At 36.8% G+C, this 144,179-nt stretch overlaps 1 protein-coding gene across 1 annotated transcript; it reads right to left on the reverse strand.

The window, feature by feature from the left end:
- Window positions 1–1,155: 1,155 nt before the first annotated feature.
- Window positions 1,156–99,118, reverse strand: LOC136750281 (protein piccolo). The gene is made up of 28 exons (XM_066705222.1): window positions 98,717–99,118; window positions 95,182–96,380; window positions 91,512–92,867; window positions 61,617–62,231; window positions 55,589–60,890; window positions 53,182–55,181; window positions 48,354–50,556; window positions 45,015–45,041; window positions 43,701–43,775; window positions 42,338–42,474; window positions 39,025–39,100; window positions 35,262–35,387; window positions 32,068–32,176; window positions 31,391–31,458; window positions 30,710–30,921; window positions 28,337–28,387; window positions 27,759–27,889; window positions 26,519–26,545; window positions 25,583–25,676; window positions 25,103–25,174; window positions 21,972–22,152; window positions 21,055–21,249; window positions 19,419–19,598; window positions 17,534–17,669; window positions 16,394–16,479; window positions 6,933–7,067; window positions 6,426–6,571; window positions 1,156–5,265 (listed from the first exon to the last, which is right to left on the reverse strand). The coding sequence occupies exons 1-28, from the start codon at window positions 98,916–98,918 to the stop codon at window positions 5,122–5,124; spliced, it is 15,285 nt and encodes a 5,094-aa protein (XP_066561319.1). The 5' UTR covers window positions 98,919–99,118; the 3' UTR covers window positions 1,156–5,121.
- Between the last annotated feature and the right edge of the window lie 45,061 nt (window positions 99,119–144,179).

Raw genomic sequence — 144,179 nt, forward strand, 5'->3', positions numbered from 1 at the left:
ACCTCTTACAGATGACCCAAAACTTATCTCATCGGAAGGGAAACTGTTAGGCTTTCAAGATCTGTTACAAAGCACCTACTATGTTCTCTGAGCGACTTTGACACGGGCCAAATTGTGATGGCTGGACGACTGGGTCAGAGCATCTCCAAAACTGCAGCTCTTGTGGGGTGTTCCCGGTCTGCAGTGGTCAGTACCTATCAAAAGTGGTCCAAGGAAGGAAAAGCGGTGAACCGGCGACAAGGTCATGGGCGGCCAAGGCTCACTGATGCACGTGGGGAGTGAAGGCTGGCCCGTGTGGTCCGATCCAACAGACGAGCTACTGTAGCTCAAATTGCTGAAAAAGTGAATGCTGGTGCTTATAGAAAGGTGTCAGAACACACAGTTCATCGCAGTTTGTTGCGTATGGGGCTTCGTAGCTGCAGACCAGTCAGGGTGCCCATGCTGACCCCTGTTCACTGCCGAAAGCGCCTACAATGGGCACATGAGCATCAGAACTGGACCACGGAGCAATGGAAGAAGGTGGCCTGGTCTGATGAATCACGAGTTCAAGGTGTTGACTTGGCCTCCAAATTCCCCAGATCTCAATCCAATCGAGCATCTGTGGGATGTGCTGGACAAACAAGTCCGATCCATGGAGGCCCCACCTCGCAACTTACAGGACTTAAAGGATCTGCTGCTAACGTTTTGGTGCCAGATACCACAGCACACCTTCAGAGGTCTAGTGGAGTCCATGCCTCAACGGGTCAGGGCTGTTTTGGCGGCAAAAGGGGGACCTACACAATATTAGGCAGGTGGTCATAATGTTATGGCTGATCGGTGTGTATGTAACATTTTGTTGTGTGTCTTGGGAGAATCATGAGTATATTCATCCATAAACTAATAATCCTGGTCATTCCTAAATATATTGCTGTTATTTTTAGTGTTCTTTACAAATGGACTGATGATCAATGCAGAAGAATTTAATGAACAGAAATCACATAGTGAAATCAATACAATTTCAAAGCACGTGAAGGTGGATGTGGATTTGTTTTTTTAATATTTATTATTTAGACTCAGTTAAACAGCCGTTTGTACAGCACAATTTGCATAATATCTCGATACATCCTGTGTACAACCACAAAACCATGACATTGTTTTTTTTTCTTTTTTCTTTAAATTTTTACATAGAGTGAAAACCCAGACAAATTTTACAAGCATATCTTTGTACAGTTAGCATACTGCTTTAAATAAATTTATACATTTTGTTTTATAGAATCTGGAAGCAAAAATCATATTAACAAACCACCAACGAAACATGCAACATCCAATGTGAAAACATTTAAATTCTCCTGGATCTACTCAAGTTGATTTTCTTTATTATTCTGTGATATTATTTAAGATGTGAAACTTTAGGTCTGCTGTAGAGTTCTGATGGGTTGACAGCACACAGTCTAATCAGCCAATTATATCATCACCTGAGCACACCACTGGACAACTATACAGATACAGTCAAAGAGAATTTTCTTTTCACATTCACATGCTCAATGCCAGACCAAATAAATATTTTTTTAAATCTCTCTTTTTTTGTAGAAAAAAATGCTATATATTTACAAGGTTACAAATACAGAAACCACATTCTCACAATTCACTTGAAGATAATTGTAAGACTCCTTGGTTTCCAGATCACCAGCAAACAAGAGATTAATAATGGAAACTGAAAATGTAGCAATACTGAAAATTTAAGGAGACAGCATCCATCCATATTTTTTTAATAGAAATTTAAAAAATGGACACGCATAGTAAACATAAAATGTGTTAATTCTTTACCTACAAAGCATCTTGCATTACTCTTTTTATATAATGAACATAAATATATAACTATTTAAAAATCAGGACTGTTAAAGAGGGAATACTGACAAGTGGACCAATCAGTACAACTGATTCAAAAATATAATGAAAAATAAAGAATTCTGTCTCCTTGAATTTCATAACTGTACAGCAATTAAGCCACTTACTATGGGGAAATGTAAATCCACTTTTTTTATCACAGAAGAAAATGCAGCAGTTTTGTGTGCATATATTTCATAAAGCGTTTTGTAAACAAAAATGTTGTGCTGCTGACTGAAAAATGCCCTTTTACCAAATATATCCTTTGCACTCAACTGTTAATAAAATAATGCAAAACAAGCCTCTGAGCAATTAGAAGTATTGCATATAGCAAACGAGAAACTAACCAGAAAGACTAACATAAAGTGCACAAACTCAATGTGAACCATTTACGAACTACTCGAAGTTAAAAAAAAAATACTGATTTTTGTTTTAGAATAATATACAAACGTAAAGTAAAATTCTTTTCTGAAGATTAGTTTTTCCAGACAAAATGTTTGCTTATAGTTCATACGTTAAGAAAAGTGCATTCAAAGCACAAAGTCTATGTTGCATAGAAGTACTTGAACTGAATTGATGGATTTGGTTACAAAACTTAGGTTGGCACATGTTGTAAGCATATTTTAGTATTTAACCAACCCTGTACCTTTGAACACTGCAAAAGCGTAACTGATATCTATGTTAAACCAAGAGCTTTGAAAGACCTCATAACACCCAGTACCATGAAAGGAAAATCAGATGATTATTTGGTGTTTGTGTGTGTTTCTTCTCATTTTCCTTTTATAAAGTCATACCCGACAGGCTACTCCTATTCGATACAAGATTTACGTCTACAATGGAATGGTGCTGGTCAGTTTAAAAGAAGCTCAAAGCCTATCATTTTAAGAAATAATTGTGGGAAATATTAGGCACTCATTTAAAAACAGGAATGGAATAAAAACACAAATATTTATTTGCTGGTATGAACGCTGATTGTGAAATGCATTTGATTTAACCTACTCCATAACATGTCAATTGATTTGTCAGTGTGGGAGTTTTTCATATTGAGAGTTATTGATAGAAAGGAACAGACTGCAAACACATAATAACCTGCTGTAGTGCAAGAACATCGAGTACTGTGAAGGACAACTGGCACCATAATTCAACACAGCTGGACCCAGGACTCCAGGACTATCACATTGTAAACTTTTGAATTTTAGAAAACAGTTTCATAAAGACACCAAAAGTACCTGTGACAACATTTTACAACAATAATCCGGAATGTAGTTTCATACAGAGAAGGCTGGGCAACAAGCACAAAATGTGGTCCTTTGACACAAAATGCATTATTTCCATTGTCTATCTACAAAACAAAAGTGTCAAGTCACTACAATGTCTTCCGAAGGTGCCGATTACTGACTGGAAATGAAGATCCCCTGTCACATTGTCCCATTTCATACGAGAGAACCCATGTTTGAAGCTGACGTGACGAGTGAAGGCAGGGTTTCTAAGATGGAACCCAAGAGGTCCTTAAACCTCTGGTGAAAGATCGCAAACAGCCCTTAAGAATCCACATGTGTGTTCGATATGTGCTATTCTATTTCTCTTGTCTTATTAAGAGCTCAATTACTATAGCAATATTTGTTATAATTTCCTTTGTTTTGTGTTTTTTACAGTAGAGCAAGGAGTGATTAAGCATACACTGATACTAGTTGCACCCAGCATAATACGTTTGACTGAATTACAACAGTGTTCTAGCACCTTATAAAAAACAAATACTAAAAAAATTGAATTTAGTGTTTGGTAAATGCAAAGAAGTCAGTTAGGCTGGTACACCAAAGTCTATCACAAAAAACAGGTATTCCATGTCTTCCAAAAGTTTATTTTCTTTCTTTCTAGGTTTGACCCAACCCAATATGTGATGTATTTCAAAGTAAATCTGAACAGAACAGTTGCTGTGGAAAACATGACCGATGATGTTCTGTGCTCTGGACAAAAAAAAAAAAATAATAATAATTTGAAATTTACATTTGAGTATTCATCCCAATTGTGCTCAATGTTGAAAAAACATCGTCCATGCTTTTTTGTAAGATTATAATAAAATCTGACTCCACGATTGAAATGGGACTTTTTTCATTAGCAACACAGAACTACACCATGTACAAAGTAAACATTATTTAATATTATCCATGATTTATTTACTTCGTACATACTGTAGCACATGTAAACAGCTTTCCATACACTGTACATTTTATACTTTAATTTAAAAAATAAATATATATATAACTATTCTACTTAATAGGATGATAGTGTACTCTTTTAACTGATATGAAATCCAATTTTTATATATATATATATATATATATATATATATATATATATATATATATATATATATATATATATATGGTGGGGACAGGAAAGGGTCTAGCAGCAAATACTGTCCTTTTCTTTAAGTAAACACGTGCATTTTATAATTTGTATTATTCTAAACAGAAGAAGATAATAGGTATAACATAATTTTAATGATGGTCAATGTTATAATGCATGATATACTTATTCAAAACACGTAAAACAAAATATCCTTATATTGTTTAATTTGTCTTTTAAATATTTACAAACTACTGGACAAAATAAAATACAAAATCATTGACTATATCCTGTTCGATAATCATTAATCAGATTGCATCGTTCCCTGCAAACTGAATTGTTTAATAAAAAGAAATAAACACCTACTCGTTCACCTGATTAGACTGTAATGAGTGCAATGAAAAAAGGTTGTTCCCTTCTGATGATTTGGTGGCAATATGCTGACGACAGCTATAGGTACCAGGAAACTTTGTAACCCTCTTGATTGGTGCTATTTTAACACACGTCTGATGCCTTGACTTTTGCCCAAGTTTGTACTGCACATTTAGACCTCTGTGTGATACAGAAAGCCAATTCATATTCATCTCTCGCCCTGCTGGATTTACACCTTCCTGTAAGTGCTTACTGGTTCCTTTAGCATTTAATTCTGTTTCTTCGCTCCATCTTCTCTCCCTTTGCAAACAATCTCACCCATCTCTAAAACGTAATAGCAGCCATATTCAAATGAATTTCATCCCTGAAGTTGTCCCCACCAACTATGAGAGGCTAGCACCTGCTCTCCTTATATAATTGCACAAGGAACTAAATGGCATTGCAAAACCAAAGGACATTGACATCTTTGCTAAAGGACACAAAACTTGAAGTCACTTTAGCCTTGTTTTTTGTTGGTTTGTTTGTTTGTTTTCCTTATGAATGGCTTTGACTAGAGCTGACAAGCAGTTTGTGCCAGTTTACCACTCTTTTTCTCAGGTCCACCTTGTCAAGCCAGATGTAGGTTTCTCCGATCAATGTCTTTTTCATGAACTTCCCTCCATTCGACACCAGAAACAGCTGCACAAGACAAGAAGTTAAGCCACGTCATAATGTGTCCAACACACACGAGCAACAGAAATACATACAGAATACCAACAAATAATGCACAGACATACCTGGGGAAGGAGTCTACATTGTTTATTAGTTAGACATGAGTGTATTTCATATTTTTACATTATGGCATCTGATCCCAATCAAAAGCATGACAATGAACACCAAAAGGCCTAAGCTTATAGATCGTGTATATTAGCATGCATATCAAGGCCCAATGGGAGTACTTCCAGAAGCATCTACAGACAAATTAAAGGAAAAACCTGAATAAATGAGATGCGGAACATAAGGAAAGCAGATGCCTCCAAACAGGTGTACTGCATGATACAATTAAGCAATTAACATCCTTTCATGCTCTGTGGTATGCATACAAATGCTGAGTAGGCCCAGTTGACCTCAATTTTGGGTCAAGATGGCAAGAGGAAAGGATCTAAGTGACTTTGAAAGAGGGGTCATTATTGGGGCACGAATGGCAGGAGCTTCAGTCACAAAGACGCTCAACTGGCTCGTGTTCTGGACAAGTGGGCGAGTGCATGTGTGGGACACCAAGAGAGCGGGACAGGCCTGACTGCTTGACCCCTACACTGAGGGGGTCCGGAGGCTCTGTTATGCTGTGGGGGGCATTTTCCTGGCATGGTTTGGGTCCGCTTAGAGGGAAGGGTCACTGCAAATCATTACTAAGTTATTCTGAGTGATCACCTTTATGCTATGGTGACATATTTCTATCGTCATGGGAGTGGTCTCTTCCAGGATGACAATGCCCCCATCCACAGGGCACGAGGGCTCACTGAATGGTTTGATATGTATGAAAATGATGTGAATCATGCTATGGCATTCGCAGTCACCAAATTGAACACCTATGGGAGATTTTGGACCAACGTGTTATACAGCGCTCTCCACCACCATCATCAAAACACCAAATGTATCTTTTGGAAGAATGGTGTTCATCCCTCCAGTAGAGTTCCAGAGACTGTAGAATCTGTGCCAAGAGCAATGAAGCTGTTCTGGCAGCTCATGGTAGGCCAACACCTTACTGAGACACTTTACGTTGATTTTTCCTTTAATTTGTCACCCGTCTGTATATAAACCTACATGTCCTTTGTAAACTTGATTAGAAATGGTCTCACCTGGATGGAGTGGCCAGCTGGGTTCATATTGAAGCGGAACGTCTCATTGAAAGATGGCTCCCGGTCGTGCCGGCACACTCTGGTCTTCTTCTTGATCACTCTCTTCTGCGTCGCCACGTTAATAACATACAGTTTCACATACAGATCTAGAATGGAATAATGTCAATAGGGTTACACCCCTTCACAACATGTATAAGAGAAAAAGAACAGTGTTGTTATGCTTTCAGTATGTGCATGTGTTTTTTCTCATATTTATTTATTTACCCTCTGAAAACAATAAGAGAAATTAATAGTAGTCGAAAGAATTGTATTTTTCTCATTAAGAAGATGTGAGTGTATAGATAAATGCAGTACTGAGTACCATGTGAGCTCAGGCAATGTTACAATATTGTTCTACACTCAAAACTTATTTGTTTGTTTTTTTGCTTCTCCTTTTTATTTTTAAATTTCTCTGTATTTATTACTCCACTATTAAAATATGTCAAAATGTCAATTAATAATACCTACCTGGAAGGTGATCAGGAGATTTAAATTTATAGGTTATATTTCTGCATTGAAGAATTTCCACTATGAGTTGTTCCCCTTCTGTCTTCATATCTTTCTTCAGAGCAATTTTAATCTCCCCCAACACTTGTGTTTTACCTGTGAAAAAGAATGGGAAAAGAACATGAATTTAACCAGACTACTGAAACAGGGATACATCTGAGCATCTAATTACAAATTAACCCTTGGCGCACGTGCAAAAGGAAAAAAAGCAAAAGTCAATTAGGTTAACGAGCCCTTTAGTCTGAAAGAAAGATCACCCAAAGTAAAACAATAATTATAATAATGATTATGATTATGTTTATAATAATACATTATAGAAACCATTCATATATTTCTTTAAGTGGAGACTAAAGAACTGACTTGCCCTGTCCTATGTTAAAGCACATTGCCAAATTACTCCAAGCCCAATGTCCCTTGATGGGGAAAACAAAGGTTTCAAGGTTGAGGGAGCTCAATAGTACAAGCATTTTTGTATTATTAATAGTAAAGAATGCAGTTTTTGCTTGGCAATCGCATCAGATGTGGACATGACATCAAAAGCTTTCAGTCAAGGGGGTCAATATGTTTCTTTTCATTGGAATCTACTCTGTTTACACAAAATCAGAATAAGCCCTTGACACTGGCCTTTGGGTTTCATTTTTAATTATTAACTTTTCTTTCTCATGTATCTCAGGTCAGATATATTACTGTAACACAATGCTTGATCTCTGCCTCTTATTCAGGTGTATACAAAATACTTTCATACTCGCCAAAGCTGTCTGTACAGTATAAGTGATCTGTCCAAGTTATTATTTTTATACAAAATGAAAAACGTTTATAAAAATGTTCAAATAAATGTAGCCCCACAAATTAACGATCATAATTATCTAATGTAATCAATTAGCAGCTGGGGATAAAAGAAACATTAAAAATATGATTATTTTTTTAATGAGGAGCACAGACACATCTCTCCTGCCTGAAAACATAATTGCAGATCTTCACACAATTAAAAGTGTACGCAGATTTAAATAGACCAAGATAAAACGGACAGCTCCAGAGAATGGTTACAGTAATCTCACAAGCACTGAGGCAAATCCATGGTAAGGTCAGGATTACACATGACAGACTGGGACACACATTTATAGAAAACGGTCACAGATGTCAAATAACATCACAGTCTCGTTGCGCCAACTGGCGAAATGGACAATTGGTTATGACATATTGTGCTCTGCTTCTTTACAGGGCGAAGACTGGCTGTGTCCTATGCTCTCAAGTGTAATAAGATGTGTTGAGGGACTGCAGGCAAGTTCAGGAAGTAATTAAAAGGTATTGTATTACACGCTGCATGCGCATTCTAATAATGGAAATGATACATAAAGAAATGTTGTAACCATTTTTTGTATTTTATGGCCAAAATCAAATATATTCCAGTAAATGGCCTCAACAGTTTAGCTAGACCAGGTGGCTGTGTGCATAGAGACTCTCATAAGTACCATAAACATGACAGGGAATCCACAAGGAGAGCTATACAACCGAATGAGCGCTGCTAAAGCTTGCATTTGACCAGGGTGTCCTCGGCTGACTACACAACAGAGCTCCCCAGTGTTTAGCAGGGGCATGTGCTAATCATTGTTTTGTTAGAAGTATGCAGATGTCCTCTATCTGACTTCTTAGATCTGCGGCCTACCTATTGGTTTGGAAAATAAAAAAATAGTCTCGAGGGAGCATGTCTCTCTCCTTCACTGCTACAATACAGCTGGATGTTCAAAGCTGGCGGGGGATACGACAACAGAAAAACTGAGATGCTGAATAAAATAGAACATTTGATGGTAATTGTAGATGATGTCACTTCCTGTTTTCCACCTGAATCACCTACGGTGGACAGGAATAAGAATTCTCGTTAATCAGCAGTCTGTGTGGCAGATAAAAAATCTGCTTTTCACGTTTTATTAAAGATGCCAACAGCCCTGTAGGTTTTAAGGAAAGGGCAAGAAAATCAATCAGAATGCCAAGAACTAAGACTTGCAAAGGAGTGCAACACACTCACTGATGCAAGGGAATTGCTTCACGAAATATTCAACTTTGCCAGTCGTCTGAAATCGATCATCAGATCCTGTGAAACTGTATCGTACACTGTACAGAGATTTGGTCTCACAGTCTCAGTCACATTGGATTGTGTGTAATGTATTTTACATAGGACTTAAAGAATCATTTTTAAATCTCTGTTGCTTTGTGTATTTGTGCCTTCTTTGGTCATATACAGATATTAAAAGACTCATCCACTTTTGGTAACATTTTTTAAGTGCCTCCACTTGCTTATATCTAAAACATTAATCTCCAGCTTATTATTGGAAACACCTCAACAATAATACTGTGCAAATGCAAGGATAACTACATGTGCTGCAGAAGGTTGTGTATTCTCAGAGAGACTCTTTAACATACTGCCTCATAATGTTGTATTTCATAGGTTTTTGACTGTATACTTCAATGCTTGCTTGGACACTATTTTCAAAAGCACAAAATATACACTGTAGAGCACAGAACACAGATAAATACGTAAACTAGTTAACCACTTAGTCGTAAAGGGAATCTAACAGACACAGGAAAATGTAATTAAGTACGATTTGCTAATGAGGTGTCTTGTGCTATTTGTATTGCTAATCGCAGACTGCTTCCCCTCAGGAACTCAATTCGTGCTCTAGGATTAAGTCCCTTAATCAGTTCCATTGAGCATGCCCATGGATTGAGTGCCCTCATCCCCATTGGGAGCCATCTGCACATGTTGATATCAGTTATTTATGGACCTGGCCATTTCCCTGGGAGACTTGTTTCTATGCAAGGCGCAGTGTGGACACAGGGTGGGTGGTTTTCACTGGTACAGATCATAGAAATGTTAATTGCCAACATTAAACTGCTTAATTTAAGGACATTTTCAATGTGCACATCTCAGATCATCTATGGTACTACTACTACTACTACTACTACTACTACTACTACTACTACTACTACTAATAATAATAATAATAATAATAATAATAATAAGTGATAATTCAATTAATTTGTAAAATACATATTTAATATGTAAAGACTATCACTTTAATGTTTTTCTTGTAGTAGCATCACTATCATGATATTACTTGAAGGCAAGTATAATAATAAATATATTAATAATAATAATATAATGTTGATTTATGATGTTCCTATATCTAATCTCAATGCATACATATTTGTGAAGTAATTTCAATGCAGTTTCCATTGAGCTGAGGGGATGTTTCAGTGTGTGTCCACAAGGTGGGGCAAAGTTACAACAGAACAGGTCCTAAAACTGTTCTCCATATGCCACTGGTGGCCAGCAAGCTGTTTTTAGGTTTTCTGTTGATAGGTTATATAATAACAGGGATGGAGCATCAATATGGTTAGTCTTAATTAAATATGCATGCAGGAATGGTCTTATTATTACATAATCAGTTTTTTGTTATTGCAGCTAAGATGTGCACAGGAATAAAGTTTAGGGATAAAATGAGGGTAACATTTTGGATTGGGGTTAGGGTTAGAAAACTACATTATTTATTAGGGTAAGAGCTGTGATACAGTTATGATCATTATTCTCATAAGTGCACATGTGGATGTTTATAAATAAAAATGTTTCACTGGGTGAAAAATGTAAATGAATCAATTACTACAGCTTATTTCATAGATCCGTGTATAAGAGGGTCTTGTCAATATTTGTCAATATAAAACCATCCAAATTCTACCCATTTCTAAAAGTTATAAGATAAGCAGTATCTACTAAATCATGTTGAATGTCTACCCTTGTGTCTAGTGAAATCCTGTACTGATGTATTGAGTCTAAATGCACTTGATTAAACTACCTCAATCCCTTCCTCAAGGAATCTAACTGGCCTGAATTCTGTGTCCAGGCTAAAGACATTAACATGGAGATTAACTGAAATCAAAATTCACTCTTTGACTGCCCTTTGGCATTTTAATTGTCATGTAAGGTAAAAGTGTAAATATTTAACAAGCGGACATCTGCTTCTATGAGCCATTGTAGTGTCAGTGTGCATTAGGATAATCATAGACTCAATGACAGCTCACATAAGGGGTCTTGACACATACTATGATTAAAGATGACACAAATGAATGCAAATCATGAATATAATCTAGACTGAAAAGGCTCCTTATCCTTTAAGACAAGATGCAAATATTAATACACAGGTTTTTTTTTAATTTGGCCCCCGACAACTTTTATTTTTGTTTCCCCATGTTCGTTCAGTTGTTTCATGCTGACAATGAAACAGAAATAATGTGTCATTTTTTATTAACATTTCCTATTATGTAAATGTAAAAAAAAAAAAAAAAACAACAACAACAACAACAAAAACGGGTATTCAATAAAAACACATAAAGGGAGCAATGTATATATAGAGAGATTTACTTCAACAAATTAATATTAAAAGGGTGAACTGAGGGGGAGTTTTTTAAGTGTCTTAGTATGGTGAAACTCATTACAATTGTTATAAGTAACAGTGTTATTAGATATACATAAATACTTATATAGCTGCAGTGCTGTGTTCAGCCACAAAGCTAAGATCATGATCAGTTTGAAGAATATGGGTAAGGACAGATATACACTAGAGTTGGGAGAACATTACATTTGCAGAATCAATTTTAAAAATTTCTATCAGTGTAACTCTCATACTCTCACAAATAAAAAAAACAACTACATAAATATGCACAAAAACTTTAGATAGTGTGACTCATCAGGTACCGAAATAAAACAAGAATATCTTAGGACTGAAATAGATATTGTGATATCAAGTGTCGGTATTCTAAAAATAAAGGAAGACATTCATTTTGATGTCTCAATCTTGGGCTGGATAAAATATTAAAATGTTTGCTAGCAATTGTATGCACAAGCATTAGCAATATTAAATCAAATTACTTGTGTGATTCTAAACCTTCATGGTATTAAAACAACAACAAAAACAAAAAGGAAGCTTCTCGCAGCTCCTTATTCACAAAACAAGGCTGTGCGAGTGGTAATTTTCTTGATGTAATAAAACAAACAAACAGAAAACAACTACTAGAAACGGCTCTTGCGGCTTCCCTTTTTTTAGATGTTGTTTCAGGTTCATAAAGGACTTCAGCAGACAAATACAGAGTGAAAAACAAAACCTATACTTTGACAGAAAATACATAAATGATTTATTGCATTTGATATGAATTATTAAATTATAATTAAAATAGAGATTAACGCATTTGAGGTTCTTTGACCTAGAATGTCTTTGCAGGTAGGGCAAAGTTTTGAACTTTGCCCTACCTGCAAATCCCAAATGACAAACTTGTAGTCCTACGCAATCTTGGTTTAACAAGACCACTTTCTACTACTTAACATTAATAACATGACAGGGTTACAAATATGCAATATTCGAAATGTCAAGATATCCTCAAAGTAAATGTAAAAAATAAAAATAGAGATTGTATATTCAAAACACAGAAATCCAGCAGCAAATACATTTTTCAACATTAACAGTATTCAAAAGTGTGTATAACTTTAAGAATATATATTTGAAACCTTAATACTAAACAATTGCCTGTTAAAGCAGGCTACCATGATGATTTGAAGTTTCACTTAAAGAGAAGCTACTTTAAAAGCCTTTTACAGTCTTGTGAGGAGAGATGCAGCAGAATGCCAATGAATAGAACAGCAGATAATACTTTTGCACAAAGATAAAAAACATATCTCTAAATTATATTTCAAATGGCTTCAAATGTGTATTTTGAACAGAATTCATTTACATGTTCACCCTTCTTCAGTCCTCAGTAAGCCGTGGCACAAGGTGTCAACGTGAGGAAAAAGAATGTCACTTACAAATGACTCATCAGCGTTTTGTGTTAGAGCAATTAACAGCCCATAAAAACCACATCAGATGAATACCTCCTTTTTAGTTAGATGCTGTTCAACTGAAAATGAATGCCTTAATGTCTCTATAATTGCCTGAATTCTGCCATTTTCAAGTTGAATGTAAAAACTGAAAGGATGTCATTCATGTTTTTTATTTCACCGCGTTCAGATGTCATACTCGCAAAGTGCAGCTAATCTGCTGTGAAAAAACCTAATTGATATATTCCTCTCGATGACAGATTTGGTGTTAAACATCTACATGATCAACAGGTTTTGTTACTGAAACTCTTCCCGGCAGTGCAGTACTGCCTGAGAGATGTGATATACCTCAAGGGGTCACTGGGGGGAACTACACTGTCTCCTGTCTTAGCATCAAAAAGCAGGCAATATGGGGAGGGTCTGCCTGTATGACGCTCACAACAGCTGTGTTAGACAATTGGGTTCACTTGGAAATTACACTGTCCCCATCCCCTTTGGGTAGTATTCCCAACTTGAAAGATTTGCTGTTGCATAATGTCTCAATGATTGTCTTGCAGTGTAAAATCATATCAACTGTGTACACTTGCATGCTAATATTAATAGGGAGATTCAGGGATTAATTAAACTGGGTGTTAAAACATGTACTGCTAGTTGCACAGTCAACAGTCTTGGACTACCCTACCTACAATAACAAAATAACTTGCTCAAAAATCAATATACCTTGCAATATAAATCACAAGCAGCTGGGTCTGCTAGGATACAAAACTGAATTAATTTAAAAACTTTCATATGCTACATTTTATTTACAGTACAAAACAGTTTCTGCTGTGTAACATTTAACACTGTCATATATACTGGAAGAATGTCAGAAAAGAGTCATTGTTTAGTGTTGTTTTAGCCCTGTGTAAGCACCTGCATTAAAAGCAATTTGTCATTCTGTCTGTGAGTAAGGGAGTGCCAGGCCCATGGCTGAACATTTTACTTAAATCAAATTGCTCAGCTTTTTGAAGCGATAGTCCCATTGCAGTGATTCCAGTTAGAAAAACCACAACTGTCGGTTCAAGCAAGATACACAAACAGTATCCCTATCACTAGACACATTATGCATCTACTTTTAGGCAGATCACACTGGGCATCATAACATCAAAAGTTGTATGTTTACCTACTGTATTTTACCACAATTACATATCTAAATTGTAATGAGACTAGACTGTGATTCAGCATATTTATATGGTGCTTAGAGATCTTATGAAGTTAAAATTACATATTTGATTGTAAGAAAACTAATTTTGGAAGACATTATACAGATTTTACATTTTCAGTGGTTAATTACATCCTCTAGTTTCAATTAACACAGACAAACACACAGCCAAATACACTCACCTAAAGGATTATTAGGAACACCTGTTCAATTTCTCATTAATGCAATTATCTAACCAACCAATCACATGGCAGTTGCTTCAATGCATTTAGGGGTGTGGTCCTGGTCAAGACAATCTCCTGAACTCCAAACTGAATGTCTGAATGGGAAAAAAAGGTGATTTAAGCAATTTTGAGCGTGGCATGGTTGTTGGTGCCAGACGGGCCGGTCTGAGTATTTCACAATCTGCTCAGTTACTGGGATTTTCACGCACAACCATTTCTAGGGTTTACAAAGAATGGTGTGAAAAGGGAAAAACATCCAAATAATCCTTTAGGTGAGTGTATATATATGAGTAAAACAATGACTATATATACATGTACACTCACCTAAAGGATTATTAGGAACACCATACTAATACTGTGTTTGACCCCCTTTCGCCTTCAGAACTGCCTTAATTCTACGTGGCATTGATTCAACAAGGTGCTGAAAGCATTCTTTAGAAATGTTGGCCCATATTGATAGGATAGCATCTTGCAGTTGATGGAGATTTGTGGGATGCACATCCAGGGCACGAAGCTCCCGTTACACCACATCCCAAAGATGCTCTATTGGGTTGAGATCTGGTGACTGTGGGGGCCAGTTTAGTACAGTGAACTCATTGTCATGTTCAAGAAACCAATTTGAAATGATTCGACCTTTGTGACATGGTGCATTATCCTGCTGGAAGTAGCCATCAGAGGATGGGTACATGGTGGACATAAAGGGATGGACATGGTCAGAAACAATGCTCAGGTAGGCCGTGGCATTTAAACGATGCCCAATTGGCACTAAGGGGCCTAAAGTGTGCCAAGAAAACATCCCCCACACCATTACACCACCACCACCAGCCTGCACAGTGGTAACAAGGCATGATGGATCCATGTTCTCATTCTGTTTACGCCAAATTCTGACTCTACCATCTGAATGTCTCAACAGAAATCGAGACTCATCAGACCAGGCAACATTTTTCCAGTCTTCAACTGTCCAATTTTGGTGAGCTTGTGCAAATTGTAGCCTCTTTTTCCTATTTGTAGTGGAGATGAGTGGTACCCGCTGGGGTCTTCTGCTGTTGTAGCCCATCCGCCTCAAGGTTGTACGTGTTGTGGCTTCACAAATGCTTTGCTGCATACCTCGGTTGCAACGAGTGCTTATTTCAGTCAAAGTTGCTCTTCTACCAGCTTGAATCAGTCGGCCCATTCTCCTCTGACCTCTAGCATCAACAAGGCATTTTCGCCCACAGGACTGCCGCATACTGGATGTTTTTCCCTTTTCACACCATTCTTTGTAAACCCTAGAAATGGTTGTGCGTGAAAATCCCAGTAACTGAGCAGATTGTGAAATACTCAGACCGGCCCGTCTGGCACCAACAACCATGCCACGCTCAAAATTGCTTAAATCACCTTTCTTTCCCATTCAGACATTCAGTTTGGAGTTCAGGAGATTGTCTTGACCAGGACCACACCCCTAAATGCATTGAAGCAACTGCCATGTGATTGGTTGGTTAGATAATTGCATTAATGAGAAATTGAACAGGTGTTCCTAATAATCCTTTAGGTGAGTGTATATATACATGAGTAAAACAATGACTATTGTTTTCTGTGAATTGTCAGACTTTAAAGCCTTTGTTCCTGTTTTATATTGTTTTGGTGCACTGAAACAATGGTCATTAATCAATGCCTTTTGCCCCTAATCAATCTGGCGGTTTTCAGCAGCAATTATATTTTTGTCATTGACAGACTCAGCAGAGCTGTATTTTCCAGACAGCTGACGTGATTCAGATCTTGGTGTCAAACACAAATTGATGAGAGTGGGTTACAGTGCTCCAGCGTGAAAAAAAATCACCCAATTATGGTTGTTAATTAAAAGTGTAGGTTTCATTAAAGGAAAACATAGCTCTTGTCATGAATGTTGGTGTTGGCCAAGGGCTGACGTTGTGGCCTGCGATGGAGCTGATATGAGGGCAGGCATCTCATTGGTGTCAAAGAATAAATGTAGACTGTCAACACTTTGGCACGGCAATGTAGTATCATAGTTAGGATGAAAATGGCTTAATTAATCTATATTCTCATATTAGTTGCCAAGGTGGATATGTAAAAAAAGAGTAAATAATAAATTAATGAATATATTGGATTTGTTTTTAGTTTCGTATCTTACTGTCTGCTTCTCCAAGGCCCAAAGGTGTCTGCTTCAGTGGATCCTGTCCTCTGGTCTTATCAGTGCCATTTGGAATAGTCTTTCCCCTTTTGGAACAACAAACAAATACAGTATGTAGTGCGTGTATATATTAATATACCAATATTCTTTCAGATACATATATAGAGTGCTTATATATGGTTGTTTATCACTCTACAGCCTTCAAAGCAAAGATTCAAAGATTGTGTTTTCAAACAACTTAACTGAATTCAAAGAATATTTATCTGTTTGTAAAACAGCTGTAGAACAGGTTTGTGCTCATCAACTGAAAAATACTATCAACTGGAAACATATTAACAGGGCAGGATAAATAATGAGAAAAAAATTAAATATTGGTTCTTTCCATTTCATCTATATTTTTTTCTGGCTTTGAAAAATGTGTTTCAGGGAATTTTACATGTAGGTTCGATATTATTTTATTTTTTTCAAGGAATTCAGAAATATGTTTAAATAGCTTTTTCTTTTCTCTTTCCAACACCTTGCAGTGAGTTAAGTGGAAGCTGGCAAACACTGTAGAGGTTCTAATAAGCTTCCAAGGACTATAGGATTGCTGCCAAGTGAATCATTCATTAATTTATTATGTTAATCAAATTATCATGCATCCTTATGTATTTAAAGGCTTGCACTGAGAATGACTGAACCCCTGAAGGAATGGTTTGTCAGTTTTGATCCTTACAAAGTCTCAACTGCAGCTGCATTTTAAAAATTTGCTTTTGAATTGAAGCACCATGAGTTTTCAATCATAGTGCATCTGGAGGAGAAAACAAAATATACGGCTTTCATGTAAACATACATTAACAGCAGTCTACCTCTAGTTGAAACGGCACCCACCAATGGCTAATTGAAAACACAGTACGTCTGTAATGCAGTGTAAATAGAAGAAATACAAAGCTGCCATTAGGTTACTGGAATTTTCATTTGGCAGGAGGGTCAAAGTTTTGATTTGGTCTGGGCCTAAGTTTGTCTAATAAATGAGTCTGATAGTCTTGATAAACTCAACTAGGCATGTCAGGCAGGGAATAAGAAGTTTAACACATGTAATCTGCAATAAATTAATATATTAGCCAGATAATATGTAGACACATATATTTATATACTTACATTCGAGGGATGGGGAAGATATTGTTCTCTCCTGCTGTTGTGCTGCCTTCGCTGTCTACACTGTATCCACTGCCAAAGCTGCTGATTGAAGAGGCAGTCGATACAGAGGACTCTGTGACTCTGTGGCCGGACCTTGCTGTACAAAGAATGAACAGCACTATAAAGTGAGAGCATTCAATCCTTACATTGCCTGAAGCTACTGCAGTGCAAAAGTCATTCCCGTGGCTCGTGTGGAGTTCCAATAAACACAGGTCGAGGTGAAGTCGAGAAGCGGGAAAACACCTCTCCATCGAGCTGAATAAACGTAAAGCCTTTTCCTCACCTACTAGACATGTTCTTACCTTAAATGTACATCAGGTATATGCTCATTTTGTTTCTGAGACTGTGGGCTAGACCAAGTCAAATCTGTATCACACGCAGTTTTTCCTTTCAGTATCTATCATGTGAATGGGTCTGTTTTGCGATCTGGTATTATACTTTCACGTTTTCACACTCATTCCCTAATACGTTCTTGTTTCCCTAATATGGTATCTTCTCTGCGTTGTTCTGCACAGATTCTGGCATACAAATATCTCCTCAATATAACAATGAACATGTTTTCTGTTCCACCTGAGCTGCAAACAATATTTGCTTAATTAAGTTAAGTTACTCTTATATGACTCCCTAGACAAAATCAATACATTCAGTATAATACTGAATAATTAAATGTAATACATAAATATTTTGTATTGATGAGTATTTACAGTAATCCATATGTTGTTTAGATATCCTGATTAGACAAGGACACACACAAATGCTTAATTAAACATTAATAAAGAAAAACAATTATAAAAGCATAAACACAAGCTTATATGTATATATACAGAATGCCAACATACGTGCTAAAGGTAGATCAAGAAATGCACATTTAAATACACACAAACTACACAGAACAATCCCTATTTTTAAAATATTAGGACACTTTATATATTTATTATTTAGTTTAGGACATTTGTTGTTTGTTTATTTCTTTTCAGTTACAAAACAATAAAAAAACAAATATTGAGTAATTAAATATAACTCTTTATTAAATGTCAAATATTATTCCTTTAGGAAGTTAGTGTAAAACAGATTTAAAATGGTTATGTTTTTAAGAGACCGCAGTTTGACATTAGTTTAAAAACTTTATTTAGTTTCATAAGATGCATATTAGCTCACCTTTCAGACACTTATCTTTCACACCATTTTACATGCTCTTATATAATAAGTAGATATTAAGGCACTTACTAATTATTTCCTAATTTGTATATTTATATATCCAACATTGAAATATAATGTATGATAAAAACTTATAAAGAACAGAATGAAAGAAAGAAAGAAATATTGCTGCCTATTAATGAAATATGATATGAAATGTGTGGCTTGCTATGAAACCCTTCAAAATAATTCATTTATAGTGCAACTTCTTCACAAGGCTGCAACATTTTCACTTTTCATGTGTGCCGGGAGTTTTGCCTTCAACGGACTTTGTCAATCCATTGTTATGTAAAATGAACATACATTCAACAACTCAGGCACATATACGTGTTACAGAGACATGTTTTTTTCAGATATTTAAATAAAACATTCCTGCCTGCATTGCCAATGCTCAATATTAATTTTTGGCATTCGTAAACTGTAAACAGCCTTAAAGAAGTGCACCGCCCCACATGGAAAACTCACATATTTATAATATATATTGACATATTTATATTGTATTTTAAATATACTACAAATACCTTAAAATATATTGTACACATATGAATTTTCCATATGGGCTTGTATGAATTATTCAGGAAACACAGTAGATTCTAGGAATACAGTTAATCCCCTACGGTTTCAGTGAGAACAGAAGTGCATTTCTCACCTTCGGTCTTGGGAGTTCCTTCAGACATCACTTTCCTGATGGCGAGCTGACTTGTATCTTTGCTCTCATTGGCGGGTGATGGCAGATTGTCAGACTGAGTTCTTTGAATTGGGAAGACTCCTGCTATGCTGTGTCTGTGCTGCTTCTTGGCATGACTTGCCAGACTGCTTTTATGAACTGCTGCGGCAAGTGTGGGTGAAATGGAAACCCAGAGTATGTATCCTCACATGGTACCAGCTTACGTGTCATACATGCAAACAAAAGTGTGTGTTTGGGTTTGGTTTTCCTTGTTGGTTGTCTTTGTACTTCGTCTGAAATCTAAGTAAGTCGTGTTCCAGACACCAAAAAAGACATCACATGCACAGCATCAAAAGGGTCGAGCTTTTCAAAACTGGCTGTTTTATACATACATTATATATTCTGATGTTGGGGGGCTTTAGATGCCTCCTTCAAACATGTCTGTCCTGGACAAAAGTACATCTAAAAGCCCACATCATACTATGAATGTGCAAACCCAATCTTGGTTTCCAAACTCAGGGATGGGAAGACAGACAGGGTTTTCTTAGAAACAAAGCATTGAGAAAACGCACTTCATAGTGTAATACATATGCTCTATTAGTTTCTTTAGCTCAGTTGGATAGACCCTTATCGTTTGTAACTTTCCTTAGCCCATTCCCCCAGAAAGCTCATACGTTACCACATTGCCTTCCTCTAATGTAGGTTTCAGTATTACTATTAGCTGTTTATATTAGCCATTTTCTGGTCTAACTAATGCTGATTACCTGTTTAACAGTATTTAGACATATCAGTGTATTAAAGGATATTATTTACTTGTAGGAACACTTTCATTTTGTGGTACTTATTTCGCGTATTAGCGGAAGAAGATGCTTAATCTCATGAGGGATGTTTAATATATAGACCATAACAGTTTCCATGGCGTTATGAGATTTGTAAAAAATACTAATTTGTCTGTGCTACTGTTAAAGGTATCATGTTATACTTTATTGACAAATATACATGGAAGTGTTTATATAGTTTCTGCTGAATGTGCTACCTTGGTAGTCACAGAAACATTTACTCTATATAACTCTATATATAAGGTGATAGTAGTAAAACAAAGTACTCTAATTAGTAAAATATATAATACAATTATCTTTTAAATGACAACATTTTATATATATATATATATATATATATATAGTTATAGATATTATATATTATTTATTTATTTATTTATTTATTTATACAAGTTTAAATTTACTGTCAGGGTTATTCAGAAGGTTGTGCTTAGTTTATATCAAACAACTTGTGTTTCCATGTTATTTATTTGTTACTAATGGTTGCTTGAAAGATGATGTTTAAGAATGGTATCGTTTAAACAGCCAGTTTCACTCCCCTTTTCATAAATAAAAAGGGTAATAACATTTGTCAAGGTGAACTCAGTGAAGTATATTATCTACACAAATAGGTACATACAGAAACTTGTGAGCAGACTGTGTTTACAGGAATTAAAAAGGCAGGGAAATAACGGAACTTAACAAAAGCAAACAAACGGAAGAAGGGGAAGGGAAAGAACAAAGGTAGCAACAGATGAGAGTTAAGCTGCCATGCTGAGGAAGTTATTTGCGTCGTTTACTTGGTTGAAGGCGGAGCTGTTGGACAGCTGCTTCGGCTGCTGCAATTGCAGCCCCCGCATCTTCAAGGTGCGTCTGAGTGACACTGGTTTTGCTTTGACTGCGAGATGGTCCATGAGAACGTAAATGTCCCTCGGAGGAGGACTTGGAACTGCCAGGGCTACTGTGAGATTTCTCAATAGTGGGCACCTGCATGTCTAAAACAACAGTTCCATGATTTTCTTTAAAACAATAAAAAAAATAAAAAACCTGGAAGTCTACATCATTAACCTGCTCCCTTCATCCCATGCATCCGTGCTTCAGCTTGCCTTGGCATTTTCTAATTTTTTACATTCTCCAAGTTTTGAGCACTCAAATTGCAGTTTACATTATTTTTTTGGGTCACCAGTTGCCATATTTAGACTTATTTAGAAAACCTGTCATGAAGCATGCTCGGCAGTACTGGCTTTTAAAAATAGTTTAAAAACAGAATAAAAATGTAGCACAATTCATCTGTGATAACATACATGTCTTCAAAAACATTTTTTTTCTGGGTTAGTAATTGTCAGGTCAGTCAAAATAAAATGCATCTCTGTTATTACCTCAATCACACGGCCTTTAAAGTATAAAACCAATTATTTTTCTACTTTTAATGACCAAGATTAATTTACCAAGACAGACCTTCATGAACCTGGAAAGCCTGAAGACTGCAAGTGTCCTACGAGACACACACATAGTCTAGTCAACTGCTCTGGTTCACTTCACTACAAGGAAGAGGCAAGACTCTGCTGCCCACTGGAGGACAGTCCTACACTGTGGGTACAGTTTAAAATGGCTATAATATCAGTGTCCATGGGAAATGACATGGTACAAAACTAAAATATAACAAAATGAACAAGGGAACCTTTAGATCGTTCCTGGATGAAAAAGATTTCCATACCCTTTGAAGGATCTGGGAATATCCCATGGCTTCTGCTCTTGATCACGGATGGCTTTGGTGACTGCTGGTTGGCTTGCCCAGAATGAGACCTTCCATGGTCAATATTTTCGCTCTGCTCCTTCAGTGGGAACCATCTTGGGGTGTTATCCAGGTGTGAGGTGTTAGATAGGTCAATCAGCACCTGGAAAAGTCATCAATAACTTCAGAAAATCTGAAAACGTTTTTAAAATTTCACACATATATATGTATATTTATATATATACCGATCAGCCATAACATTATGACCACTGACAGGTGAAGTGAATAACACTGATAATCTCATTATCATGACACCTGTCAGTGGGTGGGATATATTAGGCAGCAAGTGAACATTTTGTCCTCAAAGTTGAAGCAGGAAAAATGGGCAAGTGTAAGGATCTTTGACTTTGACAAGGGCCAAATTGTGATGGCTAGATGACTGGGTCAAAGCATCTCCAAAACTGCAGCTCTTGTGGGGTCCAAATTCTTGTCCAAATTCCCCAGATCTCAATCCAATTGAGCATCTGTGGGATGTGCTGGACAAACAAGTCCGATCCATGGAGGCCCCACCTCGCAACTTACAGGACTTAAAGGATCTGCTGCTAACGTCTTGGTGCCGGAAACCACAGCACACCTTCAGAGGTCTAGTGGAGTCCATGCCTCAACGGGTCAGGGCTGTTTTGTCGGCAAAAGGGGGACCTACACAATATTAGGCAGGTGGTCATAATGTTATGGCTGATTGGTGTATATATATATATATAATAGAAATGAATGGATCTAAGAACAAACCAAAATATGTGACATCATTGAAAGAGTGAAAAAAAAGAAGATGAAAAAAGACATAGAAGACAACCACATAAAAGTTGGGAAGATGAAATCATAAATCTTGCAGGCGTGACGGGGAAAAGAGAGCCTATAGATTGAAGCAAGTGGAAACATCCTGGGGAGGCCTTCATCCAGCAGTGACTTGATATAGGCTGATGTTGATATACTGTAAGACAGTGTGGGAGTTGTGTCATGGATCACTGATATTTTCTGGACATAATACTATATTTTTACAGGAAAAACAACATATCCCATGAGCCTAAGCAACTGTTTTGTAGTTCTACTAGATCAGACAGCCTAAACAATCATGGACAAAGGTCAGCTGACAAAGTATAAAAGACAGAGGCCTACTCAGAGAGACAACAAAGGTCAAAAAGAACCACAATCTCTGCACCATTACCAAGGTTACCAAGGTTAGCAGTCGCTAATGTTTAGAAAGCATTGGAAAAGCACTGTTGACATTATTATTTCAGTTCGTTTGTTTTGTTTCCCTGTCAGCACCTTAGAAGCATAGAGAGTTTTTTCTTGTTTTTGTTTTGCCCCTATAAAAGGTCTACTGATCCTTGGCCTTAAATCAAATACCAGTGCCTCCAGTGGGTTGTTGCAGTTTTTTACTCACTCCATATTTGTATTCACATTCCAGACCCCCTAGTGTGTGTATATATTGATATATATATATATATATATATATATATATATATATATATATATATATATATATATATATATATATATATATTCTGCTTCAATCTGTCTGTTTTTGACACCATGACATTCTTCTAATAACTTTTAAGCAGCTGATGAGCTTCAACACAATTTCAGTTGCATTAGTTTAGTAAGTACTAAAGCAATATAGTCATTGTAAAAATGTTAGTTTGATAATTCATAAGCATCCTCAAAAATGTCATCACAAATTTGGATCACGTTTTGCATTTATGATCTAATCTATATTAATGATGTAAACGTTTCGCAGAAATATTTGTCATTTGCTTGACATGGCTACAGTACACTAGTATTTATTGGGGTTATATACAAATATTGTTTGCAGTACTACTTTTAAACTTTGTTAGATTTGTTACAATTTATTAATATGATCAAGTTGATTATATCATGTGCAAGTTGATCATATTAATAAATTGTAACAAATCTAACGTTTACATCATTAATATAGATTAGATCATAAATGCAAAACGTGATCCAAATTTGTGATGACATTTTTGAGGATGCTTATGAATTATCAAACTAACATTTTAACATATATATACATACATACATATACAAACTAACATATATATACATACACATATATATATATATATATATATATATATATATATGTGTATGTATATATATATATATATATATATATTTATCTCACCATCATCATCAGCGTATATCAGTCCACTGCTGGATGAAGGCCTCCCCAAGATGTTTCCACATGTTTCGATCTACAGCTTCTCTTTTCCATTTCACACTTGCAAAGTTTATTATTTCATCTTGCCAACTTTTATGTGGTCATCTTCTAGGTCTTTTTTAGTCTCTCTTGGGATCCATTCAATAATTTCCTTTGTACATCTTCGATCTGCTCTTCTTGCAATGCGTTTAGCCCATTTGAACATTTTCACTCTTTCAATTATGTCACATTTGTATTTGTTCTTGGATCAGTTCCTTTCTGTTTTCATCTCTTCTTGTAATTCCAAGTATAAATCTTTCCATGCTTCTCTGTGTTGACTTACAATTTTGCATTCAGTGACCAGGTTTCATAACCATAAGTGAGCACTGGTAGTGTGCATTGACACACAAATCATTTTCTCTTGAGGTAAGTGGGTAGATTTCCTTTCAACAATGTACTGTTTCTTCCAAATCCTCCATCCCAGGTTTACTCTTCTTTTGATTTATTCTATAATATCTCTGTCTGCACTAATGTGTTGCTCAAGGTAGAAATAACTTTTGACTTCTTCAAGTACCTGTTGATCTTCTTCAATTTTCTCATCTTAAAAAAGCTGTTACACACGAGATTGGTTCATATTAAGTCCAGTTTCATGCTTACATCTGAGAGTTCTTGATCCTGGCACCCCACACAAAATTGGCACACCAGCCATAACGTGGTTCAATCCACTGGGATATTTACCACTTCCCTGATTCAATTAACAATATAATGGAAAATTAAAGATAATGATATTTATTCAACTAAATTAATTAGTAAATAATATTGGTTGAAATGAAGTGTGGCTATACCTTCACCTACGACCGTCTATAGTACATATATTAAACAAAGTGCAACTTACTTCTCCAAGAAAATCATTGGAAGAGAATCTATCATAATCCCAAACCGTCACTTCCAGGGTCTTCTTTTTCAACTAAGATTAAACATATGCATAATGACACGATTAATAAAATAATAACATTCAAATTTTAAATGTGAATAAATAGGTACACACAGACACTTTGAGAAGCCTTCTTTAATGCTAGTATTGATTTGTTAATGTGGCTGGTCAAAATATAACTGAAATAATAAGTAAGAAAAAGTGAGATTAAGACTATACAACAGGACCTGCAATTGGCAACAATTGGTATGGCCACAGAAAACAGAAAACATGAGGATGCTGTTTTTTGCAGATACATTACATTTCTTTTGGGACTGTCCTGTAATGTTGGGGTATTTAGGAAACCCATTGGTCATTGAAGATTTGACAGAGATGCATTTATAACACTGTTCTTCCTGTACTATGCATTAATAACATAAAGGAATAGAGAACCAAATATACCTGCTCCAGGTGAATGTTTTTATAAATGACAGTTTGATTCCATTCCGGATTCAGGCTTTTTTGTACATACTTTGTTCTTCGTTTGTTCTCAGCACTAAAATTATACATAAAGAGCATAAATGATCACAGTTACAGAAAAATGCATAAAAGTCATAAGCATTCTGTTTTGTCTTCCAAAGACATTATATATATATATATATATATATATATATATATATATATATATAGATTCTTGCTATCATTGAAGTTTCTGGAGACATTGCATTTGAATGGTTTCAAATAAAAAAAACTTGAAAAAATTAAATAAAATCTGTTCTGTACACATATTTGGTCTCTGTGTGGAGGAGTTATGATGACTGATTATATATAACTGTTATAACTTTTCTGCCATGCACACATACAGAATCAATATGGTATCACAGTATTGAACATCTAATTTTATCATAGTCACGTAAGCAGAGAGGAAGTAAACTGCATAGCAACTGAGGGATTTAAATATGATCAAACTCATTCATATCCATTGTTTGTGGAGTAAACATTAACTGTGCAATGTAGTTTTGCTCAAATAAGCTATTCGTATAATTAGAATGATAGACAGACAGACAGATATAAAAATTGAAATATAGGTTTTTAGACAGAGAGAAGGGGAAGGGGAACTTCAGTTTAACAGGAGGGAAAACATATCAGTTTACTTTTTTCCCTTTTTATAGCAATTACCTATATTTTTTTCACTATAAAACTCTTAACTACATAAAGCATCTAAAGCTGGTAATAACAAAATAATCAATAATAAGTGCATAGATACACATAATACAATTTTGCATTAGCAGTCCTTGCTGGTGTTTGGATTTGGATAGAAAGGCCGTGACAGAAACCTGGCCCAGAGAAAGAATGGCAAGCAAACAAGCAAAGGAACAAGAACAAGCAACACACTACCTTGCATTCTGGACAACCATGACTTGGCTGCATAGATCCAGAGGTTTGCAGCAAATGCAAATTTGACAAAAAAGTCAGAGAAGCCAAAGAGGTAAAATAGCAAGTTTAAAATAATAATAATAATAATACAAAAAAAAAAAATCAGAGGAAACTTGAGAAGAAGAAGCAAGATGTGATTGAAGGCACATATATAGAAAATATGCCTGCAAAGCATTAACATCTTTGACTCAGTGAGGTTAAGAATTAAGAATTAAGACATTAATAAGAAAGATATAGCTACTACTGGAGTGTGGCTGCTTGACATATCATTCAGAACACATTTCCCTAGATTACTCCAGAACTAACTTAAGAAAGCATGTCACATTAAGACTTCATTATATTTATGTCTAATTCAAACTTACAGAAAGAAAATTAATAAAATATATGTATTAATATTTATCAAAGGAATGAACACTGGGGACAAACTTTCACAGTGTTTTTTAAAGAATACATCTGCAGTATAACAAGAGACAGTTTGAAAACTTCATCAGTATAGTATCAATTAAATATTGTGGTGCAAGAGAGAGAACATAAAGATTTCTTGTGTTACTGCAAGTGAAAGAGAATGTATACATTTTTTTTAAGATGCATCAATTAAAGTCATTAAAGTCAATAATCTCATTACATTGTCTGCAAATTAAAAAATCCAGTCCTTTAAATAGAGTAAAGAGAGACAATAACCCAAATAATACATAGAAATACACAGTTGCTGAAGATTTTGTAATATTCATTGTTTCTTGAAGGCAAATTTGTACTTGTTTCGGGATGTAAGATCTTAATTAAATGTTATTTGAAAGTATTGCCTTGGATTAGCAAAATTGATCCAAAATCATTAAAAAGCCTTGAAGTTAGGAAGATCAAAGTGTCACTAATTCCTCCTATTGAAAGCATGTCATTTGTCAGCATCAATTCTGCTGAGGGCCTGCAAAACAGCTTCATACTCCAGCACTTGGACTCAACACAGCAGTGTCTACACAGTCTGTATTGGGTACTGCAACAGTGATTATACAATAACATTCTTAAAAAATGTATATATTGTTTTCACATGACCACTTTTCTCACCTATCCTATTAAAAGTACAGGAATATGTGGTGTAACAGGAACAAAAATACATCTGAGTTAAACATTTGAGATTGTGTTACATAGTTTATACACCATTTTTTAAAAAGTGTGAAGTTAACATTCTCATTGTGATGCTTACCCCCGCCCTGGTAGTAGATACACTTTAACAAAAGGATCCGAATAGCCATTGTTGTCCCTAGGTGCCAGGTTTCTTGCTTGTAGAACATGCACGATTAGATTACCAAGATGCTTGTCATAATTCACTTGAAGCTAAAGGGACAAAAGAAAACACTCGATATGACCCAAGCACTGGCAACAGAGGTTTGATTCTTAAATATGTAATGTCAACTTAAACAACTCCAACTGCCAGACCCATAAAGGATCCAATTCAAATGTATGCCACACGCTTAATTACACTGTCTTTGCTATGTAATTTAAAGGCAAATAAAACACAGTACAAACGAGGACATTTCAAAACATGGGCAGCCTTTTCTGCCCATCAACCTCCTACATTGCTCAGAAGCCAATTAAAGTTTTCTTTTTGTACACATCACTAACACACGCCATGCTGGGGTGATATTTGAATTATCCATGTTTTAAAAATCTATGGTGGTTATAATTTTCCAATGGCTTCACAATCTATGCAGTAATGTTGATCCAGACCTGGGTTTCTTTTCAGAAGAACATCTACAGAAGTCTTTAAGAAGTAAACTGTACCTGTATTTCCCCTGTGATTGGATGGGACTGTATCTTCGTAGCATCAGCAGGCTGTAAAAAGAAAAAAAGAAAGAAAAAAGAGCTCAACACAGGAGAGGTATGAATCCAAAAAGAAATATCTCAGTAAAGACAAATGTCCTCCACTGAAGACATCAGAGCTGAGGAGGAAATGAAGAATGAAAGTGTGGTGTGCTGTTTTGTCTGTGTGTTTTATGTGTATGTGTGTCGGGGAGCGAGAACTGCAGTGAAATGAAAACAGCACATTTTATTGTGACCATCCAGACAAATGTGCCTTTGTTATCATACACTTTTATTCTGCAATATTTTCTTTCTCACATATCACTTTCATGTACATTCAAATCAAACCAAAGCTTTGGCCCTCCAAAGGGTAGGTTTAGGTCAGCTTCTCGCTATCAAATGCGTATTTCAGTTTTGAATCAGTCGGTGTAATTTAATTTTGTGGAATCAATGCATTTCTTGCATGAAGAGGATTTGCTTTATGGTGCTTCTGATGCATCCAGGTAAATCTACTGAAACAGAACATTAAGGAAGGATATTTGTTTAAATAAACCATGCTTCTCACATAATAAAATTGATAGATCCTCATAAAAGGTTACCATGGCAAAGATAAAGTTTCCAACACCAATTTACACAAGCAACAGACTCTTAAAAATACTCATAATCGGATGTGGACACCAGCAGCTACCTGTCAGATATGCATGATTGCAGTTCTTCTGCAAGTCATTTTTTTCCCTTCTTTTTTTCTGTGGGAAATGGAGGTGTACATTATTCATAACAAGGACAGCTATCTCCGTTTTGCAGCAGTCTTCAGTACCTAACTCAGAATTCAATCAGTTTATTTTTAATGCAATTTGAATAGATATCATTTAAACCAACCCAAATGGACGATGTTTGTATACATAACCATGCAATATAGGGGATTGCACTTTATAAAAAAATAAATAAATAATGACTAAGCTCTTTGTAAAAAGTGCAAAGAGGCACGTCTACATTAAAAAAACCTTGCTGAGCAAAATGAACATGCACATCAAATATTAAAGAGACCATAATATTAAAATTAATCAGTAGGTAACAATCCCTCACTGTTAGACACATACAGAAAGTTAAGCATTGAAAAGACAAGGAGCAGCTAAATTTAGATGAAGATTGTGTCTTCAAAAATGTATGACAGAAGATGGTGCAGCAGCTGAGCATAAATCTCAGATGTCTTCCAGGGATTTAAGTTTGAGTTGCAGAATAAGATATAAATTGGTAACATAAAAAGTACTTGCAGGCCTCAGTTGCAATGGCTTAAGGTAATCTACTACAGTGAAAGCACAAGATGGTTTGTGAGTGATTGGTTGGAGGAGGAGCAGACACAGGTTGTGACACTAATACCACCGAAATGTGCAAACTAAGGGACGAAATACAGGTTTCGGCGTCTCTGGAGTCATCTATCGGAGATCCTATGGCAATAGCTTGCTGGAGCAGTAAATGTTAATTATATTTATTAAAACAACAACAACTTCAAAACCTCCCATGAGCATGCAGATCATATTTCAACTCACATAAAAGGAAGATGTAACCGTGAAACAGATTATAATAGAACGTTTCCTTCAATGAGCAGCATATGATTCAAGACTCATGGAGTAAAATGTTTTAATTAGAAAGGCTTGGTGTGACATTTTCTTAAAAGATGTCTATATTTCTTCCTCAGGCTATAATTAGTTGAACCAACACAGGCTTATGAAACATTATTGTATGTGTTCATTAATGGCACCTGCGGAAAGGGAAAATAGACTACAGCACTCCACACAGGATTATAATTAAATTAAATGGGATTTTGCTTATTTGACAGCTATGAGGTAAGGATACTATTATTAGTATTATTATTTATTTTGTAGTATGGTGACTATTTTTATTATATTGTGTTGATATGTCATTCTATATCTGTCTATCTGTGAATTGATGTGATGTGAGTTAAATAACTAAACAAGGTAATTGAACATTTGTTTCCACTGTAAGGATGCAAAGTAAGATGTAAGTAAGAGATGGAGTTCTAAATGCAATTAAATATTCCCTTGTGGTGGCATATTCTCCACAGGAAACTTTACAGTCACAATTGGACGCCTGGTTAAATCTTCAGATTCATATCGGCTGTTTAAATCTTAATTTCTGGGAAAGTAGGAGGCGGTGATGCACACGGACCCTGCTGATTTCATACCGGGTGACCTTTCTATCTGTGTTGCTCTTTATTATTGATTGTGCCCGGTAACATATTTGTTTTTCCAGACTGAATTCAGTTTCTGTGAATAATATTTAGAATTTTGTGAGCGCCATGAGTGCATTGCAAGCAAATGAAGTACTTCTCACCTTGCTGCTATGCTTTTTCTTGCTGACAGAAGGGGAGCCAGGCTGGCCAGGACTCGGGACAGCACTAGAGGCGGCTGATGTCGTGCCTGAATGAGCGTGGGGTCCTTTCTCTGTGGCTGACATGGCTGAAGAAGGTGCCTGCTGTTGAGAAACCTTCTGCAGTTCTGCTGCCAGTTGCTTTGGATCAACCCCTGGAGACCTCTGTCTTTCTCCTACGCACACACACACAAATTGAGGATTGAATAAAACCATAGCTTGGTCTTCTGTAAACACTGGCGCACAAAAACCTGAATTTATAAAAGTCCATTTGCAAAAGTGATTTCATTTATTGAAACCTATGCCATTTCCAATCTATCTACTTGGTTCATCAGGCATTGAATGTGTTTGTCAGCCTGCCCTGATAACAAGGTCAGCTTTGAATCTGAAGTCAGATGTCGAAATTAAGCACCCTCTCTGTCTCTACTTTACAGTGCTAATTCCAGTGCATTTTGAGCCTTTTCATCCAGACAAGCATCTGTCTCTGTGCCCTAATGCTCTTGTGTGAACAGAGAGCAGGTCTAAGCCCTGTTCGGTTATCTTATCAGCAGTCCTCTAATAAACAGCAGAGCAACAGCAGGTGAGCAACGATAACGTGGGGAAACAATACTATCAAGGATTAATAAGTCCTCCTCTTTCACTTACCAGCCTTTGTTTGGTCGTGGAGCTCCAGATGCTGAGGATTTTCGGAATCGGACAGCATGTTCAAGTCCCTTAGGCAAAGGCAAGCAAAAATTGTGAACAGCTATTCCTGGCTGAGCTTCATGTCCACTGAGCATGAGAAAGTGAGTGATGGTACAGCTTTGGAGTATGAGTTTTCTCTTCTCCCTCATAACAGTGCAGCTGACCTTAACCTAACCATAGAAAAGTCTGTTCACAGGATTCATAAAAGTATTAATGGTAGGAAATCATGATGAAACAATATCATTCAAGTTATATCCAATGGGCGACATTTTTTAATCTTTAGAAGCAGAATCCACAACGTTTGTACACATAGCACAATCAAACACACACACACATACAACGTCTATCCTTTTAAGTCATTTAAGTAAAATCCTCTTAATTCATAGATCAAGTGAAACCAGCAAAAACAGAGAAATAAATACATAAAGAAAGAAATAAAGCAATCATTCTTAATCGCCTAAAGATTTTCAGAACAACCCAATTCCACTTCCAATTACAAAACCTTAGGTCTGAATCAATTAACCAAGGTTAAAACAAACAAACAAACATCTCTGTTAGTTAATTATGCTGAAAATCTTTGAGGTCAAATAAAGCAATGAAAAGCCAAAATGGAAAGAGAAAGATGGGGAACAACTCACAGTCTTACACATATTTCAGCATCCCCACATGGCTGACCCACAATACTCTGGACGTCTTCATATGTTTTACCAGTTAGAGAGATTCCATTCCATTCCAGTACCATCATTCCTGCAAATATAGATATGCTTTTAAACCAAGACTATTACCAAGGTTTTAAAGACACCATCTGCATGGGTTTAATATGGACAGCTGTTTTCACAGCTGGTATCACCAGAATTATAGGAAATGCAAAGCTGATAAGAAGGATACACTGTCATGGAGAAATGTTTGTACATCTTCCACATCATTAGCAAAAAACAAAACACAGAAATGTGCAATATAGATCTATACACCTCCCACCCTTATTGAGCTACTGCTGAAGGAAGGTCCAATCAAGTGCTGTGTGACTCCCCGTACTAGTGACTGCAGTCTGAATGGCAAACTATGGTGTGATCAGACAGATAAGATGCTGTAGACATCTGTATATCAAAGAAGGGTGCCAGGAGTATGAGAGCAGCCAAAAACAAAAGTGAAATAATTCTGCGGAGGCCTTCGTCCAGTAGTGGATCTACAAAGAATGTCAGGACATATAGTGAATATATATATATAGTGAATCAGATTATCTGCCACAAATATTATATTTTCACATTGGACTATACCTTTGTCCATGACCATACCTCAATGATTATCTTTCCATCTTTCCATCAGTTTGCAGCCTCTCATTTTAAACACTGGATAATCTAGAACTAAAATCTCTTTGTTACACCCATCACTCAATCTGCACTATTTATTCAGATAGTCAACTCCAGTTTTCCTCATTTAGCTGTCAAAATGCAAAAAATATTATTTTAAGTCAGGGAGTTACTTATAAGCAAGTAGCTTTCTGAGGAAAATTGAAAGGCCTGTATGCATTATTTATATCCTCATTTGGTGTTATGACTCAACGCCAGCGGTGCTACTTTCCCCCCACAAATTATTATTCCTGTTAAGTTATGAAGCACACTCTTAGAAAAAGAGTTAGAAAGCATGCCAGGGAATATTAACATTTTCAAACCAGAAGCTTCTTAAAAAAAAGAAAATCAGACAAGAAAACCCACACAGCACACAAAAATCTCTCCTCTCTACCACCACTTACACAAGTGAAATTGAGTCTTCAGATAAGCCTTCTGATTATGGCGCAAATCATAAGCTGCGACACACAATGCATAATACAGATATTCAAAACACAAACTTGAATGGGATCATTTACATAATCTTCATACAGTCACCTACAGTGCATTCACCTTTGACAATTGCGGACACTAATCTCCCAATATTAAAATATAATTCGTACCTCAGATTCTAGTATTTTAATGTCTTCATTCTAAGCATCCTGAATCTCTATATCTCATTATATGCTTATTCAATGCAATTATGCATTATAAACAGTTAGAATTGACTGGTTATCCATATTATATTATCTATTATAATACATGTTATCATATATGTAAGACTAGTCAACCTTGGAGTTTAATTGTAATAAAACTAGAGGGTCAAGTTGTGTTATTTGTAATGAAAGGTTCCATCTTTCAAAGTCAATTCAATTAACTTATTACAAACATGTTTGCATTCAAGGATTAATTCACATTTATCCATTAATTATGGAGGGGAAGATCAGAAGAAAGACATTGAAAGGAAAGAGGCAAGCAAATAAAATGACTGGACTGATAATGTAGAATGTAAAGATATATTAAGATACTATATGACTTTCTTTGCATCAAAGGATTTCATGAATTGTAATGGGAAAAGAAAGGCAGCTGCCATGAAATGTTAGCATCTGAATCACATTTTTGTCAACATTCAATACAATAAAGCTCTATAACCCTGTGCTGTTTCTTGAAGATATGTCTTGCTATAAGGATTGAGGTTGTCTGCTGTTGGTATAATACATTGAATATGCAGCCTCATACTGATTATTGAGTCTACATACAATCAAATATTTATTATTAAATACAAAAGCTGGGGATTACTTATTATTAAGTTTTCTTTAATGCCTTAACATACAAAAACTTCTCCAGTCACAAAATATCTTGAACAAGACTGTAAACAGTTCTAAAGATGAACTAAAGATGATCCTAAATTCATTTTCTACAATTGAAAGCCATAAAGGATTTTTGGTTATCAAGATCTAAGTCACCGTTTCTGCAAAAATGCCATTAGTGTTTCTCAGAAGATATTACAATGTTATTAGAATGATGCCCAAGAAGTAGGGGAAAAAAAGTATCAATATGATTACCGTAATGTATGGTGCTGCTGGGATTTTTGCTTTATAATCCACATTTGGACAGCCACAAATTAAACCAAGATAAAGTATCAATAACTGTAAATAGCCTGCTTCGAAACGTGATGTTATATAGCAGAAATGGGATAGGACTACAGTTTTGCACTGAAGCAGAAAGCCTTCCATAGATCATGAAAAGACCTGAGGAAGAAAAAAATCAATATGGCCCATAAAAATTATTTTATTTCATGGGGACTGATCACTCAGGTAATGAAAAACTAGCCCTCAAGATACAAATATGAATGTGAAGATTTTAAAGCAGCTTTTCTGATGTTCTATGTATTGTCTTGTAATAGTCCTTTAGTATCTAAAATAAGGAATGCCTGTTTGGGTTATAGTGGTCTATGAGTGCAGTGATCTCAGTCAATGATATGCACATCCCAATTATTGATACAATTTCCTATGAGGTCTTAAAAATATTAAACATCTCTATTCCTCAATGCCAAAGGAAGTGAAAAGACAAAGGGAAGGCAGGGTTCTGATCTAGCAGAAGGAAAGGGTGGAAAAAGAATACAAGGCATTACAAAGGTTACCAACAGACAGACAATTCTCTAGGCTGGCCTGAATACAATAAAATCCATTAAAATCTCATTATTCATTAATATGCTCTTGAAAATGAAAGAAACAAATCATCCCTGCATTTCAGTTAAGGAGAACTTAAAGATTTACCTCGTCATTTTGTGTGGGTACTTACTTCAATTGAAATAAGAACGTAAACTTTCTTATGTTCTTATGTTCTAAATGATGATAGACAGCGTGTAAAGAAGACACACCTATTTTTCTGAGCTTGATGTCAAGTTCTGTGCTACAGTAAGCATGGTGTACACTGATAAGTTCAAATTTAGGAGTTGGAGATAATTAAATAGTCCAGCACAATCACCTAGGAAAGCTTACCTTCCAAGACCTTTCCTGTCTGTTCAGCAGTACCCCCAGGTAAAATCTTGGCAATGTATGCTCCGATTTCACCAGAGTTTCCAGGAATTTCCTTCCCACCTATCACTCTGATACCCAAACCATTGCCTACAAAGTAAAAGAAAACGGACAAATCTTTCAGCATTAAATATGTCACCAGACATTTCAACAGCATATTCAAACACATTAAAGCATAAAACAGTACTGGTATTTTTATCTGTTTCAAAAAGGGCAACAAGATTACACTTTAATTTACTGGATGATTTATAATTGCAAAACAGAAACTGCCATGTAAATGATTTAATGAGTCTAATGGAAGTGTCAACTTCTCCTGGACTGTAAAATGGTTAGAAATATGAAGCAAATGATCCTGCTATACACCTTCTTAACTTATCCTGGTGGCTGTTGATGAAGTTTAGCATAATGTTTGCCAGCATTCACAATTATTAGTTACGGTAGCAAAAAGTGGATTTAAGATCTGCTCTATTCAGTCCATGGGTATTGTTCATATTCTGAATAGTTCATGGCTAAATATCCATCACAAGCAGAAAAGAAGCTCAAAAAGTCTCTTGGCTTCAGATCTGGGCATAGCTCAAAAGCTTGTTCATTAATTGTCACACCTCTGCTTATATCTACACACAAGGGAACAACAACAAAAAGTGGAAACATCATGGGGATGCCTTCATCCAGCAGTGGATAATAATGTGGTTTACTTTAGGATGCCTGAAGTTTATAGAATGGACCTTTTTGTGAGGCTTGGAAACTGTAGTCTGAGAACCAGCTGCAACTGTGCCAGAGTATACGCAGGTGCTCCCGAAAAGCAGTCAGACACAATCCTCTCCTCAACCCCCAAATGTTAATCTTCGAAATCAAGGAGCAGCACAGATGCTAGCCCAGCCACCTGTCTTTTGGAATACTGTATTTTCTGTCCTCTTAGGAGAAATTGGTCTCACATAGGCTGGGAGAGATTCGACACAGCCACTGTCACTGACCCATCTGCCCAGCGTGCAATAAAGTTCTACAGATGGCGTGTCATGGCATGGGGGCTAATTTGGGTCACTTGTCTGTCTCAGCTGGTGGTTTGTGCTGGAATTGTTCTGTCCGTCAGATTTCCAAAAGAGTTTTTATAACCTGTCCGGAGATTATTTTCCTTTTTTCCCTAGCTCAGACTAAGTATCAAATAAACACTCAGATAGACCTAGTCCTTAGTCCTTTAACATTTGTGTTCAAATGTAGGCATTTAAAGTAATAGCATGCATAAATGCACTGTTATACCAAAACAGAGTGTTAAAATGCTTCTTCTTTTTCTTCTTTATTTGATGGCTGTTGCTGTTATTTTCAGTTGTATAGCAATAGCTTCAAAGGAAAGTCTATTATCCTCAGTAATGGAATTACACTGCTGTTAAATGGCCACTGAAGATCTTCTGCTATGTGGTTTGTTAACAATGACTTTCTTGGTTTAATGTTTAGCTACCATTCAAGTAATTTGTTTTGCAGAACAACAACACATTAAATGTTCTCAACTCTTTTCTCTTTATATATCAATTGACTTATCAGGAAACCATTTAAAAGTTAAAAATTCAACTTGGTTATGGTAGAGAATCATATGAAATACTATTCCTATTGATATTCATAAGAAAACATTAAAAGGTCCCCCACCCCCTTACACTGAGAAAGGGGATCATTTTAATTTCATCAACAAGATTAATTTGATCTTAGCCAGATTGCCCCTTTACTGTTTTCAATGACTTGCTCTTTATAAAAATAATAAATTATCGTTGTATGTATGCTGTTTCCTTCCGTTAATTAAGAAAAAAACTATCTTATGTAGCCAACTAAGCACTGTGTTTACTAATTACTTATTCAAGTTTCTTCTTCTTCTGAAAACACCATTTATTTAAGTGACACTGTTCTTTATTTAGACGTTTCACTAGCTGTGTGAATTGCAGCTTAAAAAAATCCCATTTTATTCTAAACAACATAATTACCTTTGGAGAAGAACATCAAAGGAAGACTTGTGTCAGTGATGGCAGTTTAATAAGGAATAGAAGCTTCATCCTTCAGAAAAGTTATTTCTACTTCAGAAATGGCTGTAGGATCTTAATAAACCCCCTTAATCCCCTATCACTTTTGTGAAGAAAGCTAAATAGAAAAATCTACATTCATATTGTGAGCTTGCATTCTGCACAACCACCCACTAACGGAGTGAGGTATTGGTGATTGCACATGTATGTACAGTGAAGGAAAAAAGTATTTGATCCCCTGCTGATTTTGTACTTTTCCCCACTGACAAAGAAATGATCAGTCTATAATTTTAATGGTAGGTGTATTTTAACAGTGAGAGACAGAATAACAACAAAAAAATCCAGAAAAATGCATTTAAAAAAAGTTATAAATTGATTTGCATGTTAATGAGGGAAATAAGTATTTTACCCCTTCGACTTAGTACTTGGTGGCAAAACCCTTGTTGGCAATCACAGAGGTCAGACGTTTCTTGTAGTTGGCCACCAGGTTTGCACACATCTCAGGAGGGATTTTGTCCCACTCCTCTTTGCAGATCCTCTCCAAGTCATTAAGGTTTCGAGGCTGACGTTTGGGAACTCGAACCTTCAGCTCCCTCCACAGATTTTCTATGGGATTAAGGTCTGGAGACTGGCTAGGCCACTCCAGGACCTTAATGTGCTTCTTCTTGAGCCACTCCTTTGTTGCCTTGGCTGTGTGTTTTGGGTCATTGTCATGCTGGAATACCCATCCACGACCCATTTTCAATGCCCTGGCTGAGGGAAGGAGGTTCTCACCCAAGATTTGACGGTACATGGCCCCGTCCATCATCCCTTTGATGCGGTGCAGTTGTCCTGTCCCCTTAGCAGAAAAACACCCCCAAAGCATAATGTTTCCACCTCCATGTTTGACGGTGGGGATGGTGTTCTTGGGGTCATTCCTCCTCCTCCAAACACAGCGAGTTGAGTTGATGCCAAAGAGCTCGATTTTGGTCTCATCTGACCACAACACCAGGTTCTCCTCTGAATCATTCAGATGTTCATTGGCAAACTTCACAAAGCTGCTTGGCGATGGTCTTGTAGCCCATTCCAGCCTTGTGTAGGTCTACAATCTTGTCCCTGACATCCTTGGACAGCTCTTTGGTCTTGGCCATGGTGGAGTTTGGAATCTGATTGATTGATTGCTTCTGTGGACAGGTGTCTTTTATACAGGTAACGAGCTGAGATTAGGAGCACTCCCTTTAAGAGAGTGCTCCTAATCTCAGCTCGTTACCTGTATAAAAGACACCTGGGAGCCAGAAATCTTGCTGATTGATAGGGGATCAAATACTTATTTCCCTCATTAACATGCAAATCAATTTATAACTTTTTTGAAATGCGTTTTTCTGGATTTTTTTGTTGTTATTCTGTCTCTCACTGTTAAAATACACCTACCATTAAAATTATAGACTGATCATTTCTTTGTCAGTGGGGAAACGTACAAAATCAGCAGGGGATCAAATACTTTTTTCCCTCACTAACTGTATATATATATATATATATATATATATATATATATATATATCATATTTCCAATTTGTTTTTCTCCATTATCTGCACAGTTTTATATTGCTGAGTATCTATGAAGCACCACAATTGTATTGATAAGTAATCATATGATATCTAAACAATCTTAGGAGAAAAAACGTAAGTACACATAACATTACTGAAGAGATTCATTTGGCAATAGAAATTAAAAAGCCTACCTGATACACTATGGTCTTTGGGGTCCTTCTGCAGTTTTACTCTTGAATGGGGAAAACTGTACTGAATAGGCTTCATCTGAATAAGAACAAAACAATGATTAACTTTCATAGAATTCCAAGTTAAGTGATACATATTTAGTATTAATAACCATTAAGTAATATTGCATTAGGGATTAGTGGTAAATGAGACATACAATTAGGTCCATCAATATTTGGACAGTGACACAATTGTCATAATTTTGGCTCTGTACGTCACCACAATGGATTTGAAAGGATACAAGATATGCTTTAAGTGCAGACTTTCATCTTTAATGTGAGGGTAGATACATCCAAATTGGGTGAACGGTGTAGGAATTACACCCATTTTTAGATGTGGTCCCCCCAATTTTAGGGGCTCAAAAGTAATTGTACAATTGGCTGCTCAGCTATCTCAACTGTTCCATGGCCAGGCGTGTGTTATTCCCCCATTAGTTCAATTACAAGTAAGCAGACAAAAGGTCTAGATTTGATTTCAAATGTGGCATTTGCATTTGAAATCTGTTGCTGTTAACCCTCAATATGAAGTCCAAAGAGCTGCCACTGCGAGTGAAGCAAGCCATCATTAGGCTGAGAAATCAAAACAAACCAATCAGAGAGAGAGCAAAAACATTAGGTGTGGCCAGATGAACTATTTGGTACATTCATAAAAAGAAAGAATGCACTGGTGAGCTCAGGAACACCAAAATGCCCGTAAGACCACGGAAAACAACTGTGGTGGATGACAGAAGAATTCTTTCCCTGGTGAAGAAAAACCCCTTGACAACAGTCTGGCAGATCAAGAACACCCTCCAGGAGGTAGACGTATCTGTGTCAAAGTCAACAATCAAGAGAAGACTTCACCAGAGTAAATACAGAGGGTTTACCACAAGATGTAAACAGGAAACAGGAAGACCAGATTAGAGTTTCCCCAAAAACATCTAAAGAACCCTGTACAGTTCTGGAACAACATCCTATGGACAGATGAGACAAAGATCAACTTGTACCAGAATGATGGGAAGAGAAGAGTATGGAGAAGGGAAGGAACTGCTCATGATCTGAAGCCTACCACCTCATCTGTGGAGCATGTTATGGCATGGGCATTTATGGCTGCCAAGGGAACTGGTTCCCTTGTATTTATTGATGATGTGGCTGCTGACAAAAGCAGCAGGATGAATTGTGAAGTGTTTAGGGCTATATTATCTGCTCAGATTCAGCAAAATCCTTCAAAGCTCATTGGACGGCGCTTCACAGTGCAGATGGACAATGACCTGAAGCATACTGCGAAAGCAACCCAATACTGTATTAAGGCGAAGAAGTGGAATGTTCTGCAATGGCCAAGTCAGTCACCTGACCTGAATCCAATTGAGCAGCATTTCACTTCCTGAAGGCAAAACAGAAGGCAAAATGCCCCAAGAACAAGCAGGAACGAAAGACAGCTGCAGTGCAGGCCTGGTAGAGCATCACCAGGGAAGAAACCCAGCATCTGGTGATGTCTATGGGTTCCAGATGTCAGGCAGTCATTGACGCCAAATGATATGCAACCAAGTATTGAAACTCACAATTTAATTCATTTGTCCAAATACTTTTGAGCCCCTAAAAATTCGGGGGACCACATATAAAAATGGGTGTAATTCATACACTGTTCACCCAAATATGATGTAACTACCCTCAAATTAAATATGAAAGTCTATACTTAAAACACATCTTGATTTGTAAAACACATTGATTTCTTTCAAATACATTGTGGTGGATTTGTGCCAAAATGATGACAACTGTGTCACTGTCCAAATATTTATGGATCTAACTGTAAGTAAATAAATCAACTAATAAAACACAATATTGACCTTTTTCATATAATGGATATTCAATTAATGACAAAACTAAACTCTAAAATGTCTTGGCTGAAGAAGTATTCACCCCCCGAGAGTCAATATTTGGTAGAAGCAATTACAGCTGTGTGTCATTTGGGGTTAGTCTCTATTGTGCATATACTCACACACTCTTCTTTGCAAATGTGTTCAATCTTTGTCAGGTTGGATGGGGATTGATGTTGGACAGCAATAAGTCTTTCCACATATTAGATTCAATTAGATTCAAGTCTGGGAATTGACTGGGCCACTCTAGAACATTCACTTTCTTGTTTTTAAGCCACTCCAGTGTTGCCATGGCTGTGTGCTTCTCCATCTCAGCGTTCAGTCTTTTGCAGACTGAAGCAGGTTTTTCTCAAGCATTTTCCTGTATTTAACTCCATCCATTTTGCCCTCTACCCTGCCGATGCGAAGCACCACCATTACATAATGCTGCCATAACATGTTTCACAGCAGGGATGGTGATTCCTGGGTGATGTGCTGTGTTGGGTTTGTGACAGACATAAGGCTTTGCATTTAAGTCAAATAGTTACGTTTATGTTGCATTCAAGAACAGAATCTTTTGCCACATCCTTTCAGAGTCTCACACATGCCTTTTTGCAAAATCACAATATTTCTTTTGCATAAAAGCATGATTTTACATGGGCTTTTATCAGAAATACAGGCCAAATTCGTGGAGTTGTCATGGTGGCTTCTCTGACCAATGCCCTTCCAACCCTTCTTCCCCAGCTGTTCAGTTTGGGAGGATGGCCTCCTCTATGCAGATTCTGGGTGGTGGTGGTGCCATCCACTTCTTAATGATCAACTTGATTGTGCTCCAAGGGATATTCAATGCTTGTGAATTATTTGTATACCCCTCCCCTGATCTGTGGCTTTCCACAACTTTATCCTGGAGTTGTTTTGAAAGCTCCTTGGTCTTCATGGTGGTGTATTTGCTTTGAATGCACTACCCAACTGTGGGACTTTACAGAGACAGGTGTATTGAATTATGTGAAACACTTTTATTACACACAGGTGGACTCTATTCAACATGAAATTTAAATTAAACTTAATGAGTGAATAAGCATGTGATCATATTTAGGAGTGTAATCGCAAAGGGGTGAATAGTTATCTACTGACAACTTTTCAGGTTTTTATTTTTAATAGATTTGATTTCCCCCCACCGTATTTCTTCCCACCTTGAAAGTGTGGAGTAGGTTTCGTAGATCAGAAGAAATCTGGGGGTTGAATATTTCCTATAGGCACTGTACATGATTTCTGCATTACTTATACATCATGACTGAATCTTAATACTAACAAGGACAATGCATGTTTAACATCAACATATTGAACATATTCTCAAAGAATAGTTAGAGCAGTTTTATGTGTGTATCAATATTTGTTTAATTGCATTGTCCTTTGCTAAAACATTAAAAGCATTGGTTTACCTCTCCTTGCTGATGCTGGCTTTGTTTGCCGTGTGATGCTCTTTCAGCAAGTCTGCGATCCATCGCATGCCCATTTTCCAGACGAGGTTCTCGGGGCTTGTCAAACCAATCTGTCTCCTCCCGGCGCAAGTGGTATGCTTTGGAAATGAAGTTAAAATCAATTGCCCCAACCCAGACAAAAAACAGCAGCAGAGATGGACAAGCAGAGCCGCACATGCATAGAGCAACCTGCGTTATTAAGTTATTAATCGGTAAGTTCATGCAAAACAAATTGTGACACACCGTAAAATAAAAATAGGCAAAAGCACAAAAAGAAGACATAGTAAGACATTACAAAACAAAAAGATATAATAACAAAATATTAGACTTTAATGAAGGTCTGTGAGTTTCAAAGGAAAAGTCCATGTATTTTTTAAAGATGCTCGTCTATCATTTTTCTTAAAAGGTACTTTTCTGCTCTAGAGGGTTATACCTTTCATAACAGGGTAGAAGTTATGTCATTTCTCATAAATTTAAATATTTTTGATATTTTCACTACGTACTATTGTGTAACATCTGATGTAGACTTAAGTAAAGCTAATACAAATGGCACTGACCAATTGCCTCCAGCATATACAATTTAAACATAAATAACCCCTACTACCATCACTACATTTTTCTGTGTTTGTGTCACAGCATCTCTCCTTTTGTGACCTTTCAGATTAATTTATTTGTTTTGTGTTTAAGACATAAACCCATCTAAAATGTACATACTTTGGACTAATTATCATAACAAAAAGAGCATGTGGCGTTTTTCTTTTAAATAAAAAATGTAGCAAATTAATTTAGGAATACCTGGTACAATTTGTAACATTCCATACCCAAATGCTATTGTTTGGTTCATCTGTATTTGCTCACTAATTGCTACAGTGAATTTTGCCAACAACATTGACTACTGCAGTTGGGGAATTGCATGATATTATGCAGAAGTCATAATCCAGCTAAACATCTTGCTAAATATCTCATGTTTTCTTTGTATGGTCATGAAAAACAAAATTCAGATTGAATAACAATTAATAAAGATTATTCATATGGATACAAGAATTCAATCTAATCTTGTGTATCAAATTAAACTGCTTCCAAATTCAATGATTTGTGTATTTTGTGCATGTCAGACTAAAGGCTAACAAAGAAGTGTCCACAAACTCGGATTAGTACCGATTAGATTTTCTGTTTTTCAGGACTAATTCAGGTCTTTGAAACCAGCTGTGTTCCACTGAAATGAGAAATATTAAATTTCTTCATGGCAGAAAAACTAGTAATTTACAATGTCTCATTTTTTTTCTGAATGAAACTGGAATGAATGTGTGGAAAACAAAAATACCGTAATTTTGCTGTGGTTGGTTGCATCCCAATGTATTCTTGGAGCATTCATAACTTTTATTGTAGGGACCACATTCTACAAAGGAATTAAACTGCAGTCAAAAAAGATGCAATTAAGGTTTACATATGAAGTGATTAAATGGGAATCATTGTTTGGCGTTTCTGTTGCCAAGAGGCTCTATGACTTCAGGACACTATGGGACAGGACAGGTTTTTAATGGAGAATGTGTATGTTGCACATTAGAACATTGTTGACAGTGTTGGCCAATGAGTGCAGGGCAGTGTAATGGTACAGTAGTGTTTTATGCAATTCAAAACCATGGAAAGTCTTCTGTTACTGAATGACAATACCACAAACTCTGCTCCATTAAAGTAAGTAACATTAGAGGCACTTCTAATATGACTGAAAAGCTGATCAGTATTTTAGATTTGATATGGGACAGACTGTGCATATTTGGACAATACATCAATTTGCAGTAGATACTATATTTATGCTGTATTCATGAAAATAAACATTCAACATTTTTGATACCAATTAAAGAATATTGCAGCGTATTTCTGGCAACATAGTAATCGATTCATCAAAGTTCTAATGTTCAATGTACTCATTCAATATGTTCCATTAGGAGTCAAAATCAAAAGCCTGTCTGTTCTCACAGTAGTCTGGAAATATTGGGCCCAGTAGCAACCCTTGCTGCCATGTTGGGTCTGGAGCAGAAAGGTAGAAACACAGTTAAACAAAAACAATCCGAAAATGGTGGAGATTTGGTTTGGTCGTTCCTTAAACTTTAAAGTGTGTGATGATTATAGAAATGTATTTTCTGAATATTGGAGCAAATATTTTTTTTGGTACAAAATACATGATGTACTGTAGTTCAACTGATGTATTTCAGTACTAAATCTCATTTACATAGGGAAAGACTCCAGCAGATTTGATCACAAAGTAGACCTAAACATATGCAATCCCTTTTCACTTTTTTTTTTGGAGATGTTTTATTCTATATTGTGAATACAAGAGAATGTTCCGGCCATGGTGTGAACTAATGGTGTGGGTGGATAATAATGAACGCCACTACAGAACACTTATAACTTATAACAAATATGTCTTGCATTCAAGGGTATCGTCTTGTAATCACATATTAATGCATGTATATAAGTGAAGCTGAGAACTTTTGAGGAATAGTGTGAGTGCATTATGGGAATGAATACCAATGGGTTCGGAAGTGTTCCACTGAGATGCAATTTGTTCAAACCATGAGACATATGGTAAATATATATTTATGCTTTATGAGTTTTAAAATTATTTTAATCTCACCTTCTAAATCCCAGCTAGTGCCTCCTGCTGTGATGCAAAATTATGTTTTAGAATCTAAGTAGCAAATTTCTACAAGAAAAAGTTAGTGCTTCTAGCATTAGAACAGACATTTGGAAATTATTGCTTGGATCTGGAAATTTGAAGGATCCTGATCATCTTTATCTCTATTCATAATACACGTTTTCTAATAATAATAATAATAATAATAATAATAATAATAATAATAATAATAGGCCAGAACTCACTGACAATCTGGGCTTCATAACTGTTCATAATAGACAACACTCATTGTTTGTTACGTATTGTTTTCTAGAAATAGCTAGACACCAGAATATCATACCTAAATTAACATAAACAACTTATCAATTCAATTCTCAGTTATATATTTGATGGGGCACCTTTTCATGGTGAGCACCATTTCAAAGGACCATAGGATTAGTTAAGGCACAGCAAAAGCATTATAGAATAATAAGCAGTTTAAATGGTACATACAGTCAAACAATAAAGTAACTTTTCGAATTAAATTAATAATCTAGCTGTGTCAATAACATGACAGGTTTTAAAGAAGAAAAAATAGGGAAGAAAAAAAAAATACATGAGAATTATAAATAACACTACCAACACAAGTTCTACCATTCATAGCAGTTCTTATAATAACCACCTTTTCTGAAATATAATCAAATTTGTCAGCTGATATATTAAAAGATAATTATAACCTGATTTCCAGTTTCTGGTGTAACCCTACCTGTAACACACTAGAGCTACATTGGAGTCCAGGTAATACAGGAATACCCATATCTGTTTCATTTTATGGGCATGGAAAATAAAGTGTTCATGTTTCGTTATAGGGATTTAATGGTTTTATGTCTGGATAAGTTTACGGATATATTTGTATCTATTTGGTTTATTTTGTATTCATTTTGGACAATATATTTAGCAGGGGTAAGCCTACATTACTTTCAGTATTTCTACAGCATTTCACATTGGGACTGCCGAAAGACAGCTATATGTGAATTCTTGATGACCTGGGATTCCTCCTGGCAGCAATGTGCTATTTTTTATCTGACAAACTGACAATACACAGTAAAAGTGCTACAAGATATCAATGTATCTACATATGTCCTGTCTTGAGTTATACTGTTTCATGGGAATAGGCAATGCCCTTTAAGAGGATTTATACTTAAAATGATTTTGCAAATGTCTAAATGTATAAATCTACAGGTAACAGATTTAGAATGTTATGCAATGATTCTTTTTAGTTTGGAGGGATTAAAAAAAAAAAAAAAAACTTAAATGAGCTCAACTAAAAATTAAAATTAGTTTATTACTTATGGGTAATTATGAACCAAGATATATATATATATATATATATATATATATATATATATATATATATATATATATATATATATATATATATATATTTTTTTTTTTTACAATGCCAATCTGACACTTTCACAGAAATGTGCTATTGGATATACAAAACTAAATGCTATTAATCACTCAAAATATCTTGATGAAAGCAAGCTAAGCCCCCAGCCCCACACACAATTACCAAACACAGGCTTTTTCCATGCAGGTTTCCCAAGTTTGACATTTTAAATTAGGGCTGCAGAATTTTTCTATATTGTAAATACATGAGTTACATGGGAATTCCCTTAAAACAGTGACATTCATGTATCTGATTTAAACATAGGAAGATATGATAACCTTCATTTGTTTCTCTAAATTCATTGTTTTCTGGTGTTATAAGGACTGTTTTGAGTCCACACTTTTGTTTGCAGCCCCAGTTTAAAATCAAAGGCAGAACTTATTTATTGAGGAGTCGAAGATGCCACGATTGATTTTTTGCCTTCAAAAAATTAATCCATGCAAATTTGAACAGACATGTAATGTTCTTTGGCAGTCACCATACAGAGACACATGCAGCTTGTTATTGTTGTATTTTGATTAGCATACACATTGTTGTTGTACACACACATGCAACTGTGAGACATTAAAGTGGGGTATTATTATAGACTTAATGTGGTAAAATTAAAAGAGTCCCAAAAAGCCCCAAAAAGAGAATACTATTTCTGATATGGGGGAGACATTTCCTTTAACGTAGAATGCTATCAGTCTTCTCATATTTATAAAACGTCAGAGGCTTAGATTGATAAACATTGTACAAGACAATTTAATAATAAATACATACATATAAATATATTCTTAATGTGCTATTCAGAATGGTACAAATGCCACCATCCCAATCAGCTGTATTTGAAAATTCTTTAAAAAAATTAAAATATTCAATCCTAAAATGTAGTTTTTCCTTCCGTGTCAAGTTAAACAGACTCACATTTAATCGTTGACCAGTTTAAAGGCAAACTCCTTCTCTTGGGAGAGGAAGGGTGGCGAAAGTTTCGAAAATTTCTGAGTGCCACCAAGCTATATATTATATAAATGTGTAGCTCATTTTGGATTTGTTTCCCCTATCTCGCTTGAGTTGCAATTTATACGTTTAATAAATGTTCAGTTCCAATTTCCCCTGCAGATATCAACCTTAAATGGCAACTGAACCACAACGGGTCTGGTTATTTTGCAGTATATTTCAATTGAATGAACAGCTCTTTGAACTGAAAATTACCTTTTTTTTATGTGTAAACCGTCATTGTGTTTTATATCAAATTAGTAGTTGTATCCTTAGTCCCTAGAAAGAAATACATTTGGACTTCAATTTAGAAGCGAGCCTTCAGTTATTTAAAATAGGCACTTTCTTGCCTTTAAAAAAGGTTAGATACGTTTCTAAAACAGATAGACCATCATAAAAGTAATCTCATCTTTATTTTTTACCGACTAGCTTATAGTACTGTTCACATAAAAGATACTCTGCAGAATACCATAGGACAAAAAAACATAAAAGAAATCCTTTTATAGCCCAGGCATTGCACATTCTATTCAAGTGTTTAATCAGGTTGCTAAGTAACATGAGTAAAAATCAAATAGAGGTTTTGCAGACAAACCTGCATGCAAGTGGAAGAGTCACATATAAAGAAAGGAGAAGTGTCAATAAATTATTCTGATGGTGTACACACATACAAGAACATTGATATCATACACAGCTAAAGAACAATAAGAATCAAAATCAAGAGGGACAAAACCATGCTTTGTGTGCAGACAGTACAGCAGAAGACAGAAAAAACAAAAAACAGTACAGGTACACAAGATAAACATGAACAGAAAACAAAAACATTAGAAAAAAGAAAGCGTTCGTACACAGACATGAACACAATCAGATACATGCATAGAAATGTGCATCTGCAGAATGACAATGAGATAACAGTCTGAGGCCCAGTTTACCTTCACTATCTGACATAGCATGCTGGAAGTCATCCATAATGAATGCGATATCCCGGTCATATCCACGGGTCCTTGACTCCTCTCGCATGTGCTGCTGCACCTCTGGAAGAGAGTGGCTAGAGCCAAACTGGTCCCTAGTGTCAGCAGATATGGGTGGAAGGGGTCCAGCAGCAGCCCGTGCCATTCCCATGGGTTGCCCAACTGGACTGAGGGGACTTTCCTCCTCAGAATTCTGGGCTACAATTGGAATTCTTCCCCTGCTTTGGCTGATGGGTAAACTCGAGGGTTTGGTTCTCACGGAAGGTGTGGCGTGAGAGTACGAAACATCTAAGGGCTCGCTCTCAGTTTTTAATCTTAGGGACGAACTGGAAGAGTCTCTTTTAAGTGACAGATCAAGTCCGTATACTGAAGAAGGTCTGGAGGAGGGTCTGGACCTGCTGCCGCTGGGATATGGTTTATCAAGGTCATCTTGAAGAGAAGATCGCATGGTCGGCCCTAAATTCAGGGTTTGTCCAAGAGACTGCGTTAGATTAGCACCGAGTGTGGAGCCTAGGTATTTCTGTTGCTCAGAGATGTTTTTCCTTAAGCTGAATGTAATATCGTCTTGCAGTAACCTGGCTCTGGAGGAAAGACCACTAACTGATGAGGTGCTGGAAGGCAAATAACTGCTATAGTCTGGCTCTAAATCTCTGCTTTCCTGAATGGGCGAAAACTTAGTAATCTTCGGATCCATTAATGCTTTTTTGTGTTTGGTTTGTTTCTGGTAGAGCACTGCTGAAGGAAGCTGTTTAGCGGCTTGCTTTTCCAGTGTAAGTCTACTGATACTGTACTTCTCAGTCTTAGGGAAATGTCTATAGCTGCTATCGCTGTGGTAATAGTGTGGGAGTCCAGTGAGATGATCCAGCCCTTCTGTACCTCGACGGAACTCCTGCTTTATCTGCTGTTTCAAGAGTTTGAGCTCATATGGATCCTCCATTGAATCTTCATCGGCTTTCCCATATGTGTGTAGCCTCGAGGATGCCTGCAGTGGTCCGAGGAAATCCGTTACCTCCGCACTCCTTCGTACCTCTGCTGCACGCAAAAGCCGGTCGGCTTTGGAGAGATCTTTATCAGGAATGCTAAAAGTAGAAGCCAGTCCTGTTGAACTTTTAGTGAGTTCTCCAATATCATCAATTAGAACGTAATTCCTGGGAGTGTGGTGGTCAATATCTGCATAGAAGGAATCGGCAGAAATGCTTGACATGGGGCTGCTGGCCATGCTGCTTCTCTCATCTAAACCAATCCGCAGGTCAAGACTGCTGTATTTGTTTCCCAGGTGGGGGACTGCATAAGTGGTGTCAGTGGAAGAAGGTACAATCATAAGGGGCTGGTTACGTATTACCTCATAATTGGTGGTTATCTTTGGTTCCAGGTCAGCCAGTGTCGTCTGCCTTGGTTTTTGCTGCATTAAAAGCATCTGTGATGGATGTTGATAGCTTTGCTGTTGGGACTGTTGGTGTGAAGCTTGTGGGTAGGATAGTGTCGGCACTGAAGAGTAACTGGACTGGGTTTGATAGGGAGAAACTTGCTGATGGTAAAGGGACTGCTGCTGGTAATGAGTCTGTTGAGGGTATTGAGTAGGAGCTTGTGTTGGCAGTGAAGATGGTGCATATTGGTACTGAGTGTAAGGACTGGTGGGTTGAGCGTACTGAGGTTCTGGCTGGGTCTGCGGTGGGATAAACTGATTGAACTCTGATTGTGGTGCTGTTCTTGGGCGTTCTAACCCATGCTGGCTATCTACCCTAGTCCCCCTAATGTTGCTCACTTCACTGTCCGACATGTAATCCCGTTCCTCGGCAACCCCCTGCAAATAAGCCCGTTCCCTCTTCTCCCTCTCTTTAAGCAGTGCTTCTTTTCTCCGGTTGATGCCCATTTCCAGGTACCTCAACTTGGCATCGATTTCTTTCTCTTCCTCGTCCAGCTCGGCCTGCTTCTTGCGCAGCTTAGAGGATTCGCGCTCAACGAGATCAAGCTCCCGGTCGATGTCCTGAAGGATCTTGGCTCTGGCCATCGTGTTTGTCCTGCAGATGCGGCGGCGCGAAATAGAACCAGTGCTATAACCTGACTGGCCCCCGGCGGCTTCTTCCTCTGGTGGAGGATTTGGAAGAGTGCGTTTCACTTTCTTTTGGGTTCCTGTTGGAGTACCACTCTGAGAGCCCTTAGTCTACAACAAACAAGGAACAAAACAAACAACAACAAAAAACAGATTAACCTTCACTTCCCTAAAAAATAACATGATAATTATACATCAGTTAATAAGTAGAAGTGGACTATTATTTTGACGCTGTGAATAAGGATGTAGGGAGTCTGCTGAAATAGAAGCATTACAGAGCAATAGGTCTACCTGCAGCTAACTTATTGAGTCTGCACAGTAAAATGGAGCCTTTATGAAAGAAAGAAGACTGATAATTTATATCCCATTAAGCTTCTATAGATCATTGGGAATTCAATATTTTTCTGCAAACTCAGCTTTGCCTTTTTTTTAATGCCCCTCATATGTGCAGGAACAGCTTGCTTGGAGCTTGGAGCATTTAGGCAGAAAACTGCTTTCTCCATCATTAGAGAGTGCCAGTATTAAAAATGCAACTGGCAGGCCCCTGCTTTATTGTTTTTCCTTCTCTCATGTGTCAGAATAAGGCCTCTTCGAAGTAATACATCTGCTTTAGAAACTCAGGATGCAGTCATTAAAGTAAAGCTTTTAATTAAAACATGTTTTGTCAGTACAAGAAACCACATGACATTTATAGTCTGGATAATAGTAATGATGGTAAATTATATAAGACTAATTTGAGTAAAGTGTACACAAGGATGCTTTTCTTTTTTACGGTTTATTGATGATTAAACCGTTTGAAACCATTTGTTAGTAAGGCGGTAATGATTTTGAAGGTTACTTGGATGTCTTCCATTTAATGTTGCAAAACTCTAATTACTGTGCTGAGTACATTCTTATGTTGTTTGTAATTGATCAGCTGATGACCAGTTTTTCCTCAATCTTTTCATTTGTAAGTCACACCTTCCTAAATAATTATGCGACACACTGACCCCTTCTGCCTGCCATGGCTCATTATAAGCTTAAAATAATAATAATAATAATAATAATAATAATAATAATAATAATAATAATACATGTATTTATTGTAGCTTCACTTTGAATGCAAAGACAAACCAATTTAGAGGAAATAAAATGGTGCCTGGGAATCAACAAAAAGTTCAAATTGTAAAACCAGAAATGCTAATAATGTATTGAAACGAAAGATTTGCTGATAACCTTGCAATACTGAATTCCCTGATCCTACAAATTTGAATTTAGAAGCATGATTTTCTTCTTGAAAGCTGCTCTTAATGTTACATCAATACAATATATTTGTTCCTTCTAGGCTTTAGAAATTGCTAATTGATTTTTTTAAAGATTTAATTTCACAGTGAGTCGCTGTTTAATACAAATATAGCCAACACATCATGATACTTTTCTAGTTTCCCTCCTATTATTTATACTTTAAAATATTTGGCTCTCCAACATTTACGAATAACTACAGCTCCTCTAACAGAACTAAAAACAAATAGGAAAATGATATAATTAATTTGTTTTGATTACCAGAGGCTGATAACAAAGATAAGAATAGCCTCCATATAATGAATTATAACATTCAAAACATTGTTTTCTTATCACAAAAAATGTCTTGTCTTAAGATCAGTTTCCAATAAATGGTTGAGTTGAAATGCATCAGTGAATGAGTGAAGTCATTCATTATTAAAAAACCCATTGGTTGTCAGAAAGGCTTCACTTGAACTCTTGCAGCCTATTGTTAGTCTGTTTACCTGCTCTAGGCAAATTAACCCTTTTCAAAAGCTAGAGTTTCATAGAATATTAGCCTTACATTCTGTGGACTTACACTGGGTGTCTTATGCAATAACACACTGAATGCAATTATAATTTAAATTACTTTTGTCCACTTTTGCAAAATGTTTGGGTTAACATTTTGTTGCATGGTTTCCTATTTGAGCTCCAAATGAATCACTATGTTTATAAACATTTTGTTTATTATTAAATAATAATAATATAATAATAATGATAACGGCCTGTCACTACACACAATAGGCTCTGTCAGACAATAGGATCTTGTCATACACAAACATCACCCAGCCATACACATGGGAAACAGGAATTCTTGAAAAATAATGGCATGTAATAAACTGTGAGAAAAATAAATGTGAACTACAATTCTGTTACAGAAAATCAGAATTCCAAATTATGTTGGAGAATCTTTAATGTAAAACCATTTTTAACGGTTTAACTTCTATATCAGGAATGGGAGAAACTTTCAACCAAATACAATAAAAAGAGAGAGTATTATTGCTCCTGAAACCTATTAAAATCATACCAATTTTAAGCTGGGTTTTAAGTGAGAATTTTATAGCAGATTGTAATCTTCTAATTGCCATGATAAAGGTTAATTCTTCACAGGAACATCTTAACACCATCTTTCATCCTGTCAGACCAAGAGGCTGTTGAGTTAAATTTAGACACAGAACAGGAAACCGACAATTCTCTTCCATTCTACACCAGCTTATAAGTATACTTACACAGCAGTTCAACACACTGTCTGCTCTTCTCCTAACCTCTACAGTTATATTTAGAGCTGTAACTGTATATATATATATGGGAAATGAGCAAAACACGGCATTCATTCAAAGGGCCTACAGATACACTTCTTACCACACACTAATGTAGATATAGATGAAATCTAGAAGCAGGAAAAATGTGTCATGGTTTCAAATAACATCTTACCGTGTAGCCGTCTGAATATTGGAAATGAGGTCTGGTCGATTCATCTGCTGTAGGACTCAGTGGCTTTGGATCAGACATTGATCTCTGCATCACCTTCATCGTTCTTGGACTTGGGGGGGGTGGCTTGGAGGGCTCGATAGCCACATTTGTTTGAGGATCTCCAACGGGTTTGTCATATGGAACGAATTCTAATGATTTACTTGGAGACAAAGGAGAGATGGGAGAGTAGAGCACTTTGGGAGATTTAGGAGGGGATGGAGCTACTTGGAGAGAGGAGTCTGCCTTCAAATGAGTAGAGTAGCCTATCTCTAAAGGAGTTGGACGCTTCTTGTCTTTGGGCGGAGATGTCAGATATTGACCAGTCTGTTTATCCAAGCCTGTTTCTGTCTGGCAGCTCAAGCTACCTCCTTTGTATGTTTTTTCTGGTGCGGATATATGCTTTATGATTTCTACCTTGGCATCCATGTGAGCTCTAACTGAAGGCCTCCTAATAGTGCCTACAGGTTCTGTCTGCACCGAAATCTCTGCTACCGTCTGGATGGCAATGCTGGACACTTTAGACAACTGCTTGGCTTTAGCACCCTCAGTACTGCCTTCCGCATATTTGCTGGACCGTGATCTACGCCTTGACCTAGTAGGCATATCCCACTCATCTTGATCCTCATCATCTGTCTGCACACTTGTGTCTACACTCTTCTTATTTCTCTTCCTCCTTCCTGTATAAGCCCTGTCAACCCCATCCTCATCATCTGTCTGAACCCCACTATCTACAATTTTCTTGAAAGATCTAACCTCATCATGCTGTTCAGGGCCATGCTCCCCAAACTGCCCCTGTAACCTTGGCATTGAGCTTCTTGATTTCATCTGCTGCTCCTCTTGTAGCTCAGCATCTTTTAGAGACATTTCTGAGACAGAGGTTGGCATGCTGGGGATAAATTGAGCAATTCCTTCTGTGGGCACTGTGTACCACATTGGGTTTTGCTGAAGCTCAATGGCAGTCACAGCCGATGACGTTGCAGTGTCATCCTGTACTGGCCAGTACTGGCTGTTTTCTCCACCTGGGTATTGAGCATCCAACAGCACCTGTTCAGAACTTGTTTGTGGGGATGCGGTTTCAGATGGTTCATAGCCATACTGATAGATCTGTCTAATTTTCTGTTCTTCTAGTTGCTGCTGGAGCTGATGTTGAAGCTGCTGAATCTGCTCTAGCTGCAGCTGTTGCTGGGCATATGTCTCTTGCTGCATCATTAAATGGGCCTGACGTTCTTCCTCTTGCTGGTAAAGGAGCTGGTGCTTCATTGTTTGCAGCTCCTCCAACTCCTTTTGGACGATGAGCTTCTCCTGCTCACGGAAACGCTGGATCTCCTGCCTCTCCCACTCCAGCTCCTCGGCGAGACGCAGTTGCTTTAGTTTCTCAAGCTCCAGTAACTCGCGCTCCATTTGATACTGCTGCTGCTTGCCGTCCTCCGAAGTGGAGCCGATTGGTGAAGCCAAGGCCTCCAGGGATGACGCTATAGCCTCTAGCGATGCATCTGTATATGAATCAGTGACTATTGTTACTGAAGGAATCTCACTCTGTGCTGCGGTCAGCCCCTGCGGTATTATAATCGGCACACTTGGTTCCAGGCTCAGGGTGCCTTCTTGATCAGCACCTATGGTTGATAAGAAACTATATGATCTTGGTAGAGGCTGGTTTTGAAGAGTAGAAAGGGACGGCATGGTGTCACTTGTATGCATTCCCGACAAGTCTTTGTATGTTGTACTAAATATTGATCCTGGCTGAGTAGTGATGGCATATGTGGATGGAACTGGTGCAGCTACAGAAGAATATACGACCCCATTAGAAGATCTTAAGACACTATTTACACCATAGTGTGTCCCAGCCGTAGGGGTAATTCGTGATTGGGAATATTGCGGAATAGTCATCCCAGCTCCTGAAATCACTTGTCTGGTCTCTGGATATGTTCCTGCACTCTTGCTTGAATAGTCCATAACTTCACCTGTAATCATACGTTCATAAATACAACTCAGTCTTCATAAACAAGCACTTTTAAATGTTTTACAAGTGTCTTTGAAAGCCATGCCAACCAGACGAAGAAAGGCAAAACGGACTGCATGCAATGTCTTCAGTGCAGCCATTTTAGCAAGATGCGAAGCAAAAACATTGTGGGATAACATGCAGGCACATGCACGCACCTGTGTGCAAAAGAAAACAGAAAAAAAGAAAAAGGGAACAAAAATGAAATCAATGCCAAAATATGTTTAATTTTTATTGTCCAGAGTGTAAACAGATGATTTGCAAATGAAAAAATGTGAAGTAAAAAAAGGAAAAATTAAATGTGAATGCTCTCAGGTAAACCAAGAAATGTGTATTTGAATGAAAGATCGGTTGCTGTGCTATACTGACCTGCAGATATTCTTCCTGATGTTAGGTCTACCGCACCCTCTGCCACGCCGGTTCGGTAATCAAAACTATTCTTGCTTTTATAAAGAAACAGTCCTGCCTCTGCTAGATTAGTATCAGACATAGAGGGTTTCATACTGCCAAATCCCCTTGTGCCATATGGTCCCGAACGATCGTACTGATAATGATCGTCCCTGTAGCCAAATCGGTCTTCTGGCAGAGTAGTGGCCGGCTGCTGTGATGTGCAGCTCCTTCCAAAGGGGATCTTGTACACGACATCACAGCAGACCGCTCTTCTTCCTGCAGTCAGATCCACAGGCTTGTCATCATCTTCTATTATGGTAGTTACCACCTCCGAAGTAGATTCATTGACTGCAACCATAGTTCGGAGGGGCTTTGTTGTGCTTAAGTCAACTGCTCCAGTCTGCACAGAGTCTATGTTTGTGGTACCATCAATGCAGCCATTAGTTATGCTTGCCGGAGCCATGGTTACAGGTTTTGTGGTTCCCGTGCTAGTAGTGGTTCCAAAGGAGAGATTTATAGGAACTTCTGAACCGGTGGTACTTGTGGATTGGCTATCTAAGGGTCTGTAGGTTATCTGGGCCACTGGTTCAAAAGGCTTAGATGTCGTCAATTGCAAAGGCATTGACATAGCATGACCTAGATCCAAAGGTCTCTCCCCAGCCGTGCTGTAAGATATTGTTGCTGTACAAGTGACAATGGTTATGCTTTCAGTAACAACTGCTAAAGTCGATGCTGGTGTTGACCCTGTACTGAGATTCACAACTGCAGGCTGAATAGCACTTATCTGTCGTCCACTTCCATCACTCGAGAAAGACTGCCTTCTCGAATCAGAAGTTGACAAATCCATCCCTTTATCCGTCATTTCAACATCAAGCTTTGTTAATGTACGGAGATCGATGACATCCCCAGAAAATCTGATTTTTCCATTTTCTTTATATTTTGATTGTGGCTTGGTTGTCTCTGGAGGAATCGTTATTGCAACACTGCCTACTTGTGTAGTGGGTATCCTTTCTCTGACAACAGACACTGTAGTTCTTTGAACTTCAGTGGTCACAACTTGTGCAACGAGATTAGGCAAAGATACAGGAGGCTGTGCTGAGGTCGAAATTGAGGAGTACACATGACTCATGCTTGAGACGTACTTATCTGGTCCTAGAATTTCCTGGCTTTCTACTGATTTTGTATATTGAGTATACGGCATAGGTAACGAAGGGGTTGTTTGCACCAGCTGTTTTAATGGAGACCCCAGAGGCTGACTGGTAGGAGCCTGTGTTGTAATGGAGTCAGTGGGAGTGCCAGGTTCTGACGGTAAAGTGATGACGACATAAGTCTCGTGCAGTGAGTTTGAGTATCTTGGGGAGGATTTATTTGAGTAAGGTGACATGGGTGACGTGGGTGATGGCATCTTGCACTCAGCTGGAAAGCTTAAATTCAAAGTCATGGCAGTGGTGCTTGGAGGATCTATAGATCGTGGTTGTGTCACCCCTGGACCATGAATGGTTAAAGGAGGTTGGGCAACCATTGGTTTTGGAGCAATGGGAGGCTTACCTCCATCTACAGTTTTGTGAGTAAACATCAAACCTGCAGGAATGGATGCTGGCTTTGGAGGTACGGGCGGAGGTACAGGTGTTTTTAAAGAGGGAACTACCGAGTTCTTTAATGACGTGCTTGGGCCTGTGGTGGTTATAGTTGCTTGAGCGATTGTTATAGCAGTCGACACTGGGACAGCTGCACCGGTTGACACTACACCTGGGGCGCTGACTGAAGGTTTCTTTTTAGGGTACACTGAGGGCTTAGGCAAGGTGGGAGGAGGCAATGGTGGCGGAGGAGGTGGTGGGGGTGGAGGAGGTGGAGCGACTGGTACTTCTGAAGACTCTTGAGATGAGCTTCTAAAAAGCGAGAAAACTTTAGAGGTAACAGATGGGGCAGATTTCATGGACGGGACTTTAGAGACAGTGGTAGTAAAATCAGACTCGACAGCTGTGGACACTGTGGAAGTATATTTGGGTACAATAGGTAAAGGTGATACACTCACAACTATAGGAGATGCAGAGCTAGAAAACAAACTAATTGATGAGGATGTTTTACCAGACACTTCAAAAACAGCTCGAGTAGCTGTAACCACTGTTGAGGTTGTAACAGTTTCTCTTTGCCTTGCTTGCTCTTTAATCTCCTGTCGTATTACAGTCTCTTGTGGTTTGCTTGCAACTGTGGTGGGAGCATCAGCAGACCCATCCAAGCTCGGCACAGAGATAACAACATGACATTTCTTAGATTGCACTGGTGGAGGTACAACCGGAGCAGCAGGCTGTGCATTGGAAACAATAACTGGTGGAGCATACCTTGCAGAACTGAAAACAGCTTCTGAAATAGGGGGGACAACTGATGTAACAGCAGGTGAAGGCCTTGAAAAGCTGCTATCTTCTGTTTTAGATGGTATGTCCACTATCACAGAGTGTATATCTCTGGAAACACTTGATGTCCTGGCTGAACTGGTGCTCACTGCAGAGGTAACATAGGAAGGCTTCTTTGTAGCTGCCACTTCTGTAGTAGTCTGGGACAATGCAACTGATGGTGGTGGTGGAGGTGGTGGTGGCGGTGGCGGTGGTGGAGGTGGAGGTGGTGGTGGTGGAGGTGGAGCCTGCCTTATGGGAGCTGGAGTAGATCTAGAGTGTGGAATTTCATAAGATGCTGCTGTTGTATCTTTCCATGTAGCAGCATCTGCAGATGTAGTACTTGTCCTTGGTGTTTCCTGCCTTGCGCCTGCTGGTTGTTTAGCTGGTGAAATGTCTGCTGTTTCAGTTACTTGGGGCTCTTGAACCTCACCTGTGTACTGGCTTGTCAAATCGTCATGAATGTCTTCTTCCAATGTAAAATGCTGAGTAATCTTGACATCAGGAATAGGATACATAGCACTACTACCTGAAGCTGATGTAGAACCACCTGGTGTAGCTGCTGTGTTCTGACCACTCATAGGAATGGACGTGAAGGTTTTTTGATGTGTGTCCTCAAAATCTTCTCCAATTGAAATGAAGGTCAACTCCCCTGAGTCATGTAAATGAGGAGTAGGCTGGGTTGGGCTTGTCCCAGGTGTCAGAATTGCTTTTTGTCGCTTCATAAGTTCCTCATATGCCGCATCAGCATCTAACAATGGTTTCTCCTCCTTTGTTGAGAGAACTGTGTCACTTCTGGCAACAGACACATAGTTCACTTCTGTGCCAGTAGGTGGTAACTTTATCTCTTGCTCAGATATTTGACTCGATGGCTGTGAGTAATGATGTTCTTCTTCTTTGGGGATTTTCTTTTTCTTTATCAAATCTTCATAAACCTCATCTGGGGACCTCAGTTTCTTTTCAGGTCCTTTTACTAAAATTGTACTTGATTCATGTTGTTGGGCAGTATAGCTTTTGGCCACTGTTTCATTATATGTGTCTTCTACTAAGGATTCATAAATATAGTCTTCAATTAACATCCCCCCATATAGGGGCTCTTTCTCAGTTGTTTCTTCAGTTTCAATCTGACTTTGAATCATTTTAGCTTTCTGCATCATTTCTTCATAAACTTCATCAGCACTCTTCAATGATTTCTCACTGGTGTCTTTGGTAATGTCACCATGTTGCTCATCAGTAGGAGAATACAGTGATACAGACATTGGCAACTTGTATACTTTCTGAACTGCAATAATCTTCTCCGGGTTGATTTCAAACCCTTCAGGTTCAGACTCAATACTTGGAGAATATTCAGAACAAGATGATTTATGGAGTTCCTCCATCTCTGCAGCTTGCCGTAACTCCTCTGTTGGGGAAGCATCCTCTATTGGAGAAAGATTACTTGGTGGGGTCTTCGGACGCTCACGCCTCCTCTGCGCTCTCAGTTCCTCCTTATCTTTCTTTGATTTCTTGCTGGAGCTCTTCCTCTGCTGCTGATCCAACTCACGCTGCTTTTCTTGTTCCCTAAGAAGTTCTTCTTCCTCTCGCATCTCCTCTTCCTCAGATGAGTCTTCAATAGTAGGAAGCACCTGGCCATGTGCTCGGTGCCTGGCCTTCCTCTGCTGTTTACTTTCCCCACTTAGTTTTTTGTGACTTGGACTACTATCACTGTCCTCATCAAGTGAAGATACCGATGTAGGTGATGTGCCAGGTGTAAAACTGGATGCATGCAGACTGGATGAACCTTCACCTCGAGACCTGTCCTCGGGAGAATCGGTTAGGCTTTCCATCTCTAACTCTGGTTCCTCTTCATAATACTGTTTCTCAGGTACTTCCTTGTATGGAGTAGCAGTGGTGCTGTTCAGTTCAATTGTTTTAAAACGCCTGAGACCACCTCCGCTTGCAAGGGCGAGTTCCTCACTCTCCTGACTTTTAGATTCCCTTGCCTTGGCGTTGGAACTCTCATCAGGCACTTCCCCCTCTTTCTCGTGCCATGAATGCCTTCGTGTAGGGTCATCCTCGTGGCCAGTGCTACTTTTTTTGGTGAGTCGTTTGGTTTTTCCAGGTGCGCTTTTCCCTTTGGCTTTTCTCTCTTCACGTTCCTTCTTCTGTTCCGCACTTAATTCTTTTATCTGAGTCCGTATATAATCGTCGTCATCAGATGCAGAGGCGTCCTCGTCTGCGCTCATTTCGATCAACTGCTTTCGTATAAAGTCTTCCTCGTCTGCAGAACCTTGGCTATCCTCTTGTTTATACTCATCACTGCTGGATGATCCAATACTGACTCTCCTTTTTCTTTGTAGAAGGGGAGAGGGTTCGCTTTCACTGCTGTCTTCCACGGAGTCATAACGTTGCCTTCTTGCCAAGACCGTTTCCTTGGCCTCCAGCACTTTTATGCGATCTTTCTTGGAAGGAGCAATACCCTTAGCATCTGCCTCAAGAGTTTCTTCATCTTCTTCTTGTATGTCTTCAAGGTCCTCCTCCTCTGAACTGTATGATTCAGTTGTGATCGGTAATTTTCTATGTCTATGCTGATCCTCATCACCATAAAGGTCATATGAGTCTTTCAATTTGCCTGTCTTCTCAATTGTGCTTGACTGAGCTTCTAAAATTGAAAGTACAGTGCTCTCCAATTTGGCCAAGTCTGAAGGACTTGTAGGACTGGTCTCTTGCAAAACCTTATCCTTTCTTAGGGGTTCTTTCAGCAACTCCTTTTCATCAGTAGGAGCCAGACATGGGATTTCACCTAGAGAGCTGGAGATGCCATCTGAGGAGTAGCCTGTATCACTCAAGCCTTGAGGACTTTTTTGTTGTGAGGAACCAGATGTATCAGACTTATCCTCTTCTTTTTCCTGTAAAACAGAACATGTAAAAATGTGTCACAATCATGACATTTTTCTGCATCAAAGAATACTTATGGCTCTAGGCAGGGGCGTCGTAAGGGGGTAGGCATCCTAGGCAATTGCCTGGGGCCCCCGGGCTGAGGGGGGATCCCCAAATGGGAACCCCCTCCCCCCTGTCTGCTGCCCCCCGCTCTCACGGAATAAAACTCTAAAGCACCCCCCCCACCGCTCTAACGAAAGAAAACTCAGCCGCACCCCCCGCGGCATCACCGTTAAGAATTATTTTGCCTGGGGCCCCCACATACCCTAGAATCGTCTCTGGCTCTAGGTTTAAGATATGACCATTGCATTTTATAATTGATTTAAAACAAAAAAATGGTAGAAACTAGTAAGTGCTAAACATGCAATACATATCCATGTTTTATTTTTACGATTATTTTCATATATTCTAAAAATAATATTTAAACATTTTCTCTAAAATATTGTGAAAAAATTTACTCACTAAATGCATGTACATGCATTTTACAAACACAGTCATAGGATATTCATTTAGAGTGTATATTTGCCTGAAATGCATACAGTATTAGTCAACCTAGTCAATCTGATCAATCTGATTCTTCTCTATTGTTATTGTATTGATTGCTGATTTTCCAACGATAGATACATAAATAATCTCTATGATTTTGGAAAAACATTAAAAAAATACAGTTATGCCCAAACCAGCCAAGTACTTACAGGCTTTTCTTTAACGGCTTCCACTTGAGAGTGCTTCCGTGGCAGTTGTGTATCTGCTGGAATGTCCCTGACTTCTTTTTTCTCTTGTGTTTTAGGCAAGATTTTATCTTCCAAGGCTTTTGTGGAGCTAACTTCTACTTGCTTACTAGATGGAGGAGGTGGGCCTGTTTTCTGTACTTTCTCAGATGATGGCATAGCAACGTCCTTTATCTCTGATTTCAAAGTTGGGTCAGAGGCTTGTTGTTTCCCCTTCTCTTTTTCCCTTTTTTCCGCTTCAACTTTGACTTCAGGCTTCTGGGGTGGTACTTTATCCTTAGAGGGCAACCTTTTAAGTTCCTTTGCAGGCCCTTTCTCCTGAACAGCAGGCTGTTCTCCTTTACATGGCTCTTTCTCCTTGATTTGCTGGTCTGAGACAGGTTTAGGCAGGGGAGGTTCGGTGGTGAAAGATGTGCTCTTTTGTGGTGAGGGCTGTTTCGCAGGAGAAGGCTGACTTTTGGGTGATGCAGGCTGTTGGGTTGCCGTTTTCATCGCGACAGGTGGTGCCATCTTCCCCATGTCTCCAAGTTGGCCAGATAAAGCTCTTTGTGTCTGGCAGTTCAAGCAAAGCCATTCTTTCTGTAAAACAAAACAAACAAAACAAAAAAATCTGAATCTCCAAAAGTTCTTCATATACTTACAATATAAAAATAATTACAAGCATCACAGTAAACATGCAATTGCTAACAGAAAGCTTAATTATAATAATTACTTATTAATTATGTTTGCTAGTCTTAAGAGAGGGCGTTTTAAGGAGGGCACACAATGAAATACTCCAGTATTGTGGGAGCACTATTTCCAATGGAAAAATAACTGTAGCATTACACATGTGAAATCTAAGGTGATATTCTCTCTCTCTCTCTCTCTCTCTCTCTCTCTCTCTCTCTCTCTCTCTCGTATGTGTGTGTGTGTGTGTTTATGGAATGCCAAATTGAATTGTTAGAGTATTTTATGGTAATGTCTTCTATACTTGTGGCCTTAGCTGGGTTGGGGAGGCACTGACTTCTTCTAATCATGCTGATTATTACAGTAATTGCAGCCATTTAACATTGATTTGCAAAGCCTTTCTGCACTGTTCAGTATTCAAATGTTTTTGCACGTATGCAGTATAAGATGAATTTAACTGAAGGTTTATTTTGTATGTCCACACTGCTCGGCGAAGGCAGGATCTCCAGACACACTGTGATATTCCTAATTATCATTATTTATGTATTTGTTACATTGGGCATAATTAAGTCAGCTTCTTGTTTCCTAAAAGATTTTCATGATTGTAGAATTACGTAAGATGCAATGAACATCCTGTTTTTTCCCTCTGTCCTTGAGAGAGAAATGGTGATAATTCACTTGTTAGTCAGGGTAAAAAGCAATAGCCTATGTAATAACCATATTTTTCTAGTGACATGTGACAACCATGTAATCATGCATCTTCAGCTGTTGCCAAGGAAATATAATTCCCAGAATCCTCAGTAACAGCTTCTGGCTCACTTGAGAAACCGATTTGCATTAAATCCTTCTCACAACAAATAAGCAAAGAAGATTTTTTTGTGTTCTTTTAATTTATCTGACCTCCTGTTTAACGATTTCCTTTTTGTTAAAGCATCCTCATTGCAGTCAATTTTCTTTTCAAATATTAATGCCCCCCGACAAAAAAATAATAAAAAAATGTAAGGCTGTGAGTAAAACTAAAACAAACAATCGATATTCATATGGATATGTATGTAATGCAACACACTTTAGAAAGCTGCTACTCGCAAAATATTATAGACTACATTTTACAATCATATAATTATAAAGAACAAATGTATTTATTTATTTATTTATTTATTTGAGGTTACAATGCACCAGGTGAGAAGATGACTGGAATAAAGAAAATGGTGGAAACTTTCAGTGAAAATGAAGCTGAAGTCCTTAAGAAAACTAACACAACATAAAATGACATCTGATTTACAGTCTACAACCTACAAAGTCTTGTCTTCTTTTATAAAGAAATACAAAGCAGAAATTCCACCTCCGGGGAAAAATGTATGTCATATTGATCAATGCAGATATCTACAAAAGTGGAAACAAGAGCTTGCTGAAAATGGATCAGTCCATTCGCAGAAAGCTATAGATGTAAACTTAAACTGCTTAAGAATTACATAACTTTGGAAAAATGCATTGCAGACTCCAGCTTTGATAAACACTGTATTTGAACTTGCTGTGAGGTGTAGTTACATGAAACTATGATAAAATATATATTTGACTTTTGATTCGTGAATGCACACTTGGACGTCTGTAGTGTAAGCACTATTAGCAATCATTAGCTTTCTGACAGAAAGCGTTTATTAAATAATGCATAAGAAATACCAAGATCAATAAAATTGACATTTGGACATGTCATAACCCCATAAGGATTCTACATGGTATGCAGTTAAGGCTACGATTACAGATCTTTCAGTATCCAACATCTACTACTTGGCCCAGGAGAAAGCCTGAAGAGTTATTATGCCTGAAGCACACATAAAATAACTTATTTGGCAGAGAAAAACTCTCTGATACTGAACATTTGTCTTATCTGAATGCAAGCCAGGCATATTGTGTTATTGCATTTCCTATGGATCAAAACAAAATCCTATATTAAATGTTTTTTTGTGCTGAATATCTCTAACTCGTGGACAATAAAAAATGTTTCTAAATGGAGTACAGTTTACTGTCAAGAGTACATGCTGTATTAGAATCTAAGATTTCAAAGTCAGCAGTTCTAGGTTTGCAAGTACAGAGACTGGTTATTTTAAGTTTGTGATTGAAGTGTGCAACCACACATTGTTATTCTGGGGTGGATTAGGGTGTTGCAAACAAGCACAAATTATTAATGAAGGTTTGTGAGCCAAAACATCATGTGTTCTTTCATTTCTGTTGTCTTTCATTTACATGGTTGTCTGTACACCCAAATTGATTCAAGTTATTTCCCCCACTTGGAGAGTGATCTTCTTGCAGGGTTGCAAACCAGTAGCAATAGTGCAGGTAAACTTTACAAAGTTTTATTATAACTGTTTCTAAAGTCATAGTTTAAAATAATGCACAGAATGAAAATAAAACCAAAAGCAATAAACCTTCAAATCTTGTTCAAATCTTCAGATTCCCATTAAATTGAACGGATATTGGCTTAAAACATGTCCAAAAGAATCGCTGAGAAACAAGACAAATCTGGATAACCTTAATACTTACGACTTCTTTACTATCTCTTTTGTAGACCAAACCAAACCAGCATGAGCACACATAAATCAAACCAATACATATATTTAATCTTTCAAAAACTGTCCTTAGGGAAATAATGCTTGAATTTTATACTGTTTGATGCTGTACTGTTTATAAACACCATCTGCTGATTACAAAGGGTACTATGCAATAACTTAGAGAATGTGAATAGAAATTTGCTTTGCACAAAAAACATTGTACAACAAACACAGCATCGCTGTAATGCTTTTCCCTAGTAATGACAGTAGAGGGGCGATTTTTCGGTGATTAATCTTAATGTAGATACGTTTAATCCGAACTCATTCCACACATTTGTAGTCTGAGCATTATGATGTAACTCACCCGCTGTCTCCAGCTTTACAGAAAGGCTTATTCTAAATCCCGGAAAAGCAGGGAATCCCTCTTTTCCTGAAGCTAAAGCAAGCCGTGCAATACATTTAGCAGTGACAGTTCTGTGTATAAAAATATATAACGAAATAAAAATGGAAAAAACTACTATGACACAAACATAAAACCCAATTTTAGATGTACGCTTATTTAAAAGTACATTAGTAAACAGTTACATACTTACAGTATTGGTTGTGTATATAGAATATGTCTATATTTGTGTTGCTACTCTGTCCTGCTGCTCAGCGATTTAGTATTTTGAAAACAAAGAAGAGGAAAATATGTACCTTTAAAACAAACACACTAGCAAACAGAAAACAGGCTTTATAATGGGGGTACAGTGCAATGGCACCATTCATTCCAGTAATGTCTGACAAGGCCAATGGTCCAGTGAAAGATGAATTTAGCTGTTTTGTAAAAGATTAAGAATGCAGTCATCTCTGTAACCTCCAAATGGCACTGTGCTCTCAGCCAGACGCACAGCTGTGCCAAAAGGCTTTAGATTGCCAATGTCACTACAAAAGAGTCTCTGTGCAATAAAAAACAATTGCAATCTGATTTGTTCATGACTATCAGTGATTCTGTATGCAGCGAGTTTCATCAGCCATAGCCATTTGAAACATTTCACAAAAATAACGAAGACTCAATCAAGCGAATACTATAATTTTCCTCATCCAAAGCACTGCATTCATATTCCTTTGGAAGTCAGTTGCAATTTAATAAAATATATTTTGTCTCTTTTTCTTCTCTATATAAAATACAATAAAACATATACCATATTTTATATGACACCAGCTGACAATGAAAGTGATAGTGTTGATGTAAATGTATCTGACCGAGAAATAAACAAACTGAATAAACCCCTTGTGGAAATGAATTTGATACAGACTTAAATTAGCGAAGTCAATACAATGTGTTGAAATGAGAATATCACCTACTCTGGAAGCATGAGAGACTGGCAGCTGTGTAGATCATCTACCAAGATCACTGCCCACCCTTTAAAAGAGACAGCATTTGTGCAACATTATTCCCACCACCTGTGTTACAATCATAGTTTCAAGCCCAGCAAAATATGTAGATATCACATATGACTAGGTATTCATTTATTTTACAAGTTTAACAGCTTTAATATACTATTATGTCGTTGTTTTCCTCCATTTTTTGTTTTAAGCACAATGATCACAACAGAATACTAATTGCTCACACAGAGCTGTGCGCGTGACGCATTGGCTTGTATGACAAGCAGTAATCAACAGTCATTAAGCCATGCAAATTCTCTGTCTAACACATTTATGTCTATTAAAAATATCAGCAAAAGCAATTCACTTGGGTCTATCCAGCCAAAAAAAAATTGTTTTATTTCTGTGGTGTGTGCTTGATGAAAGGCAAAAATGTTGGGAATTGCCAGATGGTAAAAATAATAGTTTTGTAAATGTAAATCTCAGTAATTGCATAGGCACCTTGTTAGAACCCGAATTTTATGGCTTCTTTGTCTGCTTCATCTTCTTTGGCTCATTAAACCCACAGGACAAAAATAGCTTCCTTTTTTTAAATAAAAAACACTTCATCCTACTGTAAACCATTAATGAATGTAGTTACACAAATGAAGAACCTTAAGTGTGCCCATACAGAGGAGAATTATTTTCTGCAGAAGCCATGAAAAATCCACATTCCTAAGATGTGTCTTCTGTGGCCTTAGTGTTCACTTCATGGTAAGCATTTGCGTATTTCATAAAAGAAGTTTAAAATCTGTTTGCCTGCGTTTTAACTCATCTGCATATAATTTTATGATTATGGGGCAAAACATTTTAATACCCTATACAGAAGTATTTCCTTTTGTGTACAAAATGTACGGTGGCAGGCTGATGTGAAGGCCACATGTGTTCTACGTTCCTACACTGTTTTAAAGTACCTGCTTACCGGCCTTATTAAGTAAAGCATTAATCTTATGCATACACTCTGTAAAATGTACGATTGATTGACTACAGCAGAGTTTCATTCGCATAGCTGAGAGTGGGAAGTTGTGCTCCTTTAGGCTTTTAGATTCACATATATTTATTTTTAGATCTGCCACACTTAATTATTCAAAGACAACTCTGTTGGTGCTATTCCTAGCATCAGCAAGAGATTTACCAATGCAATGCAAATTAGATTTACATTTAGATACTAAATTAATGTTTAGGATGAAGCCTGCATTTCGGAGGTTTCTTGTTAGTAGAAATTCTATTTTTATTTAGATGTAGGTAACAACCTTGATAAAACTATTCACTCTGCATGATGGTAAAGAACAGATGTTCCAGTTGCAGAAATTCTAATAACTGTCCCAGCATTGGAGTTTATATACATTACACAACAAAATGTTAATATTAAAGGCCAGCAGTTTGGAGTTTCCTTATCTTATATATATATATATATATATATATATATATATATATATATATATATATATATATATATATATATATATTGTCATCAACAGAATTATACCAATCATTTTTTTAAAGGAACATGTAGCTGCCAAATAAACCACATACCATATAATATTTCCTTCACGTATGTGGTGTTATAGGGTATTTATTTTGTGTTAACCTGAATTTGAATTACAGCTGTTTGAAAATGCAAAATTGAATTTCTCGCTTGACTTTGACATGAGAAGTAGTCAAATTTCAGCCTGTCCAAAAGTTAACCCTTTGTATGCCAAAGTTCTTGCAACTCTATAGACTGCTGTGTAAACAAGTGTGCATTATAAATAAGACTGCCATTAGCTTTCTGTATATCTTTCATGAAGGCATGGCAAGCGTTTCTGCTTGAGGAAGTCCTACAGGCTGCCTGTCTCCTCACGTGTATTCAAAGCCAGTCAGTGTGCCAAGCCAAGTGACTAACTCACACAGATAAGTACATGCCTGCTAAGAAGGTTAGACATGTAACCATTCTACCACAGAGTATTTAAACAGTAAGGCACTGGAGAATGAAAAAAAAGTTACTGATCTCAAGCAAAATCATTTTTGCTTGAGCCGTAACACTTTCACCTTGATTTTAAAAATGGATACAATTAGAAGTTGCCTGCAAAGACATTTCTAAAACCTCGCTGGGAATCACTATGTAAACTCTCAAAGGGTTTATATATCAAATGTATCATGTACCAGCTTGCTGTACCTTTCTATACCTAAAAAAAATAAAAAAGATAGGATTCAGTTAAATAAACCAGGCGCCACCAAATCTCTTTACAACTAATTTCTCATTTTGTGCCTTTCGTGTTTTTCCGAGTTGTCATTTGTACCACATTTTTAATACGTTTCTTCCTTATTTAGAGATCTGTATCCCAATGCATTATCACATCCTTTTTCAGTATACCAATCACATTGCCCTGTAATGTTTAACCTTTGTCAGCCTGAATGTAAGTAATATTCAGGGAAATTGGTCTTGTGAAAAAAGACTACTATTATGAGAATACTTCTGTACATTAAACATTTTTAGCTTGATTAATTCAAGTCAGACTCATCACAAAAGATGTGATTGCTGGAAGTGCCCAATCAAACCATATATTTACTAATCTACACTACTTTGCACAGCGGTGACTTTTTCTTTAAATTTCAGAAATGTGCAATCAGCTCTAATAAGAAACCCAATTCCACTTCATGAATATGATAATCAGGAGTAACTGTATCATTAGCATGCAAATGTGGAACATATCAGCCTCATTAATTAGTAATCAGCAATCACTGCTTCTAGTTTGCTGAAAAGCAAGTACAGCCACAATATCCTGGTTTTATCAGAATACTTCGCACCATCACACTAACTGCATGTTACGATAGTTAAGGTATAGTATATCTTGTCATACCCAAAAACCTACCTGACTTTCCTGTGCAGAGATATTCCAATCTGCACAGGAAATCTAAAAGAAAGCTCTCATGTACCAATGAAAACAGAAGAACGATAGCAAGTTTTTCATTAACAGAAGTAATAAAATTGGATCCGATCAGACACAGGCATATAACAATCTGTACATTGTAGAAAATGTGAAGTTCAGTTGATGCTATGAGGTGATCGCTCGTTTATGGGTATTTAAAGAATCTGATGCACACCAAACAATTGTAATGAATCATCAGAAGAGTTGTTATCCAATCCACCATTTTTTATTCTCATTTTTAGATTAAGTGTAAATGTGGACTATGCAATACTAAAGTCTATAATATTGTTTAGTAATGAAAATATGGTTTCATTTCAATCTGGACCTGGAGTCCCCAGTAAATTTCCTTTTCAGATAGTCAGATTGCTTATCTACCAAGTTAACTAAGTTGTTTATAGATTTGAATGCACCTAACTTGAAACTTTGATGATGTTTAGGGTTAGGCCTTCAGTTATTTGGGTTTACAGGTATTTAATGAAAACATAATTTTCTATGAAAAACTATTACTTCCCTACAAAACATTAACATATGGATGTTAATATGTTTGATTGGTTGAGCTCTAATTTTAATGATTATAGAATAAAAAAAAAACACACTGATCTTTGCTACAAGATTTGCATATCTCTCATTACCAAATTGCATTACATGCAGGGAGCACCCCAACCCCTGACAGATCTTGGGCCGGATTAAATCAAAACTTTGACCCACCCGCTAATAGTAAACTACAAACCTGTACATCATAGCTGTTACATTTATGATTAGAAGAAAGCGTCATCTTACTAAGACGAAGCGGGTGGGTCAAAGTTTTGATTTAATCCCAGCCCTTGTCTGTCTTGGAAGAATCAAGGGAACAGGGATGATCATCTAGAAAATTAATATACCATCAGATTATTCTTTATATATATATATATATATATATATATATATATATATATATATATATATATATTTATATATATTTGTGAGTATATTTGTGGAATAATCAAGTCTAATTACATAGACCCATGTATGTGCCTATTCATTATTATTTATGGAGGAAAGGGGGCTGTATAAAACGATAGAATGGTTAATTATATATATATATATATATATATATATATATATATATATATATATATATATATATATATCTGTCATGCCTTTCCACCTAAATGATTCTTCTTAAAGTGCATTAAAATAAAACCTATAGGACAGGAATTGGTCTGTGTTTCAGAATCGTGACATTGTAGGTTGAATTAAATATTTTATACAATGAGAATATATGATTCTCAGTGCTGAGTGACACAGTCATTGTGCTCAAATGAAATGCCTTGTGATGCATGTATGAGTCACTGTACACAAGTCTATGAGACACTTGGCTGGTTGTCACGCATAAAAATGCATTGCACTTTGACCACCCTGAATCAACACGCCAAATTCTAACGCCCCTGCAAAAAGATAATCAAAGGCTAACTGACGCATCTAGTTAATACTCGGCAAGTTTGGTATATCGAACATGAGTCTCTTTGCAAGTTACGCACAATCCTTTGTCACCTATCCAACTAAACTGCCCTTAAATGTCCTTATGCTTTCTCACAAGTGTGCACTAGATACAAAGCCCCTGTACTTCAGAAATGCATGAATGTCTGAGCCAGCATCATTAGCATCAATGACTTTGGACATGAATAAAGAGGAATGTATGAACATCAGGGCAATGTCATCTGATGAATCTCTGAGGCTATAAAGGCCACAGTAGTTTTTTATTTTTCTTTGATGAGAGATATGTCATCTTGCATACCTTGAATGTTACTCAGCAGGAAAGTAAAAATGCAGGTTTATCTGAATAATCAAATTTACAACTCATCCATATTTCTATTTCACTTAAAAATCTATTTTAAACACTGAGCTTTAAAGGGATTAATCAGTTTTTGTGTAATACTTATTGGAGACATCATATTCAACTGTTTAACCAACAATATTTATAGTTTAAAGAGAGACAACGTGCTTGGAGAGTGGAGCCAAATCATAGATTCGAGGTAAAGAGATTGGTCTAATGAAATTTGCTTAATCTGTACATTTCAAATAGCTCTGAATGGTCTTAATTTGAGCTTCTTGGTAGTTTTATACATAGGTGTATACACTGAATTGCACTTGTCCTATCAGTTCTATCAGACTGCAGTTAGTGGATGGATTTGGATTTAAAATGGATTTGGCAAAGGTTAGATTTTCCAGGAAGTCTGTTGTATTATGGTAAGGGTTTGTTTGTACCAGGTTAACTACATAAAGACTGAATTGAGAGATTAGAGCTGAAAACATCTAACAGGTAAAAGGATAAAACAACAAATAGATTACTGTTTTGTTCATTATTTAAAACTATTAAATAAATTGACATTTTAAAACACCAAACTGGCAATAAACCAAACAGAAAAGAAGAGACAGCTACTGTGGTTTGTGTGTGTCAAGAAATACAGTCAAATAGTGAATTGTACTTAGAGCCAGTGCAGGCCATCCTGCCAAACAAAGTAGCCGGGCAAGGAGGAAACTGGTAAGGGGACACTGTGCGAACAACAAAATGTGAAAGAGCTACAGTTTAATGGCTGAGATGTGTAACAGTCAACAATGCATACAATATACATAAAACTCAGCCTTCAGAGCTCTAAGAAATCAAAACATTGAGAAAACCTATATAACTCTTATTAAATATATCTACAGTGATGCTACAACGATGCTACTTCAACAATACAACTCCACCACAACTAGAGATTTGCAAAGGTGTGCGTCAAGAAGACTTAAGAAGTTAAACAGAGCTTATTTCAGCAACTTAGTATTTGCTGATGACATTGTCATATTTGCAAAAACACCTGAACACTTGCAGCTTCAATTAAACAAACTCTCAGATGAAAGCAAGAAAACTGGACTTAAAATTAGTAAAACAAAAGTAATGTTTAAAGCTTTGTTCAATCTAAGAAAATGTTACATCTACCTTGGACAACATATCAGTGCAGACATATATTATGGATGAAATCAAAAGAAGAGTGAAAGTTGGAAGGAGTGCATTTGGGAGAAAAAGCACACTGCTGAAATTAAACCAACCCAATTGCCTGAGGAGAAAAGTATTTGATCGATGCACACAACCAGTGCTCACTTATGGCTGTGAAACCTGGTCACTAAATTAAACAATGTTACAGAAACTGTGGACGACACAACAGAGCATGGAGAGATGTATGCTTGGAATAACAAGAAGAAATAGAAAAATAAATGAATGGATCCAAGAACAAACAAAAATATCATTGAAAAAGTGAAAATGTTAAAATGGCAATGGGCCAGACAACAATGAAAGAAGAACAGATCAAAGATGGATAAAGGAAGCGAATGAATGGATCCCAAGAGATTAAAAAAGATCTAGAAGACGACCACATAAAAGATGGAAAGATAAGACTTTGCAGGCATGACATGGAAAAGAGAAGCTGTAGATCGAAGCAAGTGGAGGCCTTCATCCAGCAGTGGATCGATATGGGGGGATGATGATGGTGATGGTTGTGTGTGTGTGTGTGTGTGTGTGTGTGTGCATGCGTGCGAGTGAGAGAACATATGTGGACTGTATTCTTGTTTGTGTCTTTACCATCATTTGAAAAGGAAAAGCTTGTTGTACTGAATACTAATGTTTCAGAAACATTTTATTCCACATATTGTACATTGCCACATCCTAACATCCTAAGATTATCATTTGATTAATGATAAAAAGCCAATTAAATTGATGTGAATAAGTAATAAATCATACTGAAGAGGCAGTATAGTCAAGATAATCAAATAACAAGAAAACCAGTAATCTTATTTATATTATGACCATAATTACAATCCATTTTTCATTGCTCTCCTAAAAATAGCCCAGGTAGAATATGTTTTACATGCTCCACAGTGAAAATTGATTTATTAGCTTTTCCATGCTGAAGGAGGCTGACTTTTTTATATTTCATTCCCATTTCTCTCTTCATGGTAAACTTAAACATGCACAGTTTACAACAACTGAGTGGCCACAAACAATACAACTGAAGTAGCTTTCTCCAACACATAATATGCCACACAAAATACATTTCTAAGAAAATATAAGCAGCATTTCCACTATTTACATGTATTAAATTCGGGGGTTTCTGTCAGTAAAACCATGCCTATACTGTATATCCTTTTCTTCCCGTTAATGTCAAACACCCAGCTAGATGTTTTAATATGCTAGCCAAATTATTACCACATTTGCTAACCAAGAAAATCCAATTAGATGTCAATGTGAAAAGCATGAATCACCGCTTTTGTACATTTCTAATGATGTTTGCAACATAATGTCTCTCTGTCTCAATTTTTGAATAGGAGTTTACAATGGATGAAACAAGTTCTATAAAATCTTTATACAAATGGTAAGAGCATTTCTAAAGTCCAATCTTAACTATGTCTTTGGGTAGAAGTGGACATTTTTATGAAGCCGTCATACAACAGATTATTGGAAAGGACAGCATTAGATTTATGATATACAGGAGGAATTGCCATTTTTACCTTAAAGGATCTTGAATGTATGGTAGTAATATACTGGCTGGAAGCTGGCGTATGGAAGATGAGAGATAAACAAAATGCACTACCAACAGATGGGAAGGCCATGGTTCAGAGTTCTTGAATATAAAATAAAAGATAATTCAGAAACTCTGCTAAATTTAACCTGGTCTCTAGCCTCTGTTGACAGCATACTTCAAACAGACTGAAGGTTATGCTGGGTCCTGGGCTTTTTTTCTCTCCGAGTCAACAGCGAGTGTACCAGCCTCAACGGCTGAAATGGCTGAGGATCATTTTTTGTGCCATCAACGCTTCAACACTCATCTCGTCACATGCTGTGGATGTTAAAAACATGGCTATGTATTCTGCCATCCCTTTGCATGAACACAATCGAAAACAAATATAGTTACAAGTATGCCAATAGTGAACATGTCTGACAAGTAAAGCTCGTTCCATATACCTATAAAATATTGACAAGGATGGTGTTATCAGAAGATGCAATGCAGTGGATGATGTATCCCTGCTAGGAACCTGTAAACTTAATTCTGAAACACAGTGTTCGCTCCATTTTAAGAATTGTTACAGGCAGGGCCCACCCAGTTTGATTATTCTTTGTTTTGATAAACAATTAATATGCTAAATAATTTCTTGAACATGTAGTGTTTTTTTGTTGCCTGTATTTATTTTATGTAATTTACAAACAAAGCCCAAAGTGTCCACCCTATTGATTCTCAAAACAAGTGACCCCTACTACAACCAATCAAAGAGAGGGTGCGGGGCAGCTGCTGCATCAACACTTGCTGACTATATGATATAGGTGTTCATGACACCCAGACTTGTTATTCTGTGCAGAATTTAGCCAATGGTTTTCTGTGAATCTTCTGAATCTGCAGATTCTGGCCAGAATTGTAAAAGTCTGCGACTTGTGAACGCACCCATAGAAAAAATTTAAGAATCTGTAAAAAGGCTGGTAAGTTCATTTTTAAAGAATTCTGCTATGAATAACGGACATGATGGGTTAGTATTTTATTCAAATGTTACTTTGATCTTATATACAATTGCTTTGAATTATAATGTAGCTGAGCTGCAGTGTTGTCACTTCTAGTATAGAAAATAGGTACCAATAATAGCCTGTGATCTTTCCTTTTAGTATAATTTGCCCTAGTAAATAATTGTGTCCAATGGAATTGGTTTGTTTATAAGAGTTTGATTTTTATGTTCAGTTTTGAATAGTCAGTTGAAAACAAGCATTATATGTGCATTCCTTACTTTACCGTAAGTTTGTGTATATGTGAACCCATGTATTCACTTTGGAGAGGGCTGCTCACTGTACTCAACTTGGCTCAGATGGTACATTGTCGCTAATGCCATAATAATAATAATAATAATAATAATAATAATAATAATCGGTAGTTATGCGTGTTGTGGCATAGTTTATACTATTGTATTATAATCATATGGTATTATATTGATTTATTTCATTTTAGGGAAGTAAAATGGTAAAGAATATTATTTAAATAATTTTACAAAATGCCCACCCCACCCCTTAAAGAGCAATGCACCTCAACAATGCTGACAAGAATGGCACAACATCAAATTCCCTGATGAAAAACAACAGAGAATGACTGCCTGTAAGAGCCCTTTTATTTTAACCACTGTGTAGCGAGAATGTTAACCCCTTGTCCCTTAACAGCCTGTTACACGCAAAGCAATGTTACGATTACATAATTTAGACTGACTATAAAGAGAATCCCTGGAATGTAATTGGTTCATTAGCATTTTTAGAACGAGCCGGCACATTTCCACCTGTGTAGGGATGCTCATGCAATCTAATCTATCGACTCTTCATTTCCATATTGTCCCCATAGTGACAATCATAGTTCAGAGCCCGTTTCATATGAACTGCTGGTTGGTTTATTAGAAGACATATTGTGGAAGTTTAAAATAGCAGCGAGGATGACAGTCTAAGAGCTCATTGCGTAATAATCCACATAGGATCAAAAACATCAAAGGAGAATTACAAGTCAATTGTTTGGTGAGGTCACTTCAAGTTCCACAGTAATTATTCATATAAAAATGGATACCGATACTGTCCATGGGAAGTTTAAATGGAATACATGAGAACAAGAAATAACTATTTTAAGAAAGTTTAAATATCATAATTTATTAACTGAAGGAGGATAATAAATCATTATAGTCTGCAACATGTCTTCTATTTGCCAGATGCTTACTCACAGGTAGTGGGGCAGTCACAGATTGCCGTCCTGTTGACGTTGAAGTCTTGTGCTGGCATAGCAGCACAGCAATTAGAATAAGTGTGGTAAATAATTACAGTACACTAACCCAATATAGTTAATATGATCTTGGTACTGCGCTTTTTTTTTTTTCTTCTGGCAAAAGGAACATTTTGGTAGACATTTGATCCAGCACCTTAAGCCAAAAAAGACATACAAAAATACCTTCCCTTTGCTTCCTTTTCATCCCTTGAGAAGCAGATGGGCAGAGCTGTTGCAAAATCATACAAGCTGGCAGGCAGCCATCAATTTTCGTTAATTAAAGCTGTTGTGCAAAGAGCACAAGTGCCAGTAAAAACAGCACAGTAGCTGGCATTTATTTCATCTCTGTGATTAGCCTCAGTTTAAAATCAACAGTCCCTCGGAGAGATAATGCCAACAATAGAAACCAGACTCCACACTGCTCTCCATGCCCGTGGGCTATGTAAGATACTGCATCTTATCCAAGCTTATATAACAGAACGGTGCATTTTTGGTTAACATTAAGAACAGATAGTCAGCAAACATTTAGCATTTTGAACCCCAGAAAACCACCATTCATCTCTCCATGTCTGCCCCCTACTCTCTACTGTCACATTCTGACATGCCCATTGCACCACAGACACCCTGCTCTCAATTCAATTCCAGCAAATCTTTCACGATGCCACATGGGGTAACAGAAGGTAGTTGCAGTCACAGTGTGCATATGCATGGGTACGTGGGCTGCCCTGCGATGGACTGGTCTACCAGTGTGTCAACTGGGTTAAGCTCTGGCTGACCACGACCCTGTACTGGATAAAGCATTCATTAATAATGGATGGATGGATGGATGGATGGCTACTCTGAGGAAGTACTAAGTATTATGAATGCAGTGTAAGTAGGGCTGTCTCCGAAGGTTCGAAGGTTCGTTCGGTCTCCGGACCTTTGAAGGTTCGTCAGGTGACAATCATAGATTTTTTTTGTCTTGTTGATACAAATTGACAGTGTTTGAATTCTGTAGTGAGCCACCACACCAAATAGAGGGTTAATTGGGTAAAGGCTAGTGGGGAGGAGCATAGGGAGAGGAAATAAACTGTGGAGGGAGGCGGAAGAACAAGTCAGTGTATGAGTGTGTTCAGTACCTGAGACCTGTGTGCGCTGCAGTAATAATTAATACATCGATTATTGTACCCGCAATGATGAGTTGGGTCTCCTCCTTGGAAACCCCCACAAGCGTTACAATACTAAACCACACTTCAGATGTCCCACAACAGTTTAAAACATTTGATTTGTATACTGCCCATTACTTAAATAAAAGTTGTTGGATATACAAATTTGAAACCATAATAAAAAGAACTTCGACTGCCACTGTCCTGTTAGCAGGCATTGGACCAGATTACATTTAAGCAATGTATTTTGAAAATATACGATTTACACTGACAAGAAAAAAAAAAGTTTCTTCTGAAAGAGCACTAACTGCCTGTGGCACCACTGCGTTATTCTGCTTAATTATTTCTATCCACAATCTTACAGGTGTTGTGCAATATAATGGAAATGTAAAACAAAACAAGTCTTTCGTTTTGCTGTTTGGAATTGTTTGTTTAATGCAGAGAAGACCTCCCATAAGATTAATGTAAATTAGCAACTGAAAATATCATGGAGGAAAAAGCATTTTCCGGGATCATTTAACCAACTTAAGTTTAAATTATTATGCGTTATGTATTAGGTTTAATGGATCAATTGCATAGAACTGAAAGTTGCGGACTGGAGATGAACCCATATTTAGTAGGCAGCTCCATACTAACTCTGTGAGTTCGTTGCAATTGAGACATTATTATTATTATTATTATTATTATTATTATTATTATTATTATTATTATTATTATTATTAATTTCCGGCATAATAATAATATATAATGTTGACACAAACTGTGAACTTTAGAAGGAAGTATTTTTATTATTACTACCCAAATGTTAAGGTACTGTTCTGGTGTCTTTAGTATTTACTACTTTCATCCTGTAAATTCATCTTAACATTTTAATTTGCACAGGTGATATGAAGATATCTATATATATATATATGTATATATATATGCTCTTATATTGTAATCTGAGAAATGTTATAAAAATAAAATAAAATCTCCTCACCTTATATAGTAGTAGAATCCTTCACCTTGACACATTTTCAACACTTTTTAAAATAATACATTCCTTAAAGCTGTTCTGTGTTCATGACCCTGTTGTGTGCTAGATGCTTTAATGATTTATCTGATCGTAAATAAATAAAATCTGAATTCATTAGATCAGTCTTAGATTTTTTGTAACGTAGTGCAGTTCTTTGACCATGTTTCTTCTTGACAATGACAATGTTTAAATCTATACTGGAGGGATGGATTGATTGAATTGCATGCAGATGTATGCTGATGTCAGATTCATAAGATGTTTTCTGACAGCAGGAAAGTGGTGGACTTTCTTGTATTTGATGTATTCACTTTACAACACACATTACTGTACTTTTCATTAATCAACATCAAACCCAAAGAAGATATGCTCAAATGCATGTATTTTATGTTTTTCTGTTCTATTATTTTATACATTTTGTTGAGCATGAGGTCATATGTAGTATATCTTTAGATGGACAGATACATAGATAGCAGCTGCCCTGCTCTGGCAGTGTGAAAAGAAGCAAAAGGGCTGACAATGTATATTCCAGAGATGGTTTATATTGAAAGAATAAACAACATCTTAGGGAGACCTTCGTCCAGCTGAGGACTGAAAATGGTTGCTAGTATGTCGAAATCACTGCATTTGTCAATAATAAAATAAAAAATGTCTTTAGTCCACCCCCCCATAATGGTTGCATTTTCCTCTTTTTCTTTTTCTAACTTCCAAAGGTCCAAATGTTGAGTTAAGGTTGAACCAATGCTTTAAAAACAAAGTTCTCTCAGCTTAAAATGATTAGATTTCTCAGAGACTCATCATTAAGGTTTTAGAGAGTTACCACGGTCAGAATGTAGTTGGCTTACAATTGATTCCTTGGCAGGTGCATTTGGCAAACAGCTGCAATTGCTAACATGCTGTGCTTTTACAGCCCACACTCTGAACAACATCCAATAAATCAAGTTATATGATAATGGGGATTCTTGACCCACTAATTTGCACTAAGCATAGTGCTTAGGTTTAAAGGCAAGGAACTTTCTAGGAGTTCAGTGACTCCCATTAATAAATGGTACACTGAAGACATTCATCTCTGCAAAGAAAGTAATGCAGTGAGAAAATAATTTGGAAACCAGATGGTCAAACATATATACACGTATTTAGAATCCAACTGAAATTCAAACTCAACATGGCTCAAATTCATGCCTCAACATATATTGTCTGAATATATTCTTAAAGACAAAGATGGAATTAAATATTGTCAAAATAATTCATGTCTAAAGCAGGGGTTCCTAATGTAGGGATGGAGGGCCAATTTCTGTAGTTTGCATGGGATGGAGGGGCCGCAAGTACAAACTTAAATAAGTATGAAATTAAACCTACTATCTGAAAAATGTATGGAAGCCAAGCAATAATTTGCATGGTTTCAGTGCTTCAGGGTGCATACTTGCATCAAAAGCAGCTTAGAAATATACTGCTGAAGCAGCACCAGGTAACGTCACTATTTCTTTACTTCCATTTCTATTTATAGTATCAGTGTTCCAGGTTTGCAAACTTTTGAACAAAGAAAAAGGCAGCAGCCATTGGACTCTATTACGTAAGAAAAGTAGGGAGTTGTGTATTCCAGTAAAGGATATTGATTTCACTGTCAGAACAATTGCTAACGACATTTACTGCTATGTAATAAACATCAATACCACAAGAACTGAACTGGAGTAACTGGAGCTGAGAGTTAGGGGTTTTGATTTTTAACACTTAATCACATACATTTATCAAATGCAATGCATTAAGGTTTCAGCACCTGGTTCCACTGAAAATATGTACACACACATACACACACACACACACACACACACACACACACACACACACACACACACATACACACACACACACACACACACACACACACAGATACATGATAGCACAATTACAGTGTAATAAAATATCTGAGCAAGGTCTGATTCCAGAAGCCCAGCATCTCAATAAGATTAAATAAAAGATTGGTGTCATGAGAGCTTAGCAGGAGCTTTTAGCGAATTCACTAAATTGTGTAGACAGAAAGTCAATCAGGAAGCAATTTCTGAAAGCCAATATTTCATAAACCTTTAAAATCGTTTCTGAATCAAAATGATGGAATTAACACATTCATTTTATGTAATAAAATACATTTTCTGAGGAGCTAAAGTTGACATGTTAATAAAATGCAATTATTATTATTGTTTTCAACTGATTTTCATATAAACAATGTAACATATTACCCTTCCTTCAATGTGAAGATTGATGGCATTAAGAAAATATGCAGGTATTGCCTTGCTGGTGTTATTGGTTACTTCATATGCCACAAATGCAATTGATATAAAAAGTTTACAACTGAATTAAATTTGTTTAAATGCCGGGGAATCTTTAGACGTTTGGTGCTGGTTAATCTCACAGTTTTCACGGTTTCTACTATGTCTGCATGTTGTTTACATACCTACAAATTTGTAGATATATATAGTTACAACAATATAAAGGCCTTCATAAATATTATGCCCAGATGTATCTTTTATACAAGTGTTTTTCCTGTGTTTTTTGGCAACTATGCAGTTAATATCAATATACACTACAGAAAGGCTTTACATTTCTCATGATTTCAGTTCTCACAGTGCTGCACACATACCCTGAGACATAGAAATGAATGGTTGTTGTCTTTGGAATGAAGTCCTCCCTTTTATCCGCTAATCAGAGGATTAAGAAAGCTACTGAAATGCTGGCTTATGGCTGCCTGTTGTTAACAGAAGAGAAAAAAGAAACACATCCTTTCAGGAAAGGATCATCCTGCAGAAATCCCCTTCACCTCAAGCAGCAGTAGGGAGTACAATGGCAGAGTAATTGACAGTCATTACAACAGGGCTGGTCATGGTTTGATGTGGGTTGCTTTAAATCACTGAAAGAAAATCGTGAATGTAGAAATGTATTCAAATGATCTATTTTGTAAGCAACCAAAAATATTTTTACAATGACCCCTGAAGGGTCACGGTGTCTTAAAAAGAGTTATGCTGTCACTATGAGTTTAAATAATGTATAAGAACATTGCGTATGAAGGAATGGATACAATTAGTTGTGTGTTCTTTATCTGAAATTGGCCAGTGGTTAATAAATAAATAAATTGTGCTTGCATTTAGCCCTTAATACAAGAAAGACTAAACATACATATAGGTAGTCCAATTCATAAGGCAATCAAGATACATAACTTAACCTATGAAACCAAAAAGTACATTAAATGATAGGTTAATCATTCAAGGGTGATCTAACATTAATAAAAAACCTTCACAGTTTCATTAGATATAATTACTGTATAGTCTATAGATATTTGGTTAAAAAAAGGTTAAAAAGAAATACATAGTCAATACAAAACATGTAGGCCTACATTTTTATTTGACATCTTAGAAATAATAAAATTGTCCCTTTGAAAATATACTTTAGTCTCAGCTGGCAAAGGAAGACCTAATGGATAGACATGCTGCCGGCACATAATATAGCCTACCTTCCCGTCTAAAAATACTTGTGCTTTTATGTTTCTGCACACTATGGCAGCCAGTTTGCAAAAGCAAGTATTTCAATCAAAAGGCTTTGAAACAGAAAAACAAAAACCACACAGATATAAATACCAGCTATACAATTATGTCTTCCCCTGCAGTCAATCATGTTTTAAACTAGTCTATTGTTTGTCAAACTATATTGTCCTGTCTTTCACGATTGTTTAGATACGGGAGACTCCAATAGGATGGTTTATGCCAGTCTCACACAGTACACCCCAGGGAAGTGTTAAATTACTTAAGGTGAATGTGTGAATATTATATTTTGTATAGTGCAGTAGCATGGCAGGAGCAAAGCAAAGTAAAAATGCAAACCCATCCAAAGATGAAAACATGCCAACTCAAATATTTCAGTCCATTACCCATCAGCACTCTCACACAGCCGTTTCATCACTAAGGCCTGCATCACCAATGCCACAGGGTTAAGCTTAAGTGCATCAGTGCATACATGACCAACAAAGGACACATTTTCAAACAAAACAAAGTGGGGTGGAACACAACAGAATTGGAGAGTGGCAATAATAAAATGACTCCATTGAATGAAAACACTTTAGGTACTTTACAATACACATCCTTTTTGGTGTGCTGATAAAACTTCATATAACTAACAACAAATAACAAAGTCCGGCTATAAATTGTGGGTCTCAGATAACAAAAGGTTACAAAGCAATGTAACAATATTGATGAGTGAGTGTCATATTAATGGATTGCACTCTGCAGAGAGGCCTTCTTTGGGCCTCAATTTATTGGCTTCTTATTAGCTATTAAATACTGATTTATTATATTTGAACAGGATGAAAAGAAAGGAACTCATGATCTGCACAGTAAATCTATTGATCCTTAGGAAGATGGATTTCCTAAAATGCAAGGTCCCAGCTCACATTTTCCAAGGAAAATGATGTGCTTTTATGGATCTATTTTTAACTTGGGTCTCTACATTCTTTTCCAAGTCTGTATATATGATACAATATTTTCTTTCTATTTCCCAGATTCTAATTTTCAAGATTAATTTAATTACCATCTTGGTCAAAATGATGGTTTTGCATTTTAACATACACTTAATATGGTAATTTCCCACACAATATTCAATACACACAAAATGTAATCATACAGGTCATTAACTGTTTCATAGACCAAGGTCTGAACCAATTAGACTGTTAGCCTACCTACCAATAACACATCCCAATACCACTACTTTATCTGATATTGCAAACTGTAAGTGTTTAATGTGGCCTTTGGGGGGGAAAAGATGAATTTACAAAAAAAAAAAAAATCTAAATAATAGTTCAAGATAGTAAAATTGCTGTATTAGTGTTCTAAATTGAATGGCTGAGACCAGTGAGTACATGTGTGACACCAGAAATGAGAGAGGAGCTGTTGAATGACAGGTCCCTAGTAAGCTGAGCTAAAAGGATACACAGAGGAAAATCATCTGCATGTTTGTCAGGAACAGAGTGTAGCTTTAATCCAGCTTTCCTCTGGATTTCTAACTTATAATGATTTCCCATCCTTTACAAGGGGTTGAAAAGCAATAGTAGCTTCTAGGTCTTTAGTGATGTTGCACAACCTCAATCACTTTAACAAAGATGGGAATGCTTAAGTGTATAGCAACAGTACGTTTTCCGCACACCCTGTTACATATATTACTGTTGGTTTATTTTATTTAGTACAAGAATTATGATATGCAGCACATAACCAGCCACAAGAAAACCATTTATAATCCCTCATTAAAAAACACTTATTCATATTGCGTGAATTTCAGACGTTGTATTAACCCACCTTTGAACTCGCCCAGCACTCAGCCTCTGATTATTTTATGAACTGCTGAAAACATCTCCCCTCCCCCCTCCTCAACAAAATCCCAGATGTTATCCAACAAAGCTGAGGCTCTCGTTCTCAATACAAGAGAAAGAACCCATACTCTGGAGGCCACAAACATTTCAAATAAAGGTGGCACATCTGCAATGAGCACCCCATCAATCTTGATTTTATGGTTCTTTTAAAACAGCCCGTTTAGCTTTATTCCAGGATATGATTTGCCATGTGGATTTGTCCTTCATCCCTTTGGGACATTTTATCCCACCTGTAAAAACAGTGTGAGAAAAATGTAGTTCCAGACAAGTTCAATATATTCCAGCAGCTCTAACACAGCTTGTCACCTAAGGCAATTTTAGCAGCAATCAAATACAGTTTCCCTTGGATGGAAGAGATACCTCTAGTAACAATAGTATGAAGGTCGTTTCAGAATGAATCCCCCAGTCTCTGCTAAATGGGTAGCCTATAAACAGCTGTCCAGTCTGGCAAGGCACGTTTCCATGCCACAAACCTCTGTCACTCGGGCGCATCATTCTGTTTGGTGTGGGGGTACAATTTAGACCACTGGATGGTCACCACTTGAGGTGCACAACGAAACTGGTAATTATGCTGCACATGAAGTTCTACAGGTGGGAATTAGTTCCGTTTATGCAAATGCTCACCAAACTACATGACATAAACACATCTCACAGCCGTACCTGCATAAGAAAGCATTAAGCTTAATGTTACATTCAGACACATTTCCTCAACTATGAGGATTGCGGTTGCTGAGCCAATACACCTGGGAGAAGAGCAAGACAAGTGCCAAGCAATTCAGTGGCCAGTGGCCAGCGGATAAGGGTGCCAGCAAATAGCCTAGAGTGCAAACTCCAACAACATCAGGGGGGCAGGGAGGCAGGGAGGCAGGGAGGCAGGGAGTGTTGTGCATTGTTCCAGTGACTGAACAGGCTATCAGCTTCAACAGCGTGTCTACCAGCCAGTGGGACAGGAAACAAAACATTGTCATGTGACCCTGGAGCAGGGAGAGAGAGAGAGTGAGAGAGAGGTAGAGAGAGAGGTAGATAGATGGCTCTTGCTGCTGACAAATTAAATTATGGACATTGAGCAGGACATTGACAATGGTGACCGAAAAAGAAACAGGGTAGTCAGTCAATGACGATCAAAGCAGTCATGAACTCTAGTAGCTAGAGAAAAAAGTCAAGCAGCTTGACATTAGGGAATCCTCCTCCCATCACAGTGAGGAAACAATAGGGAATAGACTTAGAGCGAGAAAGTGTCTAGTCTAATATAAGTAGCTCAACCAAGGCAACTGAATATTAGAAAAAAAACTAGCTGCAGAACAAGGGAGACCCGGGATCTTTTTTTTTTTACCACATCCTTCAGAGTCTTTTTGTTGGCAGAAGCACCCAGCCTACACCTAATCAGTGAATGGGGTTGAGATTGGCCAGGAGCAGAATTCTGACTAATTCTAACGAGTTTTATTACATGCTGCAGTAGCTCTTAAGCAGTGATTGTTCAGATGAATTAAACTGGGCAGGAATGAAAAAGAGCACACACTGACATCCTCCAAGGATGGGAACCACAGGTGTATAACGTATAATGTATAACGTTACCAAAGTCCTTTGCTTTTGCTTTTATCCATAGCCATTTTTGTCCATACAAAGAAATTAAACAAAACAATTAAACCACTTAAATCTACTCCTGTTGACTTTTTCCTGCTTTTACTGCAGAGATGATATTGCTAGTATAACATTTATACATGTTTTCATTACTGTAGATGAAATGTATGTAATTGACAGATTGGTCTATTATTGCTGTTTCACATGACCTCCTTTTTTGGGGTAGATAATATGTATGTAAATGGACATATTACAGTTAATACTCTATTAATAACATTGGTAATTTCTTTGAGTACAACAACACAAAATTGCCACCAGGTTACAATTTGTTTTAAGTTTTAAGCGATCCAAATTCCTGTAACACTTTAACCTCTCTCATACTGAAATACTGGAAATGGTATTTTTTTAAAACATTAAGCACAGTTTTGCGTGTGTGTATGAAAACAATCACTAAGCATTAATAAGGTTTCCTTCTATTAATTAATTATTATCTAAACACTGTATTCACACTGACATTCGGTTTATTTAATCAGACTTTCGGTCTGAAGACGTATCAATTTGCTTGTAATTCACGTCAGCCACGAGCTGTGTTTGTTTGGATTTAAGCCATAGTTTATTCTTTGGTTTATGGTTCCCTTTTTAATGGACTGAGTATGTTTGTCTTCACTACACAATTTGACCTGTGAATGCAGAATTATCTGCTAGCCTTCTTCCAATTTCTCAGTTTACAAATCCCACGAAACATGTTGCAGAAATATATGCATACATTGCTCAATCTATGAGGCAAGACATTGCATTGAACATTCTCTTCTACAGGTGTAGGTTTTCACAGGGATGCCCGAATGTCAATCATTCAATCTGCTAAAGCCATGCCTTCCGTTCTGCAGCTCCCTACCGACTACTGGCTCTCTAAATGGTTCTGTTCTTTCTAAAACTCCTCTGATGCAAAGAATAGAAATCCAGTGCCACTCTGATCACGAGGAGGATTTTAAACCCCAGCAACATCAGGGTGAAGGTTATGGTCTGTGTGGAGCAAGAGTCAACTGTAAGCTGTTTTCCCAGGCCTGTTCTAATTCTCCGTCAGCTGAATGAATCAGTAGACTCTGGGGTTCTCATGAAGGAACTGAAGCTCTTTATTGGTAATCTGGCTATTCCCTGTTGTGGTCCTTGCACTAGCTATGTCTTTTACTCAGTGCAACCACACTCAGCATATTTTACTTAAGGGGGCTACAGCATAATGTTGCAATTTCCTAATTATTCTGTCTGTGTTTCTATGACCGATAAGGTCCATCAATCTTGCACATTTTACATAATATCTGATACTGCAAAACATTTATTAGCATATGGCTTCAAATTGCTGTAATCGTAAAACAGACAAAAGAGGATTTATTTTTCCACCCATGTGACTACTGGTCATTTTCAATAAAAAGGGAAAGAAACACATAGCCAAAACATATCTGGGTAGGCTTCAACACGGCTCCAAGCACATTGTAAAAAATGTCACTGTTTATTTTGTTTTGAGTCAGCAACATTTTTTTTTCAAGATTTTGTGAATAATTATTTTGTGTGTGTGTGTGTGCATAACACAATAATGGCAGTTCCCTACATTTGAAATTATATGTCATGTGTCTGATTTACTGAGTGAACAAACTTTGTATACCTGGATTTTGACTAGGCCAATCCAAAACATACATTTTCTTGTTCTTCAACCATTCTGAAGTAGACTTGCTTCTGTGTTTCGGATCATTGTCCATGACCCAGCTGTGATTCAGCTTCAGCTCAGGGACAGATTTCCTGACATTCTCCAGTACAATTCTCTGTTACAGAGCAGAATTCATGGTTCCTCCAATGATAGCAATGCATCCAGGTCCTGATGCAGCAAAGCATCCCCAAACCATGACACTACCACCTTTGTATCAAATGCTCTTTTTTGCCACTTACAGGACCACGACCAACACAGCCAGATCTCTGTGGATCAGGACCACGACCAACACAGCCAGATCTCTGTGGATCAGGACCACGACCAACACAGCCAGATCTCTGTGGATCAGGACCACGGACAGCACTGTGGGGGAAACAAACTCACAGTACAGCAGCACAGCCACACCTGCCCTGGGTAAAGAATCACCCAGACACAGAACATGTGCAGCTGCCCTGTGATTTCTCTTTGTCCTAGAAGTTGGTGGTGGATGCAAAGATAAGGAGGGCAGGTAGAGGAGCGACCACAGGAGAAGGAGAGGAACAAACTGATTGGATTGATTACTGGACAATGAAATGGACTGGCTGAGGACCGTGAACTTGGATTATTTTGGATACCTACAACCCTGGTAAAGACCCCTGGAAAAATGCATTGACCTTGAGACTTTAAGTAATCTTAGTTTGAAATAGACGGTTTGAAATCCTGGAGTCAGATTATTGTATTTATTTTCCCATACTTATTAATAGTATTGTGCCTTTTGTGTTACATAATATAATTCTGAAATGGACAAGCAGAAGGTAAAAAAAAAAAAATAGGTTATTCTGATCTGGTGGGAGCTGTGCACTGATACCCTGCACCATTATCATCCAGCTCTTGATTAAAGTGCTGCTCTTCTGATCAACAATAACAAAACCACACATTTAGCTGTCCCAGATACCAAAGACTAGAATGCAAATAACATAATGGCAATACCTGTATAATTATATATTTTAAATTCTATGTGTGGTTTGAGAAAACCACGATTTTGGATTATGGCAGAAGTATTAAAACTATGAACACAGATACCAAAATGCAGCATAGTCAGAAGTATGTATCTGTTTATGCATATTTGGACTCGACACACCAGTTACAGACTCTCCTAAATCAGATTAAGTGAAGCTCTTCTTAGTTCACATTTTAAATTCATACCAGCAAAGTACTTTCATATCTCTCTCTGACTACTAAGTGGAAATAAGACAAATGTTTCTTCCACTTGTTCTTCATTTTCTCACAGCAGAAATGTTTTACTTTGTGATTTTTTTTCTTGTTTTTTTAAAGGTGGGGATAAAACCTAGAAGCCATTGAATTGATTATTAATCAAACTAAGTAAACTAAGTAAGTAAACTACTTTGGCATGGGGACTGTGTGCACATTCTATGAGAGGGACTTAACTCACAAGTCTGTTTTGCGTTTTAGCAAAAGGTAACTGGTAAAGGACATAGTGGCTCATTTTCTACTTCAGATAAGAGTTGCTTTGTAACTGAATTCTCTGCAGTGACAGCAAAGTCTATTACATGCTAAGGTCAGAAGTATACTCAAAAATATGCTGTCGTCCATGAAAATATGTATTTACTGCAAATCAAAAGGAATAGTTGTAAACACTGCACAGGAGGCAATAGAAACAATGGCATAAAAAAGTATAATAACATTTTATGATAAAGCTTTCTTAAAGTATCAGATGTCAAACTAAATTGTAGTCACTGACAATCCTTTATTTCTTATTAATTTATGTAGTATGAAATAGTTGGGGAAATAATGTAATTTGTACATACATATTTAATGTGATAAAAACACAAACTAGGCACAGCAACCTAAACCAGCTAATTATAGAAATCAGTCTCTTCTTTGATGTGAAACATCCTTAGATCCTTCCAGTCTAGAACAAGTGCCTCTAATTTGGTGGCTGCGTGTTGTTGTCCTCCAATGAAAGCTGCAACAAATGTTTGTAATGCCATAATCTGACTACAGTACAACAGGATAGGATAGACACACGATGCCTCTAGGGTTCCTTATCACCTTGTTAAGCTGGAAATAAACACACGAGCGTTGCATTATGGAGTCAAGTGCCAGGTTTTATTCTTGAAGACTGTGAAGATTAAGGGGCTGGTTAAACTGATTCCAGCATAATGCATTCATTAAAAATGGCCTTTTGCAGGTACATCCAGTCAAATGCACTGAAAATGGAAAATGAATTCCTAAAATCAGCCGGAAGCCTCTTGAATGTTTCTTTGAAGCTGGGAATTAAAGCTATTTATAAAGCAAATTTATAAAGCAATGGCTAACAGGAACCTAAGAAAACATTTAATATTCAACTCATCTATAAAAATCTGACACTAGAAACAACAAAACAACATGAAGGAATTTGAAGTAAGGAAGGAAGTTTCAAAAGACTATTCCAGGTGGTTTCAGTGACTTAGTCTTGGTCTCCTCTACCTAAAATAAGATTGGGTTATCCAAGACTGGTGCTAACCTGGGTCTGATCTAGTTAGGAGAGGCACAGTGGACACTAGTACAAACACTGTGTTCAATAGATTATATATAAAGAGATGGATTCATTATCTAACCTTTGAATGTTTGAGATAGGTATGTTACACATACTTGATTGCTGTTTGGGTGAAAACTATTTTGATGTGCTACATATCCTTTCTGCTTTATTGAGCACCTCTATTTTTTTTTTAGAAAGATAATAATACTGTCTAGCAAATGGATAGATGGAATTGATGTTCAGAAGAGAACAGTATTCTGATATTAAATGAAAGCTTGATTAAAATACCATCTTCTTTCAAACCTGTAGCCTACTCTTTAGCTCATGGTGTGTTAATCATCATAATGCTGATCTTGTAGCTTGATGGAAAACATTTCTGGTCCATTAATCAACACAAAACAATGAATATGCCGCCTTATTATTTATATGAATATCTCCTGGATTTAATATTTAGCTAAATTATAATGTTCTGCAATTGACCTTTAATGGTAGCTCAATTAAACCAAAAGTATTTTTCTTTCATTAATAATGTATGTGTTTTCGTGTGTTTGTTCTAGAAGACAATTTAATGCCAGCTGTTTTTTACCTCAGATTCTCACATGAAACTCCTATGCTGTGTAGTCAATTTGGCTTAAACACTGAAGCTAAAATATAATTATTGAGTATCTATAGTTTGTAATGAAGCATAGCAAGTGCAGAAAAAAATCTATGTTTAACTGGAGTGCAGAGCACAATCAACAGATATAGAAAAACTGGTAGATGTGGAAACAAACGCTGCCTGGGTGGAAACAAGAAAACAATTAATCAAAATGGATAGCGAGAGCAAAAGACATATACGGACAGACATATTTTCAACAAAAAAATTATATAAATATAAATATTACTTTTTCCATCAGGAATAAAGACCTAGGTTAAATTAACCCTTACAAAGATAGCTGAGAATGAAAGTCTAACTGAAAATGAAGAGGAAAGGCCAATGCTAGAATATGATGTAGCTGCCTGCAGGTATATTCACACCACAAACAGGCACCTTCAAGGTAAAAATAATTCCAGACACATGTACACCAAATTGGTTTTCTCAGACATTGAGAAATCCACATATACAAGTAGAGCAAAACTACCTTGGGGAGACTGCTTTCTCTGATACGCTTTTATTTTTTAGGTGGGGGTTAAACACAAATTCTTGCGCTTCTCGGGAAATGCTTTACGGCAATATTGCAAGAGTCTATCATTTGTCTCTCATGCTCTGATCCCATTTCCTTATCACCCATGTATGAACTGCCAGTCCATCAGCGGAATTGCAACCAATCCATCCAACTTCACATTAAAATTGCATACCTCTTAGCCCAATCCCTTCCAAATAAGCACACATCAGAGAGAGAAAAAAAGGAATACATCAACAGGCCTGATATGTCACAAAAAAGATGCCTAGAATAATCCCCAGGTATCCCATATATAGCCTAGGTATGAAGTGGTGTGAATTGCATTTTAACAAAATGTGCAACATTGCCCAAAGTGCCAAACTGTAATGTAATTTTTTTCTCAGCTCAATAAAGACTCAATTAAGTATACCAATTTTACATAATAATCTATAAAACAAACGCTGATTATATAACGGCACAGACAATGTAATTTTGTATTTATATTTTGATGCACAATATGTAGCTCTATATATAATTTACATAACATGTATATAATAAAATAAAAAGCTTATTCAGTCTCAATTATGTATTGTTATATGCTTTAGAGTCGAAGTTGTCACAGTTCATACTTTACAAAAGAAGACACCACTCAAACAAGCATCCAGAAATGTCAAGAGAAGCCATTGTTGGTGTCCTTTAAATCAAAATAGGTCTATAGTCCCAGACTGATGATAATAATCATTAAAAAAACAAAAACATATTAAATGATTTATTTGTAAAATCCTGACAAAAAGCCTAGGAGTACATACAGATTTATTCAAGGATGTATTAGTGTTGTATATTTATAAATAAATCACAGTTTTTTGTCACCTTTTGGCCCATTTTATTTCCTGGCTTGTTTATTTACTATTTATTTAGTATTGTTAATGAATCCCCAGTTTCGATTCAACATTTCAATACATTAAAATCTATTTATATATCCCAAAATGTGCATGGAAAAATAAGATGCTCTTACCTCTGTGAGATGGGGCATCGGATTAAATCCACATAGATTGCATACGGTATTCTTGCATTCTGTACAGGTGTTATAGTTAGGCAGATCCTTAGAACCAATGTTGAGCTCGACCTTGCAGAGTGGACAGTTGGACCGTGTGGATTTTGGAGGTACGGGGGCTGTTGTTGCCGGGGCGGTGCTTGCTACAGCTCCCTTTGGCACCTCCGCTTGTGGTTTACTCTCTGTGACAGGGATGGGCTTCTTCTCCTGAGCGGGAGGAAGGGCTTTCCCTGTTGGGGGTTGCTCTGGTTTCTGTGCCACTTGGGGTTTGGTCTCCTTCTTCGCAGGAGTCACTTTGGGCGAGGACTGGGCTGAAGCAGGCTGCTTGGCGTTGGTCTGCGCAGGAGCTGGCTGGGCGGGAGCCGGGTGGGCAGAGGCCAGCTGGGCAGGAGCGGGCTGATCTGTTGGTTGCACAGCTGTACTGATCAAGTTTGATGCCTGACTGAAAAAGGAAGATCCAAATCCAAACAGCTTCCCGGTGACAGTTTCTTGGGGAGTAGTAGGTTGAGGCTTGGGTGTCTCGGCCAATCCCCCGATGTTTAAGCTGAAGCGCCTTCCTTGCTCTTGAGGTTTGGGAGGCGGCTGACTTGGTTGAGTCTGTGCAGGCTGTGCAGATTTGGCAGAAGGTGGTCCTGGGGAACCTTTTGGCATTGGCAGTTCTGACTTCACTGGCTCCTGTAATGGACGGCTAGTTTTGGGATCAATTTTCGGTGGAGCGCTTTTCGGCTGTTGCATCGGTGGCTGTTTCGCCGGCTCGCCTGCTTTCTGACCTTTGGCTTCCCCGTGTGTCTCTGTGGGTTTGGTAGTGGGTTTTTGTTGAGGCTGCAGTTTCGGATCAGCTGGAGGAACCTGCGGTGGTGGCTTTGCAAGATCTTGAGGATATGCACCAGGCTTTTGCTGCACAGGGGTTCCTTGGGGGCCTTGTGTAGCTTGCTTTACTCCAGGTGCTGGAGAGGAAGGCTGATCTGGGGCTTTCTGTGCCCCTGGCGGTTTCTGCTGTATCGGTTTGTGCTGATCAGGCACTGGAGTCGATGGCTTCTGTACTGCTGGTTGCTGTGCCGCGGAGGCGGCAGCAGGCTTTACGGGCTGGGTCTCCGGCTGCTTGGCTACAGGGGTGGCTTTCTTAATTTCGGGGGTTTTGCTTGGTTCAATCTTTTGAGGCTGGGGTGCTGGCGATGCCTGTTTGGCTCGCTGAGGGGAACCAGGGGCGGATGGCTGTTTGGGATGCTGTTGCTGAGGCTTTGCCATCGGGGGTGCAGACACATCCATCCCCAGTGCTCTCTGCATCTGACAGTTGAGACAGAGCCACTCCTTGACCTGAAACAATTTTCCACAGTGTTAAAAGCCAATAAAAACATAAAATGCTGACTATAGTCCCTTTCCTTCAGATCTGTTAATATTTAACTGAATGTTTAGACAAACAAGCAAATCTAACAGGGGTAATGACATAATGTTTTCCTTCCCTGCTATAATAAAGATATTGTGATAGATTCTGTCCTAGCTTCACAATTAAATTTGTACGGATTATGCATTGATGACTTCATTATATTTGCACTAACTGGAAAACAGGAAAGGAGTGTATTTTTCTATACGTTATTTAACCAGTAAATTGTATTGTATTGTAAAAAATCTGGTATTTTATTCAAAATGTTCCTCTTTGCATAATCTTTTCATTCTGTTTCTGTGGAGGGTTACACATGATGTCTATTGATTTGTTTTCCCATTTCCCCAACCTCATTTAATAGCTCTCACAAAAGGATCAGCAGCATTTCATGCTTAGTTGCCACCAAGACATTACTGATGTACTGTACAGGAGATGGCTGTGGTTACCAAGGCTACACAGCCCTACTAAGGAGGCAACTGCTTAAAATGGACATCTATATACATTCTTATCACTATTTTCCATACTGTAACATTAAACATATTGGATTTTGCTTTGAAAATGTATCGAACATTTAGTTATGATTTCCCAGGCTTACTGCAATTGAACATACTAAATAGAGTGATTATTACTATTATAATTATGTTGAAGATGATTTTAGATTCAAGCTACTGATAATCATATATATATATATATATATATATATATATATATATATCCCAATTAGGCTTGCAGCAATTATGACAGATATTGTATATATACCAATACAATACTATGAACAAAATATGTGATATCATAATAATACATATTTATTTTCATAAAATAACATGTTTGGTGTATCATTAAAAAACACAGAGTATGAGATTTTACGCTTAACATTTTTACAGATTCACAATGGCAAATTTAACCAAGGTAAACATTTCTTATTTCTACTCTGCACCAATATAAATGAATGACAAGCCTTTGTGGGTGTTTTCACACTTTACACATACTGTGTGGAGCTGAGTCTTAACATGCACATTTCGAGCTCCTTCTGTGATGTGAGAATACTGTGGTTTCCGGTCCTATGCTAGGCAAATATTGGATTGCTGATACATATACACGTTAGACCCTGTCTGTGATATACTTTAGTAAAATGGGCAATTTCATAAATGGGGTATAAGAGAAAGAGAGAGAGAGAGTTCATATAAAGGTTGTGCATATCATATGCATTGAAATGTGTTCCTTACATAATCTCTGTATAGATTTACACATCATGAGAGTCCAAAGCAAAATAAGTGATCAGGTTTCTTGTGCTACTCATGTTTAGCACTAATGCGTTAACTAATTATTATGCAACACCTTCAAGTTCTGTGTGGGTGCAGTGAAAAATGGTGACCCACATAATGCAGAGAGCTCTTCAGCAGCAGGCTGCTATGTGGGAACTATGTGTTATATTAAATTTTATCCCACATGACAGCCCCCTAGCTGTTTTGATATGGGATGTATACCCAGCTGTGTCTAATGTCTTTCCTGCGTATTCAATGTTGGATGAAAGCAACATATTACTGCTACATAACATACCAAAAATACTTATTGTTGATTTAAAATCACAAACAAAGTCTACATTTTAAACCCATTCCGGATACAGATTGTGCTATTAATGTGACAAAGAAATCTGAACACAATACAGAAGTCCTTTAATTTAATGTTGGTGTCAGCAGGCAAATTAAAAGTGTATAAATATTTATTTGTGTTCTAATAAATACAAAAAGCTGTAGCTTAAGATAAAAGGAGTTGGCAGTAGTGGGGGACAACGACATTCAATTCAGATAATAGAATGGATCTAAAATACTAAAATACAGGTATGTATGGACCTACTTTACCCACACAATTCTTCAATTGATTTGGCATTCTCCATCAGGAATGCTGAGCTAATCCATTTAGTTTATTTCCAAATACATTGGAATTCTTAATGGATAAAGGACACATAGTTTAGCAGATAGTGAGACTATGTTTTTTTGGCAATGTAAAAATAAGCATATAGATACTTAAAAAAGATCTACATTGAGCACTTTCCTTATGTAATAAAATACTAAAAGTAGAACATTCTTAAAAGCACTTGACTTTAAATACATATTTTCCTTGAATGTTTTTCATATCTTAGGAGCCAAAGACTGTTAATCGATGATCGATATATATATATAATCACGAATGTAAATACATATAAATATGTACAAATATACTCATATATACATTGTTTCTGCTCACCTCCGTCATGTGAGGATTGGGGTTGAATCCACACAGGCTGCACACCACCGTCTGACACTGTGTGCAGGTGTTATAATTAGCCTTGTCTGGTGTGTGAAGAAGTAGTTCAGTGGTTTTACAGAGAGGACAAAGAGATTTCTTCTCAGCAGGAGCAGCACTGGGGCCCGTACCTGCTGAACCAGAAAGGCCGCCTTGCCGAGAATGAGCCTTTCCAGAACCTGGCTGCTCTGCAGGATGTTTAGCAGCCCCTTGCATCTGGGCAGGCCCTGGTTGGTGAGTCCCAGGCTTCGCAGGTCCTGGTTGCTGAGGCCCTGGTTGTTGAGGCCCGGACTTCACAGGCCCATGTTGTTGTTGTGGCCCGGGCTTCACAGGCCCTTGTTGTTGTTGTGGCCCAGACCTGGCCGGCCCATGCTGTGGAGCTCCAGAGGCAGGCGGAGCTTGTTGTTGAGTCCCAGGCTTGGCAGTTCCTTGTTGCTCAGGCCTAGATTTCCCAGGAGCCTGTTGCTGAGGCATGGGGGTGGCATGCTGTGGTCCTCCCCTAGGCTGGCCTTGCTGTTGTATGCCAGGCATGGGGGAGCCTTGTTGCTGGGGGACTGAGGGAGGAGGGCCCTGCTGTTGTGTTCCAGCTCTAGGAGGCCCTTGCTGCTGAGGCCCAAGTTTTCCAGTCACTTGTTGTTGTGGTTGTTGTTGTTGTTGGAGGGGACCTTTTTGTTGAGATGGAGGTTTGCCTGGCCCTTGATGCTGGGGCCCAGGTGGGGGTTGGGCTTGTGTTTGCATTCCTGGCTTTGGAGGCCCTTGCTGTTGTGTTCCATGCTTAGCAGGCCCTGGTTTAGGGGAACCCTGCTGCTGCTGTCCTGGCCTTGGTCCTTGTTGCTGAGGAGCTTTAGCAGGCCCCGGCTGTGGTCCAGGTGATTTAGGCGGTTGTTGCTGGGGACCTTTTTGCTTCTTGGCAGCTTCATCTGAATCTGAATCCCCAAAGAGGCTGAATTTATTGACAACAGAGGACATTGCACTGAGGGGGTTGCCCTCGCTAAGGAAACTGGGCATCATGGCTGCTTTCTGTTCTTCTCTGGCCTCAGGCCTTGATCGAGACTCTAAAAGACTGATTGAAGAGGGGCTCCTTCCGGGTGGGATTTTTTCAGTTTTGAAGACATCAACTGTCTGGCTTTTACTGATACCAGAAGGCCCCTGGGTTGGGGGTTTTCCTGGCTGTCTGGGCTGATGGTGTGCATCTAACTCTGGTTGCCTGAGGGAAGGAAACAAATATATTATTTATTTTCAATATTCATAAAAACAAATAAGTGTTTATCATATATAGGTATGGTAGTACAGCATCGGGGTTATTTCTCGTATTGTTTTTCATGTCATGTGATTTGAATTAGTCTCAAGGATGTCTTGTTTCTTCCAAACCAAATAAGTGCTCCATGCAACTTCAAAAAATATGTCCTTTATGTCAGTCTGCTCATTTTCAGACACTGTTGAGGTATCGCTTGGCTGAAGGAAAACATCATACAACTACTAGAGTCATTAATGCCTAAACAAAATCATATTCTAATGACTATCTTATTCTGAATTATAGTATATTTATAAGCTGTAAACACACCAAAATTCACCCAAGGTGCAAGCATCCCTTTTTTTTTTTTTTTTTTTCCCTGCTGGTGGTTGTTATAATCAGTAACACACCTTTAGTAATCCTACCGGACAAAACTGTTATTTTTTCTACCACATAACTGTTAAATATCTGCATTATTATGTTCTGCAAAAACAATAATAAAATATAAAGGCATTACTCATTTATTAATTTATTTGTTTTAGTTAAGCAAACATTTAAAACATGTATTGTTGAATTTTCAAAGAATAATATTATCAGAAATTAATATTCTTTTAGTATTCTTCACATCCTCTTACACCTATATACTACCACACTGGAGCAATTCAAGGGTTTAAAAATAGCATGTTTTTCATGTACCCAAACTGTTTGAATAAGGTGAAAACATGTATTTTCTTTCTATGATTAGTCTCTTTTCAGATGGCATGTAACTATAGACAAATAAACCAATTGTTACGCTATATCACCACATTGCACAATTACACAAAAAGAAAACAGCTCAGTTAACGAATAATCCAAACAAATCTAATTAAAGTAGAGGAAATGAAACAAACAAACAAACAAAAAAACTAAAAAGTTATGGAATAACATGTTCTCTCTCTCACACACACATACACAGACCCTGCCATCTGTTTCATAGTCTGCTTCAGCACCTTGGACAGAGGCTTCAATTCAGAAAACTGCTATTGATCAGTGTTATACACTTCCTCGGGCTAGACAAGACGCTCAATGTCTTCCATTCTGAGAGTAATACAATATGTACATTCCAAGGCTAGAGGAATAATTAGACATAATATCCTTTTATTTGTTCTGCCCATCTGTTGAAATATCCATCTATCTATCCACCCCTATCTGCCTTACACAAAATTAGCATATCATTTGGAACAGTTAAACCAGCACTTATTGTAAGAACACCAATTCTATGAATATATACCTTCTGCATTTTATGAGAAGAAAACACATGTTATTCCTTTATGTTATACTAGTATATGAATAGAATTTACTGTATTGTATTAATCTCCTCCCTTGTTGTTTTCTGACCACACAGACAGGAAAATGGTTCAAATTGAATCCAATCTGTCAGAGTTTAAGTAGGTTTTGCTGACACTCATTTATGCCATACCCAATCACAAACATAAACCAGTAAACACAAGCATTGTCATTTACATTCTTCAATGCTTAAGGAAATAATTACAATACAATAAGAAGTGTTCAAGTGAATGTATTTTAATGCTATATCTATTCTAAATACATCGTTACTTTGAAGATGTTTCTTGAAAATGTTGAGAAAAACAGAAACGTCTTGCCTCAGCTCTGCCTACAGTTTGTCTTACAACATTAGAACAATATATATGTGCGTGATACACACACACACACACACACACATACACAACACACACACACACACACACACACAACACACACACACACATACACAAACAACACACACACACACACACACACACACACACACACACACACACACAACACACACACACAAATACAATCTCATACGATACGTACAACCATTAAGGATGCAAATACCACGTATGACTGTTAATACAATATTCCGAAGAATAAAAATAGAACAGACGACGTATGCCATTTTCCACTGCATGAAACACCAGTACCATCACCATCAGTAATAATAATGATGATGTATTATTATTATTACTATTGTTATTATCAATACAGCCACACGACAACGGTATTATGCTACAGCAGTCACTTCCTTTTCATTGAAAAAAACAGAGGCACAATCTACAACATGAATGGGTGTGAACGTATATTTTCTTCCGTGCTTTCTCACCAGACTCATGCCAACCTGCAACGCACTACAGCCGAGCTCTCTACGCGCGGAACAGCGGCGGTAAGCAGCGGCTGCCAAGAACAATGTAATAATATCGTGCCTTTGTAAGGGAGGATCCTTGGCATTTCCAGGCGGCATCCCTTGCGCCCTTGACATTACGGCTGCGATCTGTTTCCTCTCCTCCTCGCTCAGCTGGCTCAGATCCGCCTCCATTCCTGCGGGGATCTGGATAAAGCCCCCCTTTCCATCTCCCGCAACCCCTTCTGGTAATCCGGAGAGCCCCCCTTCCCCGCCCTCCAGGCTAGCTTCGTTGCCCATGATCGGTTCTCGCTCTTATGTACCTCTATTTCTATGAATGGACTGGTCTTTTCTGTTCCCCGAGATCTAAAACCCCGTTATAGTTCCACTTCTCCACTTGTTTATGACTCAAAGCACTCCTCCATCTTTGATCAGTCCTTCCCTATGTGTCTATGTTGATTTCTCACATCCCTTCTGCTCTGGACGGAGGTTACCGAGCTCTGAATGCAATCCTCTTCCCCTCTCCCCTCAACGCGCATGTGCCACTTCTGACAGGTGATCAGCACACATCACTGCGCTGAAATTGAATTTAAAGGGACAAAGCGATTTCTGTGTGACAGGAACATACACAATGCTCCCCCCAAAATACAAATGAAATAAATCATAAAGAAAAGATTAACGGCTCTGGGTAGACGTTGTTTTTTTATTGATCTCTATCTCTGACCTATAGTGTATCGTATATATATATCATTTTTTTTGTCTGTACTGAATTTCACTGAAAAACAATTCATATTATTAAAAATATATATATTTTACAAAACTCTACACTACCAAAAAGAACTAGCATGCTCTCCAACGTAGAATAGCATAAGAATACAGGCCTAAAGTGATAGTGTACTGTATATACTGGTCTGATTACAGATGGGAGAGACACTGTCACTGAGTCCGTTTGACTTTGAATGGGATCAAACTTTTGCAGTCAAGCTCTACTTACGTTTGCATGTGCTCATTTGCAGCACTTTTTTTGCGTGAATCTAATATAATGTAACATTTTCTTCTGTTGGCTGATGTTTTGTGCTCTGAGCTGCCAAATGTTATTGGGTAGAACTAGGTTTGCCTGTAGCTGTGAAGTCCATTGCTGAGCCAGTCAAAAGGTGGACTTATTTACTCAGGATGGTTGTTGTATCTTCACTAAGGCTTAATTATGTAATTCTGCTTTTTCTATACTTCCTTTTTTCCCCGACCAGCTTCCTGCTACAATATGCATAGGCATGTGTGTGCCGAATACAGTTTAAACTACATTCTATCCTTTCAGACAGTAGGCACAGCTACAAAATATGAAAATAGTCAGTACAGGAATCGCCACTGGTTATGTAATCACCAAAGATTCTGGCAATATTGTTAGGAAAATCACAGAGTGTCTGAATCTAGAGCAATATTTCCACCAGCTTATGCAGAGAAGTGATGCCATTTTCATTAGCATTCTGAAATTACAGATCTCATAACCGTGAAAGTAAGTTTAACTTTATGTACTCAGCTATTGTAGAATGCATTACTGACAGAGCTGTTTAGGAATAAATAGACAAATTCATAATTCCAACATTGTTTGCCTTCGCTAAATGTAATATGTTGATTCCTGTTGAATTTGAGTGCAATGAAACCTGTTGTCTCTGTATTCTTTCCCTATGGTTAATTTAACCTGATTTATTCTCATGATAGTTATCCCTTATAGGATTGGTGAGTTGCCATGGCCACACTGAAGTAGATATATGATATATCCATAGTTACACTTGGTATGAAATTATATCATGAGAGATTACCTGCTGGTTAAGGGTTTGTTTTTTCGGTATCATAATTCTCTCATGGAATCCCCTTCCTTGTGCAGAGTAACTATGGATACACACCTTCTTGGATGTCATATACGCAAATAAGGTTTCATGGTAAAATGTCTGTATAACCTATCCACATGTATATGGATAATAAATGTTTCCAGAAGTCAATCATGAATGTATGCTTGAAAGCTATTTTAGCCTAATTTGGATTTTAGTCAGATATATGGCATATATGAATGCTGTACATGCAGGTATGTGCATCAATGTAACAGACTAAAGATTTTCAAATTTAAAGTTGAAACCCTTTTTTCAGGTTCCCAGCCATAATCTACAATATTTGTAATATTTCCTAATATACAATTTGCATTAAAGTCACTACACTACATAATCAGTTACTAGAATCACAGGGAAAGCTCGCATCCAAGACATTGGGGTCATATTTTAGATATATTCTACTTGGTGTATTTGTATAATCTGAAACACTATTGTAAGAGTTACAAGATTACAAGATTACAAGAGTACCACTAGCCATTGTATAAGTAACACTCCAATGTATTTGTTTTGTATCATAACACATGCTTGACTGAAACCCTCTTTCACCATGTTTCTTATAGTATGTCCTTGAATCTATAAACATGCATCAGTATAATACCTACAGAGCCAATCAGCAGTAACTGCACTGATCTTTAACTTTGAAAAAAGAAAATAAACCAATTATGTAAATATTAATTTACAGGTATTATAAACTGACAAGAAATACACTAGGCAGCCTGTGTCTCTAGCTTAGATGGTTTAAAAATCTATAATACTGACAGTGGAAATCACCTAAGTCATTTTTAATTAACACTAATTACCACACTAAGCTGATTCTGTACTGCTTAAGACATGCCTATTGCATCACAAACATGCAACAATGAGTAATAAATGGTGATTGTTTACCAGTTGCTGTTTCAACTACATTTTAAACAGTGGCACGACTATTGTTGTTGTTCTTCTGTTATAGTTTTGTATCTTTAAATTATATTTGCATTAAAGTAGCACTTAGTAGTCCAGGAAAGCCATTTCTACGAGTCCTGGATCAGGCAATGTGCAATTTTTGTTGGCATAAAAATGCCCTAAACCTTCTCCACTGTTACCCCGTGCCCCGTTGATTTATTTCATACTGAATTGAGGTCCAGATTGTTTGAACTAATCCTAAAACTAGGACTCCACCAGATTCGATTTTCAAATTACTATATTCCAGAGTCTGCCGATACAATTACACTGGAGTAACCCACATCAGTCATGTGTAGGTAGTGAAATATGAGTTGAGCACTCCATAATAGATCAGTTCAGGCAGCTATGGACTTAGACTCTTTATAATGTACACAGCAATTCAGGAAACAGGTTAACTGGTGTGTTTATATTAATCAGTATTAGTCCATGCATCTCCAGTGCTTGCCTAGATCCTAGCAGAGTATGATGCCTTAAAACAATTGCCTATTCTAACAAAGTCTAAATGCACTTTTGCCTTATGAATTTTTTTTATTATTATCATTGTTATTATTATTATTACGTTATTTTCAAACACTTACATGAATGGACTGCATATACACAATAATTACCAGGGTAACAACATCACCATAAAAAATGTAACTACACATTACAGTGAATAAAACAAAGGTATAAAAGAAGAGATTAGAACAGTCTTTTGAAATGTGTCTTCAGGAGGCTTTGAAAGATGACAAAACACTGAGCAAGTCTATATATATATACAAACTCTGCGAAGATACAGAGCGGGTGTGAAAGGGGCTGTCACAATCTCTGCACTAGAAGCAGCTGGGTTGCAACTGTTAATTGTTCATGAATAATACTGCCCCCCAAGGATGAAAGTAAACCTGCATGTGTGCTGATAGTTCAGTAATACTATCATGTGGACACTGTTAGATAATAGATAGGCCGGTAATACAATCAGAGGGTGACTGTTACAAACGTGAAGGATTTTTTTATTTTTTTTCCATCAGCTAGGAGTGAAATGCATCCTACTCTAGAGCAGAGTGTGGCCGGGCATCATTCCAGAGTTGCTACAACATCGTCCCTAGCGCTCTGCTGTTTACCTGTGCAAGAGTGTGTGCTAAAGGCAGCAAAAGACACGTCTCAATATTCAAAGTAAAACTTACTGCAAATAAACTATTACAGCTGTGGATGAGGCTCCAGCTCTACAATGTTGTTCCTAATTTGTCTGAGAGGAAAACACTAAGGATGCATATGACTGAATATCCACAAGTACATAGAGAAGACATTAAGTCATGTCACACAGACTGGAGTAGTGCTGTGGAAAATTAGTAAACCTGACCCCTGCCACCTCCAGTAGTAATGATTTGTTTTGTTTTTAACAGGAATATGTTAAGCAAATGCCTTGAAAATTTTAATCTACTTATTTATTTTTAAGGAATGGTTGTCATTTTTGAATGCTTGATACATAATTCAAATTTAAATGATTGAAAGTAAGTACTTTTTATCATATGTATGTTTGCATATATTTTAAATATTTGTTAAAGACAAAACATATATCAAATACACATTTCTTATATATATATATATATATAGTAATAATATCTGCATTTCTTCTAATAATAATAATAATTATTGCTATTGTTGTTGTATCTCAGTTAATAACTTACTGATGCACTATATTTCCAATTGCTTTACAAAGGTCCACAATTCTATGAACTGTGCTGTTCTCAGTTCTTGGTTTGGCTGCCATTTTATAAGAATTGGAGAGTGTCTTGGAAGTAGAAGCATGTCTATACTGACAAATGACCACACTGGTCTGAGAGCCTTGCTTGGCACACTGTGTTCTGCCTTCTGAAGCATGCACAAATAGATTGGATTTTTTACTCCATCAAGCGAAAAAGACACTCATGCGCACTCATACCCTCACACAAAAAAGATATGATCGCAGCTCGGTTGATAAGAGGAAAACCCTACAAAGCCAGTAATGTATTAGTAAATAGGCAATACAAAATAAAATGTTGTTTTTTCCTGCTAACCGTACAATAATATACACATAGAAACACAATAGCAGTTATCTCTCCTAGACAGCCGTGTAGTGACCACACTTCACAGCACAGCATTAGAATTTTAATTATGCACAAGAAAGCTGATCAAATCCATATATTTTATTTTCTCTTTAAAATACAGTGGTTGACTTGCATTGCTGACAGCTGATGCAAACTAGTTATTTTATTTTGCTGCATAGCAATCAAAATGTAATGAATACAGAAACATGATCTGCAAGTCTTTGTCAGTTTCATTAAAATTAAATATACCCCTGAAAAGAAAAAGGTGGACAGTTTTTTTTTTTTCATAAGCAAGCTTAACTTTAAATGTGTTAACAAAAAATGGTAAAAGACAAATCTTTAAAAAATATATACCACATGCACCTCTTTCATTACATTTCATTGTTCTCTTTGCAATATATGATAAAACACATAATATAAAGTGTAGTATACAACATACTATTCATACAATCATGCAATTTTTTATAGATATACATCAGCAATAATGAATACACTAAAAAGTAAAACAAAGTGTAATTGTTTATGATCAATACATACCTTACATTTGTCACCAGTATAAATTTGCTATAATTTCAAACCTAGGTCCACTTCACAAGACTCCATTCTTTGTTTCTCTGTCCTATACATGATGTTTAATTTGTGATATATTAGTATCTCTAATCCCTTCCATCCCTATTAGAAGACTGAGAGTCTAATACCGCCTTTAACACGTATTTTCCTGACCAGTGACCAGTGATAACTGCTGAACTAAAAATATCCTTAAAGAGGCAGTACCTATTTTTTCACTTTGTACTCCCATGAGAAAAAATTAAAACTCTTAGAATTCTTTGGAATTGAAAGCTTATAAGGAGTTGAAAAAACTCAAAAGGAATGTGTGAACAAACTTATCAAGAAAATATTAATATAAACAAAATATGTGTGTGTATTTATATAGTATATTTGTTTGTCTTGTTTTTAAAACAATTCTCATGTTTTTAGTCAATCATTTTAGATGGGCAAAAACAAATTGAGAATGTGGAAAAGTGTTGAGATTTTTTATGTTTTGCATTGGTATAATTTATTAATAATTGTGTTATACCCTTTGTTTATTGTGAAAAAGCATAGTTCAAGTAAAAGCACCTGAAATCTGTAGCTTTCTCATTGTCATCCTTAGCTGTGAGTGTGGGGTTAACAATCTACAGATTCATGTAGACTATTTTGAATTTGTAAGCAATTTTATTTTTTTCTTGTCTAATGTCTTAGATGGGACAATAGCAGATGTTTCCAGTATGAAAGGAGACTTACGGGTCTCCTTGTTGTATTTTAAAGTCTGACTGGTGCTGTCTATAGGGGTCTTGTAGGTTTGAAAGGGAGCTTCAGATGGGAAAAAGTTGAACCTATTTATCTTTCATTTCACTTAAATCAAAACAAGCATTGGTAACATACTAATGTTTATAAAGCTGTGTGATTATAAATAGTCATCACCTTGTCTATCATTCAAAAAGCCCCTGCATTGGAATGCACTTGCAAGACCTTTGAGCTGAGAGGCAAACAGTCTTTGAGAAAAGGGCTTATGAATCTGACCTACATAATTTGTAAAACCAATATCCAGGGTGGTCCTGATATCTGAAGCAAACACATGTTTCAGATGGGCCTGGAGCAAACGCAGGACTCATAAATGAAGCTTGGGAATGTCTCCTGTACATTTCCTCCAAGCAAAAGGCAGATAAGGGATTCCCCCCTGCAACACATATAATTGGCTTTAAAAGGCTAATTAAAGATAAGATAAAAAGCAACCTTTCAAGCAGGTGGTTGCTTGAGGGATTCCAGTGTCTTCAATAAATCGGGCTGCTTTTCCCTAAACCCGGTAAAGAATGAAATCCCTAGCAACAACCGTTGCTAGGGTAGGATTTTTCCTCCCTTTGATGATGTCACGTTCTGATGAAATGCATGTACTTAACAGAATATGGTGTTATTGTGCCATGAAGAATCAGACATTTTAAATTAATTGCTGGGAAGGGCCATACTAAACCGGTCATATTGTGCAGCAATAGCAATAATAATAATAATGATACTGCATTGCAATAGCTCCTGCTTTAATATAGGACTAAGTTAACGACCTGAAGGAGATTGTCAATAATATACCCTAGCCAAAGCAGTGAACATACATTGGAGTTAGGTTACACATACAAATCAGGATCAAGATAGCCAAAGCACTATGAATACAGTAGAAATTAGGTTAAATGTACATATCAATAACATGAATTGAGAATAATTTCAATCACACATTTGATATAAAGGGTTTTTAGTTTTTTAATTCTCTCATTATATTTCCTATTATATATTTTGTTCTTGGTTATTTGCTTAATCATTTAGCTGCTGTGTTTATCTGTGATGACTTGCTTTCAACAGTACAAGTGCATTATAGAGTTTCAGGGAAGTATAACATTATTACATACTGTAGTGGTGTCGAGTGCTTTGACAAAAGAGTATACAGTATAGTGTAGTGTAATAAGTCATGCAGTGCTGCCAAAACACAGTGCAATTTACATAAAGTACAACAAATGAGGTGGGGGATTATACTATAACATGCTTGAATGGTGAGCATGTGGTAGAAACAATAGTTAATCAAAATGGTATATGTAAACCCTGTCGGGTAACATAGGCTGGTGAGAACAGCTGTTATGGATCAGTATCTGTAGATTGGTGAATTTGAACATTTATCCAGAGTTTTCAGGGGGGGGGGGTTTTCTTAGATTTTCATTTGACTAAATACGTATTATGAATGTTCTCTGAAAAGACTTGTCAAAGTCAATTGGGAGGTAATGTACTGGGGAAATAATTAAAGTGTCACAAATAGGCCTCTTGGTATTGCGTCGTATTAAGCCGTAGGACACAGACATCGCTTGCCCTCCTGTTTCCTCTAATTTAGCTTTAAAAAACACTTCATTTAGCATGCCACATAAATAACAAAGCATGGAACAGTAAAAGGGAAAAATGAAAATTATTTATCCTCTATTTAACCAGGGAGTTCTACTGAGATTAATGGGGGCCCGATGGAGGGACGTGGGGGCAGGGAACATAATTTCACCTTAGTTAACCCAGTAATACCCGAGATCCTGTGTATATACAGTGGGGGAAAAAAATATTTGATCCCCTGCTGATTTTGTATGTTTGTCCACTGACAAAGAAATTATCAATCTATAATTTTAATGGTAGGTGTATTTTAGCAGTGAGAGACAGAATAACAACAAAAAAATCCAGAAAAACGCATTTCAAAAAAGTTATACATTGATTTGCATGTTAATGAGAGAAATAAGTATTTGACCCCTTCGACTTAGTACTTGGTGGCAAAACCCTTGTTGGCAATCACAGAGGTCAGACGTTTCTTGTAGTTGGCCACCAGGTTTGCACACATCTCAGGAAGGATTTTGTCCCACTCCTCTTTGCAGATCCTCTCCAAGTCATTAAGGTTTCGAGGCTGACGTTTGGGAACTCGAACCTTCAGCTCCCTCCACAGATTTTCTATGGGATTAAGGTCTGGAGACTGGCTAGGCCACTCCAGGACCTTAATGTGCTTCTTCTTGAGCCACTCCTTTGTTGCCTTGGCTGTGTGTTTTGGGTCATTGTCATGCTGGAATACCCATCCACGACCCATTTTCAATGCCCTGGCTGAGGGAAGGAGGTTCTCACCCAAGATTTGACGGTACATGGCCCCGTCCATCGTCCCTTTGATGCGGTGCAGTTGTCCTGTCCCCTCCGCGGAAAAAAAATACCCCCAAAGCATAATGTTTCCACCTCCATGTTTGACGGTGGGGATGGTGTTCTTGGGGTCATTCCTCCAAACACGGCGAGTTGAGTTGATGCCAAACAGCTCGATTTTGGTCTCATCTGACCACAACACTTTCACCCAGTTCTCCTCTGAATCATTCAGATGTTCATTGGCAAACTTCAGACGGGTCTGTACATGTGCTTTCTTGAGCAGGGGGGCCTTGCGGGCACTGCAGGATTTCAGTCCTTCACGGCGTAGTGTGTTACCAATTGTTTTCTTGGTGACTATGGTCCCAGCTGCCTTGAGATCATTAACAAGATCCTCCCATGTAGTTCTGGGATGATTCCTCACCGTTCTCATGATCATTGAAACTCCATGAGGTGAGATCTTGCATGGAGCCCCAGACCGAGGGAGACTGACAGTTATTTTGTGTTTCTTCCATTTGCGAATAATCGCACCAGCTGTTGTCACCTTCTCACCAAGCTGCTTGGCGATGGTCTTGTAGCCCATTCCAGCCTTGTGTAGGTCTACAATCTTGTCCCTGACATCCTTGGACAGCTCTTTGGTCTTGGCCATGGTGGAGAGTTTGGAATCTGATTGATTGATTGCTTCTGTGGACAGGTGTCTTTTATACAGGTAACGAGCTGAGATTAGGAGCACTCCCTTTAAGAGAGTGCTCCTAATCTCAGCTCGTTACCTGTATAAAAGACACCTGGGAGCCAGAAATCTTGCTGATTGATAGGGGATCAAATACTTATTTCCCTCATAAACATGCAAATCAATTTATAACTTTTTTGAAATGCGTTTTTCTGGATTTTTTTGCTGTTATTCTGTCTCTCACTGTTAAAATACACCTACCATTAAAATTATAGACTGATCATTTCTTTGTCAGTGGGCAAATGTACAAAATCAGCAGGGGATCAAATACTTTTTTCCCCCACTGTAGAATGGGGTGAAATTGTGTGTCTCTCTAGTTCAGTAATGAAATTATTGAGGGATGCTTACAAACCCCAACCACCTTAACTGAATCTCTTCTCCCTGTAATATATGGCTTCCAATGAATCATCTCTTCAGTATCAAAGGCATTAACTTGGCTGTTACATCCAAAGACATCTGGTTATCTATATTAATCACAATTCATTTTCATTTTTATCCATGCATGAAATGTTCCTAAGTCACCTTGGTGCATAAGTAAACCAAGGGAAGCCGGATGATAACACAGTAAGCATACTGTAAGGGTGCTTACGTACGACTCATTTTATATTTGGTTTTTGGTATAACCATCAAGATACAAAAACTCTTGTAAAAATCAGGACTTTGCTAAAAAGAAAGTCTCCCTGTCAAGACACTGGTATATTGTAATGAGAATCAAACATAATGCATTGAAATATAAATCATGATAAAATGAAAGGTGATGAAAGGTTTTAGTGGATTACCATAAAGCTAATGTAGCAATATTTTAACATTTGTTTCATTACCAATTTTCTTCTTTGTAATGCTCAGACACAGCATGAAACTGTGCCAAAACACTACCACTCTGATGTTCACAAATGCTCCCAATTTCCCAATTATCTATATCAATAAGAATTGCCAGTCTATTCTATTATTCTTCAGGGCTTTAGTCGATGTTAACATTGTTTCAAAACTGTAAAATACGTCATTTGAAATGAAGTTGATATGAAGTTTTAAATATGTTGTACTTCAGTGTCAAAGTAATGCAGTCCATATCAACAATGAAAGGCAGTGATCTGGATTGGAGTCTAAAGAGAGCTGAGATGAAGTGGTTTCTGTCGAGAGAAGTAATGCATTAGTAAGGTCTAGACGTAAAGTCTTATATAATTGAAGAGGTGTAAAACAAGACGGGTTGGAGAATAAATTAAGAGATGCAGACTTGTATTTTATATTGCAGAGCGTCTTGGAAGTAGTCTGCTATTGTATCATTGTGTTGAGGCTAAGGGTGAAGATACCGACGGAAACATTTTTCAATACAAATGATCAGGAATCCTCACTTTTGAAGTGCAAAGAGATGCTGCCAACATAATAGTTGCTAAATTGAAGTATTTGGTCAGCCTGTACATTCATTATATATATATATATATATATATATATATATATATATATATATATATATATTATTGGAATGTGTGGTACAGGATTTCATCAAGCACATCAAGTACAAATACCTGTATTAAAACACATTTCTCCTTGGCAGTATGGTTGTGTGTAAAATGTATCAATTATCAAGGGATAATACATTTGAAGATGGAAGATGCATCACTTTCTGGTTTTCTGTTGCATGTAGTTACCATCATATTAAGAGTGCTGATTAGTACATGGAGTTAATGCAACTCATTAGATGTTCAACTGAACTACATCCCCTGCCTAGTAAAAAAGAAACAATTATCAGGTATGAACCCTATCGAATTTCCTGATATACCAGGGAAACAAAACATCTGTTTGGATTCCATAGGGACCTCCTGAGATCCTGAAGACACAAAACGTTCTAAAGAATACTTTCTTCTCCCTTTTTTCCCCAAGATAAACACTTTCCCTTACACACTCTAGGAAAGTTTTAGATCAGAGTTTCACTAACCGTTGTGGGTTTAACTTCATCTTTCTTGATTTCTGTCACATTGTGTACTTAATAGTACAATAGAAGATGTTTGTACCTTTAATTTGAATGACAAACTGTGAGACTAACATATTGTTCTCGTCACTACACTTAAACGTGATGAAAATTAAAAATTCAACATTTATACTTAATCAGTGGTCATTCTTATGCTGTTTGAAGGAGCATGCTATCTTGCTCTAACAAATGCTTCACAGATACTTTTTGTCTGATTTCATGACTTCAGGAAACTTGGGTGCAAATTTACTGTAGCATTCTTGTTTGGCTGCCACAATCTCCAGACCTCAACTCGTTCTTAAGAACTGCAGAAAGATGCTCACGAATGCGGGATAAGCATCAGGCAGGATCTGGAGAGTTTTGGCACGGAGGAGTGAGCACAAATCCCTCCTGAGATTTACCTGAAAGTATTTTCTTGAAGCTGATAAAGTCAAAAGAGGACCCGCAAACTACTGATATCTCATGTGAATAAATCTGTGCACAGCATAACTAGGAATCGATGTAATTATTTCAAACAGAAAACTGTCGTACGTATTGATATTTAAGATGCTAGTATATACAAATATAGATAAGGATATATACCGTGATCAGGAATATAAGGGTTGCTTGGAAATCTCCAGAAAATACAATTAAGTTGGGAAGAATCAGAAACAAACTATTGATTTTTATGTAAATCTATTAACTCTCTCAAGAGAGGTAATGTTTTGTTGACATTTTGCAGCTAGCTTTTATAATCAAAATATCACACCATAGCATTTCAATTGGATTAGTGCCATGCGACCGGGGACATCACCACATCACATTAAATTCTTGTTCATTCTTTCTTTCTTTCTTTCTTTCTTTCTTTCATTCCTTTCTTACTGTATATATATATATACATACTGTGCAGACGTTTTAGGCAGCTGTGAACAAATGCTGTATAGTAAGACTGCTTTCAAAAATAGACATGTTAATAGATTATATTTATCAATTATCTAAATGCAAAGTGAGTGAACAGAAGAAAAATCCACATCAAATCCATATTTGGTGTGACCACCCTTTGCCTTCAAAACAACATCAATTCTTCTAGGTGCACTTCTTTTGAAGAAGCACAAAGAAACGGGCATCGTTGAGGACCGTAGACGCAGTGGTTGGCCAAGGAAACTTACTGCAGCAGATGAAAGACACATCATGCTTACTTCCCTTCACAATCGGAAGATGTCCAGCAGTGTCACCAGATCAGAATTGGCTGAAAACAGTGGGACCCTGGTACACCCATCTGGTCAGAAGTGTGGTCAGAAGTGGCCTTTATGGAAGACTTGCGACCAAAAAGCCATACCTCCGATGTGGCAACAAGGCCAAGCAACTCAACTATGCATGAAAACACAGGAACTGGGGTGCAGAAAAATGGCAGCAGGTGCTCTGGACTGATGAGTCAAAATGTGAAATATTTGTCTGTAGCAGAAGGCAGTTTGTTCGCCGAAGGGCTGGAGAGCGTGACACAAATGAGTGTCTGCAGGCAACCGTGAAGCATGGTGGAGGTTCCTTGCAAGTTTGGGGCTGCATTTCTGCAAATGGAGTTGGGGATTTGGTCAGAATGAATGGTGTCCTCAATGCTGAGAAGTACAGGCAGATACTTATCCATCATGCAATACCATCAGGGAGGCATCTGATTGGGCCCAAATTTATTCTGCAGCATGACAACGACCCCAAACATACAGCGACAGTCATTAAGAACTATCTTCAGTGCAAAGAAGAACAAAGAGTCCTGGAAGTGATGGTATGGCCCCCAGAGAGCCCTGATCTCAACATCATCGAGTCTTTCTGGGATTACATGAAGAGAGGAAAGCAACTGAGGCTGCCTAAATCCACAGAAGAACTGTGGTTAGTTCTCCAAGATATTTGGGCCAACCTACCTGCCAAGTTCCTTCAAAAACTGTGTGTAAGTGTACCTAGAAGAATTGATACTGTTTTGAAGGCAAAGGGTGGTCACATCAAATATTGATTTGATGTAGATTTTTCTTCTGTTCACTCACTTTGCATTTAGTTAATTGATAAATATAATCTATTAACATGTCTATTTTTGAAAGCATTCTTACTTTACAGCATTTTTTCACACCTGCCTAAAACTTTTGCACAGTACTGTATATTCATTAAAACACATATATATATATATATATATATATATATATATATATATATATATATATATATACACTCACCTAAACGATTATTAGGAACACCATACTAATACTGTGTTTGACCCCTTTTCGCCTTCAGAACTGCCTTAATTCTACTTGGCATTGATTCAACAAGGTGCTGAAAGCATTCTTTAGAAATGTTGGCCCATATTGATAGGATAGCATCTTGCAGTTGATGGAGATTTGTGGGATGCACATCCAGGGCACGAAGCTTCCGTTCCACCACATCCCAAAGATGCTCTATTGGGTTGAGATCTGGTGACTGTGGGGGCCAGTTTAGTACAGTGAACTCATTGTCATGTTCAAGAAACCAATTTGAAATGATTGGACCTTTGTGACATGGTGCATTATCCTGCTGGAAGTAGCCATCAGAGGATGGGTACATGGTGGTCATAAAGGGATGGACATGGTCAGAAACAATGCTCAGGTAGGCCGTGGCATTTAAACGATGCCCAATTGGCACTAAGGGGCCTAAAGTGTGCCAAGAAAACATCCCCCACACCATTACACCACCACCACCAGCCTGCACAGTGGTAACAAGGCATGATGGATCCATGTTCTCATTCTGTTTATGCCAAATTCTGACTCTACCATCTGAATGTCTCAACAGAAATCGAGACTCATCAGACCAGGCAACATTTTTCCAGTCTTCAACTGTCCAATTTTGGTGAGCTTGTGCAAATTGTAGCCTCTTTTTCCTATTTGTAGTGGAGATGAGTGGTACCCGGTGGGGTCTTCTGCTGTTGTAGCACATCCGCCTCAAGGTTGTACATGTTGTGGCTTCACAAATGCTTTGCTGCATACCTCGGTTGCAACGAGTGCTTATTTCAGTCAAAGTTGCTCTTCTATCAGCTTGAATCAGTCGGCCCATTCTCCTCTGACCTCTAGCATCAACAAGGCATTTTCGCCCACAGGACTGCCGCATACTGGATGTTTTTCCTTTTCACACCATTCTTTGTAAACCCTAGAAATGGTTGTGCGTGAAAATCCCAGTAACTGAGCAGATTGTGAAATACTCAGACCGGCCCGTCTGGCACCAACAACCATGCCACGCTCAAAATTGCTTAAATCACCTTTCTTTCCTATTCAGACATTCAGTTTGGAGTTCAGGAGATTGTCTTGACCAGGACCACACCCCTAAATGCATTGAAGCAACTGCCATGTGATTGGTTGGTTAGATAATTGCATTAATGTGAAATTGAACAGGTGAACCCTAATAATCCTTTAGGTGAGTGTATATATATATATATATATATATATATATATGTACACACACACACACACACACAAACATCATAACAAGGCAGTAGGCCCCAATTAATCTATAATTAAAAAGATTACACAGTCTGATTCTGGCATGGCTTTGGTTTTGATAAGTTAATTTTCAATATCACCTTCGCTACAGACTAAAATATGGCAAGGTGCTGTAGATTAGTGGAAAGACCACAGACTTTGAAGCAGATCAAGTCACCTATTAAATATTCATGGCCTGTAACTATTACACAGCAGCTGCTTATTTTCTCCCCCACTGTGTGCCATGCTTTAGGGAACTATTTATTTTGCTCTACTTAATTTATTTCTATGTGCTTAATAATACATGTGTGTAATACATGGATATTAATTTAGAAACTGGGGGATTTTTGATTTCTGATTTTAGATTTCAGATCAGTAAATTGGATTTATTTTTTGAGGAAATACATTGAATCAAGTATTTTTTCCCAATATGTACACAGACCCTGAGCAACAAATAGTGAAGTTGGCATGACACGATTTTCACATTATACTCTTTCAAGTGAATCTTTAACAGCTGAGAAAACAGGACACCTTAGCAAAACCCTTAATTATTGTGTACTTCTGTTTCTTGCTATGGCTGGGTGAGTATTTCTAGGGATGAGAAGCTTACAGCTTTGCTGGACACATATATTACAGCTTGAAGAAAGTAAAAGCTTTTAGTCACAACGGCCTCTTAAAATACCACATACATTACTAGCATGCACATACAATATCACCTATTCATGTATCTACTACAAATTCTGCAAATTGTTTTCCAGTTAAATAGTAAACTAATCAAAAATGTGCAAATACCTTTTACGTCTATTTACTGTAGCATTTGCACATACAGGCAGAGTCTATTCATAAAATAAGGCTTCCCAACCTGGTTTTCCCCCAGCAGAACGTACGCATATTTATAACCGACAGTGACAGCACAATCAGTTTCAAATGCGAATTACGAAAAACGAAACCTTTGGGCTCTTGCGCCATCTGATCACATCATTGGATATTTTTTTCTTTAATCTAATCAATAAAAGATTCAATAAAACGTTATGGCCGGTATGACTTTCTAGACCCATAGAAAATATGCTGTATGACAATATTCCCAAGCATAAGACTTATCAAGGTGTTGAACATATAATTTAAATAATATTAAACAAAATGTTTCAACTGACAACATACCAGCATTCATATTTATTTATTGCAGGGGTTTTCAAACCGGTCTTGGAGTACCCCCTGCCCTGCTGGTTTTTGTTCCAACTCAGGTTTTAATTACTTAATTTAACAGTATATCGCTTTATTAGTTCAATTAAGGATTCAATTAAACAATTAAGACCTTGGTTGGTAAAAAAAAAACAGCAGGGCAGGGGGTACTCTAGGACCGGTGTGAAAACCCCTGATTTATTGGTTGAATTTCAATACTTCAATACTTTTGATTTTTAAACATGGAATTATAATTAATTCAAACTGTGGTGAGTATGATACAGATACTATCTTCAGTTTCTGGGCTGATTCTGAATGTGAGATAACTGACACAATAATGTAGTTCTTCTTACTGTCATTAATCAACAGGAAATGCTGTTTATCGGATTTGTAGTAACATATCTACAGGTACTGTATTTATCTGAGGCACCAGAGTAGATTTTCAGGAAGCTTTAGCTCTCCTACATAATCTCTATATTTTAAATCACTTATTTACATTACATAACTATGACCGGTGTATTATAAAAGAGCACAGCTGTTCTTTGGACTTAAAATAAAGTTATAGTGTTTTTCAAATACAAAAAGTCCCAGGGAGGGGGGAGGGAAATGGGAAATGTATGTTAATTTCAATCATTTAGAGTTTATTATTATTATTATTACTTGTAGTACTAGTAGTAGTAATAGTAGTGGGATAAGTATGCTATCTGGTGATATATTTCATTCATTAAATTATATTGATTTCAGAGTTTGATTGACATTCATTCAGCCTAGAGAAAATTGTAAGAATTTCTGTGGAATGACTGTTTTGACACACCAACTGTCATCTGGAATATGTATGTTTTTCATACTAAATCAATGTTCAACAAACTCTGAAAATATTTATATATCTGTCTATCTATATACACGTTTTATTTAATGAAATTAATCAAAGAATAACATTGTTTTAAATTAAGAGTGTATGATAGAGAGAATGTTATATATGTTTATATATAAATTTGAACAACATTACATATACTTTGTAGTGGTGTGATGTCATATATCATGCTGTAAACAATGATGCATCACTAATCAAAGTGTATTTTCTTAGACCACAATAACTCTTTGTAATGTGTTACAATTCAAAGTGACTAATTCTTTAAAAACACATTTAATGACAGGTTGTCTTACAAATCAGCTTTGCAGGCTGAAATGAATTTTGTGGCCACCGAGGTACTGAAATATAGCTTTTAAAATACAAATGTGTTCATAGAGTAAAGGTGTTTACTTTTTCAAGCACTTGACTGAGTCTGTATATATAGGGTTAACTGTGGATTTGAACGTTGCCTACACTCCAGCATTCAAGCATGCATAGGAATCAAAATGCGAACAACAAAGTAGAACCATGGCCGCTTTCACAGATTTGTGAAAGATGACCTTATAAGTATCAGATCTATACCAATATAAGATGTCGGCCTAGTCAAAAGATGGAAACCTGGGTCTGACTACATGTGCTGGTACTGTACAGTATATTATAGTCATATGTATCTAAATTACTGAGGGTGATGAGGAGTAGCAGATGTGAACACAATCAGGCTTCTAACCAGATCTTCAATACAGAGTTAATCTAAATTTCTGGAAACGTTTTGTGGATGAAATGCATCACAATACAAAAACAATCAAAACCCTGCTTTTTTTTGGTCTTGGAGGACAATGGTATGAAAATGCACTTTAGTTGGTTCCCAGGATTCACAGATTCTTTACAAACACTTGCTTGGAGAAGGCAGTACATTAAAATAACACTAAAGGATATATGGGTCTGGCCTGTAAATCTGTGCATTTAAAGCTGTGGATTATGCTTTAATACAATCCAGTAGCCATCGAAGCATTTGTGCTTTCCAGGCTGTCAATGGGGGGAATTGAGAGAGATATCCAGCTGTTACAGTTATGTTTATGGAATAATAACAACTAGCATACTTTTGCATTTCAGATGGAGAACGGGTTGTTGGTGAATCAGGATTGAGGTTGGCAAACGCAACATACAGCTGATTTGCTCGTGACTTCGGATAGGACTGCACAGAGACACTCATGCACGTTTTAACCACAGGCTGTCTGTACATTCTGTTGCTTTATTGTACTTGTAAACGGTTACATTTGCAACTCCATTCTTTCGCAGACACTTAATGCTTTTGTTGTTGTTGTTGTCATATTTAATTTCTGCACTCATATACCACAAACCATTTTCTTTATTACCGCAACCTCGGTTTCATCGGTTGCCCATGAAGCATTTGTCCTTGGGGCAGATTTCAAAGTGTTACCTTAAAGATTAGTGAATATTCCTTTCCCCGCCGAGATAATAGGTCAGCCCTCTGTGGCAGGAGAGATAAAACAATCGATACGGCAGCTGCACAACCTTTGAAATACCACAAAATAAATAATGTTATACTCAGACCATGTGAATGTTTTAAGAATTAGATTGTCAACTGAATTTAGCTACAAAACCTGCACAATTATTGCCCATCAGAACATCGATTAGGGATCTGTAAAATAAAGTGTTGATACAAAGATTATTGTTATTATTCACAATTGAAAGGTAAGTATTAGTTTGCTTATAAGTGTTTCATGTTCAGTGTTTTAAAAGGCACTGCCAAGGCTCCTGGAATAACACATGACCATCCGTGTAGCTCCCCCCCACATTCTTTGATGTTATTCATTATTGTTGTTTAGCCCTCTGGGAAGCATGTGCTTCATAAGTAACAAATCCCAACCTCCTATATGTAAATACTGCTTAGCCTTCCTCTAAATAAGTAATTTTAATGCAAGTGCATTTTGACTTAAAAAGCTATTCTCAACAGGAGAAATCAGCAGAAATTGTTGAACAAAGTTATTTTTTTAAAGCCAGAGTTCAATAAAATTTAAATATGTGTTCATGTTATTCCAGTCTTTGCCGGGTATGGCCAAAGCAATAGCATTCTCCATCTTGCTTCAAGTGTTAATTGTCACTACAAAGAGGAGTAGATATTTCAGAGACCTTTCCAACATCTGAATGTTCTGGCTTCTCCAAAAAGAATGCCATCTCCATGAATGACTCAGAAGATCTATGTACCCCATTCTCAAAGTCATAAAATGACTGAGTGTATAAAATGTCATGTGGACTGATAATATGTGGGCTAGCTTCCTCTTCACAGATGAATCACTATAATGCCTGAAGCCAAATATGAAATGCACTGTGTTTGTATCTTGGGGCTGAGGCTGAGACCACATTTTGTGGAGGAATGTCAAACGTATGTTACACATGAGGTTTTGGATAATGTTTCATAGCTTCATGCTCATTCATTCTCTTACTTTAAAGTACAGCTCTGGAAAAAATTAAGAGACCACTGCAGATTTTTCTGAAATCAGCATCTCTACATGTATGGCAGCCATTCCATTCCATTCATATTTTTATTTGGAATTTGGGAGAAATGTTAGTAGTTTATAGAATAAAACAAAAATGTTCATTTTACCCAAACACATACCTATAAATAGTAAAACCAGAGAAACTGATCATTTTGCAGTGGTCTCTTAATTTTTTCCAGAGCTGTATATTACTAGACGAATTCACAGGGCTAAAATGAGGTTTAAGTGGGAAATGGCTATAGTTGGAAAACAAAACTAAAAAACATCATACAAACCCTTACAGCAATGAAGCACAAGTTTTCATGTAGGTTATGAATGTTTAGGTAAAGATTAAGAAATAAAAAATACAGGTATTTCATTTAGTGGACAGATAGAATAGGTGTTGATATACAGTACAAGGTCAAAGCCCATAAGTTCAGTTAGGCTACCAATATCTGAACTGAATTTTAAATGACAGGTAGTTGTCAAAGACAAATGATCCGAACATCTACAGCATTCACATGACATACAGCTGCTTTTCTTAGTGCTTTAAAGCAACTGCCACATCCTATACATAATGTGAATAATACAATATCAAATAACTATTATTATTATTATTATTATTATTATTATTATTATTATTATTATTATTTAATGATAATAGCTTTATTCATGTGATTACTGTAACACTGTCTCTTTGGATAAATAACATTTGCAGGAATACATAAAAATAGTAGCATTCCTTTATGGCTATATATCTGTCTCCTTGTGCTAAGCTGTCTTTGGAGCATGTATTTATTTATCTATTTTAAATATGCATACAGCATAACCCTCTGAGATAAAACATTAAGGGACACTGCTGACATAAATAGCAGCAAGAACACAACAGAAACATTACATACAAGAGGAAGCCATGCTTTTTTTGAGTTTTTTTGAGGTTTCGCTTGAAATATGTTGATGTATGTTGGCAGTAAAAATAAAATTATATGAATAATTATTAATAAATTAATTGCAGAAATTGGTAAAATAATTGTGGGATATTTTCTATCAAACTATCTTACTGGTGATTATTTCTACTTTACTACAGTAGCTTAAACATTGACCAGTATCTGTGTATTGAATGTGAATCAATGATAACTGTATCTACTCAAAAAAATAACATAACACTATATACATATACAGCTCTGGAAAAAATTAAGAGACCACTGCAGATTTTTCTTAAATCAGCATCTCTACATGTATGGCAGCCATTCCATTCCATTCATATTTTATCTGGAATTTGGGAGAAATGTTGTCAATGTTGTTCATTTTACCCAAACACATACCTATAAATAGTAAAACAACAGCAACTGATAATTTTGCAGTGGTCTCTTAATTTTTTCAAAACAATACTCCTGGTTTAAAATCCTCATCTGGGTGATTAAATAACATAAGCCTGAGCTTATTTTTTTACTGTCAAGGAGGCTGTGTGGTTTACAATATATACCAGACGATGAAATAGCTTTGTTTCTGTTCCAGGTTTGGGCTTATATTGACAGCTCACATATTGAAAATACATTCTTCATCCAAAAAAAAAGCAAGAGCAGGATGCAAAAGCAGCACAAGATTCCTGAATACAATTCCTGAATAGAATGATGTCTGGTCATTATAATTCATTTGATTCATGCAAAAACATATTACTCAGTGCTTTCAACAACAAACACAAATTGTGAAGTATGACCCACACCATGAACCATAAATGGCATCTGTGCAATTTACAAATCACTGCAGTAAGGCTGTCAACTACAATAAGAAATAATTTAAAAAATAAAAGTCTTGAAGCTTTAGATGCATATGATATGTCTAAGGCTCAATCTTGATTGAGATCTCAGCAGAGCACAAATCAAAGAGTAGAATTGTATACAAGAATAAAGATAATGATGATGATAATTGCCAATTAAGTAGAAAAACATCTAATTAAGTAACTCCTTTTCCTGTAATCAGAACGGAATTAAAAGGGTCATGATGGCATGTGCTTGTTGTGAAATACAGCATGAAACATGACTGATTTCCATTGTCTTTCTGAACAGAAACCTTTGACACTTGAGAAGACATAAACTTCCAATTTCACAATATCTGGATGAAATATTACATCAGTGAAACTCACTCCTTTGGTCCCAGAGAGCCACGGGGTGTTCTTGCTTTCATTCCACCTGAGCTCTTTCAGACTTAACTGAATCAATTATTGACTCAATTGGCTTAAATTACTATCGCTTCAAAGTCTTTTGCCACTGAGAATTTGAAGTGACCTCAGGCAAGAATATCAATTCATGATATAGGCTACTTTTGCAGCAGTCCTTTTGTGCTAAGCCCTGTACTGGAGTTAAAAACAGGAAAACCACTGTTTCTTTTTTCTTTATATTTGGTGTTGCAGTTGAGTTTTCAGTTACTTAAATGACAATTTATGAGAACCCAATCAGAACACATACAATTCTACCATAAAAAATATATGTGATCCTTATAATTTTTATGCCAAAATGACCAACTTTTTTCTGAAATACATGTGCTATATTTTAAATATATTTTAGTCTGCAATCCATATATTTATTCTACAGGTTGAAAGTATATGGCAAGGTTAATTTATTCAATATATGTTCAAAATATACACTAAATATATGGATTATAGACAACAAATATCCTATGAATAAATATACAAAACAGGAAACCATTTTGACACATACAAACAGAAGGATTACACATTTCTACCATATATATAAATAATGTTCTGTGTAGGAATCTTTTTGATTATGAGTTCTCATTATACATGCACTGAACAACCAATCATAATCCTCAACAGGGATACATGGTTTCAAATATCATAGGATCTCTTGCATGTTTTGGAAACCACACTGTATTGATTATTTAATTCATCCTACTTTTAAGACCAAATGCTATTCCCAAGCAATAAAAAATTGAATATTTTGGATGTAGTTGGTGGCAACAAAAATGAATATGAAAAACAAGGTCCCATAAGCATAACAAAGCTCGGGCCATATTGCAGTGTATATCGGTCACAAGGATATGAGTGTGTAAAGGTTCTATATAAGTACTGTACAGAGAAAAGTTGGAACAAAAACAGATATAAATAATAATCCTGTGTGATCTTCAAGGTTATAAACCAAATTTGTGTGCTTCTTATCAATTTGTTGCAGTTAATGGAACTTCTTGTCCTTGAGACATAAGCTGGAATTTAAAGCTTTTAACTTTTATCAGACAAAACTGCAACAAAGTCGTGACTGGGAGAAATCTTTTATAGATACCGTTTAATTCTCTCTTTTTGTTGCCTAAGGATTCCTGCTAAACCTGCATAACTATTCAGTTCATTCTGATACTTTTAAAATCAATTCTTCAGTTAAGTGGAGTTCATGTTTCTTTTGAGCACAATAAAAAGGATAAATAATAATCTAGCACACTTTGACCTGCCCTATGGACAATATAATTCCATACAAAATGAGCATCTAGTTTTATCTTGAAGGTTTACGTTACATAATTGCGCAACTCAAATCAGCCTTTGAATTTAATAGCATAACTTTCTGTATACTACTACATGTAGTTTCAGGAACTGAATAAATAAAAATAAAATAATAAAAGCCTGAGCTTGACATCTCTTAATTTTTTTTAAATTGTATTAGCATATGGGATAAATGTTCAACATCAACAATTTTCAGGTAATTCAATTAGCTTAATTCATAATTCCCTTTGTTAATTTGTTTGCTTTTCATGTTGGTATTTCTTCACAAAGTCTGAGTTATGTATGCGCAATAAATAGTCTCACTTTAGCTGGTCCACTTCATATTGGCCTTCATTAATACATAGGTCAATTCCCCTTTTGTGTAAAACAAGTTATGGTTTAGATTAGGAGTATGGAAAGGGTTGCTCAAGGTCACTGGCACATGAAGCATGGCTGGCTGCTTCTAACTCTTTTCTTGTCCTATTCATCAAATGACCCCAACAATAGCATAATGCATCACTATCCAATAATTCACCTTGCAGTGATTAAATGTGAGGATATATCCATTATACTGTGCAGAGAAATAAGTGCGTAGTTTCTGGTAAAGCTGATTTTTGACATATTGAGTTACAGAAAATATTTAATCCATCATTATTAATAAGATTTAATATGGTTCCTTGCTGTTTTGGGAAGAATATCTTAATATTGATAAGGCTACAGATCACTTTTCCTAATCCTGATTCTGTAGTAATTAATCTTGAACCCTACTCCTTCAGTTCAAACTAATTCTCTCCATGGTTTTCAGGCAGCTGGAGAAGTTGAAACAGCATTTGTCAGCAATAGCTTGATAAATCAAATGTTTCTGACTTTGGGATTTATTTGGCTTGTCTTTTTCTTGTTTGTTTCTTTCATCTTCCTACATCTTTATATCTTTATTTGCAAGACTTCTTTGAAGATTACCAACATATCTCCCTCAGTATTATTACTAAGGAAGTCACGAAAACTTGATAGACATGTATGTAGACCAAGTAAAAAAAATCTTATTCTAATGAATTGAACTATAATCCTTTATTCTTTTTTTATATAAGTAATCTCAATTTCTCCACAAGTCTTTTCTGTTTAATGGATTTGCGTGTGTAACTCACAAAGGCGGAAGGATGAAAACTTGGAAAGGTGTGAAAGATTCTTAAAATACACAGCCCAAAGATTTTATAATAATTGAAAAAAAGATCTTAATACTTCCCACAGTCACGAACATGGATCTTGCAATACTGGTACCAGAAAACAAGAAAAGCTCCTAGAAACACTGAACTAAAGCATCATTAATGGAGTTTAAATCTAAAGTGGACAACTCCCTAGCACACTACTCTCTTGCTCCAAACACAACCAATAAGATAAACCCTCACATAGATATACTATCATAAATGCAATGTGTAGGGCCACAACCACCCTCCCCTTTGCTTAAAACTCAAGATCAACTTGGCAGCAGCTCCTTGGCTCTATCCATCATTTGGGGGATGGTCTAATGGCCTTGTCCTTATGGCCAGGCCCTTGTTCCCTCAGCCAAGCAGGTAGCGGACAGATAAACTTCAATCACTTCTTTGGAACTCCTGTCTGAATTACTGAAAACATAGTAAAGACTTCCTACTGTGTAAATGCAAAGTATAGAACAACAATCAAATCTAAAATGCTCATCTACATGCAAATTGACAGACTGCTAAATCTGTCTTTATAATTAATAAGCAGATCAAATGTAGTCAGTGGAATTCATCAAAGATTATGTATTTCTCTTTACATACATTTCTCATATGGAAATAAGCAGGAAGCCTGTGCTAGCCTGAAATTTCAAAATTATTGTAATTGTATATAACCACAGGTATCAGACAGCTGTAAATAAATTCAATTTCCTCCACGAATCATTTTGACACTGCAAAACCATTTTTCATGTTGTTAATTACTCAAATTGCACGCATCATCAACCCATGAGTCCAAAAATGAGGGTATCAATCTTATTTGCAACATGTCTCCTATAAAAGTTATTATAGGCATTAACCTAAAAGATAAAATTGAAATGGAAAAAAGGTATAGCTATGCCTAGATCAAAATAACTCATATTCTTTGGAGGATCATATCAACCTCTCTTTTAATACCAAGCTATGTGTTTTTATTCGTTTTTCTTCATTCACTATTTCTATACTATGGAATTGGTTTCCATACAATGCTGGATTTTTTTCTGAATCTTTTTCTCTGGCTCTCGTGTCAAGGTTTCCCCAGAGATTCAGGATTATACTAGATAATAAACTCAAGGCGCCCTTCATAAAACGATGCCCAAAGCAGATTAGCATATTCTCCTGCACTTTCTTTTTTTTTTTCTTCCCTTTTTGAGGCACAAGCATTAAATCAAGTCAAATGCCCCCCTTGCATTGGATGGCTGAACATCTTGATGAATACACGGCTGAAGCACATATTACACTGGGCTTTCAAACCTGATTCACAGGGAATTAATTGATATGGCTGATAGCCGTTTACTTCATGCTTGCAGTTCTGTGCCAGGGAAAGCTGTAGATGATGGCAAAATGATCTGAATAAATATATAAGCAAAAACTAAGGATATAAGTAACCGGCCTGTCTCTAAACTAATAGAGAATGGTTGTTTTGTTTACCTGCTTGTTTTTTAGTTACAGTTTTGGAATAGATAAAATAGATACAAATTCAAATACTTACCTTGCAGTACCTAGCTGAATCATTAATCATGTCATTGGGCAGAGGCTTTTTTTTTCACACCATATTATCAACATCATCAAACATTTCTGACTTAGCTTGCTTCTCATTCCATCATTAAACATTAATATTTTTCATTGAATGTTATATGTATTTGTACTACTGTAAACTAGTTTTAGAAGAGCAAAAAGACCCAAAATAATCTTTACTCCTTTTCTAGTATGAAAGGTATATTCAGGACACTGAAAAAAAAGTTTCTTTCTTTCTACCACAATTAATTAAAACTACAGAGAATATATTTTAACTGTAATATAAGTATTTTCACATTGTACATTCAGGTACATTTCCATTGAAATATGGTTAAAATGATGAATGGCATTATCAATTTTCAACTTTTGTTTTCAATCACTTCTCTTCCAGATAGGAATATTTCTATTTAGACTCCAGTGTATTAATCCCACTCCCGTCCCCACAACACACTTTTTGTCAGTTGAACACATAGGCCCTATTTCTCTTCATTGTTTGACAGCTCCTCAAACCTACACTCTCCCAGGATATGCACAGAAATAAATGCACAAAAGTCAAACAGAGGTAGGTGGATGAATCAGTTCAAATCCAGCACTATTCAGTTAATCAGTAATGAGATATTTATATCAAAATAAGATGATAACGGCACATTCAAAATCCTTAAATTCACTTTACTGCTATTTTTGTGTCTTGTATAATAAAGTGCATTAAAGACTGAGGTATATGGTGCGTATGTATATCAGAGACAATGTTTTGTTGGTTTTGTGCTTTAATCTGTTTTCACCTAGGAAAACAATGCAGACATATAATGAACTGCTGAAAGCTTCCATTTCTTCTCAATAATGCTGTGTCAAGTTTTTTTTACTGAGAAAAAACTATGTTTCCAAAATACATTTTCAGTGCAGTGCTTGTAATGTCAACTGCACCATTTATGACAGCTTTGTGAGCTTTTCTGAAAGCAAAATAAGATGAAAAGGATTGGAGGAAATATACTGCTTTTATGAGGCTACTGTCTTTCAGAAGTAACACTTATAACTTAGTTTATATTGATTTTGTATGTGTGTGTGATGATTTTAACCTTCCTTTCAGAGCTCGACCTTTCAGTGTCTTTTCTCTTAATTATTCTTTGAAAATAACATTGTTTAAATATATACTTAAAATACAGAGTAAAATGATGGCACATTTAATATATTAGAATTTAAATAGAATTTTGTGTATATATATAATTGATAATTTGAAAAACAATATATGTAAAGATAAAAATTGTTTAATGACCCTCACCAATAAATACATAAATACAGACTGAACTACTGAACTACAGACTGAATTTCAACTTCTAATTGGGCATATGTACATACACACACACACACACACACACGCAGACGGTAATATGTGGGCTGCAGAGCCTTACAAGAATATAAATCTCATCCCAGGAAGTAAGACTAAATTCATCTGCCTGCATGTTATTTTTGCAATGCATTAATTTTAGTTTCTTGCTGCTATCTTGAGTACAAAGCAGATCGTTTTCTGTATTTTCATAATATATGACTTCACCAGTGTTGCATAACAATCAGTCTAATTTGAGCAAATTCATAATGTCTCACCACAAACCTGTTCAGACTGTACTAGTAATAGCTCAACTTCTCCTACAGTCACTTACAACATAAATTATATATTAAACTTTATATTGCATTTCACTTAACTGGGCTATATTTTGTAAAAATATGATTCCATATTAGAAAGACATCTGAAGCACTTTCTGCAATGAAGAAATATATTGCTTGTCTGTTTTGGCCATAATGATGCTTGAAGGCAAGTGGTGGCACTGAGTCAGTCATGCTTCTTAAATCTAGGCAGCCATCATGACTCACAGTGCACCTGAGGAGCACATTGATTCGACGGCTCTTCTTCGGTTTTATTACTTCCTTATCTTGCTGCTGTTTTGGAAATGACTGTTGAAGACTGTTCACTACAAAACGAGGACTGTCTTTGGTGATATCAATAGGACTAATTCGTTCTCCATTCACCCTTCAGCCACCCTTTTGCTGGTGTACTCCTTCTAAGAAAACAACAGCATTTTCTTAAATACAAGGCAAAAGACTGAAAGTAAGCTTTAAGAAATCTGTTGGAGTCACTGTGTGCATTGAATTCACATAATTCCCTACCAGCTCTTCTGCTTTTAAGATGCATAGATTTGGAAACAATTTTAGAATTAATGTAAATGCATTAAAGGTTTTCAGGTGTCAATGGATTGTATTTATATTGTCACTTCATTTAATGTAGGACAGGTAATTGGAAGTAACCCCATTTCTATTTTACATCTTAAATGAATGTGAAAGAAGATTTGTTTTCCAGAAGAAAAACAAATATTTTTGTACTTATATTTTACAACAAATTATAATATTTATAATAGAGAATGCTAAATCTATGGGTTTAATGTCAATGTAATGTCTTAGCTGACGATTCAGATAGAAGGTTTTGATTCAAAGTCTCAGATAAAAGAATTACTATTGATTGTTATGTCGTTGTGTTGTTTTGTGTTTTATTTTTTCTCCTGTAGATCTATGATTAATGTGCCTCACAAATCAGAGTGACATTGAATACTTGGGAGAGCAGCAGAACCCATTAGCTTTCTTCAAATTGTTTTCTACTTGTGATAAAATAGTTTTATGCACTTACAGGTCAAACACAATCATCATTACTATTTTATTTGAATGAACTGGAAAAGAAGTGACATTTTAAATAATACGCCGTATTCACAGATCCAAATGCATCAACAGAGAAACTGATTGGGTTTCTCAGTTTGTGATAGATCTTTAAAATAAATATTGCTCAGCTGAAATGAAGAGTATCGTTCTGCTTGCTGTGTCAGGAGACAATGTATGGCATTTTCTTTCCTTCGTATTCGATTTTAAACAAAACCAATTTAATTCCTGCTTGCCACTTTGTAGGCGACCCAGAACATTCATTACATCAGCCTGGACATCTGGCTGAAAACGAAGACCAAATGAGGTAAAAGATCCAACATCTAATTCCGAACGCTCAGCTTTGTAGTAACCTAATAAATCAGCACCAAATAGAATAAAAACTCTTACCATTTTAGCCACCGAGTCGAGGTTATCTGGTCTGCCCCTCGTGTGGTTTCTTTCTACTTCCACATCCAATGAATAGAACTGCTTCACAGAACAGTATGTGCTCGCTGCTCACAACCTCCTCTCTCTCTGTCTAATTAGCACTCATGCTTCACTCTGGCACTTCACAGCACAATACATGAGTTGGCTGTCAACTGTTTATTTTTATCTTAGGTGTGAAGATGCGGCAATAGGGAATAATTGCACACTTTACTGACAAAATGCATATTTGCTGGAAGTTCTGAGCTAAGCATCAGTGAGCGAAACTAATCTCTTCAGTGCATGTTATCCGAGGTTAAAAAAAGGTGAAATGCAAATCAATATTACATTGGACTTACATCTAACTTCCTCCAGTTCAATGGGACACCATCTAGTGGTTTACTGCTTTACTAACTACTACTAGAACACACAAACACATCATTTACAGGTTCTCCCTTATACTTTGCTCTTTATTTTTTGGTTCTATCTTTGTACAATGTTTAGTAACAGGATTATTTATACACATATTCAAACCACATACTCCCCAATTCTTATCAGGCAGTACAGGCAAACATTTAATATTCAGACACTTGCACATATTATGTTCTGACCACCCATTTATGTAATTATAGTCTAAAGAGAGTTTTCAATTTCGTGGCTTCACTAGTAATAATGTATTATTAAATGTATAAGTGTTGTTTATAAGAAACAATGTGTGTGTATATATATATACACTACCGGCCAAAAGTTTTAGAACACCTCATTTATTCCAGTTTTTATTGACATTTATGCAGTTTAATGTCTCAATGTACTCTGAAATTAAAGCATAGAACAAATAAACAATTGGAGATAAAAACGATTTTACATGATTGGGTCTGAACTTCTCTGTGTTTGATAGAACATCAAAGAATATATACTGGATTCATTGTTAGATCGTTCTGAAAAACACAAGCAAAACAAAGAAATCCAATTCGAAACTGAGTGATCTGTGACCGTCTGAATGAGACCCAACCCCCCCTAACCCCATCCCCTGGAGCAGACTACGTGTTTTCCCCCCAGGCTCTGAATGATGGCAGACGACTCAGAAATTGTAAATTGGATGTGTTTGAGAATGAAACACGCTGGTTGCCAAGAGAATAAGCTTTCAAACGATGTGTGCATTGTAGGAATACAGTGTAACTTCTATGCACAGGAGCTGTGCGTAATACTGCCAAATAATATCTCTGAAATGTACATTATTTTTCAGTTTTTGGTAACCTAAACTTTTTTTTATTTTACCTCTGGCAGTTTACCACTTACCTTTGTACCATTTCAGGATATTGACTGGACTTGAACTGCTTAAATTTCAATAAAATCTGGAAAAATGGGGGTGTTCTAAAAGTGTTTTATATATACACTCACCTAAAGGATTATTAGGAACAACATACTAATACTGTGTTTGACCCCCTTTCGCCTTCAGAACTGCCTTAATTCTACGTGGCATTGATTCAACAAGGTGCTGAAAGCATTCTTTAGAAATGTTGGCCCATATTGATAGGATAGCATCTTGCAGTTGATGGAGATTTGTGGGATGCACATCCAGGGCACGAAGCTCCCGTTCCACCACATCCCAAAGATGCTCTATTGGGTTGAGATCTGGTGACTGTGGGGGCCAGTTTAGTACAGTGAACTCATTGTCATGTTCAAGAAACCAATTTGAAATGATTCCACCTTTGTGACATGGTGCATTATCCTGCTGGAAGTAGCCATCAGAGGATGGGTACATGGTGGTCATAAAGGGATGGACATGGTCAGAAACAATGCTCAGGTAGGCCGTGGCATTTAAACGATGCCCAATTGGCACTAAGGGGCCTAAAGTGTGCCAAGAAAACATCCCCCACACCATTACACCACCACCACCAGCCTGCACAGTGGTAACAAGGCATGATGGATCCATGTTCTCATTCTGTTTACGCCAAATTCTGACTCTACCATCTGAATGTCTCAACAGAAATCGAGACTCATCAGACCAGGCAACATTTTTCCAGTCTTCAACTGTCCAATTTTGGTGAGCTTGTGCAAATTGTAGCCTCTTTTTCCTATTTGTAGTGGAGATGAGTGGTACCCGGTGGGGTCTTCTGCTGTTGTAGCCCATCCGTCTCAAGGTTGTACGTGTTGTGGCTTCACAAATGCTTTGCTGCATACCTCGGTTGTAATGAGTGGTTATTTCAGTCAAAGTTGCTCTTCTATCAGCTTGAATCAGTCGGCCCATTCTCCTCTGACCTCTAGCATCAACAAGGCATTTTCGCCCACAGGACTGCCGCATACTGGATGTTTTTCCCTTTTCACACCATTCTTTGTAAACCCTAGAAATGGTTGTGCGTGAAAATCCCAGTAACTGAGCAGATTGTGAAATACTCAGACCGGCCCGTCTGGCACCAACAACCATGCCACGCTCAAAATTGCTTAAATCACCTTTCTTTCCCATTCAGACATTCAGTTTGGAGTTCAGGAGATTGTTTTGACCAGGACCACACCCCTAAATGCATTGAAGCAACTGCCATGTGATTGGTTGGTTAGATAATTGCATTAATGAGAAATTGAACAGGTGTTCCTAATAATCCTTTAGGTGAGTGTATATATATATATATACTAAATAAATAAATACATATAGTCAAATTTGATATAGCCAAATCAAGCTCTAATGCAACTTTAGATTTAAAAAATCAGGTAACACTTTACAATATGTCTCCCAGTTACAGTGTATTTACATATTAGGTACTCAAAAGTTACTTATGCTTTATTACAATGTACTTAATGAGTAAAAAGTGTGCCATGCCCGGTATAGCTCCAAAGTTAGCCTGGGCATCTTTACCAGGTAATTGTGTACTTACATATACTGTTAATCATTATGTAATAATGCATAATTACACTGTTCTTATGAGTAACTACAGATGTAGTTACTGAGTACCTACTATGTAAATACACTGTAACTGGGAGTTCTTGTTAAGTGTTAGCAAACATCACTTGCATTCATAACATATAACACATATTGACTTGCAATCTGAAAGCAAAGGGCCAGTGTTTCAAATGTTTAAATTATCTGAGTAATTGATAGTTTGGTAGGAAGAGAAACCAGAGTTGGCTCTGAACACTGACACTCCAGTTCCTTGATATCCTTGAAGGATAAAGCATTACAAACATTTAAAACATAATGTGGTCAGTTAAGACAAAGCTATATTTTTGGTTACACTGGTTTCACCCTGTCGAGTGCATTAGCTTTCCTATTGTTTAGTGTGAGCCCATCTGAAAACTACAGATTTATTATTATCTGAAATATATGTAAAACATATTGCCACCATTAGGAGTGTGTATGGTAGAATGGTTACATATTCACAATTCTAATATAGATTCCTTTGAAATTACAATTGTAATATATATATATATATATATATTTGTCTCTCTGACAATACACTGAGAGACACTCAGTTATTTTGAAATCAATGTTTATCTGTTCCAATAACAAGAATAAGAAAAACAATGCATTATAGTGTCTATCTTCAGCTTTAAGCCAGTTCTCTGTGTTTGTTTGAGGTTTCCTTCCCCATCTGTCTTAAGAAGAATAGGCCTCTTGTGAACAGGAGAGACAGAGTGGTGCATTACAAGGTGAGCACACACAATGTGAAGCATATAATCTGGATCAACCTTGGAGCTAAAATATTGACCACTATTCATCTCGGTGGCGCGCTGGGAGAAAACAGAAAACAAAAACAAAATGGAAACGAATGAACATTGTGTGGTGTGTGCTGATGGTTAAAGTTATCAATCAGGCACATTATCTCAGGTTTATAACCAAAATCATGATTTGTTAAATCATAGGTAACAAACATTTCTCTCGCTCTCTCGGAATTTAGGTTGTGTTAGAAAATTAAATGAGCTTGGGAGTCTCCTTGTTTGTGTGCCTTTAAAACAAGTCATGTTACATGACAACAATTGATGCAGACTTCCTGTGCTACAATTGTGAACACATTTGCTGTTGCTGAAATCTGTACACAGCATCAGGCACATAACAAGCACTTTTAATTGGCACAACTCATGTCCCATGTAACTTGGAAATCACTTGATCAGGTGGAATCTGTGCCAGAAACGACATAAGTCTTCTCACATACAAGGCAAAACTCTAGTTGCAAAAATGAGTTGCTACTAAATTACGACTGTAATTTTCATCTTTTTCTGAGGACTATGATATCTTATCAGCATTATTCTGAATAAACTGACAAAAAATGAGCAATATAATTATGTAGCCAGTGGAAATATGAAGAGGGTGGAATAATTGAGTATTTATATTTCTAAGATATGCTATCGTATCAGTGAGTCACTGCTGTATCCCAACCGACTCTGGGTTTTCAGATCAGTGATTATAGTCGCATACAATTGCTCCCTTTTTATATACAAAAATGTGCCAATGTCATCAAAATATTATCAATTCCACTGCTCCCAAGGACTGAACATAAAAAACATTTTATGATCAAATTGGTACAATTATTTACCAAGATTGCTTGACCACTAAGGTAATTCTAAGCAAAAAAAATAAATGAAAGGAAAAAGAAGAATATATATTATCAAAATAATTGGATTTAGATGTATACTGTAATTAGCTTAATTAATTAATTAATTAATTAATTAATAAATAAATAAATACATGGGTGTGTGGAATGTAAAATGAACTTGCACTTTTGCTTTCTGAACATTTTATTGGGATTATTAATACCAATTCAGATTTGAAACTTTAGGTTTTGGGTTAGAATTTGATTTCCTTCCAAATCAACATCCTTTAGAGTTAGGATTGCATTTCTATTGGGGTAATTAAGACTGATCTGGTTGGTGTTCATGTATTAACTGCTCAATGTAATGTTTAAATGCATTTATTTAATTATTAAAAATGAAGTCCAAACATAGAAAATGCAATCAATGGTAAATTAATGGAATAGAGTTTGAAATTGCCAGTGGATCAATCCTTTATTCTGTCTTGTCAAATGTGAATCTCCCTGACCACATCCTAATTAATTGAGGGGAGTGACAGCCAACTGTTTAATTAAAGTATATATATGTATATTTAGGGGGGGCTCTGCTCTGCCTTGCATAAAAATGAGGTCTGAACATTTCAAGTGTGAGGCATATAATATACTTGCCAGAAACATACAAAATGGAAATGGATATTAATGACCACAAGGGGGAGGCAACAGTCAGCAGAAGTACAAAATCCAGTTTGAGAAGGCATTTATCTCAAGTAGTGGATTGCCTATTCACGTTTTTTGGAACCAATTAATTATGTGGTTTAAAAAGTCAATGATAATAATAATGCATTGTTCTGACATGTTTTGGGAGTGGCTGAATCTTTGTTAAAATATGCTACACAAAACTGAAACCTAACTACTTGGTGAGTCAAATGGCACAAAAAGAAACAATGAAAACACCAGTCTATTACTGTACCAAAAGTACAAAAAGGTCTATGCACATGCAACTTCATGGAATTATGTGTCACACCTAGACACACAGCCCAAACCAGAGCAGAACTCTTGCACAACACCTACCGAAGATACATTCCTGTTATAGTTGAATGTAGAGAGACTTCTCATGAGAAATATCAATCTGCTGCAGGAGTCAATGAGACGACTGGGAGATACTGACATCATCTGATTCCTGAGAAAGTCATTTTGGTTCAGCCAATCGTGTGGGAATATTTATAAACCATCAAACACAGAGTTTCGGTATGAAAACAGGGTGCACATGAACATGTACAAATACTGTAAGATAGCTGATCCATTAGTGATCATGTAGCACAGCTTACTCAAGAGGGCGCTGTAGTATTGAAGTGTTCTATATTGTATGTATAATGTTGTTTTTCTTTTACATATTTATACTTTTTTTTTTTACCATGATCAAGGAATACAATTCTAGAATATTAAAGTACTAACACTGGAGGTTTTTAAAATATCAGTTCCTTATGGGACATTTCCAGATTACTTTGACATAATATTATTCTGCCACTCAGTTAATCATACAGATGAAAAACTTGCGCGGCATTTGATTAAAAGAAAAACATATCCCAACTGTATATGGTACCTGTGTGACATTCCTGTTGAAGCTTTACTTAAATACAACATCTGTTCAATGAGTTATACTGTTGTAAAGCAACAACATCTGACAAGGCCCTGATTAGTGATCTAGTCAGCAAAGCAGGACTCATTGATCCATCAAAAGTATTAGTGTCGTGAATTAATTGGTAATGCAATATACACAACAGCATATTTGTTTTTCCAGTTGGATTCTTTCACATACAAATATTTAAATCAACAGTTGCCAGAATTTGAATGTTGCATGCGTTTATCATTTTTATATACATTTCAAATTTGATCTCGTTAAAAAGAATGAATATTATCATCAGGCACATTGCAAAATAATGTGCAAGCACAAATGCTATGTTTCTAATTTAAAGGAGAACATAGCATTTTAGTTAGCAATACACAAGAAAACAAACAGCTTTCTAGTCCAGTATTCTGAATATCATCTGGTACATTGATTACATTATAATTTTAGGCTTGCTTTCGTAGAAGAGTTTAAAACCGCTCTATACAAAGATTGTGCTGCAGGTGTGTCTAAGCTAATGAGAGATGATGGTTGCTGGGCAGCACCGGTCTTACCCAGGTTGCAGGGATAATTTAATCTACAACCCTTTGGTGTCCTGGGCCCAGTTTTTCAAAACTTTTCTGATAGGATTTAAGTAATCGGATTGGATTAAATTGGAGAATTGGGTATTTCAAAACTGAAAAAGGAGATTCTGATCTTTGAGATTGGGATTTGGAACTGGTAATCCAATCCTACCTTTAATGAAGCTTAAATGTTGTTTTGGGGTTTTTCAAAACTCAAGGGTGAGATAAGGATAGTTTTGATGCTGAAAATCAGGATAATCTTGATCGCACTGGAAGGGTGGATTCAGGGTGGATTTAGACACATATTGCGTGGGGAATCTTGGAAAAGATATACAACTTGACTATAGATCATAAACACTACTTAATGTTTACATTTTATTAAATTGACACAAGAAATAAGATGTTCCAATAATTAACAAATGCCTCAATATATAAACAAAAACAAATTGTCTAAAGTTCTTCATCGGTAAAATTGCTTCTTTCTCTTGGAGCAAGGTCAGCTTGATATACAGTCTTTCAACAAAACCCCCTAGAGGGCATCATACTAGGTGATAGTGCGTACCCACTCTTACCATGGCTAATGACACCTTTTGCCACAGCAAGCACTGATGCAGAGGAAAGATTCAACAGCGCCCATGGAACAACCAGGAGCCCAATTAAGCACCTAAATGGAGTGTTGAAGAGGCGCTTTGCATGCCTGAACTACCTACGTGTTGAGCCACAGGGAGCATGCAATATAATTCTCACCTGTACTGTCTTTCATAACATAGCTCAAACATGGAAAGTTCCTCTCCATGATGACAGCAGTGATCTTCCACAGCCCCAAAGGATTGGCCCTGTCACACCACTGGCAGCATTGCAGCTGAATGGACCAGCTGGAAGGTCAATGAGAGATGCTGTAGTGAACCTTTATTATTAAAAGGGTCCTTGAATGAATGAATTCATTATAACAGTTTTCAGAGAAATGTGAAGTTTTGTGTTGTTCATTTTTTTTTTATCCATTGAGAGTTGAATTTTGTCTATAAGTTATCTTATGCATTTCATGTATGTATATGTGAATAAAAGTAACATACAAACTTTGTGTTACACTTTTTTAGTCTAGTTCACTCATGTCTTTTTGGCCTAACATGCTAAACAGAGGCCTATTCAAATCAGGATTCTGTAATCTTGATCTTGTGGTCTCTGGATCAGAATGATTCTATCTGCGCCCAGTTGTTCAGAAGTAATCTGATCGGATTTCAGCTATCGGATTGGATAAATCTTGAAAATGGGTTGTTCAAAAGAAAAAAGGGATTCTGAAATCGTATTAGATCATGTAATCCAGTCTTGGTTTTGATCTGATCCAACCTTCAGTATGTGTTGTTCAAAATTTTATAGTAGAATTGGGATACCTTTGATCCAAAAAATCAGGATTATCCTGATCCCAGCAGAAGGGTGGATTTCAGGAACATAATGTAATAAAACTTTAAAATTGGACCGAACATTTGTATTATGTAGTACAGGGGTTTTCAAACCCCTGGAGTACCCCCTGTCCTGCTCGTTTTTGTTCCAACCTAGGTCTTAATTACTTAATTGAATGGTATATTGCTTTGTTAGGTCAATTAAGGGTGCAATTATGCAATTAAGACCTCAATTGGAACAAAAACCAGCAAGGCAGGGGGTACTCCAGGACCAGATTGAAAACACCTGATGTAGCATATATACATGTATTTATATTTTGCACTTGATTTGTTTAACCGTTATTATTAAGCCTTTCAGTACAGTATTTTTTTTATTAATGATTTTGTCCCCATAAAATAATCCCCCAAACACCTCTCAATATCAAACAAAAATAATATATTTAATTTTAACTGTCATTCATCACTGTATACTAATTACAATGACAATCATCAGAGATGAGCCAGTCAAAAGTAGTTATTTATTTGTTGTGGGTCAGATGAGGGGTCTGACTGTTTAAAAGAAATTGAAAATGGAAGGGGTTGTTTGTATTGTTTTACTGTGCTGTCTCTTCAAATAAAAACACTTAAAGTGAGCCTACACTGGCTATTCTACCTGCTGTTCTTTACATAGCTAGTAGCCTACATTGTGATATGTAGTCCCAATTAGAGCACTGGTAATCTGGATTTGGTAATCTTGAAAAGTTTGTATCTGGATCAGGGTGATCCAATCCAATGTTGTTTAAAAACCGGCACAAAAGTAAAATGGATTACCTGGTCCTGGAAAGCAAAACATTGGATTTCCAAATCCAGGTTATTTTGATCCAGATTAAACTTTTGAACAACTGGGCCCTGAAGTCAGCTGTGGAAACAAACCTACGAACACCTTGTAATTAGTACTGTAATGTACTGATGCTATAGGGTGTACTACTTTCCAGGTGTTTTATTGCGCCTTATTACTTTACAAGACTGTAATTTGTATGACTTGGTTTTGATTCTCTAATTTGTTATTTGTTGTTGTTTATTTCTTTTTAATCATGAAGTAGAGCAGAAAATAAATACTTCACAATTCTTTTCCAGATCACATTATTTTCCAGTAGTTTAACTGCATGTTGTTAGGACTTAATTGCAGCTGGGTAAAGTCCCCCCAGATGTGTTAAATAGGATTCATTAAAATATCTCTGTTGATTTCCAGGAAACCTGTTTCACAGATTTTCGTCTGTCTTTTTACTGCTTTTTTTATTACAGGCACACTGTTGGATTCTGTACTTGCTTTAATTGCTTTAAGGCTTCACTGTAGGTCAAGGAGAACCAGCTTTCCATGACATATTTAATCTGTATGCATTCCTCTTTTGATTCCCAGAAATGTTGTTAGTTAAATAATATCCAGACTTCTCCCCCTGCCAGGACACAGGTGATGAGATGGAAAAATGCAGTGACTTATATTAGATTTAAATTATCATTACAGTGATCAGTATAGTTGAACAAACCAATAGGTAAGCACAGACTGAATATGTACTGCTATGATCATATTTACTGTCATGACTTAACATCCTACACTGATAAAGGGATATCGCAATGTGTTACACCATTAGATCCAGATTTACTTCCATACAATTTAATCAACATCATAAGAATATAAGAAAGTTTACAATCAAGAGGAGGCCATTCGCCCCATCGTGCTCGTTTAGTGTCCATTAATAACGAAGTGATCCAAGGATCATATCCAGTCTATTTCTGAATGTTCCCAAATTGTCAGCTTCAACCACATCACTGGGGAGTTTTTTACAGATTGTGACTACTCTCTGTGTGGAATCGATCAGAGTTATCTGCATTTATAATGTTTCAAAACAATCACCTCTTCAATGATGCTTTCCTTCTCCTGTTTATTCAGCCTTGGCAAGATGCTCTCTTGTGGTTTAATGCCTGAATTCTGCACGGCATGATCTTCCTCTTGAGACATCTTCTCTGGCACACAGACATACTTCACACACAAACCTTCTTGAAGGCCAGTATCCTGTAAATGTGCAAAAGTTTGTAATCCTTCCTGCACAAGTGTATTAACCATTTCTATTCTATAGGTTTTTTTTCCTAAGAACAGGCTGGATTGACTTGCTTTCAACTTGCTGCCCTCTGAAAGTTCTTCTGTGATAATTTCACTGAAATGCAGCACAGACGGGCATGTTTTCACATTAAACAGTCAAGCGATATTTAGAGATGGCACTAATTCAAATAAGAATTGGTGTGAATTCTACTTTCACCTTTTTTATAGAATAGATCCATATCAACTTGATTATTTAAGCCTTCATGGAGCCTCAATGATATCACAAAAGTGACAAACCATGTTACCATGGATTGGTCTGACTGGATGAAAATGTTCATATTTAAACAGCGATACATTTAATTTTGTACTTTTAAATCTATCTTGTCCTCAACTCTTGTTGGAGATGTAACACTATCAGTTCTTGATCACATATGCAATAATTTGTTAATTGAATTTAGTATTCTCTTAACCTTACTGAAATAATATTAAAACAAACTTTTGGCCAGCGTTTCCAATAGCATAGGCTCATGAATTTCATAAGAGAGGAGCTGTTTATCCCTTGAGTAAAGCAGCAAATAAAACAGAGAGCATCCTATCTGTTCAATCTTTAAGCTTCGCTTTAGAAGTAGCATGGGGAAATGTCTGCATAAAGACCTGCTTCCATGTAAAATGATAGCTGCGGTTAAGGGCTCCCCAGGTAATCCAATACTGTTGTAAAAATCAGATTTTTATTGTAAAGAAATAGGTACAGTACTTGCACTGTATGAATGAGAAGATAATCATGGATTATGGACTGGAATAAATATAAGGAGGGTGTATTTTGTAAATGTTCTCATTGTAAGATTCCATATTTATACCAGGATCAGATCACACAGACCAACATAATGTAATATACATAGTAAAAAAAAAAAAAAAGAATTATATACACTCACCTAAAGGATTATTAGGAACACCATACTAATACTGTGTTTGACCCCCTTTCGCCTTCAGAACTGCCTTAATTCTACGTGGCATTGATTCAACAAGGTGCTGAAAGCATTCTTTAGAATTGTTGGCCCATATTGATAGGATAGCATCTTGCAGTTGATGGACATTTGTGGGATGCACATCCAGGGCACGAAGCTCCCGTTCCACCACATCCCAAAGATGCTCTATTGGGTTGAGATCTGGTGACTGTGGGGGCCAGTTTAGTACAGTGAACTCATTGTCATGTTCAAGAAACCAATTTGAAATGATTCCACCTTTGTGACATGGTGCATTATCCTGCTGGAAATAGCCATCAGAGGATGGGTACATGGTGGTCATAAAGGGATGGACATGGTCAGAAACAATGCTCAGGTAGGCCGTGGCATTTAAACGATGCCCAATTGGCACTAAGGGGCCTAAAGTGTGCCAAGAAAACATCCCCCACACCATTACACCACCACCACCAGCCTGCACAGTGGTAACAAGGCATGATGGATCCATGTTCTCATTCTGTTTACGCCAAATTCTGACTCTACCATCTGAATGTCTCAACAGAAATCGAGACTCATCAGACCAGGCAACATTTTTCCAGTCTTCAACTGTCCAATTTTGGTGAGCTTGTGCAAATTGTAGCCTCTTTTTCCTATTTGTAGTGGAGATGAGTGGTACCCGGTGGGGTCTTCTGCTGTTGTAGCCCATCCGTCTCAAGGTTGTACGTGTTGTGGCTTCACAAATGCTTTGCTGCATACCTCGGTTGTAACGAGTGGTTATTTCAGTCAAAGTTGCTCTTCTATCAGCTTGAATCAGTCGGCCCATTCTCCTCTGACCTCTAGCATCAACAAGGCATTTTCGCCCACAGGACTGCCGCATACTGGATGTTTTTCCCTTTTCACACCATTCTTTGTAAACCCTAGAAATGGTTGTGCGTGAAAATCCCAGTAACTGAGCAGATTGTGAAATACTCAGACCGGCCCGTCTGGCACCAACAACCATGCCACGCTCAAAATTGCTTAAATCACCTTTCTTTCCCATTCAGACATTCAGTTTGGAGTTCAGGAGATTGTCTTGACCAGGACCACACCCCTAAATGCATTGAAGCAACTGCCATGTGATTGGTTGGTTAGATAATTGCATTAATGAGAAATTGAACAGGTGTTCCTAATAATCCTTTAGGTGAGTGTATATACACACACACAAACACACACTACCAGTCAAAAGTTTTAGAACACGTCAATTTTTCCAGTTTTTATTGAAATGTACGCAGTTTAATGTCTCAATGTACTCAATGTAATTAAAGAATAGAGCAAATAAACTATTGGAGATAAAAAAAATAAATCATGGAATCGTTTTGTTTAATAAAATGTAACCCCTTAAGCTGACAAAAAGACACCAAATCCATATGCTTCTCTTTAATCTCATGTGTACTCTTCACTGTTGTGTTGATTGCCATAAAAGCTGAGCTTTCTAACGATGTGAAGCATTCTCTAATGTAAAAAATGTGTTTTTTATACCCCACCTGCATTTACACCCCCCCCCCCCTCCACATTCTGAAATTGGGGTATGGGGGGATACTTGGTCTGAGTAGGAATACAAAATAATGGCAATTATGTAATATTCTGGAACCAGAGAGTCTACTGATCAAAACAAGACCATCCACATTTTGGTAGAAGCAACACACACCCGTAGAGAGCTAATATACTAATACTAATACTAATACTAATACTAATACTAGTACTAATATAAAACGATTTTACATAATTGGGTATGAACTTCTCTGTGTTTGATACAACATCAAAGAATATATATACTCTTATATATATATACTGGATTCATTGTTAGATCGTGCTGAAAAAAACAAAACTGAGTTGTCTGTGACCGTCTGAATGAGACCCAACCCCCACCCCCCCAGAGCAGACTGCACGTTTCTCCCCAGGCTCTGAATGATGGCGGACAACTCAGAAATTGTAAATCGGATGTGTTTGAGAATGAAACATGCTGGTAGCCAAGAGAATAAGCTTTCAAACGATTGTACGAATACCAGTGTAACTTCTATGCACAGGAGCTGCGCGTAACACTGCCAAATAATGCTTAAGAGGTTTATAACTCTAAAATTATTATTATTTTTCAGTTTTTGGTAACCTAAACTTTTTTTTTTTTTTTTTTACCTCTGACAGTTTACCGCTTACCTTTGTACCAGTTCAGGTTATTCACTGGACTTGAACTGCTTAAATTTAAATAAAAACTGGAAAAATAGTGTTCTAAAACTTTTGACCAGTAGTGTATATATACACAACAATAAACATAACAGTATTATTATTAATTATATTATTATATTATATTATTATAATTATAATAATGATACAAAATATGAACAGAAATCAATTGGTTTAAATTGACATGGCATTCATGATGTCTTCAATGCAATTTTTCATCCAGTCTTAATAGTGGAAATTAAGGCCATATTTGATCGGTCTATTTTCCCTTGAAATTTTACTCACTGAACTCTTTGTCTGTTCAGTCTGTCTACAATCCTAAATTGTGTTGGCTCACCCATTTCCTGGTCAAGCCATTTAATTTCACTAGAGGGCACTCAAATCTAAATCCTGGGAGGTTGAACAGTGTGTTGAAAGTAGAAGGGCAATCAATAACCTCAGGGCTTAACTGCAATGAAATGACAGAATTATTAAACACCCTTGTTAATTGCTGGCCTATGTTTGTATACAAAATCACTGTGAAGGAATAGTGAACTGATCTTGCATCTGCAGCCAAAGCAATTTTGCGTAGTCCTCATTGATTTTACATTAGAAATCTTGGTTTTTGTGACTATTTGTCACACATCCTGATGAAGATGTCCTTTCACCAAAACCCTCAGATTTACTCTATAGATTAATAAAGCATGATAAAATTGATATCTTGAGTACATGTGTACATACGCTATACTACTATTTAGCCTGCACTTGCCACTGTGGTTTACTTGATAGTTCTCGTCCCAATCTGTTTGTTTCATACAAATTAAATGCATTTTATTGTAATGCTCTTAGGGATATAGAAATTACTTGCAAACCCATATTTGTAAATCCACTGTACAAACCACCCAGTCTGAGATCTAAACCAAATCCAATCCTTATAAAAGATATTGCATAAAGGTTACACAACAATTAAGATCAAAGATGTTTCCCTTCAACATTTCCACATTGGAGCATATTTCATTTAAGACAATCATACAAAGAAGTATCAGTACATCCCCTGTGCTTTCTACAGCACAGCTGTATGGTACATGAGGAAGGATAGTCAACAAAGAGCCCAACTGCCTGACAACTAGCTTCTGATTGGTTGGCATTGTGGCTCTTTTAGCCAATGGCAACAGTCACTGACAGGAAAAACAGTCCATTGTATGAAAGAGTACACAAAATCTGCAAGATCTGCAAGAGATTTAGCTTGAGGTTTAAGACGACCTCAAATATATTGCCAAATATATTGTTATCTTCACGGGGGAGTTCAACCTAAAAAATAAAAAAACACATGTCCCACTACACAAGATAGGCAATAAGACATAACCAAATAATCTTTGTATGGTTCTTTAAATAGTATAGTTTTGTCAAGTCTTTGGATGGACTGTGGATTATAAAGGATTAAACATAAAATAAAAGCTGTAAATGGCTTGGCCTATGGAGCTATTGGACATGCAATCAAGTTTATATTATCCTGTGAAACACCCAACTGTGTGTGTATTGTTTTGGGTCATTTGCTTTTATGTTTCTGTGAGTGTCTGTCTGATTGAAGGTTTTTTACTCTACAGTTTGGATTACCTTCAGTGATCTTCAATATCTTAGTTTAAGGATTTAGACTTCTCTTCAGTTCAATAAATATCCATAAAGATACTTTAAAAAATATGAAATGTATTAGGTCGCTTTCAAACCAGTTTTTCAACAAAGTCTGAACATATATATTTTTGATAGTTATAGATTAATGACATGTATTAAAAAAACTGAATTAGCAAATTACATTCAAAGGATGTGAATAGGTTTGTCTAGAACTGTCTAGAACTTTTATAGCATTGCCCTTGATTACACATTTTACACAAGGTAATGTCCATATATAGCATTACAAACATTGCAATCATATAATGCATTTACTGAAAAACATGTTGCCTAATATTATTGCATATCTGAGAACGTTGGTCTCTAGTAGTTTAGTTTTCTGAAGCTTTTCTATAAAGCTGTTTTCCAGACACTTCCACATGATCAGTTGTGTAATATGTATTTTTCCATGTGCTCTTTAATAACTATCAGCCATTGCAAAGCACACTGTAAATGAGTTATGATTTAATACTAATATTAGTCATATATCATTCTTCTTTGCTGCAGAAAATTAATAAATAAACTAAAGTTGCTTTCTTGCTAAAAGGCCATACTTCACAAATCTCCCTGCATCCTTTGTACACACTGAAAAGGGACTTTGATGTGTCACAGGAAATGATAATGAGACACTCAGCACTTCATTTCTAGGGCTTATGCTAAATGAAACACAAGAGGGATGTTTTTGGCAAATATGATCAATCAATCACAGTTAAACTGACTTTCTTTGTACAAGTGAATATTTACGATTGCCTTAAAATTTTAGGCCAACCATCACAGCCCACATGTAAAAAAAACAAAGAGGCGGCTTTTTGTCTCAGTTGTGGCATCCTCTAAGAAGACGTTAAGAGTTGCAGCCCTGGAGACAGGAGGGTCAGGGTTGAACATATTGTACCCTTTAAAGTGGTTTTCACAGGTGTCCTGGGCCTGCCTGCTGCTTTAAACCCCACCTGAAAACAACAATATAATGGAGGTATCTAATAGGATACTTCTTTAAACACAGTAAGACCAAAGGGTTGCAGTATTTACACATGAAGATGGGCAAATATCTGTTGTTTTTATTTTTAATCACAATTTTGGTCTTTCTCTTTATATAAAATCTGAATTGTAATATCCACTTATACCCAGTAGCAGAGATTGCTTTGCTCCTTTAGATCCCCATAATTATGAGCAGAAAACCATCAATAAAATCCAACTTAATTAACATCCATATTTTCTTCAAAATTGTGTAAACCAACCTGTTTTAACAGTCTGTAAGTGTAAGTGTATATTAATTTGTATCAATTAACAGTAAAACATTTCATAAAACCATTTTGAAAGCGCATTTGAAAGGTTTTGACATATATATATATATTTTTTTTAATGTAGATTAAAAACGAATTCAAAATCAAGTAAAAGAGAGAAAAATGTTAAGATGAATGGGAGAAACATACATGATAAATCTGCAGGTTTCTCTGTTTTAGAGATTGGTTTTAATGAGAATAATTTAAATCAAATTTAAATAATGCAGTGCAGTCTAAAACCCCACGGCCTCAGATTATCAGGACTGTCTCAGAACGTCCCCAGACTGAGGCTCTCCTTTCCCCCCCGAGTCTGGATTTTAAGCTTTTCCCTGAATCTGTTATTGATCTGCAATTAGTTAACCAAATTCAAGGATGATGATTATTTTTGTCTGTACAGGTGAATTGGTTGGGAAATTGTAATGATCAGTTTTGCAACAACCCAGTTATCCCTTCTGTTCTCTTATTGAAACTTCATATATGAAATGATGTTTACTATGCCATATTTTATGTATTTAACTACTATTCTATTATTGACTATGAAGAATTTTTACACATTGACGTTGATGGATTTTTGTTTTGCAAACTGCTAGTTTCACTCTCACATCTCCTCTTTTAATGTCTTGGTGAAAAAGCTTTACAAACTCCAAAGAGCCAC

Source organism: Amia ocellicauda, chromosome 5 (assembly GCF_036373705.1).
Source record: "Amia ocellicauda isolate fAmiCal2 chromosome 5, fAmiCal2.hap1, whole genome shotgun sequence".
Classification (NCBI taxonomy): Eukaryota; Metazoa; Chordata; class Actinopteri; order Amiiformes; family Amiidae; genus Amia; species Amia ocellicauda.

What these genes read in the sequence shown, in the direction of transcription:
- LOC136750281 (XM_066705222.1), bottom strand. Translation starts at nt 98,918, where the DNA reads ATGGGCAACGAAGCTAGCCTGGAGGGCGGGGAAGGGGGGCTCTCCGGA. An exon ending in CGATGCCCCATCTCACAGAG is followed by an intron (nt 62,232 to 91,511) that starts GTAAGAGCATCT and finishes TTTGTTTTACAG; the next exon opens with AAAGAATGGCTTTGCTTGAA. An exon ending in AGAAAAAGCATAGCAGCAAG is followed by an intron (nt 28,388 to 30,709) that starts GTGAGAAGTACT and finishes TTCTTTTTACAG; the next exon opens with CCTGCTGATGCTACGAAGAT.